At 41.5% G+C, this 141,370-nt stretch overlaps 8 protein-coding genes, 3 long non-coding RNA genes and 1 pseudogene across 18 annotated transcripts in view; 4 read left to right on the forward strand and 8 right to left on the reverse strand.

Annotated features, from left to right (window-relative positions):
* Positions 1-544: 544 nt before the first annotated feature.
* psip1b (PC4 and SFRS1 interacting protein 1b) lies at positions 545-12,772 on the reverse strand. 2 transcript variants are annotated; one of them, XM_084923102.1, is made up of 12 exons: positions 12,633-12,772; positions 10,118-10,242; positions 9,972-10,036; positions 9,756-9,891; positions 8,546-9,022; positions 5,530-5,721; positions 3,871-5,334; positions 3,689-3,795; positions 2,678-3,614; positions 2,338-2,439; positions 1,715-1,994; positions 545-1,227 (listed from the first exon to the last, which is right to left on the reverse strand). In XM_084923102.1, exons 2-12 carry the CDS (start codon positions 10,199-10,201, stop codon positions 1,208-1,210), a joined length of 3,864 nt encoding a protein of 1,287 aa, XP_084779228.1. In that variant the 5' UTR covers positions 10,202-10,242; positions 12,633-12,772; the 3' UTR covers positions 545-1,207. The 2 variants fall into 2 exon arrangements, with proteins under 2 accessions (XP_084779228.1, XP_084779229.1); XM_084923103.1 differs by having other exon boundaries at positions 3,871-5,295; positions 12,633-12,771.
* A 1,900-nt stretch (positions 12,773-14,672) lies between these two features.
* On the reverse strand, positions 14,673-21,795 carry LOC146390020 (Fc receptor-like protein 4). The gene is made up of 6 exons (XM_084923126.1): positions 21,748-21,795; positions 21,628-21,663; positions 16,954-17,217; positions 16,629-16,874; positions 14,911-16,543; positions 14,673-14,829 (listed from the first exon to the last, which is right to left on the reverse strand). Exons 3-5 carry the CDS (start codon positions 17,027-17,029, stop codon positions 16,305-16,307), a joined length of 561 nt encoding a protein of 186 aa, XP_084779252.1. The 5' UTR covers positions 17,030-17,217; positions 21,628-21,663; positions 21,748-21,795; the 3' UTR covers positions 14,673-14,829; positions 14,911-16,304.
* Positions 21,796-26,381: 4,586 nt separating this feature from the next.
* On the forward strand, positions 26,382-28,143 carry LOC146390021 (Fc receptor-like protein 5). The gene is made up of 5 exons (XM_084920268.1): positions 26,382-26,412; positions 26,663-26,695; positions 27,352-27,618; positions 27,698-27,943; positions 28,019-28,143. Exons 1-5 carry the CDS (start codon positions 26,382-26,384, stop codon positions 28,141-28,143), a joined length of 702 nt encoding a protein of 233 aa, XP_084776394.1.
* A 413-nt stretch (positions 28,144-28,556) lies between these two features.
* LOC146390022 (zinc finger protein basonuclin-2) lies at positions 28,557-37,440 on the reverse strand. 2 transcript variants are annotated; one of them, XM_084923108.1, is made up of 8 exons: positions 37,244-37,440; positions 36,497-36,532; positions 36,291-36,393; positions 35,403-35,572; positions 35,265-35,330; positions 34,061-34,453; positions 33,362-33,953; positions 28,557-29,538 (listed from the first exon to the last, which is right to left on the reverse strand). In XM_084923108.1, the coding sequence occupies exons 2-8, from the start codon at positions 36,515-36,517 to the stop codon at positions 28,742-28,744; spliced, it is 2,142 nt and encodes a 713-aa protein (XP_084779234.1). In that variant the 5' UTR covers positions 36,518-36,532; positions 37,244-37,440; the 3' UTR covers positions 28,557-28,741. The 2 variants fall into 2 exon arrangements, with proteins under 2 accessions (XP_084779234.1, XP_084779233.1); XM_084923107.1 differs by having other exon boundaries at positions 35,265-35,572.
* A 7,879-nt stretch (positions 37,441-45,319) lies between these two features.
* On the reverse strand, positions 45,320-61,127 carry ccdc171 (coiled-coil domain containing 171). Of its 3 annotated transcripts, XM_084923099.1 has the most exons (24): positions 60,844-61,114; positions 60,231-60,381; positions 58,829-59,105; positions 58,303-58,453; positions 57,774-57,943; positions 57,437-57,583; positions 57,260-57,352; positions 56,204-56,364; positions 55,932-56,070; positions 55,598-55,801; positions 55,430-55,519; positions 54,760-54,963; positions 54,324-54,491; positions 51,958-52,125; positions 50,166-50,670; positions 48,673-48,789; positions 48,409-48,584; positions 48,194-48,328; positions 47,942-48,121; positions 46,939-47,084; positions 46,807-46,861; positions 46,566-46,697; positions 46,270-46,422; positions 45,320-46,149 (listed from the first exon to the last, which is right to left on the reverse strand). In XM_084923099.1, exons 1-24 carry the CDS (start codon positions 60,884-60,886, stop codon positions 45,901-45,903), a joined length of 4,014 nt encoding a protein of 1,337 aa, XP_084779225.1. In that variant the 5' UTR covers positions 60,887-61,114; the 3' UTR covers positions 45,320-45,900. The 3 variants fall into 3 exon arrangements, with proteins under 3 accessions (XP_084779225.1, XP_084779224.1, XP_084779222.1); XM_084923098.1 differs by having other exon boundaries at positions 47,942-48,328; positions 61,078-61,127; XM_084923096.1 differs by having other exon boundaries at positions 47,942-48,328.
* A 392-nt stretch (positions 61,128-61,519) lies between these two features.
* Positions 61,520-68,577, forward strand: wdr55 (WD repeat domain 55). The gene is made up of 4 exons (XM_084923115.1): positions 61,520-62,107; positions 63,791-63,897; positions 65,665-65,934; positions 67,709-68,577. Exons 1-4 carry the CDS (start codon positions 61,556-61,558, stop codon positions 68,031-68,033), a joined length of 1,254 nt encoding a protein of 417 aa, XP_084779241.1. The 5' UTR covers positions 61,520-61,555; the 3' UTR covers positions 68,034-68,577.
* Positions 68,578-80,414: 11,837 nt separating this feature from the next.
* On the forward strand, positions 80,415-81,832 carry LOC146390025 (uncharacterized). The gene is made up of 3 exons (XR_014799782.1): positions 80,415-80,666; positions 81,322-81,397; positions 81,567-81,832. It is a non-coding gene; the product is annotated as an uncharacterized LOC146390025 (long non-coding RNA).
* A 43-nt stretch (positions 81,833-81,875) lies between these two features.
* On the reverse strand, positions 81,876-84,820 carry LOC146390026 (uncharacterized). Its single transcript, XR_014799784.1, has 2 exons — positions 84,229-84,820; positions 81,876-82,444 (listed from the first exon to the last, which is right to left on the reverse strand). It is a non-coding gene; the product is annotated as an uncharacterized LOC146390026 (long non-coding RNA).
* Positions 84,821-92,187: 7,367 nt separating this feature from the next.
* LOC146390027 (alpha-tectorin-like) lies at positions 92,188-107,443 on the reverse strand (annotated as a pseudogene). The gene is made up of 12 exons (XR_014799318.1): positions 107,210-107,443; positions 106,838-106,988; positions 106,693-106,720; positions 106,485-106,580; positions 101,347-101,546; positions 101,095-101,226; positions 100,814-101,001; positions 99,937-100,088; positions 99,606-99,851; positions 99,363-99,522; positions 99,077-99,163; positions 92,188-93,484 (listed from the first exon to the last, which is right to left on the reverse strand). The product of XR_014799318.1 is annotated as an alpha-tectorin-like (transcript).
* Positions 107,444-111,863: 4,420 nt separating this feature from the next.
* Positions 111,864-115,317, reverse strand: LOC146390028 (uncharacterized). Its single transcript, XR_014799783.1, has 2 exons — positions 115,230-115,317; positions 111,864-113,701 (listed from the first exon to the last, which is right to left on the reverse strand). It is a non-coding gene; the product is annotated as an uncharacterized LOC146390028 (long non-coding RNA).
* Positions 113,097-115,101, forward strand: LOC146390029 (Fc receptor-like protein 5). 2 transcript variants are annotated; one of them, XM_084923121.1, is made up of 5 exons: positions 113,097-113,180; positions 113,421-113,456; positions 113,607-113,867; positions 113,947-114,192; positions 114,268-115,101. In XM_084923121.1, the coding sequence occupies exons 1-5, from the start codon at positions 113,150-113,152 to the stop codon at positions 114,528-114,530; spliced, it is 837 nt and encodes a 278-aa protein (XP_084779247.1). In that variant the 5' UTR covers positions 113,097-113,149; the 3' UTR covers positions 114,531-115,101. The 2 variants fall into 2 exon arrangements, with proteins under 2 accessions (XP_084779247.1, XP_084779246.1); XM_084923120.1 differs by lacking the exon at positions 113,097-113,180 and having other exon boundaries at positions 113,369-113,456.
* A 16,592-nt stretch (positions 115,318-131,909) lies between the features above and the next one.
* Positions 131,910-141,370, reverse strand: part of LOC146390030 (uncharacterized) — a 10,606-nt gene continuing 1,145 nt past the window's right edge. The window contains exons 2-4 of one of the 2 annotated variants that reach the window (XM_084923119.1): positions 140,117-140,467; positions 135,838-136,118; positions 131,910-132,131 (exon numbers count right to left, since the gene is read on the reverse strand). In XM_084923119.1, coding sequence (XP_084779245.1) covers positions 132,024-132,131; positions 135,838-136,118; positions 140,117-140,467 — 740 coding nt within the window. In that variant the 3' untranslated portion in view covers positions 131,910-132,023. Of the gene's footprint in view, positions 132,132-135,767; positions 136,119-140,116; positions 140,468-141,370 lie in introns of both variants that reach the window. The other variant, XM_084923118.1, reaches the window with a different exon arrangement.

The raw sequence follows: 141,370 nt of genomic DNA on the forward strand, positions 1-141,370 counted from the left end.
ATTGAAATATATTTATTCCTCCAGATATAAGAATGAATCTTTTCTTATGGACTCAAACACGTTTTGCTGAAAAATTGAATATGGAACAAGCAAAGCTTAATACTAAACAATATATATATTAGCTGTATAATACCAGTAGGCCAGCTCTAATAGTAATTTGGTATGGCTTCGCGGGCCAAATGTAATTAGGCTGCAGGCCAAATTTGGCCCGCGGGCCAGAGTTTGACACCTATGCTCTACATGGTTAAGTTCAGACTGGGGTTCAAGCTGTTGCTGGTGTGAGAGTGCCAACTAAGCCTTGTTTAAAAAGCCTGCCCAATTATTGTCCAGGCCTTTATGATGGCAACATGACACACTGCCTACATGACGATGTCCTCAAATGGCCTCCACAATCACCAGATCTCACTGCAGCAGAGCACCTTAGGGATGTGGAGGAACAGGAGATTCACACCATGGATACGCAGCCTGTCACTACCAAGGTGTACCTAATAAAGTGGTCGTTGAGTGTATGTGGGTAAAATAATAATAATCAGACTTGAGACTCTTTGTTAAGTTTGTAAAATTCTTATTTGTGAAATAAAAAAATACATATTTACATGAAGACCAAGATAACAGGAATAAAACTGCTAAAAGGAATAAAAACACGTCATTGAATCACAAAAAAACAAAAAAATTAAAACGTCCAGAACGGTCTGTAGGCCTCGTGCCTCTCAAGGTTTAATGCTTCAGTTTAAAAAAAGAAAGAAAAAAAATCAGCCCCAGTGACGGCGATGACAAAAATTAAACTTCATAAGAGATGACAGAGTCAGAACTGTGTCAGGTGCAGGAAAATTTCGCCTCTAAATGTCACAGAAATAGGACGTCAGCTTAAACAGCAGGTACACATTAATGCTTAGGTGTGTAATGCTCTCGTCTTCAGTTTAACGCTCATTACATTAAAGTGGAAAAAAGATAAACATCCATTTAAAATAAAATCAGCTGCTCCAAAGCGCTTAATAACTTAATAAGGTGGCCTTAGCACAACAAGCTGTGGGGTAAGAACAGCACATCTGATAAGGTGTGACAGTCCACACTGCGAGAACTTAAACAGGTAAGCACGCTACTGTCCAATGAGGTAAGTGGTTTTGGAAAATCCTATTGTGTGTCTGTGTTGTTCCCCCCAGTAGCAGTTGGTCCGGTCCAGGCTGCTTCCAGTGATGATGAGCCGTCAGGAGGAGTCCACTGGAGCTTTTGGGGAGGGGGGCAAAATTATTACATAAATTTAAAAAAAAAACCAACCCACAAAATAATAATAATAATAATAATAATAATAATAATAATAATATATACAAAAATTATGAACTGAAAAAATTATGAACTGAAACCAAACAAACAGCAAAAAATCAAAATGTACAACAGCATTTTTACATTTAAATAAACGCCCCTCACAAAATGTCAGTATTAATGCTTTAATAAAAAAATAAATAAAACTTACAAAAATGAAAAGTAAGCAATTTTTTCTGTATATAATTTTAATTATTGAATGATACAACAACAAAAGATGCGGTGTAAATATTTCATAGTGTTATTTATGAAATTATGTTTTCTCAATTTTACTTCTAAAATATTTTCTAATATAAGCTATAAACTCTTTTGTCTTTAATATTTTTACTTCTTGTAAGTTTGTGTAATTTCTTGTCACAAATCAGTTTATTTAGTTTTTATTTATTTTTACCTTCAGCTTTCTCCTCTCCATCTTCTCCTCCGTTATTCCTCTTCTTGTTCACCTGCCCCATACTTCTCTTCGCCTCGTGCAGCAGCCCCTCCTTCCTCACCTTCTCCATACAGCGCTCCACCCTCTGCGCCTCCTCCTCCTCCTTCTCCTCCAGCAGCGAGCGCAGGAAGGCGGCGCTCACCACCTCCTCACCCTCCCCCACCAGGAAGGCGTTCTTGAAGCGGTTATAGAGCATCGACGCCTTGTCCATGATGTCCTGGTTTGCCCGGTAGTAACGCATCTGCTCACGAAGAAAACAAATACATAATAACAACTGACACGATTTGTATAGTTATTATTTGTTTATTCATTTGATTTATTTTGAATTCAGTCCAGGTTTAAGGTTGCAAGTGACCAATCACCTTGGAGTGATGTCATAGTTTTGCTACGTGGAAACACCATCACACCTAATCCTAAACGTAATCACAGTGACACCCTAACCCCCAACCCTTACCACCCCATTTTTGTGATTTCTTGTCCTGAGTGGACACAAAGCGATGACATCATAGTAGTGTGACAGGTCAGATGCATTGCTTATTCAAGAACCACCACGAGGATATCAGATACACCGTATGTGCATTTACCTTCCTGAGCGTGGCGACGAGCTCGCTGTGCCTCTGGACGTGTTGAGACGTCACATAAACCATACTGAGCTGATTCAGCGCCGCCAGACACTTGCTGATGTCCTGAGGATGAAGCACATTAGTCACGTCGTTCAGTTTCAGTAAACATGCAGCTTTTTTGAAATATTAAAGCTGCATTTAGATTTTCTGGCCACAAGGGGGCGATGTAGCTCCTGATAGCTAAAGCAGTGAGAATCATAAAAATGATCTAATGTCGGCTCACTTTTTATAAAATCACTGTGAACAGTTTTACATTTTGTGCCGTCGTTAATCTGCAGTCAGTTTAAGTTTCGGCTCTTACGGGATTGTCGTTCTTCAGAGAAATCCGGATGTCTCCGTGGATCCGGTGCAGCGTTGAGTCCGTCAGCGTCACCGTCGAGCGCTTCTTCTGCTGCTCCTTTACCGGGTTACCTTCTCCTCCAGCGCTCTTCTCCACTGCTGCTGACGTCTCGGGTCGGCTCGCTCCGTCACTTTTCTTCTCCTCGCCGGTCTTCCTCTGCCCGCCTGGCTCCGCGCCTTCACATTTCTTCTCGCCCGTTGTTTTTTGCGTTTCGCGTTTTCCTGTATTTTCCGCCTTTTTTGGTTTCTCCGCCTCGTCCTTCTTCTTTTCTTCACCCTCCTGTTCTTTTCTTCTTGGTGCTGCTTCCCCCTCCTCCTTGCGCTCCTCGTTTTTCTTCGCAGCCTCCGTCACGCTCTTGGCTTTTTTCTCCTCCGTTGCTGCTTGAGTTCTTTCAGATTTCATCTGGACCTCGATGCTTTTCTTCGAGCTCCCATCATCCGACTTCTCTTTTTCTTCAGCGTCCTTCTTCTTCTCTTTCTCCAAACTTCTTTTCTTTTCCACCTTCTCCTCTTTCTTCTTCTCCCCCTCCTTTGCAGATGTTCCTCCCACCTTCTCCTCTTCCCTCACGGTCATTCCTCCCATCATCGTCTTCACCTGGACCTTCGGACCCTGCCCGGCTGTTGCCTTGACGATCTTTCCAATTATTTTTCTCTCCTCCTTCTTTTCTTCATCAGTCTTCTTCTCCTCCTCCTTTTCCTTTGTCTTCAGCTCCACATCTCGACTTTTCTCCAACTTTTCTTCTAACTGCATCTTCTCCGATGTCCTCCTGTTCCCCTTCTTAGCTCCTTCCTTCTTCTTCTCTGATGTTTTCTTGGCTGTGGCTGACTCCTTCACACTCCTCCACTCTGACCTTGTCGGGCTTCCTGTCCTCCTCCTCTTCGCTCCGTCGCCGCCTCTCCTGATGAGAAAACAGACAGAGGTTTAAACTCCTGACTGATTTTACCGTATCACTTTTTTTTCCCTTCCTCTTACAGAGCGCTCCTCATTGCCTCCCTCCTCCTTCCTCCTCTCCCGGCCTTCAGCAGACCCCTCAGAGACTTTAACACGCTCTCCCTCTTGGCGGCCAGGTGGCGCTGTCGCTGCAGGAGAAATGTTGAGACGTTTTCATCCTTCTCTTCAATTTAAAACATTTCTTTAATGAAGACAGACTCTACCTCATCATCTGGAGCAGCACCTCCTCTTTTCTCCCTCTCAGTTTTCTCCTTCTGCTTCTCTCCCTCAGATCTCCTCTCCCTCTTCTCCTCTTCCACCTTTTTCTTCTGCTCCTCTTCTTCTCTTCTTAAATCTTTCTTTTCTTCTATAACATCCTTCCTCGCCTTCTGCTGCACCTTCTTCACCTCCTTCTCTCTTCTTGACTGTTTCCTTTCATCTGAATCATCCTTCCTCATCTTCTGAAGTGCCTCCTTTTCTCTCATCCTCCTCATTTCTTTGGGCTCCGGGCTGGTGTCTTTCCTTGTCGTCTCCTCTTCCACCTTCTGCTCCTCCTTCTCTCTTCCTAAATCTTTTTCTTCTGAATGATCGTTTCTTGTTTTCTGCTGCACCTCCTTTTCTCTTGTTTTTCTCGTTTCTCGGGCCTCTGTGCTCCTTTCTCTCCTTGTCTTCTCCTCTTCCAACTTCTTCGCCGCCTTTTCTCTTCCTAAATCTTTCCTTTTCTGTGAAACATCCGTCCTCATCTTCCGAAGCGCCTCCTTTTCTCTTGTCCTCCTCGTTTCTCGGGCCTCACTGGTGTCCCTACTTATTTTCTCCTTTTCAACCACCTTCTCCTCCTCCTCTGTTCTTAAATTTTTTTCTTCTGATGTGTCATTTCTCGTTTTCTGCTGCTCCTCCTTTTCTTTCGTCCTTCTCATTTCTCTGGCCTCCGGCCTCCTGTCTCTCCTCTTCTCCCCCTCTTCCTCCACCTCCTTACTTTTCACATCTTTCTTTTCCTCTGAAATATCCTTCCTCGCTTTCTTCTCCGCCTCTTTTTCTTTCATCCTCCTTGTTTCTTTGCCCTCTGTGCTCCTGTCACTCTTCTGCTTCTCCTCTTTCTTACTCTCCTCCTCCTCCTTCTCAGCTGGACTCGTCTTTACTCCTTCCTCCTCTGTTCCCTTTTCCTGTTCCTTGTGTCTTTTTGATGATCGTCTCTCCATTGTTGCCTTTTCCTCGCTGCATTCCTGACTTTTCTTCTGCACCTCCCCTTCGCTCCTCCTCTTGACTCCTCGGACCTCTTCTTTTTCTCCTTCCTCTTTCTCATTCGTTTTCCTCTGTACCACCTCCTCATCGTTTTTCTTCTCTCTTCTCTTCTTGACTCCTTTGTCATCTTCCTTCTCCTTCCCCTCATCCACCTTCTTCTGGTCCTCCTCCTGCTTCCTCCTCTTCACTCCTCGGCCCTCTTTCTTCTGCTCCTCCCTCTCATCTCTCCTTGTCCTTACTCTTCTGCCGTCTTCCTTTTCCTCCTCCTTCTTCTCCGCCTGCTCTTCATTTCGGCGCTTGAAGTCTCTGCTCTCTTTCTTTTCTTCCTTCTCCTTCTCCTCCTCCTCCTCCCTCCTTCCACCAGTCGTCATCAGGGCAGGTTCCATCTTCTGCAGCTTTACATTGATCTGACGGAGACGAGGAAAACATGAAACTTTATTCAAAAGCTGAAAAGACAAAATGAGAAAAAGAAGTTTAACATGTATTTCTGTTGCTTAGCAACGCATTAGATTAGCAGAGGGTCTGAATTGAGCTTTTAGATTAAATCTTACATTTTAATCAAAGAAAGAACTGAAGGCTTTTCTTTGAACAGTGTTGAACTGTTGAATAACACAAGTTATTAATGGCTCATTTAAACTTACAATGGGCAGCATCACTCGATGTGTGTTCAGCTTTGGCTCTTCTGCTCGGCTCCTGGTCGTCACTTCACTTGCAGCTTCTTTGGAGGCTTCAGCCTGTCTGGGTTCTGCTTCCTTTGCCGGTGCTTCAGTTGTGCTTTTAGCCTTTTCTTTACTCGCTGTGGTTTCACCCACTGAAGCTTTGACCGCTCCTGTCTGAGAAAAAGAAGAAGAAAAAGAAGAAACAAAAGTTTATTTGTAAGCATTTACGTGAGCCCGAGACCGTCGTCCACACAGATTTGTTGGTGCTTTGGAAGCTTCTGCACGGGAGCTTCAATCCCCAATTCAATCCTCCAATTTCGATCACACAGAGACAGATCTCCATCGCCCTGCTTTACCAATCTATATATCCAGAAAACAGGAAAATATCCACAGACGTGTGGCAGGTGCAAAGCCAAAAAAACAATATCAAGCAAAACCTTTATTCTTTCTCCACTGTAGGTCCACGTCATTATCTGTGATCTACAGATGCAGAAATGTGCTCAAATCTCCATGAAAATGTTTAATCTGTGACATCTAATTACTCCATAGCACCACCCGTTGAGACAGACACTGATGGACACATGGATGGGATAAACATTAAGAAGATGAAACTATTCTACTTGTGTTTATGTCTCAAGTTTTCATAAGGCTCCAAGTTTCCCACATCCCCCTCCTCTGCAGACAACTCCTCCATGCTTCTGAATTACCCCGAGTATCGTTGCCCCCCTAATATATATATTAGGGGTGCAACGATACTCGTATCGATATTGAACCGTTCGATACAGTGCTTTCGGTTCGGTACGCATATGTATCGAACCATACAAAATTTTTAATTTATTTTATCAACTTTCCTTCTGACGATGCTGTCTGTGTTGAGCGCTCAGTGGATCTGCGCTCGACAGTGCAGCCTAGGCGGAGTAGTCGAACGCAGATTCACTGAGTGCAGGGCAAGCTAGCGAGACAGAAGTTAAGCTCTCCTTGCAACATGGCAAATTGAACCTCCCCCACCCTCATTCAGATGTGGCGTTTGGAACTATTTTGGTTTTCATGTGAAGTATGACCCTGAAGGTAAGCGCGTCATGGACTAAAGTAAAACAGTATGTTGGATGTGCCACGCAATGCTCAATTACATTGGTGGGAGCTAGTGTGTTAGCGCAGTTAGCTCGTTAACGTGTTGGCCGTCCAGCCCCACGCACGGGGCGATCCGCGGCAGCTCGTTAACGGAGATTTGCCGTGTTGTGGCGTTAACGTCATTTCAACGAGATTTACGCTGACAGCACTAGTGGGAACACAACGAATATGACTGCACATTTACGCGGACATCATCCTAGTGCAAAGCCAAGTGGAAGCAGACAAAAACAACAAGCATGCATGCTACAAACTTTACCCGAGTCATTTAGACAGCCGTTAGCACATGATTCTCCTTATGGGGACCTGATATGTTTAATATGCTGCTGAGAATATAGCCCAGAAGAAGCTTATAGTATAGCTTTTATTTTGGAAAGAGCCATTTCTCTGTAATAAACTCTCTTTTCCAAAGATGAGTGATTCCTCAATCAGATACAGGGCTCGCAAAATCGCTAGCCCGACGTCCCGGGGCTAGCGATCTTTCCAGTCGGGCTACCAAAATCGATCTCTGCCCTGCCCGTCGGGCTATCGTAGGAAGGAAAAATATATGTCAATGCTTTTGCATTCTTTCGGAAATGTAGCTGGGTAATTATGTCATTGGCATCAGTGAGCCACTGTCAATATGTGACATATTGAAATCGCGTTTGAATTTGCGCTTGTTTTTTGCTTTCACTTTGCAATCGCGCGAACTGTGTATAGAGAGCGACAGCACTGATTGGTGAGTGATGATAATTTGCGCACCAATTCCTCTGACATCGTCTTATCAATCGTTAGCTTACTATGCAAACATGACAAGTGAAATCTCCCGCAGCAAGCTTAAACATGTGAGAGGTTGATCGCGCAGAGAATCGCTGAGCGTTATGTGAGTGCGTGTGTAAAAGCAGCAGGATATATATTTTAGTTCTGCTGAGCCAAATAAGACAGGTCAGGGTGAAGAAGTGACAGCCAAAGAAAAGCTTACCACCAAACGGAAAAGTTATGACAAATCAGACTATAAGGCAAAAAGAAAGTGCAGCTTTATGGTTTCATGGACAAAAGAATTTCTGTGGCTGCAATATGACGAGCTATATAACCAGGGCTGCACATAAGTGGTCCGCAGGTGCGCATTCGCTGTCAAAATAAAAAACATGCACAAGATAAGAAGTTGCAACGCGTGTTTGCGTACATAAGATTTTCAGGAGGAGGACAGACATTTGTTTAGAACTCTTAATAAAGATGTCGAAGAAGCTCCTTTAAGCAATTACTGTGATGTTCCTCCACCTCCAAAGAAATGTCAGGAGTCCGAACCACAAAAGAAGCGCGTATTCTTGGAAAAGTAGTTGCATGAGGTGAGCTGGCTTCAAACAAATGATGAACGCACAGAGATGTGGTGCAGAATGTGCTGTGAAAATGTAATAAATGACAAATTAAAAAGGCATGAACATTTTTTTTTTGTATCGAAAAAATATCGAACCGTGACACCAAAGTATCGAACCGAACCGAACCGTGAATTTTGTGTATCGTTGCACCCCTAATTTTATATATATATATTTATTTTATTTTTATTTTTTTTACTTTCAAGTTCAATCTCACAACAGACAGTGAAACACCAGCACACAACAAGGAGCTTAATCCTTCTAAATCACTCCCTGCAGCACACTCTGAGGATGTGATTTTTCCAAGTTCACAGAGCACATACAGAGTGGGTCCAGTGCTCCACAACCAGGATGGTAACCCTCACTGTCTGACTGACAGGCGCCATCTCCAGCCCCTGGTATAGTTGTTGCAGGGAGGCTGAGAGACCCCAGAACCACTGCTGAACCACTGCCAGTCCAGAGGCCCTGTCCCCAAATGGAACAGCCCCACAGCTTTAAAACATTTAACCTCTCACCTCTTTGTCTGTCTTGGCCAAGGCGGTGCGTTCACCTGCACTCCCTCCTGCAGACGGACCGCCGCTTGCCGACCTTCTGGTTCGAGCAGTCGCAACGGTCTCTGCAGTGTCTGTAGCAGGGGTGGAAGCCTGTTTGGACTCCTCACTTTGCTCTGCAGCCAATCTTGATGAAACTCGTGTGGGAGTTTTAACAGCAGCTTCCTTTTCGCCTCCTGTGCGCCGCCTGCCGGCGGTCGCTTTACTGGCCAACTCGGATCTGCTGGGGGGAGATTTAGTGACAGCGCTTGGAGTTGGACTTTTAGCAGCAGACGTCGGTTTAGAGGGTGTAGATTTGGTCGCTGGTGCGGACTTGACAGGTGTAGCCTTGGTTGATTTGGCAGGTGTAGTTTTAGGTGCTGGGGTTGGTTTAGCTGGAGTAGCTTTGGTTGCAGAAGCCAGTTTTGCTGGTGTACTTTCTGTGTTTGTCTTCCCCGGTACCTGAACAGAAGATAGAACGGAGAACCTTTATTAGAACCGAAACATGCCTCACTCATGGGCTATAAACATTTACGAAGCAGAGGTGCCAGCAGTGTGAGAAATATGTTGGAAATAGCCTTTACAGCCCCCTATCCATGCCTTTGACCCTAGTCTGTTCTGATTGGTCAGCTTCCAAAACAAATGAACACAAATGTAACTAGTTGAGATGATGCTGCACGTGAAACATTTACTCTTTCATGTCTGTCACATGAGGTCATCCTGAACCTGCTCACATCTGTGAAGAGAACCTGCCCTCACTGTTGGACCTGTCACTTCAGGTGATGATCTGACCCAACTGGACAGACTGATACTACTGAAGTAAAGCTGTGCCACATCAAATTACCCAATATAATTGTTTAGGTGATGTAAGAGTGTCTGATCAATCACAGCAGCTAACTGGAGAAGGTGGAAAATGCCCTGAATTCACTGACATTAATAAAAGCTGCAGGCTGAAAACTGAAAGCATCAATAAAAACACTGTTCAGTATTTTTATACACCAGATACATCATCACAAATATAATTTTAAAACTATATAAGCTTTTTTTAAGCAGTGCGTCAGAAATATTACAAACACATCATTAGAAAATGCTTTTAGCAGTTCATTCATAACCATTCAATTACAAAAAAAGGAACTGAAGCGATTACGTAGCATTTTCATTACAACTGATGAGTGATCGTTAAAGAGAGACTGACTTTGAGTTTACTCCCGACTCCAGGCGTGTTCTGGATCTCCCACATGCCCTCGGTGAAGCCTTTGATGCGAACGCCGCTGCCATACTTCATCTTGTTTCCCACATAAGGGACGATGTTCTCCGGCGGCAGGAAGCCTCTGGGGAGGGGAGATTAATCACAGTTCGATCAATGCTGCTCAGAAAATGATACGATCGATCTGCAGTTGCACGTACGTACATCTGATGGGTGCCAAAAAAGAAGACGGGGACTCGCTTCTTGTACCCCTCGTCCGACTTACAGATCTGTAAAACACAGAAAAAGAGTTAAAGCGCGTACACACAAACAGCTGCATGCAGGTATTTACAGCTGAGGTGTGAGCGCACCCTTGCCGGCCAGTGAGGGAAGCCCTTCATCTTGGCGAACACCAGGTCTCCGGGTTTGAACTGGTCGCCGTTTTTTCCCGGCATCCTGTTGCTTCAGAGCTCGGTCGCACAGCAGGAATCAAACACTGAAAGACAAGCAGACCATGTAGACCACAGCAGCTGTTTCACACACTTTACCGTGTTTCATTTAAGGAGGTAAATGTGGGTAAGAGTGAGAGTAAATGAACAGATGTTGATTCGAGCTGTTCTTCAGCCTGTAGTAACCCCACACAGCTGTGACATACGTTGTAGTCAGAGGATTACAAACACTCATTAGCATCAATGTGATGGTAGTTTGGGGTTTTTAATGACTTATTGAATCCACTATTTCTCCAGGGTGGATTGACCGTACATCAATCTTTAATAACTTAAATAAAACAAGAACTGGATGCACAAGTTTGAATTCATTTTGGACTTTCTCCACACAAGGTCAAACATACACACACACTCACTTAATCTTTTATTGATTGACTGATTGATAATACTTTATTCATCCTGAGGGAAAGGCTGGAAAGATCTCATTTCTAAACAAATGCAGATTCAAAGATCATCAGTTCAAACAACTGTATTCAAGTACAAGTTATTCAGATCTGTCACCACTTTTGGTCTAGAAGCCCCATGATGTGACCCTCAGATGATGTTCTCGGTTAGGATGTTTGGGAACCACCAAGAGCTGGAAACAGAACACCAGTGAAACCAGTTTTATATCACCATGGACTGAGAGGGTGAGAAAGAAGAAATAAGCCTCCAAATCAAACTCCTTCAAGCTGATCTGAAATCTACAGATGTCCACATGGACAAGCCAAATACCTTCTGGAGAATTTTATATTCAGATAACACAAAATGTTTTGGCCTCAATGAGAAGAGGGTTTTTTTTGATGAAGTTTATTTTTAACATTAATTGCAATGTATGCTCATAATAGAGTTGATACACTTCTCATTAAAAAGATACAAGCACTAACCCCACGTTGTGAAGGGTTAGATAGAGTTGGGTGTTGAAGGTAAACTGCTACAGAACACAGTTTCAGACGGGAAAGGCTGCTTGGCCTTGTGTGTCAAAAAGAAATAAAGACTTCATTGTGTCAGTTAAAGCTGACATCAGCATGAAAATAAAACATCTCTGGTAACATTTATAAGGTGGGGACGGGTTTTCTTATACAGGACAAGATCCCTGACTTGAGGTTAATTCCGCTGTGGCCAAGTGGATGGACGACGAGGAGAACAAATCAGCAAGTACTAAGTCTAAACCACACCATCTCCCGATCAATAACCAACCACAAATATGTTCTGTTTTCATGTGTCTAATAAATTCTTCTCTGTAAGCAGACTGAGAGGTCCACAGCTGTGCAACCCAAATCTTTAACTGCCTGATAATAAAATAGTGTGAACTCCTGAACTTCTCTCAGCAAAAAAGAAAACCACTCAAACCTAAGAACACAGAGCAACTGTACAGCACGGTGGTAGCATCACGCCCTGGGGCTGTTTAGCGGTGAGTGGTACTAGTAACATTACACATTGAGGAATAAAGAAGAAGAGAACTACCTCAAAAATCTTCACCTTAAATAAACATCTAGGTGGTTGAAACATAGACAGTCAGGTGCTCCAGCGGGACAAGAGCTGTTTTTTATGAGATAAAGCAGGTGAACACTGAGCTTCTGGTCTTCTTAAAGCCTTTCTCGAGTTTAAAGAAACGACCAATTCTGCTAAGAAGATATCCATCCTGAATTATGAGGAAGCTTGTTAATCCAAATTGTGCACCCAATTCTTGTTTTTTGAAGCCATTAAAGATGTAAGCTGTGCAAAGATTCCACAGTTCAAAGAAATCATCAAACGCCTAAAATTATCATGACATTCATGGGTGGGTGTGAACTTCTGACCACAGAATATATGGAGTGTAACATTTTTTTAAGTATTACTTTGCTCCGTGTATGTTCACTGTGCGTGTCCAGCCCTGATCTTACCAAGTGCATAAAATCGTCTGTAGGAAACAATTAAAGCGGAAATCCCAACTGTTTTCTTTCTCTTCTTTTTAAATATGAATTTCAGGCCTGAGTTAGAGGGCTTTTCCACTAGTTGGGGATTTGAATATTTCCTCAACTCAATTTCAAACTCAAACACACCACCACACAAAGAATTAATACATTTAACGTAAACTTGGAGATTAACGATAACGTGGCAGCAGTACTTCAATCAATACACCCAACATGTGCTAAACCTGAGAGGATGCATAAGCAGGGCCAAACTTGAAGTCTGTAAGTAAAACATTTCACTTCCTGGACCTGAATCGTCCCACCAGCTGACCTTTGCGTGTGCAAAGTATAATCTTTCACACTAGCTCATCAGTTTCGCTCTCGTCTGCGTGTTTACGCTTTGTTTACAAATACAGGCTAACCACTGACAGCTCGCGCTAACGTGCCGACTCGCGCACCCCTACTCCGTGTTTGTGGCATGCACCGTGGATGTGAGGTGGACTCACCTGCACACAGAACGACTGCCGTCTGGCACCGCGGACAAAAACACGAAACAACAAGGCTTCTTGTTACTAAGCTATCCTCTAATGCACGTCGCCATATTGACCTCTGTGTTCGTGTCACGTGATCCACAATGGTTTTTCCCGCCGCTAGAGGACCGTTCCAACCACACAGGAGCTTTTGGACCGTACCACCTTAGGGTACAAAGGTTTTTTTTTGTTTGTTTGTTTGTTTGTTTTTTAAATCTAATTTAGAATCCTTTCTTTATAATCACCATAATGATGTCATCAATGCACACCTTAAGAAATAAAGCACTACTTTGAACTAATAATTCTGTCGTCATTTCCGACTTTCGGCATTGAGCGTCTGCCCGTTGCTACGATACCTCAGAGCGTGGATTGGTCTGCCCTCAGTATAAAGTACTGAGCTTCATAATAAGTTCATAACTTCATTCACATATTCACGCGTGCACTAATGTGTTTTTGGGAAAAATAAATGTAACGAACGTAAAGTTCACTGATAATTATAAATGAGAACTACTCAGTGTATGTTTAGAGTGCAGACAGGTAGCACACCAAGGTGCATTTTTCTAATGATTTTTTATATGGTTACGTCTTGCATTGTTAGTAACATAGTAACATAGTTTGTATCTTTGTTGGGGTCTCTGTTAGTAACAGTAACTCCAACAACTTTTAAAAGTCAAAAGACAATAAGACACTGTAATTGGCAGTGATCTACTCCATCTTCTCATAGCAGTGACACTATATGAAAAAAAATGTAGATCCTCGTTTTTCTGTATAAATTAAAATTTCATGGTTAAAGTAATAATAAAAAAGAGAGCTAGTTTCAACAGTTGTTTTGCAAATGCAAAGTGTGCCAGAAATTAAATGCACTACTATATCGTTCTAAACCTTGTGGAAGGTTTAGAACGATATAGTATGACATGTTGCATTGTGTTTGCTGATATAAGGCTGCTGTTTCCGTGGAAATCCATTCCATGACACTCTCTAAGCACCGTTCTTGAGCTAATCTGAATGCCACATGAAGTTTGGAGGTCCGTAGTGACTTACTCTGCAGAAAGTTGCTGGCCTCTGCACACTATGTGCCTCAGCATCTGCCGACCCCGCTCTGTGATTTTACGTGGCCCACCACTTTATGGGTGAGCTGAAGTATATGTCAGTGGGACTCGAGTGAAGGTGATATGGGCAAGAATGTCCCTGGTCACAGTCAGCCGAGAGTTACCTCATTGGTATCACTGTGATTTAAAAGCTCTAAAAGAAAAAAAAAATCTTAATACCAGTTGCAAGTGAACAGCAGATTAAAAGCCCTGCTGCTGATCTTCAGTCACCTTAGCGTTGAGGATAACAGAAGACATCCAACCTGCAGGATCATCAGTCAGGTTCTGACCATCTCAAGTTCTGGCAAACGTTTTAATAATTTTCATTATACTGGAGAACGACTGTCAAATTACAGTGTTCACTCTAATATTAGGTTTTACCTAAAGTTTTACATCCATTCACAACTATGAACAATTAGGAATCACTAATTAATTTAACACACTAAGTGCATGTGTTTGGACTTTCGAAGTTGGAGCACACCACATCCACAGATGGTGGTGTCAAACCCAGGAGCTTCTTCTTGTGAGGCAACAGTGCTTAACTGTTTTTTTAAGTTATTTTTTATTTATTTTATATTTAAATTGTGTTAAATAATAATAACAATAATAATAATAAAAAAAAATTATAAATCACTAATTATAACAAATCTAATAAATACAATAAAATCCCTCTTTAATCAGCTTTTCATGTCCATGTTTTAGAATGGTTCATATATAACAGAAACCATCTAGAATTGTATTATTATTTTTTTAAATAAGAACCTCTTTACCATCAAACATTCTGTGAAACAAAAAGCATAAACAATTGTGTGTCTGAACTACCACTAACTGTTATAGAAATATGAAAAAAATTGAATCAGACAAGAACTGTCACGGTTTGCCATGGCAGACCGTGGGGGGTGTAGGGAAGGAGGACCCAGGCGCGGTGCTCTGTGTGCGAACAGTGCGTTTATTTACAGTGTGGTACAAAACAACAATAAATCCCCGTGTTCTCCCCAGACTCCCGTGTCGTGTCCTCCTGGTGCTCTCTGCTCTCGTGTCTGCACTCCCGGTGCTCGCTGCTCTTCAGGCCTTCCACGCTCCTCCTGCGGGAAACAATAGCGGCAGCTGTCAGGACACTAAACAATGGCAGGCATGCACTAACTCAGTTCAACTGGATGACTAACGTGGAGACTCATGCAATGATCCCGCGTCGGTGGGAGCTCCAAGACTCTCTTAAGTAGCTCCCCCGACGAGGCCTGATCAGCAGCAGGTGTGTGGCTCCGGGTGTGGCCAGTCCCCTAGCAGGGCCACACCCACCAGGCCTGACGGCGCCTATAAACGAGTGCTCAGACACACAGCCACACACACATATGTACAAGCATAGAGAAGAAGGGGAAGCAACACCAAAAATACATAATAATATAACAGGTCCATGACTGCCCAGGGGTCCTGGGTCGCCCAGTCCCAGGACCCTGACAAGAACAGGTCGTCTTTGTGAGGTTTAATCTGTTTTGCAAAGAGACAAACGACAGTACAGAGTACTGCAGTCTGCATCACATCTGACCAACAAGAACAACAAGCACCAAATCATTTATAGACACAAGTTATTTATCATGGTGAGAAAAGCAGAGCTGTACATGTGGGAATATTTAGTACTGAAAGATTATATGGAGGCAGAGCATGATACTGTGGAGCCTTTCATTCAGCCAGGTTAGCCTGACACAGAGAAGAGCAGAAACTTTCCATCACACAACTGGCTACAGAGCTTTGTACACAAATATAGTTATATTAAAAAAATAAATTAAATATAATTTAGAATTCAAACAGTTGTTGTTTTGAGCCACCAGATGTCAGTAAAGAGCTTCTATGTATCCTGCAGGTTCTTTCTATAAAGTGCAGGCAGGCAAACCTGCTGCTACTAACTGTTAGAAACATTTAACAACAGACAGAATTTAACAAAGATTTTTTGTTTGTATTCTTAAACAAAAGGCCTTTAATGTGAAAGGATTGAGAAAGTGTTGAGAGTGCAAACAACCAGAGAGTACTGTAATATTGTAGTAATTATTATTTTTTCATTTCTTTTTTTTTTAATGTATTTTCATCCATGATTTAATTTTTAATTAATATTGTTATTGATCTTTGATCATTGGATCTAAAGAAACTCTCTTCTCTTTGATGATGTAACGTGTAGTAACTCAGCCTGGGCTCTGTCTGAGTTTCTCCTGTGGATGTCAGATACTCCAGGATATTATGACACAGTGAGAGTGCATAGCTGGTCATGCACATCACATATGTTGCTGCTTTGTTTTAGGCATTATTACAAGGGTTAGTTTGTTTCCAGTGTGGAAATTTACAGGAACTGAAACAGGACCTGAATGCAATATGAGACTGCAGGTCTCTGCTTAATTTTAGGTCAGAAGTGATGCTCTGTAGTGACATCATCATAGTGGGCATCTAATCCCTGCTCAGCCTGACTGGGTTGCGTCTTTTCCACTGATGCATGAAGTTCATTTCCTGAAAGATAAGTTTTAAAATGTATCTGCTGTTAACTTATGAGGAGTTCAGACAGAGAGATGAGTTAATCATCACCATATTGATTGTTCAGTGAGTGATTCAGAGTGTTACCTTTGGCTCTGAATTGATATAAAGATATCATGAGAAGAGTGGACATGAAGTATGGAAAGAACACCACCAGGTGGAGGAGCACTCTGAACGCAAGCTGGAGGGAGCTGTAGTCAGGGAGTGGAGCTGTCAAAGGTGGCACAGCAGTGGTGGATCTCACTGTAGATGTGAGTGGAGGTCTGGTTGTAGGTTTACCTGCAGACAGAATTCCACCTGGTGAATATACCTCAGGTGAATATGTGGATGAAATAAGAGGTGAAATCAGAGTGAAGCTCCTCACCTGTGACAGTGATCCAGCTGGATGGAGACTCTCCATGACCGCTGATGTCACACTTGTAGAGGCCTTCATCAGACCTGGAAACATGCTGGATGGTCATGTGACCTGTAGGCTGCTTCCTGATGAGGGAGCCATCTTTATAGAAAGCAGCTGGGAGGTTGGAGGGAGTGGTCTTTGTTTTACAGAGCAGAGTGACGTCATCTCCCTCCATCACAGGGAGGACAGGACTCTGCAGGATCACTGATCCACCTCAACACAGAGACAAACTACAGCATTTCATCCATTTACACACAGCTTCATCAACACTAACTCCACACACTCAGCTTACCAGTGACTGTCAGGTTAACCATGTTACTGATGGGACCCTCTCTGGACTCACACCAGTAAACTCCACTGTCCCACATGAAGATATAGGTGATGTTACAGGATGAACCAGCTGCTTTTTCCCACCCATCTCTACACTGAGTCCTCTGTTCTGTGCTTGTGTTTCTCCTCAGAGACCATCCAGCAGAACTGTCGTCCTCCTCACAGCTCAGAGACACAAAGTCTCCTTTAAAGAATTACAAACTGCTGGGACTCACAGTCAGACGAGCTGTGATAGAGAGAGCAGGATATTTATTGTGTATGTTTTTTGATCATGAGACATATTTACAACCAGTGAACATCTCATGCCAGTTGTCTCCTCTGCTGTGACATATGGTCCTGAAAGTAATTGGTTGTCTGTATTCACAGCTTTAAGAATCTCCCCAAATGTTTCAAATTTTGTTTGCCCATTTTGAAACAGTGAAAGATGAAACTTCTTCTCTGTTCAGTTTAGAAAAGATAGTTGGGTTTTAAATGTTTCTACTTTTCAGAGCTTTGTTTTCTTTGATTCAAGGGTGGGGTATCTAAACAACATATGTGCTACACATGAAACATTCTTCCTAAAGAAAGAAAGAAAGAAAGAAAGAAAGAAAGAAAGAAAAACGGGCGTAGGTTTAGCTCAGTTGGATGAGCATGTAGTCATATATCGAATCGCTGAGAGCGGCCGGCCCATGTTCGAGTACGACCGTTCTTTAAAAAGAAAGAAAGAAAGAAAACTTGATGTTGCTGTCATTTAGGTTAGGTTTTTTAAAACATATAAATTCCCCGCTCGCCCCTGCGGGGGGTCTACCCTTCATGCTCGGATCCTCAACCAGAGGCCTGGGATCTTGAGGTTCCTGCGCAGTATCTTGGCTGTTCCCAGGACTGCGCTCTTCTGGACAGAGATCTTTGATTTTGTTCCTGGGATCTGCTGCAGCTTGGGAGTCACCGCACCTAGTGCTCCAATTACCACTGGGACCACTGTTATCTTCACCCATTACCAGAAGAATATCCTCTCTAGCTCTTCTCTGAGCCCTTGGTATTTCTCCAGCTTCTCGTGTTCCTTCTTCCTGATATTGCTGTCATTCAGAACCGCTACATCGATCACTACGGCCGTCTTCTTCTGTTTGTCTACGACCACTATGTCCGGTTGGTTAGCCACCACCATTTTCTTCGTCTGTATTTGGAAGTCCCACGGGATCTTAGCTCGGTCATTCTCCACCACCCTAGGGGGCGTCTCCAAATTTTGACCTCGGGGCTTCCAGGCCGTATTCGGCACAGATGTTTCTGCATACTGTGCCGGCCACTTGGTTATGGCGTTCATGTATGCCTTGCCTGCTAGCATCTTACACCCTGTTGTTATGTGCTGGATTATCTCAGGGGCATCTTTACACAACCTGCACCTGGGGTGTCTTGCGCTCAGAGCTTGTTCCTGTGCAGCCATGATTAGTGCCTCTGTGCTGTATTTCAGTCCAACGTTGTCCAGCCACTGGTAAGATTTCTGGATGTCAGCCACCTTCTCTATCTGCCAGCGGTACATACCGTGCAGGTGCCTGTCCTTCCATGATGGTTCCTCCCCTTCCTCTGTTTTTTTGGGTTTCTGCTGCCTGAGGTATTCACTGAGCACGCTGTCAGTTGGGGCCATCTTCCTGATTTAGTCGTGGATGTTCATTGCCTGGTTCCCATTGCCTGTGGGATCCTCACGTACTTGACTGTCCTCTATGTCTACAATGTTGCCTTCTGGTAGTTTGATCCCCTCAGTTCTGACTACCTTCCCTCTCTTTGTTACCATCCAACTACACGTCTTCACGACATTCAGATGTCATTGCTGTATATCCTGGTGGTGTGGATCAGTGAATCGATGTCTCGTTCACTCTTGGCATACAGCTTGATGCCATCCATGTACAGGAGGTGGCTGACAACTGTTCTATTCCGTAGCCAGTCTTGTCAATGATCTCACTGCCTATGCAGAACAGTGTGGACAGGGCATCTCCTTGGTAGACTTCATGGTGACTTGTGCTATGGGCTTGAAGTTGGCCTCTAGTGTTGTACGCCACATCGCCATTGAATTCCTGATGAAGGCTCTTAGGGTCCTGTTGATCTTTCATAGATCTAGGCATTCTAGGATCCAGGTGTGGGGTATTGAATCATAAGCCTTCTTGTAGTCAATCCAGGCAGTGTACAGGTTGGTCAGCCTAGTCTTGCAGTCTTGGGCGACTGCTCAGTCTACCAGTAGCTGGTGTTTTGCGCCTCTGGTATTCTTGCCCATCCCTTTCTGTGCCCCGCTCATGTATAGACCCATATGCCTGTTCATCTTAGCCGCTATGATGCCCGACAGCAGCCTCCAGGTGGTACTGAGGCAGGTTATATACATTTATACATATATATATATATATATATATATATATATATATATATATGTATGTAGATAGATAGATATCTGCTGACCCTCATGTTCCTGAATTACAGTGGGATGCAAAAGTTTGGGCAACCTTGTTAATAGTCATTATTTTCCTTTATAAAGCATTGGTTGTTACAATAAAAAATGCAAGAGCGTAGATTTGGCAAGGATGGAAGGGACATGTCCCCACCAATAACTTGATCTCTTTGAGTAAAGAAAAACAAAACTGATAGAAAGAAAAAAACGATCTGTCAACGCCTCATTTGCCCAGCGGTGCAGAAAGAGTTAAATTACGTTCTCTACTGGAGTCCTACGTTATGTGACAAATATGGCCAATGTGATTGGCTGTGCCTTTCAGGGAGCTCTGTTTAGTTTTAGCAGGAGGAGAGGAGGATGGCAGCAAAAAGGAAGACACCACATCAGTCTAAAATTGTATGCAACCATGAATAACGTGTTTTGGAAACTAACTGCACAACAGGCAGCACTATTAGTTATCTCAGTCTCAGAGCAGCATTTCTAATTTTGATTGAAACTGTCAGAGAAAACGGCACCCTCGAGCAAGCCAGGATATTAGTTTACAGAGGCTGTTAAAATGATATGTCTAACGTTAAAATGTTGGTGACACAATAATTTCATCGTAATGGTGCTGACATATTCATAGGGTTAATTTTTGAGACAAAATATCATGATTTAGCCATGATTTTGCAAATATTCCACCTTGTAGTGCAGTTTGCACAAATTGTTTTTAAAATGCGCTCACCCTACAAACATTACTGATGAGTCAAGATCTGCACAAACTGACGGAAACACTGAAGCAGCTACACATTTTATTCTTATTGTCATGTATGTCCTATTTGTCAGGTGACAGAAGAACCAACACAGAGCTCAGAGAGTAATGGCGATAAAAGATCACAGGTGAAATTGGATGATGACTTGTTGGTTTATTACTGTTGTGTGGGGCACCAGTAGTCCATGTCTGTTGCTGTAACAGTAGTTCATGTTTAGAATAAAAAATCCCAGCTCACTGAGTTGATCGGGGCAATAGTGTGGCTAAAATGTTGCATAATTTTGCTGAGAGATCTTTTACTTTGTGGTAATCTTAGATGAGTAGTTTTATGGACAAAACCCACCAGGTCATTCAGTGTTCCCTTAGTGCTAATGTATCAGAGATGTTGGTGTAGTATAACTGAAGTAATGTTGTTAAGTCTTTAAAGTCATATTTTTTTATTGTCATGACTGTATTTGAAGCTATTTTTATTTTTGTATGATACCTGATTTATATGGAATATAGCTGAAGTAAACTAAAGCCTGAAATACTTAGTCATTTGTTTCATAGTAATTTAACATTATACTAGAATTAACATATAAAACTATGAATTGTAATTTTAAATGGTTTAAAAGCATGTAGAATAGCATATGTAGGCAAGTATATTTCTCCTTTTTTAATCAAGAAGCAAAGACAAAAACAGGGCAGGGTTCGGTGGTTGAATCATCCGTCCCCACCAATGTCCAAACCAAATCTACGCCCTTTAAAAAAATGTCAGTTAAATATATCATATAGGAGACACACACAGTGATATTCTAGAGGTGAAATGAAGTTTATTGGATTTACAGAAAGTGTGCAATAATTGTTTAAACAAAATCAGGCAGGTGCATACATTTGGACACACAAAGACACTGTGTATGTCTCCTATATGATATATTTAACTGACATTTTTTATTGTAACAACCAACGATTTATACAGGAAAATAACGACTATTAACAAGGTTGCCCAAACTTTTGTATCCCACTGTAATTCAGGAACATGAGGGTCAGCAGATATATATCTATATACCTATAGATAGATAGATAGATAGACACATTCACACACTGGTGATGGCAAGCTACATTGTAGCCAATGGCTGCTGCCCTGGGGCGCACTGACAGAGGCGAGTCTCCTATATGATATATTTAACTGACATTTTTTATTGTAACAACCAACAATTTATACAGGAAAATAATGACTACTAGCAAGGTTGCCCAAACTTTTGCATCCCATTGTAATTGCCTGTGTATGGTGACAACTTTAATAATCTCTTCAAGTGAGTCAAAAAATACTTTCATCTTTAAACAGCCAAAATTTTTATGCAGACTTGCTAATGAAAAGAAAATGGAGAATTCATATCCATGAAAACAGACAAAAATATTACTTTTTTAAAACTATTTCACATTTTGCTAAGTCTGCCAGATTTACAGTGTGACAAAAGAAGGTTACTGACCTTGGTTTGTGGTGCAGCTCAGCAGTGAGATCAGAACTAAAGAGAAATTAAACTCAGGTTAGTTCAGAGTTTCACATTCAACAAGACAGCAGAGGCATGAAAAACACAGAGTGAACTTACAGAGCAGACACAGCAGAGACGTTTCCTCCATCCTGCTGCTCAATGACATCAGACCAACACTGACATCAGCTCACAGTCATATAAAGTAAAACCCGCCTCCCTCTCCTCCTCTTCCTCTTCCTCTTTGATAGGATGTCAGTATTGTGGTTTCCTTTGTAGTGATCATCATGAAAAGGTTTCTTTGTTTGTTTGTAGAAAAAGAGTTTTAAAGTAATAAAAAAAAGTTGTAGGTAGGTAAGAAAACTGAACCAGAAAATAAGGCACAATGGATAATAAATTACAGCTGACCCAGAAGGCAGCATCTGTAGCTGTGGGATGCTTTCACTGACAATCACTAAGGTAGTGGTTCTGAACGTGCTTTAGTTTCCTTAGACTCCTATATTAAAATCCTATTCCTAATCCTAAAATTTCCATCAAGACTAATAAACCTCACTGACAGACCCTTCTGTAAAGGATGTTAGCGGTAGCTTTTGTTCACCTGTACAGGTAAATATTCTCTAGTCACCAGGTTTCTGGGGTCGATGAGATTCACCTGTATATCTCATCTTTCGGGTTGGTCACTGGACTGGCACTTTTCTAACACTTTTCATGTCAAATTGCGCTCTCCAAACATTCACCAATCACACACACACACACACGTTCATACTGTACTTTATTCTCTACCTAAGCGCTTTGTCTAGCATTCACACACACTCACACTCAAGGTTCAGCCACCTTCCCCATGGATACTCCAACATGCAGACTCAAGTAATCGGGAATCAAACTACGGACATTCTGATTAGTATTCAATTGAATTGAATTCACTTTTATTTATACAGCGCCAAATCACAACGACAGTCGCCTTAAGGCGCTTTGTAAGGTAGATATGATCTCCTATGAACAAGCACTTTGGCAACAGTAGGAAGAAAAAACGCATTAGGAAGAAACCTCTGGCAGAACCAGGCTCAGGGAGGGGCGACCTCTGCTGTGACCGGTTGGGGTGAGAGAAGAGAGACATGATAAAGACATGCTGTGGAAGAGATTAATAACAAGTATCACTCAATGCAGAGAGGTCTATTACCACATAGTGAGTGAGAAAGGTGACTGGAAAGGAAAAACTCAATGCATCATGGGAATCCCCCGGCAGCCTACGTCTATTGCAGCATAACTAAGGGAGGATTCAGGGTCACCTGGTCCAGCCCTAACTATATGCTTTAGCAAAAAGGAAAGTTTTAAGCCTAATCTTAAAAGTAGAGATAGTGTCTGTCTCCTGAATCCAAACTGGAAGCTGGTTCCACAGAAGAGGGGCCTGAAAACTGAAGGCTCTGCCTCCCATTCTACTTTTAAATACTCTAGGAACAACAAGTAGGCCTGCAGTGTGAGAGCGAAGTGCTCTAATGGGGTGATATGGTACTACAAGGTCATTAAGATAAGATGGGGCCTGATTATTTAAGACCTTGTATGTGAGGAGCAGGATTTTGAATTCAATTCTGGATTTAACAGGAAGCCAATGAAGGGAAGCCAAAACAGGAGAAATATGCTCTCTCTTTCTAGTCCCTGTCAGGACTCTTGCTGCAGCATTTTGGATTAGCTGAAGGCTTTTCAGTGAGTTTTTAGGACATCCTGATAATACTGAATTACAGTAGTCCAGCCAAGAAGTAATAATGAGAATCAGAATACTTTATTGATCCCTAGGGGAAATTCTTTTTCGTTACAGTCCTCCATTATAAAAAAACATTAACAAAGACAGACAATACACTAACTAAGAATAGCACAATATATACAGGCATATATATACACATAAAGGTCACTTATTAATAAATAGCTGAAAAAGGAAGAACATGTGCAAAAAGAGTGTAGCTGTTGCAGTAAACAGTGTGTTAAGAGGATGAGTTGTAGAGGGAGATGGCCACAGGCAGGAATGATTTCCTGTATCGTTCAGTGGTGCTTTTCGGTAATCTCAGTCTCTCACTGAACGTGCTCCTGTGACTGACCAGCATGTCATGGAGTGGGTGGGAGGTGTTATCCAACATTGTCTTTATCTTGGACAACATAATAAATGCATGAACTAGTTTTTCAGCGTCACTCTGGGACAGGATATTTCTAATTTTAGAGATGTTGTGCAAATGGAAGAAAGAACTCCTACGTATTAGTTTAAAATGTGCATTGAAGGACATATCCTGGTCATATTTCTAAGATTTTCAGGGCTGAGTACAATAACCTCAGTTTTATCTGAATTAAGAAGCAGAAAGTTAGCGGCCATCCAGGTCTTTATGTCTTTAAGACATTCCTGCAGTTTAACTAATTGGTGTGTGATATCTGGCTTAATGGATAGATAAGAGCTGGGTGTCATCTGCATAGTAGTGAAAATGTATGCTATGTCTTGTGGTGATACTGCCACAGTAATACTATCACTGTGGTGATAAGGGAAGCATGTATAATGTAAACAGAATTGGTCCTAGCACTGAACCCTGTGGAACTATGAGTGGAACTAATTAACTTTAGTATGTGAAGAGGACTCTCCATTTACATGAACAAATCAGAGTCTGTTAAATCAGTGATCTAACAGACCTCAAACTGTGGTACACGTACCACTAGTGGTACTTGGGCTCTCTCTGGTGGTACGCAGTTAATCTCCTTAAGTTAATCTCCTTAATTTCTTAAAGATTAAACAATATACTATTGTGGAAGTATGCAAAGACGAGTTCCCGAGGCTCTTCTGGGAGCCAGAATCAACCAGAAAACATCTCCCCGAGCGTGAGTCCTCTATGAAGAGCAGCCTTTCCTAGTACAGAGCAGTACTATCACCCAGGTCTGAGAGAGAGAGGAGTTTCTCGGCCGCTCTGCGTCGGAGAGGGAGTAGCCCCACACCAGCAGCACCTTCAGAGCAGTATATTTCCCTTGGATGGGGGGATCCCGGCGGAGGGTCATCACACGGCGGGTGGACAGCGGATCTAGCGAGGCCATCACATGATGGTATTTTGTGTCATTGGCTGAAATGCAACGAAGACCAAATTGAGCTTCGACGTGCACGAACCACAAAGGAGGGCCGTGAAGCCAAAAATCTGGCAGCTTAACCGCCACAGTAAAAATTAAAACGTACAACTCTGCTATCACTTTCAACATAAATGAAGACAGTAAACTAAACAGAAGTGACCTTTGTAGGGCTACTGAAGTTGGGCTGGCTGGTATATTTAATGATGTGCTGCATGGTGGCTCGCTACACAGCTATGGTTAGCATAAACACAGTGAAGTTGGAGGATGGACGCTAACTTTTTTCCACTGATAAAAGTTAATGTGAGGGTTCCCGATGGTTAGAGAGAAATGTAATTGCATGGCAGGATGCTGTAAACGGACCAAACGTCAGTCAGTCTGCTCCACCACATCTTCTTGGTGCCCACCTTAATGATCTCATAAATATCACAGCACTGGGAGAGGTCTTTGCTCTGTCTGACTCTTCAAAAGCTGATATCCTTAAGTTAGTAAACAATCATGTCAGCTTGCTTTCAGGTGTGCCTACATGCACAGTTTTATTAGAGCATGACATCAGTCCAGATGATCATGTCCAAACAAGCAGCTTCTCTACAGACGTTAACCTTATCAGAAGTCCAGAAAGATAATGAGTGGTGGGTCAATTTATTTTATTTTATTTAATTAACAAACTTTTATTAACAAAAGCTGACTCAACACTTTGATTCAGCAAAGACAAAAGTCACTACGTCTGATTACCTTCCTCTTTCTTTTGTGAAGGATTTCACTGACAGGGTAGGTTCAGCTTGCCATGTGAAAGAGGTGGAGTTCCTTGAGGGTTACACAGGAAACCTCTGACATATGCCTTTTTTTTTGCTGAAGATAGCTCCCATCAACACTCTGTCATGGTTTTGGCATGGGTAACACCAAGATGAAGGTTGCTTCCAGTAGCGGCAGGTATCGACCACCCTGTTATTTCTCCAGAAAGTTCTCACAGACCCACAGAAAATACAGCACTATTGTTGTTGATGCTCTGTCTGACATTTATGAGTGCCATCACCTTCGTGACGATGAGTGTTACATCCTGTTTGATTTTAATATTTCCTGTTTCCCTCGCCTTCTTGATGAGATGATTGGCTACAGAACGTTCTGGCTCATGGGCTGTTCTGATATCAGTTTATCTTTTGTTTGCAGCTCTCCATCCTGCTGCAGCAGAGGGTTTGAAGTGCATTGCATATCATTTTCATTTATTGGCTCATTTATGGTAAAATTAATCTTGGTGCATTAAACTTTCAGTCTGGTGTTGTGTCCAGTTGTTTGCTGACCTGCAAAAAACTCAGAAAGAACCAAACTCACAGCTATGTTGTTAATGATTTAGGTACAGTGAAGCCATCACACCATCTCAGTGGGTGTAGTTTGATGTCATTTAGCCACAAAGTTTATTTCTAACAACATGTTAGAAATAAACTTTGTGGCTAAATGACATCATTTAGCCACATCATGTAACAGAAGCTGTCAGAGCCTCAGACACCCGAGCACCTCCATCACCTCCACCACCTCCAGCTCTCTTCCTCTCAGCTGACCTGCTGTCAGTAACAGTAACAGTCTTTATATTTAAGATCATCCTCTGACACCTTCAAAGAAACGCCTCCATCTTTCTGATGAAGCATCAACTTTACGTTCACATGGAGGAAACATCTCTGCTTTTGCTGCTCTGTAAGTTCAGCCTGTGTGAAGATTCAGCTGAGGAAATCTAACAAAAAAAAAACATCAAAAAAACAGTCTGTAGTTTGTTTTTAGTGATGTTTGTCTGTAAGATGAATCTTCTGTACATGTTTCAGTTGAACAATCTTCCTCCTTTCTGCTCCGATTCTTAGCAAACAGAGATGTTGCGTCTGCTCTGCTCTCTGATCACTTCATTAAACACCACAAACCCTAAACTAACCCGAGTCTTGTTTCTCTTTAATTCTGATCTCACTGCTGAGCTGCAACAAAAACTAAGGGCAGTAACCTCCTTTACTCAGTCTGAAACTCTCTGATAGTGTCTGCTAAACTCAGGCTACATCCACATGTATAGAGGTATTTTTGAAAAAAAAAAAATCCACATGTAAACGCTAAAAACCCAGTCAAATGCTGTCAAGAACATGCCAAATCCTAACCGTGTAGAAATGTTGGCCAATTAGAAGTCTAGAAGCATGGGAGGTAAAGAGTAAACAGGGTTCTATGCAAACCTTAAGTACTTCGGAAAAGTTTTTGTATTTTTCTGGAAAGGCAGCTAATTTTGTGTTACTTTTGAAGTGCCTTTGTAGAAATTCATCTCATGTAAACAATGACATGGCTTAGACTGGGATAGTAAAAAAGGCGCACACCTTTGATGTTGCATGACTAAATCCCCATTTTCCTTGTCCACACGTAAACGCAAAAACTGAGTTTTTGAAAATCTCTGCCCTGGCAGGAGTTTTTAAAAAGCAGTTTTTAGTGATCAAAAACGCTGTTTAAGTGTGGATGAAAGGTAGGAAAAACTGCGTTTTCAAAAATACCCATGTATGTTTGGACGTAGCCTCGGTGTTTGGAGGTCTCCTCCCTGTTATACTCTGGTGGCTTTTAATGTGTGCACAAATATAAAAGATCACCGTTGTATCATTTTAACCCTCACTGCTCGTCTGACTGTGAGTCCCAGCAGCTCTCAGTTCTTTAAAGGAGACTTTGTGTCTCTGAGCTGTGAGGAGGACGACAGCTCTGCTGGATGGACTCTGAGGAGAAATTACAGCAAACAACAGAGGACTCAGTGTGGAGATGGGTGGGGGAAACCAGCTGGTTCTTCCTGTAACATCAACTACATTGACACATTGGACAGTGGAGTTTACTGGTGTGAGTCCAGTGAGGGTCCCATCAGTAACATGGTTAACCTGACAGTCACTGGTAAGCTGAGTGTGTGGAGTTAGTGTTGATGAAGCTGTGTGTAAATGGATGAAATTCTGTAGTTTGTCTCTGTGTTGAGGTGGATCAGTGATCCTGCAGAGTCCTGTCCTCCCTGTGATGGAGGGAGATGACGTCACTCTGCTCTGTAAAACAAAGACCACTCCCTCCAACCTCCCAGCTGCTTTCTATAAAGATGGCTCCCTCATCAGGAAGCAGCCTACAGGTCACATGACCATCCAGCATGTTTCCAGGTCTGATGAAGGCCTCTACAAGTGTGACATCAGCAGTCATGGAGAGTCTCCATCCAGCTGGATCATTGTCACAGGTGAGGAGCTTCACTCTGATTTCACCTCTTATTTCATCCACATATTCACCTGAACAGGTGGGATTCTCTCTGCAGGTAAACCTACATCTACAGCTTCATCTTTCATTTCTTCTCCCTTCAGCCTTGTGTTCAGAGTGGTCTTCTACCTGGTGGTGCTCTGTCCATACTTAATCTTCGCTGTCTTCACAGTGTCTTTATAATGACACATACCCACAGGTAACCCACAGACACCACATGTTCATCAGGTTTCACTCACCACAGAGCATCACTTCTGAAGCAGACCTCATGTTCTGTCAAATTTCACATTTCTTATTAATGATTCTATTGTGTCTCTGTGGTTCTCACTTGCCTTCATCTGTCATCTTTATTCTGGAGATGATTAGGATAAATGGACTCTAAAGTACTCTAAATGTACTTATGTGGACAATTGAACTATATTGGTATTAACTCTGTACTACACTATACTGAAATCACATATTGGGTTAAATTGAGATATATACCATACAATTATAGTGAAACACGAGCATTCTGTTTTCAATATTTTTAATCATGTTATAAAATTATTAAAATCTTTATTCATATTACTGAGAAATGATTCTTTATTAACCTCTCTGATTCTTCTTCATATTTGTTCAAACTCTGCAGAAGAATCTATTCTGTAAGTCTCTCTGAGGCCTGTACAATAACTCAGAGATAAGAAATTCCATTGTTATCACGTTGCATTTGTTTTTTCTGTATTTGTTCTTTTACAAAAGTTTACTTCTGAATATAAACTTTGAACAGCAACTCTGTGGCTCTTCAGTACTCCTCTTCATTCTCGTTTCTCCTCCGCTCCACCATCTCTCTTTCTATTTTCACTGGCATGCTTGACTTCCTGGGCTTCTTCTTTGGCACGGGGCCAATTGACTCCGGCTGCCACCGATTTCCTTCGCAGTAATGGGATACTCTCTGAGTGTCACAACTTTCTTGGAAAATTGGGGTGGTGCTGGAAGAATGGTTAGTCAGAAGGGGGTGTTTGATTTTGTCTGTTGCAGAACTGACTACAGGGATAAGAGAGGGAGGGGAACCTAGAGAAGAAGCAGTATGAACTGAATGGAGGTGGGGTGGAAGCGGAGGCAAGACCTGGGGGTTATTTAGGGCAAAGGTGGGATTGGTGTGTTGGTTCTGGTGTTGAAGAGGGGAAGAAACAGGAGTTGAGTCAGAGTGATGTGGCATGCTCTGGAGAAAGCAATGTTGGAGGTTTTTGTGACCATTTAAGCCACTCCCCACAGTGTGCACATGTGCCTGTGAATCCTTAGTATGTTTCCAAAATGTGTTGGCATTTTCCTTTTTCCTATACACATACATGTGACTGTCTTGTGTGTTTTTGCGAGCCTGTTTAGAGCCATGTATCTGTGTATCAGTGTGAACACTTGTGTGGTCAGAGTGTAAGCTTCTGTAGGTGTCTCTGCTGCTGCTCGTGTGAAGTCTTGGGTTTGGGTTGGCGCTGTGTCGGTTTCGACTACGCAGCGAGCTGAAGACCATGGTGCAGCCTGCCACTGTACAGCGATGTTTGATCTTCAGATGGACAGCGTTGTAGTGGATCTTCAGTGTTCCTGCACAAATTAAAATGGGATTTTTATTAGGTTACTACCGAACTACAAATAAAAACTTTTCAGGGCTGAAAATTAAATGGTATTAAATTAAATTCAAAGTTTCTTTTCATTAATGCTGGTGTATGATTCAAAAATGAGATCATTAATAGACAAGAGTAGCAGACCTTGAATTAAATCTTGTGGATCTCCATCAGACAGACACAGGTCATTTTTATAGGCTGCTTTACTGGCAGAAAAAAAGACTCTCTAAGTATACCATGAAGTAAGGGATAGAGTCTAAAGATAGAGTAAGGAAATAGAGAATATTCAATTGGACTAAGGGGAACCCCAAGAAAACAAGATAAACTATATAGGACCCAAAACAGAACCCTGTGGTACTCCAAAAAATACTTTGTTATCCAAATTTATAACTAACTGCATGTCTGTAGCAGTACTTGTACATAACCCTCACAGACATGAGCAGAACATGAACTCGGCGTCTTTTAGGACGTGGTGGAGGACTTGCTGCTGTTTACCAGGACAGACTCATATGCAAACTGATGACCTCGGACTTCTTTTCTTCATTTGAGTCACAGATGATGAAGGTCGGTTCTCTGAAAACCTTTTACTGTATTTTAATCTATCGACCTCCTGGACCTGCTGGGGTCTTTCTAACTGAATTTAACAACCTTCTGACATCGATCATTAAACTGGAGAAGGTTGTAATATTGGGAGACTTAAACCTTCATATTGATGACGCTTCCTGTAACGCTGCTGCTGAGCTCATCACTATCTCTGGCCCCACACATACAAAGGGCCACACTCTTGATCTTGTTTTCTCCCTGGGTTTAAATATACATGATGTATGTGTGGAAGATGTCCATGTGAGTGACCATAGTTGTATATTCTTTAATTTGTCATTTTACGTGGATCTTTCACCTCCTAAATTGATGATCCAAAGGCGGATTATAAACCAGGATCCTGCTAGAAGGTTTTCTGCCATGTTTGTCCCTCGCATGGCTCAAAATGATATGGATTCACTTATTTTGTCTTTTAACAATCAATGTAAATCTATTTTAGATACGGTGGCACCTCTGAAACTAAATGTTGTCCATTCTTCAAACTTCTGTCTTTGGATAAATGAAAATATTCGAAATTTTAGGAGATATTGTCGCAAATTAGAACGTTTATGGAAGGCTTCCAAGCTTGAGGTCCATAGGGTACATCTCAAGGAATCAATTTTCTCACTTAACGACATGATAAAAAATGCCAGAACGGAATATTTTGCTAATCTAATAGCTTCAAAAAAGAAAAATCCCAGAGTATTGTTTGATACAATTAAAAACATTGTCTCTCCTGATATTCCTCATGTACCAGTCTATACTAAATCTGATTGTAATGACTTTTTAAACTATTTTGTTAATAAGACCTGCTGTCAGGTCTAATATTTCTCCATCATCCTCTCAGTATCACACTGACACGTTGCTTACCTCTGATACCTGGTCCTCTTTTACTCCTGTTACCTTATGTAACCTTGATGTACTTCCTCCATCATTTTTCATTAGTGTGTTTGACTCTATTGGCCCCTGTATTCTGGAAATAATTAATACTTCTCTTTATACTGGCTCAGTTCCCAGCTATTTTAAACAAGCTATTGTTGAACCAATATTAAAGAAACCAAATTTGGACCCATCTCTTCCAAGCAGTTACAGGCCAATATAAAAATTACCATTGGTGTCAAAGATCTTGGAAAAAACAGTTGCAGAACAACTTAACAACTTTTTGGAAAAGAACAATGTTCTGGACATTTTCCAGTCTGGTTTCCGCAAATTGCACTCCACTGAAACCGCTTTGCTTAAAGTGTCTAGTGACATTCTGATGGCAGCAGACTCTGGAGAGTACACCGTTCTGGTTATGTTGGATCTCAGCTCTGCTTTTGATACTGTTGATCACAGCATCATGATAAATAGGCTGAAGGACTTGTTTGGGATTACTGGTGTTGTTTTAAAATGGTTTATGTCGTATCTATCTGAGAGATCCTTTACTGTCTGTATAAATCATGTGTTGTCGGAAACATCAGTTCTGCCTTCTGGGGTACCTCAAGGATCTGTTTTAGGTCCTATTCTCTTTTTGCTGTATATACTCCCTCTAGGCCACATTATCAGACGTTACAATAATATTTCTTATCATCTATATGCTGATGACATTCAGTTGTACTGTTCTTTCAAAGCTTCTGAGTTTTATAAATTGTCTTGTTTAAATAATTGTCTGTCAGAAATCAAACAATGGTTAAATGACAATTTCCTTCAGTTAAATGCAGATAAAACAGAAACTTTGATTATTGCACCTGATCACATGCTCTCAGAAATTAAGCAGCATATCAGTTTTTTAGACCCTTCATTTCAGTCGAGTCTCAGAAACTTAGGTGTTATATTTGACAGTTTAATGTCTCTTGAGAAACACTCTAAACAACTTGTCCGGAACTGTTTTTATCATCTAAGAAACATTTGTAAACTCAGACTACTGGTGTCAAAGGCAGAACTTGAGATGATTATTCATGCTTTTATCTCTTCTCGTTTGGATTATTGTAACAGTCTTTTTACGTGTCTCAACAAATCAGCTCTGGATCGCCTTCAGTCTGTACAGAATGCAGCGGCAAGACTTTTAACTGGTACAAACAAGAGGTCACACATTACTCCAGTTTTGGCTTCTCTTCATTGGTTGCCAGTAAATTTTAGGGTTCATTTTAAAATTTTAGTTGTAACTTTTAGAGCTCTGCACGGTGAAGCTCCCCAGTATATCTCTGACCTGTTGAAACCTCATGCTTCATCCCGAGCACTTAGGTCTTCAGGTCAGAGGCTACTGGTGGTCCCACGTACTAAGTTTAAAACACGTGGGGATCGGGCTTTTCAGGCACTGGCACTTAGGCTGTGGAACTCTCTGCCGTTGTCTTTACACTGTCTAGACTCTACTGACTCCTTTAAAAAGCAGCTGAAGACATTTTTATACAAACGGGCTTTTAATTAATTTTAACTTGTATGTCTGATCTTATTGTAAAGCACTTTGTGATTTTTATCTGTGAAATGTGCTATATAAATAAATTTTACTTACAAACTTTACAAAATGAGGCCCCAGCCAGATGGTGGATTCAAACCAAGGACCTTCTTGCTTGGAGATAACAGTGCCAACCACCACACCACCATGCTGCAGTTAGCGGGGTTAGGTTAATTAGTGATTCTGAATTGTCTAAAGAGGGTTAGAGTTAGGGGAATGGTTGCCTGTCTCTCTGGGTTTGTCCTGTGACAGACTGGTGACCTGCCAAGGGTGTACCCTGCCTCTTGCCCTAAGAGAGCTGGGATAGGCTCCAGCCCAACCCGCGACTCTGAATTGGATAAGCGGAAGAAAATGGCGGGATGGATGTTATACATAATACTATCATGTTTAATGTTAGTCTTGTTTAAGCTGTCAGTAAACCATTTAAGGATGCGTAACTAACATTTACTTTCTATAGTAACAGCATAGATTACGCGGTTAGCCAGCTAGCTGTAACTTAGTTACACAATATCCATCTGATGTTTTTAACTTTATCATGTCCAAGTAAATTTTGCTATCAGTATAGTGATACTGAGGTATACATTACACATTCTGGTCTCTCATTTTTGCACAAGACACTTGATATACAGCACATATAAAAGTGCAACACAAAAATTAAGTCCTATATTTATACTATAGGATAATTTATAGTATATATATACATATATATATATATATATATATATTTTTTTTTTTTCTTTCAGACTCTATTATTGCACACACACACTCACAAAGGCCTGAGGATCCATACCTTTGTCATAGAAGCTTTTCCCGCAAACGCCACAGCAGACCCTCCCTTTCCGACCTCCTGCAGCAGATGAAGGGACAGAGCAGAGGGTGGAGGGGAGTGGATGGAGGGTGGTAGATGAGGAGGGGGGAGGATGCAGGGAGGAAGAAAGTGAGGCAGTGGGAAGAGGACAAAGGAAAGATGAGGAGAAGGAAGGGAGAGGATGTAGAGAAGAAGAATGGGATCCTGGCACTTTTTGGGAAATCTTCAAAGGTGAGGATGGAGAGGGGGAGATGGGTGAAAAGATTGAAGAGGAAGAAATGATTGTCGATGAGCTTAAGGTAGGAGAAAGGGAAAAGTCACTCTCGTGTTTGGCTGTTCCCCTCTGAAGGTCATAGTCCTGCTCATTGTGGAAGGAGGGATACCACAGCGAGCGAGGCGGGCTTGGCTTATCGGGGTCTGCTTTGACTTTTACGGCCAGTTCTCCTATACACTGACGTAAGATTGGATCAGTCTCTTGGTCTGTTCTTCCTCCTTCTGGCTTGTGCTTCTCAACCAATTTGCTGCAATGGGACTTTCGTAGAAACTGTGTCAGCTTACTGGGAGGAATAAGCTCCTGATAGAAAAAAAAGATGGTAATTGTAAATGTAAGAAGCTTAAATCTGGAGGAACTTTAATGTAAGAGGTTTCGAGTATTTAAAAAACTTAATATCATTTGATTACCTTAGTGGGAGAAACCAAACAGTGGAAGGCCGAGCTTGGAAAATGGAATGGCAGCAGAAAAGAAAGTCCACCAGCAAACTTTTCAAAATGGCGGACATTATTGTTGTGGTCAGCGGGACTGCTTTTTTCTAAATGACAGACACTGGTCACCAGTCGTGAATCTCCTCTTGAACTCCTTAACATCATCATCGTTCCTTCTTTCGTGCTTGACTGGCAGCTGCTGTATGTGGGTTTCAGCTCAGGATCAGAGAGGATTTCAGCACCGTCTGCAGTCTGAAGCATCAACTCGACTATGGGTCGCGTCTCTCCAAAGCGAAGGAACTGTTTGAAGATGAGCACTTCTTCTTCTGGAGTCACCATAAACCACCGGTCCAAAACTTTTCCACTGGGAAACTGCAGAGAACGAAAGCTCTTTTAAGTTTGGTTGTTGGAAAACGTCCATCATGCACTGCCTTTAATCAGTTAATTACTGTAAATCTAAAGTGATGCTTTGAGAGCACGTGAGGAGAGGTTCCTACTGGCACGAAAAGTCAAAAAGCTTGCTTAGCTGGATGGACTTATTTTTAAACAGTGGTTTTCTAGTCTTACTAACTACTCAAAGTATTTTAGGCTCAAGTCATATTTACATTAACATTCATACTTTACTTTACTCTTTACACTTTTCAGCACTTCTTCATCTGAGGACAATTTAAAATCAACATGCAACAGTTGTTTTATAACTTCAGCAGAATGAGTATACATTATGTGTGAATAGTGAAGAACTAGTCCAAATCTGCTAAAACAGAAGCAGGAGCAGTTTTAAAAACAGAAATTCAAGTTTTAGTTTTCCCATTAGTTTCTAAATATCATCCACCTTTTAATCTGAGCCACAGTTATAAAAGCAATTCTTGTTTGATTTTTCCTCTGGGATCTGGTGAAAGGTGTGTACTTCTTCTTACCTGGATTTAGTAAACGCTTACATCTAATTGGTGCCTTTTGAATGCCCCCAAACTACAAACTCAATTTTGAGAATCCTTAACTTAAAAACCAAAAGGTAAAGAATATACTCATGCTTGCTGGTTTACAATTAATTTGTAATTATTTAATGTTAATCATATATTTGTTTTAGCTGTTACTTCTTCATATGGTATCACAAAGTACAGGTTATTTTAATGTCAGACATTAGATGTTCATATTCACTCAGTCACTACTGTGAGTAGTTTACCTGCAGCATGTAGCCTCTAACATAATCCCCCAAATTCCAGCCCAAAGTGTGAAGTATGTGTCCAACCTGGAAAAGAGAAAAAGCTAATTCAAATGGCTTCTCTGCATTACGACCAATCACACAGGTGCACTTGCTTACCTGCTCTGGGGTCAGGATGCTGTAGAGGCGGTCCAGCAATATCTTGAGACGAACAGGAATGGCCTGAGCTCCGTACAAGACCAGGGAGCTCAGGTCGAACACCACCCCAGGAAGAGCCACCTCCACTGGACCACAGCTGGAGGGAGGCTGGGCCTGGAGCTTCTCCAGTGCTGAAGGGGCAAATACAGTTTCCAAGTTTTGTATTTATAAAAATGAAAAATGAGTTACATCAGTGATAATCTGGTGATTAAAAAATATACAAAAAGGTCAAAAGTGATAAGATGCCTCTGAAGGCCAGCCACAGGTACGACTCACCTGTTTGTCAAAGCAACAGATGTGTGTTTACCATCTACACTGCAACATTTGTGTGTGCGAGTGTACAGATGCTTACTCCAGATGCTCACACTGATGTGATGACAGCGACACCTGACTCCATGTCACCATAGTGACAGCACACATCTGCACTCTGAGGGCTAACATGACTACTGACATTTTGTCAAGAAGTTTGTTTTCCACGACTTCACATTACAAAAAGAAGCCGACTCTGACTCAATACTTAGCTTCGTCAGACACATGACCTCTGTTTTACATATCAAAAAGCACAGTTTTATTTATTGAAATTTATTTAACACAGTTTAATTAAATATTACCATTTGGGGACTCAAATTTTATTAAACCTATATAAACATTTTTTTTTTCAGTCTCCAGGACTTTGCAATACACACATCTGTTCGAATACCTGCATCACGGGGACATTAACCTGTCACCTATATTATGGAGACACAGTTTTTTTTATTATCAATAATCATTAAGGCTAATGTTACTGTCCTCTCAAATACAAACAGTGTATGTAACAGTGTAATATAAAATGTGTATCCATGGTATTACCATGTGCCACCCAGCCGTGTCCACAGCAATCACATGACCTGAGCTGTACACTTCCTGGTCTGAAACACACGCAGCTGCAGCAGGATAAAGTGCACCTGATGGACTGCCGAAGCACGACACATTTGAAATTTAAACATTTGCATTTTCCACTTTGACATATTTGTAATAAAACACAAATGTGTATGCCTCATTAACAGAGTCGGTACCTCCTCTGGGTCTGGAGTCATCCTCACGTCTCGGTCCTGCAGTCAGAACAGAAACATCAGCTCAGGCCTCTGATTGGTCAAATACAATGTAACCTCTATCTGACTGGTCACTGTGATTATTTAAAACTTTTATGAATATTTATCATAAATGTGCTGATGACTTCTTTTTTGCAGACATGATTTACCACTGTTTTAAGTACCAATGCAATTGGGTGTAATTGTGAGTGTGATTAATGATAATCAGTTAGTGAAATTCCTTTTTGATAACTGGGTTTTGATCACAACTTATTAAGATTCATATGAAGTACTTTTTTAACATAATATATAATATTATATAGCATTATATATTAATATCTTTATTATTATTATATTCTTATTAATCATTAATGTACAATTTCTTTTCCTTCTTTCTCAGAAATGGTCAGACTTATTATGTATTTTATTTTGTTATATACTTAATATAATTTAAAATGATGTTAAACAATCTGTTTTAAAAAATATTTCTATTTTATGCTCATTTAAATTCATTTAACTTAGTGTGTTTCCAACTTTATTGTTTAACAAATCAGATTTTTTTATTATTGTTGAGTGAAATTGTTTTTATATATTTGAGATATAATCTTTCCCCCTGATATAGACACTGTATATTTTGTTGAAAATGTAGTGAAATTAATATTTAGATGTTCTTTCTTCATGGTTTAAAGTTATTAGAATGTTTATATTATATAAAAAAAAAGACACACTGACCTTTTTTGCCGATGTTAAATTCTCCACTGATGAACAAAAAAAGCTCTTCTTTCTATTTTGAACCTTTTCCTTTTTTATTAGGATTCTTGGTTTTTATTTTCCTTTCCTTGTGGTTCTTCTTGTTTTTTTATTTCTTCATTTCTTTTTTCCGTCTTTCCCTCCTCCTCCTACTCACTCTGTCTTCTCATTTCTTTCTATCTCTCCAGTACAAAACTCCACTTTTCTCTCTCCCTCATGTATTTATTTTCCTTTTTAGGGCGCTCCATCCTTTGACTCCACCCTCTAGCTACACTCACTGGATGTGATTGGGCCCTTTTGTTCTTTTGTCTCCCATCCTGACAGAATATGATGATTATGATAATGGCAATGATGCTGATGGTAGTTTCATGTTTCTGATGCTTTTCAAAACAGAAGTTGGAAAACTATCTGAAATAAGCAAATAATAATAACAATCATGTGTTGTTGTTTTTTTGTTGAAAACCTGTAAGCCACACACCCAGCATCACCACCACAAAAACGGAGGTCAGAAGTTTCAAATATAAAAATTAAACAAATTTGGTATGGATAATCAGAATCATAATAATTAATTAATCCAAGGAGAAATTGTATTATTACAGACACTCAGCCCTTTAAAGCCCAAATCATGATATAGTTGCCAAATTTATTGAAATTATTGTGTTTATTGAATCATCTGACATTTTTGTAAAATAATGTAAGTCATATATAAAAAAAATAGGGCCAAATGGAAATGAAATATTTCAAAGTTAAAAACCCCCAACAGTATATACAAAATGTTACAAGTAAAAACAATCCAGATACTCACAGGTGGGAATAATTTCCTGTGATATTTTGTGATGCATCAAATGATGTTGATTGAGTCTTTTACTGAATGCGCTTCTGTGGCTGTCCAGCATGATTTTAAGAGAATATGAAACAGTATCTACTGACTGTCGCTTGGACAGCTTCCTCCTTTCTGAAACCTGGTGCATTACTGGCGTTGGGGATCAGTTTAATTAGTCTGTTGTTATCTGCTGCACCACCACACCACAGCCTCATCAAACATCCTGAGCATCATCTAGCACATGTTAAAATACCTCGGTCACATCAGAAAATAATTTTTGCAGGTGTTTTCTTTTTGCTGCATTTTTCTTTTTGCAAGTGTTTTCTGAAGTTGCAGTCCGTTTGGCCTCTCAGGGCCACCGTAGAAGAGGGCCATGTGACACATCAAACTTATTGGTAATGTCACAAGAAAAACAATGGTGTGCTTGGTTTCAATGTAACTTTATTCTTTCATGAGTTATTTACAAGTTTCTGACCACTTATAAAATGTGTTCAATGTGCTGCCCATTGTGTTGGATTGTCAATGCAACCCTCTTCTCCCACTCTTCACACACTGATAGCAACACCGCAGGAGAAATGCCAGCACAGGCATCCAGTATCCGTAGTTTCAGGTGCTGCACATCTCGTATCTTCACACCATAGACAATTGCCTTGAGATGACCCCAAAGATAAAAGTCTAAGGGGGTCAGATCAGGAGACCTTGGGGGCCATTCAACTGGCCCATGACGACCAATCCACTTTCCAGGAAACTGTTCATCTAGGAATGCTCGGACCTGGCACCCATAATGTGGTGGTGCACCATCTTGCTGGAAAAACTCAGGGAACGTGCCAGCTTCAGTGCATAAAGAGGGAAACACATCATCATGTAGCAATTTCAAATATCCAGTGGCCTTAAGGTTTCCATTGATGAAGAATGGACCCACTATCATTGTACCCCATATACCACACCAAACCATAACTTTTGTTGTTCCAACAGTCTTGGAGGGATCCATCCATGTGGGTTAGTGTCAGACCAATAGCGGTGGTTTTGTTTGTTAACTTCACCATTCACATAAAAGTTTGCCTCATCACTGAACAAAATCTTCTGTGTGAACTGAGGGTCCCGTTCCAATTTTTGTTTTGCCCATTCTGCAGATTCTGTGCGCCGATCTGGGTCATCCTCGTTGAGATGCTGCAGTAGCTGGAGTTTGTAAGGGTGCCATTTGTGAGTAGCTAATATGTTCGACTAATGCCACTCTCTAGTGACATGCGGCGAGTGCTACGCTGTGGGCTCTTGCTGAACGAAGCTAGGACAGCCACTGATGTTTCTTCATTAGTGACAGTTTTCTTGCGTCCACATTTTGGCAAATCCAACACTGAACCAGTTTCACGAAACTGGCAAGCAAGCAGCTTGCTAACTGTAGCATGGGAGATGGGTGGTCTCGTAGGGTGTCTTGCATTGAAATCTGCTGCAATGACCCGGTTACTGCGTTCACCAGATATCAACACAATTTCGATCTGCTCCTCACGTGTTAACCTCTTCGACATGTCAATGGCTGTGAACAAAGAGAAACTTGTAAATAACTCATGAAAGAATAAAGTTACGTTGAAACCAAGCACACCGTTGTTTTTCTTGTAACATTACCAATAAGTTTGATGTGTCACATGGCCCTCTTCCTATTGAAAAAACAAAAGTTGTATCCAAGATGGCCGACTTCTAAATGGCCACCATGGTCACCACCCATCTTGAGGAGTTTGTCCCCTCACATATATTAATGTGCCACAAACAGGACTTTAATATCACCAACCATTCCCATTTTATTACGGTGTATCCATATAAATGGCCCACCCTGTATATTTCTGCATGTGCAAAACAAACAAAAATAAATAAATTGCAAAGAAACTCAGAAGCTAGTCAAAAAGAGAATAAAGTACACAACAGTATGTGCATTTAGAAAGGATAAGCAAGCCATGCAGTGCTTGCCCAGAAATCTAAAAATCAATTAAAATGTTTTATCTGTTAAAACGAAAATTGTTTCCACCTTCTTTTAGCCATAGTCCTGGCTGCAGATTTAAAAACTGACATCATATTACTTTGTTTCTTTCACAGGTCATCTAATGTGAGAGACACCGCTCTAAGACTACTAAATAAATAAGGCTGCCCTTGGTGTGTCCATCAGCATCTGTGTCCCCTGAGAAACAGCTTCCCCCAGGGAGGAAGGTTCCCCACCCGAGGGTCAGATTGAATCAGGGTGACAGTGGGACTTCTGCCCTGCAGTTAGAAACAGCAACAAGGTTAAATTGATTATATCGTCCTGAGAGTTTTGTTCTCTCAGAGCTTTAATGAAGCAGTCAAGTTCTCTTGTGAATAAAAAGAAAGAAATGTCACACTGTTCCAACTAAAGGAAGTTAAAGTGTTTTTCTTTTTAAAGAATCTGATCTGATAAATCTGAGGCATTGGGAGATAATAATAAATGTTTCTGCTGCACAAATATGTAATTTCCTCTTGTTAAGGACTAAGTTTAGTTATTACCTTTCTCTGTGCGTTTCTCAATAATCTTATCTCTGTATAGATCTTTAAAATAACTAAAATTTTAAAATAATTTCCTCCGTTGAGCGCTGTAACTTTCCATATCTAAATACTTTGGGTCACATCCAGAAGTTGAATAATCCGAGACTTGTTTTGGATAGTTACTGCTCAAGATTTTTTTTTTTTTTTTTTAAAGTGATCTGCATATATTTTTTTTCACTACACATTTAATTCTTTCTTGGAGCCTTTTTTAAATTAACCACCCAAATCCTAAACAAAGTACTTTTAATGTTTTTAAAAACCTTTAATTAGAACATTTATTTAGGCTTGATTAAGAACCCATTATGCAGATTTAGGACAAAAAGAAAATTTTAAATTAAGCTGTGAATTAAAATAATCCAGTAGACCAGAGTTCAGTTCAGTCCTTCACACCGAGATCAGCAGAAGAAAAAAACAGTCATACCAGAAGCAGAGAGACTTCACAGTTGTTCCTCATGGGAACTGAAACGACCTGAAAAGTTTCTTGTATTGTTGCTGTGAGGTGGAGGCACTCGCATACAGTGAAGGTAGGGCTGTTGGACAGGCTGTCTGTCTGCTGGGATCCAATGGACCTCTTTCCCGTTTTGATGTCGTACTAATTAAAATATCAGACGATAACACCCCGTTAGCGCGTGATCATCGCCGCTCCCTGACATACTTCCTGAGCAGAACCTCTCTGAGGGGTGGTGTTTGAAACACAGCAGCGGACCACCCCCTCTTTCTCCTCGTCCTGATGTGTATTTGTAAGTCCTGGTCCTGTACTCTTGGCTCAGTCTACAGGAAACTCAGTGAACCAGGTTACAGTGGCTCTCCGACACTTTAACATTAAAGTATGTTTGAAACAACACTTTAACTCAAGGTGTTTAAAAGTACTTTAGGTGCTTTTGTGAATGAACTTTTTGTTATTGCATCAAGACAGTAGTTGCAAATGTTCCCCCAACGGTTTTTCACAGCAGTTGCTTTTACAGCTTTTTGTTGCCATGTCCTAACTTGTTTGAGATGTGTTGCTGCCATCAAAGTCAAAATGAACTAATATTTTTCTTTAAAAGGCTCATTTTGTTAGTTTAAACATTTAAAATGTTTCATGGATTCTATTGTGAATAAAATGTGGGTTTATGAGATTAGTGGAAATTGGTTTTGGTTTTTTTAATTCACATTTTACACAGTGTCCCAACTTTATTGATTACTTTAGATCAATTCATCTCTAAACACGTGATTCTGAGACTTTTGCAAATGCACGACGAAGTTGACATTCTGCTTCAAACTCAATTCAAATGATCTAAACAGGAATGAAGAATGTGTGGCCCCTTTGTGTGATCCAACCTGACTTTCAGTTGTTCTAAAGAGTTTATTCAAACTAGCTCTTTCCTCAGGCCCCCTGCACATGTTTGGGTTTAGTATTCCTGATCTCCATTTAAACAGCTAATACATTAAAAATTTGCTCTGCTTCCAGCATGGCTTTTCCCCATCTGTCACTTTTCTGCCATTTGTCACCTCAAACGTTGAGTTCAGCGGGCTCCAGAGGTGAATTTTACATGACACTAAAGACTCTGTGTGTGTTTTGTGGTAAACATATATTTAACAGGACATGTTGAGTGCCTGAGTGTGTCCTCTCTTTCCATCTTCGTTCCTCCCCCACTCTTTGCAGTCCCTTATCCCACCCCCTTTGTATCTGTGTCATTGCTCTGGAGAGTGAGAGGGTTTCTCTTTGTAGTGAGTCCAACTTGGCAGCAATGCAGTCACTGCTGGGAAAGTGTGTGTTTAAGTGTGCGCTTAAATGAAATGTGTGCGCTGTCACAGGTGGAACTAGGACAGCATGCTGGGAGGACTCGGAGATGGAGAAGAAAAGTTTGTGGAGTATTCATATGGGAGATCGAGAACAGAAACAGGACGCTGACACCTTTTAATTCATTCTTTTTGTACTGATGTTTTGTTTTCTTTCGGTGTTCCAGCCTTTAGTCGTATTATTATTTAATGAACAGGAGGCTCGAACTTGGAAGAAAGTTCCTATGATGTTGATAGAAAAACAAACCCATGAAAAGGCGGCCCTTTCAGGTCTTTAATCCTGTTACAGTTTGAGGATCGTGCTGCGGATTAACGTCTGTCATGTGTGTGAAAGGATAACATGGGATTAAGTTGCTGTTTGACATTTCGCGGTGTCACATCAGACATCAGACTTCAGAGCAGAGGCCGATTCATCACATGAAACAAGTCAGGGCTTATTATTAATACTTTAATGTGGCTGCCAATGGGTAACGATACTCCACCCATCTGCAAACGGCAGGTTTGCAATCCTAAAGTCATCCTGCAAATGAAGTAGCTGTATTTACTGATCTTTAACAAGTTTCAGAGGAACGACTATGGTTAAGAAGAAAAACTGGACAATTTTACAGATGATTTAAACCATTTGAGAAGGTAATTACCACACAGTTCTAGTGTTCTCTTGAATATTAAGGGCTTCGATTTTGGCACTCTCTAAAGAGAGAAATGGTATAACCTTCCATAATCAAATTTCCACGACCAAAGAACAAACAGAATCAGAACGAACTTGTAATATTTGAACCTCAAAACTGAAAACCAATTACTTACTCAACAAATATCCAGATCACCATGAACAATATACCCAAGCACTTGGACTCATAGTCCATCAAACACCATTGAAACACTACTAACCATTATAGGCCTAGGGTTCTCAGATAATTCTTTAATATACCATCAAGGTGCACCTTTTGATTTGCCTTTGACTCTCTGGACTACCATTGAGCCAAAACAATTTTCCCCTTTCAGATCTTCACACCTGCAAACGTCTCAAACTGACTGTAAAGATAAAGTTTGTCAATTTGTTTCGTTTTTGAAGTCCCTGATCTCATACACAGTATATTCTGCTATATTTCATGCATTTAAACATGAAAGTAGTCCTTAACAAATTTGCCTGAACTCTGTAGAGGTTTAAGAATTACAAATAAAAAGCGCAGAAACAGTTTGCTTCATTGGAAACCTCCTGGATATTATTCCATGGAGGTTAGCGTTCTGTTATTGACATATGGCCACTCCGTCACATCCTTCCTTTGTAGACTGTGACATTTTAAAGCAAAGGCTTTAACTACGAGAAGAGCCAATATTGTGGATAGATACTATCAGGTTTTCGTCCCCAGTGGAAATATTTTTACTTCACAGATTCTAACAGTCACAGGAGACATTGTGTTTGTATGTAATTTTCTGGGAAACGCTGAGATAAGTAGCCTCAAGTGCAGCTGCTGGTCACTGTGGCACGAGTCGAAGCGGTTAAAGCTGGCGATCCTGTTGTGTCGCTGCATGCCGGAGCTTATCTTTGTTTCTGGATTACATTTTTTATCCTGTGAGGGAATTCACAGCTCCTCAGCTGGCCTCAGATTTGTCATTTGAATCTGGTTTTCTATGAGAGAAGCTGCTGCTTCATCAGGAATTAAACTTAATCTGTCGTTTGAGAGCGGGACAAACTCTGACCGCTGCCTCCTGTTCAATGAACCTGTCACTTTTCTTTTGGTGGAAAACACTAACCCAGCTGTCCTCTCTGTGATGCTAAGCTAAGCTACCCACTCCTTTCAAAGCAAATGACAGAGGAGTCAACAGCTGAAGGAGGGAGACAGCTTTTACCCGATTCCAGTGACTGTCAAGGAAAAAGCTTTCTGTGCACACCAGCAGTTTCTTTGATAGACTTTAAAGCTTGCATGCTAAATAAAACTAAAACTGTGTAATCTGTGACAAATAAATACTCTAAAAAAAGTAAGCTGGGAAGGACTGGCCACCAGGACTCATAACTGAAAAGGTGAGAGCAGGTCAGCAGGTCATGTTACGCCCAATGAAAACGGTCTTTGTATCGATAAGAGCTGAAGTTTAATTAAGACTGAGTGGCACTTATGTGTATTTTTTCTTTTCTCTTTGAGTTCATTTTGTTTCTCTTTGAGTGCAAAGAAGAACTCAAGACAACAGTAAAAAGCAGAGAATATAAGTTGGATATAAGTATGAAAGGAAGAGTGTAAGACAGGAGGGGGAGCTCAAAGGGACTCCTCAGAGACAGAGAAAAAAAAACGACGAACCCCTCCAGAGGAAAGAGGAGAGTCGCGTTCAGCTGAATCAGCGCAGCTCTCTGTGTGTCAGCAGCTTAAGTCACTTTGTAAAGACGTCACACACTCAGAGCCCGAGGACATTTCTTTGGCCCTCTCATGGTAATGCCAAATAAAAAAAAGAAGCACACACAGCCTGAGGCTTCACACACACACAGAGTTATTGTGCTGATGCAGTAGTTATGAAATGTTTGTCTTGATTGCTTTTCCTGCTGGAAAACTTTTGTTTTCACAACTTCAGTTTTTATCTTTAATGTTTTTTATTTTTGCAATATTTTGTTTGGAGGAATTTGTTTCGCTCTGAGGTCATGGATGTTTAAACTTAGTGGTCATTCAGTGTTCCTGAGATTTTTTTTTTTTGCTTAGTTTATTTATTTAATTGGATAATTTTAATTTTCCTTTAAGTCATTTGTTTTCTACTTTTTCCTCTTAAGGACTCATTTTGTGTCTGTGATGATGTCCTGTGTCCTTAGAGATTATTTGGGGTTATTTTTTTGTTTGTGATCATTTTACTCTTTTAAAAATTATTTGTTGTGTTCAGTTACTTACAGATTAGTAAAATGAAAATGCTGCCGTCACTCCTTAGTGTTTTTTTTAATTTTTAATTCCTAACAGTGAAAATCTGACAATAAATAAGTAAAAACAAATACAATGAACAAAAAAACATACATTTATATTTCTTTAGCTTTTCTGGTTTAGCTGGACATGTATCTGCTCGTGAGTTCTGTGTGCAAACAAACAAAATTTCAGCTCACACGAGAGCGAAAAAGTAACACGAACAGAAAATCTGCAGTGAGGTAACTGAGTAAAACCGACTGAACACACTAAAGAAGAATTTTCACTCTTTCTCTGTGATGTTTTCTTTCACATGAATCGTTTGAGAACGCACTCGGCCACAGCACACGAGCAGTAGCGTCTGAGTGACAGCAGCTCTGGTGGCAGCGGCAGCTGCTGATCCGTCACCGAGTCGCCGTCGTAACGCTCGACCATCTGGCCTTCAGGCGTCTGTCACCAGACAGCTGTGGAGAGAGCATGTTTGCCCGCTACTGCAGATGAATAAAGTTTTGGTTATTTGAAGGAGAAGTTTCTAAAATCAGAATGCCTCCACAACTTCAAAAAAGTGTTTCTTCTTCTGTGGTTTGTATCATTATAGAAATATGTGATCATTTCCGCCCTCCGCTCTTCACGTGACCTCTGGTTTTTTTTGTGGCTTTCTTCAACTTCGTTTGACCCACGGTGACTTTGCAAGAAGCCGATGTAGGGGAGGAACTTGCTTTTGATGGAGGGGTGGGGTTTACCTTAGAGGGGGAGTGGTTTACAGTGATCATCGGGTTCTTTGACAAATCACAGAAGGGAACAGCTTGAGGTATTTCCACGTCAGTGACAGGAAAGGTTTCTGTGAAATCAGACACCTGAAGAGAAACAAAGGTAATATTTATTGTAAACAGGAATTGTTGCATGTATAAAAATAATTCATTACACTAAAGATAGAGGCTTATAGAGACCAGTATTTAAAGGAGAGGGAGTCTTACAGGAACAAAGGCCAAGTTGTCACGGAGACAGGCATCCTGCAGCTCGCTACACAGTGCTGTCACATGACTGCGGTGGGCAGAGACTTCCTGCTCAAGCCAATCGATCCTGGAGCTGCAGGTGTGGCAGAGCTGAGAGATGGCGGAGAGAAAACTCTACACAGGAAGAGAAACATGAAGGGATGAACTGAGAGCGGCGAAGGGTGGAGGCTAAAGAGGAGAGAAAGGTGTAGAAGGAAGGAAGAAGAAAGGAGGGAAAAAATAAGCAAAGAAAGACACTTCCTTCCTTGCTCTGCTACCTGGCACGCTGTCGCCTCAGGAGCTCCCATGATGCTCTCTGCTCCACTCAACTCTAGGTTCTCGTGAGGTAACAGCAAGGGGCGGGGCTTGGCCTTCAGAGAGTGTTGCGATTGGACGAGACTGTCCCTGAACTGAAGAGCACACTGCATTGTTTCAACAACTGTGAGGCCCAGAGTGAGTTTTCAGCAGTCAAAGTGAGGTCACCTCACTGTGTGTGTGTGTTTGTGCGCATGTGTTCACCTGCTTGCAACTCGCCTCTGCAGCCTTCATGCAGCTGACCACACGGTCCCGACGTCTGAGAAACAACAACGTCAACAACCAACAATCTCACAGTAAACAAACTTCTGGGCGGAGCGAAAGAAGGCCCGCTACCTGCTGGCATCTCTCAGCTCTTCCTCAGCTCGCTGCAGCCTCTCCTCCACCTGCTTCTTCCCCTTCTGAATCCCTGATAGGTGCTTACCCAGAATCCTCAGTGAGCGCTCTTTCCGATTCACCTCCTGCCGAGCCTCTGACAGCACCTGGTGAGAGAGAGAGAGAGAGAGAGAGAGAGAGAGAGAGAGAGAGAGACCTAGAGTTACCTGAAAGTAACCAATACTGCACCTGGGCTAAGGTGTCCACTGTGCAGGCTTGCAGGCATCTTTTCCACATTAACTGTGAAGGTAAATTATTGACAACATCACCATTAAACAGCTCACAGTAAACAACTCTAGGTTCTCGTAAGGTAACAGCAAGCAGCGGGGCTTGCTCCTCCTGTTGGATATTAATATAGAAAATTAATGCTAGATCTTTGATTTGTACCTTTATGGATATTTAAAATCCGTGCAGTTTGACATTAAACATGATAGCATCAGAGAGAGCGTCTCATTTTCTAAGTTCCAGTTTACTCAGTTATTACATTGGTTTTGAAATGTGTTTAAAGCTTTATCTACCCACCTTTTTTGTGGAAACAGATGATAAATTGTTTTCCACCAAACTCCACTAACTAAACTTTAACTTTTCTCTGACAGGATGACGGGGCTGCGGTCAGACTTTTCTAGTTTGTGTCTGAACCAAAGGATCAAAACACCAAAGTCATGTAACAGGGCAAACTTGCCTGATCAATCGAGGCAGCAGGAGACAGTTCTGTGTTCTGTGAGGTAAAATTACTGTTTTTATGAATGGAGTCTGGTGGACAGCAATTTGGGTGACTTCCTGCTTACTGTAGAAAGGGCTGTTTGACAGAAGGCAAAGTGGTGAACATGTTCTCAATAGAGCGTCCATCAAACCCAGATCGAGTCAGATTCTGTGTGGGCGTGGCCTAATCCCACCTGCTGCAGGTAACACACTTGTTGTTGATGTTCAAAAAGAGCAGAGTGAATATTTGTGTGTGGCGTACCTGTGTGGTCTGTCTCAGTGTGCGCTGTGTTTCAGCTTGCTCGGCAGCATTTTCGTCGACTTGCCGCTGCAGCGTGTGCAGCTGGTTGGACTGTTCCTGGATCAGCATCTGAGCCTCCTGCTCTCTGCTCAGAGCCTGACGGAGCTCCACACACACACTCTGGAAACGCTCGTCTGGCACCTGAACACACACACACACGTACGTCATGAAGGTGTTTAGCATGCAGGTGTGTGTGTGCGTGTTTTGCCTCACCATTCTGCTCGTCTCCTTCCGGAGTCCTTTCCTCAGATTGGCCACCTCCAGCCGCAGGCTCCGCCTCTCCACCTCTGCCGAATGCAGCCGCTGGCTGAAGACCAGGAAATGCTGCTGGAGGACCGACACCAAACTCTGCTGGCGCACAGAGGTCAAAGGTCAGCAGAGGGAGACAGTTTCTCAGATAAAATTGAGTTTCTTTTGTGTTTAGCGACCTTTGTGTCAGACTGCAAAGACGTCAGGCTACTCAGACCGAGCCTCATTTGGCTGCTCAGTGTCTCCTCCTTCACGCCACAGGATGATAGGCTGGACTCTGATTGGTCGAGGAGGAGATCAAGGAGGCGAGACAAGCCTGCGCAAGCCACTGAGAGCAAGAGTGGAGGGGACGAATCTCGAGAAACAAAAGAAAAAAGATGTTTTTGAGGAGGTCTGTGTGTGTGTGTGTGTGTGTGTTTGTGTGTGTGTGTGTTTGTGGTTACCAGAGTCTCCCAGAGCCCCCTGCAGGTCAGACATGGAGGTCAGGATGGTGGATAAGAGACGTTTAGATCCAAACAAACGAGCACAAAGACCTTCACGACCGTCAGTCAGCTTTTTGTCTAAATAAAAAAAAAAAGAAAAGTTTCTCAGTTTCCTTTTGTTTTTTTAAACACACTCCATCAAACATTTATCATGAATGAAACACTTATTAATGTCTGCCAATGAACTAACTGTGCCAAAAGTCTAAGGTTTTATAAATCAGGACATGAAAATCCTTCAATCTTAAAATTTGGGAAATCTCAAACCAACTACAAAACACAACATATCACACTGTGTCATTATTTACTTTTTAAAAATGGCGTCTAAATCCAGGAGTGACGTGTGAAAAACTAAGTCCACCCTTACTGCTCCCACAGGAATTCAGAGGCTAAGCAGCAGCCACGTGCTGATAATCAAAAGCACTCAATTAAACTCATGATCATGTGTGAGCACCTCTATGATAGCAGGAGAAAGCCATTGTTAAACAATCTGAACTCTATCTCTACAGTCAGAACAGATTAATCCCACATGGAAAACATTGGAGGCTGCTGCCAAACTTCCTGCTGCTGCTGCAGTGGACCTCCCTGCAAATTCACTTGAAGGTCGGAGTGTAATTTGAGGCTCTATGGTCCTCAGTTAGCACGCTAAATGCTTGAGTTCTTGACGGTGCAATTAGAAAACAACAGAACAAGTGTGGCTTGTTGGGTATTTCAAGACCCTGCCTCTTCTCTCTTAAAAAAAGGTAGCATGGTTTAATTGCATCTGAAGAAACCGTAAGACTTCTGGAACGATGTGACCGATGGGCACATGAGAGCAAAGTAGAGATGTTTGTCCATAATGCACAACACCATGTTTGGAGAAAACTAAACACCTCATACCAACTGTCTGTTTGTTATTTAAGATTCAAATGTGAGGAGATGCATCCGACAGCTAAAGCTTGGCTGAAACCAGGTCATACGACAGGACAACGATCCCACCGAATTAACCAAGTCCAGACTTCAACTTGATTGAAATGCTGTGGAAGGACTTTAAGAGATCTGTGCACAAACCTCAATCATCTGAAGCAATGCTGTGAAGCAGAGTGGGACAAATTTCCTCCACAGAGATGTGAGAGATCAATAGTCATACAGGAAGTGATGACTTCAACTTCTTGCTGCTAAAGATCGTTCCACAAGCGACTGAATCATGGGCTGAACTGTTTTTCACAGGACCGCAGCACCACAGCATGTATGTGAGTCTGGTAGCTTGTCATTACACTGACACTCAGATACACAGTATTTACGCTGCTCTCTCAGCTGCTGTACAACATCAGTGACACACAGCAGTGCAGCACAGTCTGTGTGTGCCTCAGCACCATCTCTAACATCAGTGTGTTACTTTCTGAAGACGGTGTTTCCTTGAGCTGCTACAAACACACTGAAAGTGTTTCCTTTCTTGTTTGTGGAGGTGTGTGTACCTGGTGTGTCTCGAGCCTTCTGTGTCGCCGTATCCGCCCCTCCACAGACGCAGACAGCTGGAGCTCCGCCTCCTCTCTCCAGACGAAGCAACACTGTCGTGTTCCTGGCCAGCGAACACCACCTCCTCACTGCCAGCACAGCACACACAGTCCTCCTCCACCTCTTCGTTGCCCTCGTCCTCTCTCTCTTCTTCTCTTCCTCCTTCTCTTGGTCTTTCTCTCCTTCCAGAGCATCAACCAGCCTCCTCACCTCCTCCTCCAGCTGCTCCCGCTCTGCTAGCTGCCGGCACAGGAATTTCTTCTGCTCAGAAAGTCCACACAGACGGTGGTAAGCGTGCCTCAGCGCTCCACCCAGCAGGGCGCAGGCTAAGAAGAAGGACGAGGACTCCTTGCGGCTTCGAGAGAGGAGGCCTCTGAGCTGGGAGAGGTCAGAGGTCAGCGAGGAACAGCGTTGCTCCAGAGAGGAGGTGCGATCACGGAGAGAGTCGCACTGAGAGCGGCAGAGCTGGAACAAAACGTGGAGGGGTTAGCATCCAAAATCAGAAACACGCTGATTCAACAAAGAGATAGAAGTGGGCGGAGCTGATGTGTATGCCGCCTCCAACGTAAAAACACACAAACAAAAAAAATCTGCCATTTTCAGATCTTAGGTAACTGTGCACGTCTGGTATTAACACAGAGTGTGAGTATTTATTACACGGCGTGCTGCGGGGAAAAGCCTGTTCTAACGTTTGAGTCTAAGGTTTATTTTTTAGCACCTGGCGGCTCTTTTTTGGTTGTCATCCGTAAACTCTCTGCATTCTCTTTTATGTGATTCGGTTTATTTTGAAGCAGACGACGGAGCCACGCAATGGTTTTACCGTCGTTGTTGCTAACGACAACGCATAAAAACAGGCGCTTGTCCGTCCGTAGTGTGGTTATATTAAATATAAGAGAAAGAGAGAACTTTAAGAAATGAATATAGCCACTACAGTGACCATCAAAACGGTGAAAAAATATTGCCGTAAACAGTTTATTTTGCGACACCGCGAAATAAACGATAGCGTAAAATGAAACGATAGACGTTTTTATATCGTCATCCGATATATATCATTATATCGAACAGCCCTAATGCTGGGTGTCACGGATAGATAAGTAGAAACTCTATTCAGAGCGTGGACTGCAGTGATCATTTTGACAGAAAATTCTGAGTTAGTTTTAGTCATAATTTAGGCCTCTAAAATAGTTTTGTCGCCATAATATTACAAGATCATAGTAGAATATATCTGAAATGGATTCAGTGACTGAAATAAAAGCTTGTTGTATTTTTAATGGTGACAGTTGTTTACACGGTTAAACAAAGCTACTTATTTTCCTTTACATTAAATATGAAATGTGTCAACATGTCTTTTCTTCTCTGCTTTCGCATTTATTGCGTTTTCATGAGAAAAAACGTGTAAAGTGTGACGCTGCTCAGTGACACAAAGGTTGTAATAACTTTGTAACAAATCCCTATTAAGCTTTGCCTTTTTCTGCTCTTCACTCTTTGGTGAACTTTTTCTGTTGTTGTAAATGTTGCTGCAGAGAATTTTATGCTTTCGGAGACAACAAAGTTGGAAGTGAAGAGATGATTTTTGTATCTGTCGTCTCGTCTCTTCGGAGAATCTGACCAAAGGGACTGATAACTGAAATCTTTCTGCTTCCAGCCTGCTGATTCAGCTCACAGTGCCTCTGTCGCTGCAGGGCGACATGACTGACGTACACGAGGCGCTGAAACACCCCAGGGATGAGTGTGTGTGTATGTGAGTGTTACCTGCAGCTCGCTCTGCAGCCCCCTCACAGTGTGTGTGTGCTGTCTGCTCCACTCCTCCTCCCTCCTCCTCACGCTCTCCTCCAGACGGGACAACACACACTCCTGATTCCGCTGCAGCTCGCGCACACACACACTCTTCTTGTCGCACACGCTCTGCAGGTGGGCGATCTGCAGCGAGAGAGGAAAGAAAAACAGGGTGGGGGAGGGGCAGAAGAGCACTTCAACATTTTAGCCACATGGGAAATATAATGTTCACAGTCTGTCAGCAAACTGTTGCAGATGTGTCACAGCTGGCAAGTACAGGAAGTGAAACCTTGTAGCTCAGTGTCACCTCGCCGGTTTGTGAAAATACTCTGAGGGTCTCAGGCCTCTGAATGACGCCACAGTCCTGGACAAGACCCCAATTTATTCATATAGTCAGGAAGCTAATGTTAGCCGGCTCGCTCCTATATTGCTTATCAACATGTTTGCTAGCATTAAACAAGATAAAGCCACTTTTATCAGATGAAGCCCATTTAAACAAACAGAAATTTAACTGGCATTCAAGTAAAGTTCTTTCACCATCAAAATATCAATTGATTCAAATTCAACACTCAGACTGTCTATATTTTGACTAACATATGTTATCAAGTAGGCAAACACATCTAAATGCAAGTTATCTAAAGCTGTGACCACACAGGAACTGATTCCCTCTGACATGATAGCCAGAAACCATACACACTACGTCACTACTAGGCAGACCCTGGTCTATTACTAGATTTTAGATTTATTAACCTGGCGCAACTTTTCTTGTATTTACAGCACAGTAATTTTAATCTGTAAATCTGTAAAATGTAAATAAGGACAAAGAAAAAGGACGAACCTTAAACTACATCTTTTTCAAAAGTTCTATTTTAGTTTTTATATGAATTCACTCTTTACTTTTGTTTAAAAGAACGTTTTACTATCAGAATGCCATTCAGCTTATTGTGAAAAATAATTAAAACGTAATAATAAATAATTAAACATCGTTGAAATGTTGTAGAATTGTACTTTATTTGTTTGTTTCATTTGACAGCCAGTTGCTGATTGTATACAGTCACTGATGCAACTGTTAGGCTACTTCAAATGATAACTTGTCATCCTGCCATAGAAGGACAATGACATTCAGCATCTACAAGTGACTCTTGGTGACACAAAGTGGCCCTGAGATGTATTTTCTCAACATCAAGGCAAACCAGTGAAGCAATGAGATTGACAGATACTGGTGATTAACTCATGAAAGCAGAGTGAACACGTTTAAGGGCAACTAATAATAATAATGGATTGCATTTATATAGCGCTTTTCGGGACCCCTCAAAGCACTTTACAATTCCACTATTCATTCACTCTTCCATTCATACACTGGTGAAGGCAAGCTACAGTTGTAGCCACAGCTGCCCTGGGGCAGACTGACAGAGGCGAGGCTGCCATATTGCACCATCAGCCCCTCTGGCCAACGCCAGTAGGCGGTAGGTGAAGTGTCTTGCCCAAGGACACAACGACGAGACTGTCCGAGCCAGGGCTCGAACCGGCAACCTTCCGATTACAAGACGAACTCCCAACTCTTGAGCCACGATCACACTAGAGCATAGGTGTCAAACTCTGGCCCGCGGGCCAAATTTGGCCCGCAGCCTACTTACTTTTGGCCCGCGAAGCCATACCAAATTACTATTAGAGCTGGCCTACTGGTATTATACAGCTAATATATATATTGTTTAGTATTAAGCTTTTCTTGTTCCATACTCAGTTTTTCAGCAAAACTTGTTTGAGTCCATAAGAAGAGATTCATTCTTAAATCTGGAGGAAGATTTTTTTTCAATAAATATTAATGTTAGCCCGCGACTTTGATCCAGTTTTGAATTTTGGCCCACTGTGTATTTGAGTTTGACACCCCCGCACTAGAGTTTAAATAACCCTGTGGTGACCAGGTTTGGCACTTGCACCTAAAAAATTAGCATTTTCTTTAAGATCTGGGTGTGAAAGAAGTTAGTCAAGGCAAACAAAGATCTCACTAACAACAAATTTTATTGGCTCTGTACCAAAGGAACAATCATCAGAGCTGCAATGATTAATCAATCATACTTTTATTCTTGGGGTCTGAAGAGTAGAGCTGAACAGAAAACAACTGAAACGAAACCTGGATTGTTTCTAATGACAAGCAGGGGGAGACTCATCTGGACTTCACTTAATCCTGGTTTCAGATTCTAGTTTCAAGTGTTATTAAATAAAACACATTTATTTTATAAATTGTGTTCATATGAAAGTAAAAAAGGACAATAAAGCAGGGGAATGTTTTTGAGGTGAAGACAGGATGGGTATCAGTGGGTGAATTCAGCTTGGTTTACCTTGTTGTTGGCTTTCTTGAGGTCAGAGGTCAGCTGGTCCACCTGCTCGCTGATGACATCACACAGCTCCTTCCAGGTGAAGTTACCCAGAATGCTCTGGGATTGATCGAGGAGGACGCAGCCAGCCAGCAGGCGCTGGTAGAGGCAGTAGAGGAAGGACAGATGGGCCTGAAACACAGACAGAGGCTCAGTATGAGGAGGCTGTAATGCATTTAATCCTCAGCTGTAATGATATAATGACATCATGCTGCTGAGAGAGCGGGCTCAAACTGTGACTCTGCTGCCACACAACACACACAACACAAGTGTTTAACTGACAACTTTTCACTTTTTTCATTTAAATTGAGTCAACAGAAGATAAAAATAGTTTGAAAGTAACGGACAGATTAGTGCAGCACCAGAATCATAACAAATGTTAAAAATCTCGATTCAGCACCGTCGACTCTTTCTTGTAGTGTTCAGTTATCTCCTGGACTTCTGCTGTCCTCTCCTCCCTCTCCTTCTCTAGTTCTCTCTTCCTCTCCTCCCTCTCTCTCTGCAGCTCGGCCTCCTGGCTTTGACTCCGTGTCGACCAATCAGAGCTCTCCTGGCGTAAGCGAGACACCTCCTCCTTCAGTTTCAGCGTCTCCTGCTGAGACTCCTGGAGAAGAAAAAAGAGAGAAAAACAGGTTGAGACATAAAAATATACCTTCCAACAAACCAGAAAATGTCTTTACAGATTACACAGAGACCCTGACCTTCCACCAACGTACTGAAGATCTTTAAAAAAATGTCCTTTGAAAGTAACAGTCCCTGCTTCACAGAGACACACTTGTTAGTCCCATCTATCCAAAAAAGGAAACTTGGTGTTTCCACTCTTAAGTCTGCTTATATCACGTCATGTGATTTATATACATGCTGGATTCTGTCTATCAAGGAGCACTGAGATTCATTACCAACTTTAATGAGAAGCCTTTAATCTGGGATTTTATTTATTTTTATTTTTACCATTATTTATTATGTAAAAAAGAAAACTCATCCAGTACTCCCGACTTTTCCAGCACTGGCAGTCCACATTAGTCCTATCATTGTCTGGGATTCCATTTAGGATAAAGACCTGTACTTACATCAATCTGACTCCTCTGATCTGAGGTCAGCTGCTGAAGAGTCTGGTTCTCCTCCTGCAGCTTCTCCGACACCAGCAGCAGCTCCTGGAGCTGCCACAGAAGAAGAGCAGAGGAATAAAATCACAATTCACCAGAAGAAACGCAGAAATAAACGAGAGGAATCTGTACCTGTCTGTCAGCGTCTAACAGCCTCTGCTGGTATGAGCTGAGCGTGATCCTCAGCAGCTGCAGGACTTCAGCAGGAAGACTCTGTTTCCCATCATCCTCTGCAGGTTGCGCTGATGGTTCGCTGGTGTGCTGTTGCAGAGCGTCTCTGATCTGTTTCACACAGGTCACAAACGCCTCCTCTGTGTTGCACTGCCTCTGAACGGCCTAAACACAGTTCACAGAAATGACCAAGAAGAATTCAGATATTCCCTTTGATCGTAGCGCGACATGCACATGCCACACAAACATGAACACACCAAGTTAAAGCGTGTGTGTGTGTGTGTGTATGTTTTACCTGCTCCAGCAGTGAGTGTGTGTTTGCATGCTGTCGTTCCTCCCCCTCAAGTTTTTCTGAGAGGTCGGAGGTCGTCTTCCTCTCCGTTTCCAAAGCAGTGCTCATGACAGACTTGCACTGCTCGTACTCTAACTGCAACCTGTGCACATGTTAGAAATCCCAATTACAGACAACTAAAGAAAATATATCCAGCCTTTAGTGATGTGACTGGTTGATTAGATCAGATGACAGTTTATATATTTTTTTAGCCGCATTTTCTGCAGTGACCTCACCGCTCCAGAACGCGCTCAGTGCTGCTGCTCCTCTCTCTCTCCTGGCTGTAAGCGTTCTCCACCTCTCTGAACTGAGCTCTCAGCAGCTCCAGGCTGCTCTGTGCCTCCTGCTGGCTGGACCGCTCCACCGCCACCGCCGCCTCCAGGTCCCGCACCCGCAGCTGGTGGTTACATGAAAAGGTAGATATATTGATAAGACTTTAATGATACTTCAGTGATTCTTTATGAGTTCCTTTAGTGAATCGTTTTTATTTTAACCTCCTAGGACCTGGCGTCCACATATGTGGACATCACATTTTGGGTTATTTAGACCAAAATACTCAATTTTGCTCTACAAGGCCTGATATCCACTTACGAGGACATTATGCTGCTACTGTTCTATCAAAATGTTAAACGAATATCCTCATATGTGGCTCTCATTTTTCTTCGAAACAAAAATCAGGTAAAAAACAAATCTGGTAATTCTTTGTTTTTACATTCATCAGGTCCCAATCAGCCCAAATATCAAAGAAAAATTAAAAATGCATGCAGTGGAAGAGTTCGGGTCTTAGGAGGTTAAGAAGTTTGGCTAGCACAGATAGATCAGATATTGGTCTATAATTAGTTACAACTGCTGGGTCACCTCCTTTGTTGTGGGAGGCTCTGCCACAAAATGCGCTGCCAGCGTCAAAAAGTAAGGATCTATTAAATCAGTCCTGAAGATTTTCTATGATCTAACACTTTAAGAGCATTATGGACCTCCTGCACAGAAAAAGGAACAAAGTTAAATGGCTGACTGATGTACACCATATTGCACTACAAAGGGCCTAACTTTGACTCAAAGTGCTTGCTTTGAAGCCGGGATGTTGTTTTAAACCAAAGCGTTCACCTTGTTTGCATTTATAACAGTTTCACAGGTTCTGAACTAGAACTGGTCCTCGATTCGAGTTGTGGATCACACAGAGATTTTATCTGATCCAAGGCGTTTAAAAACTATTGATGTGTTTTCTCTGTTAGTGAAAACCTCTCTGCACTTTAATTGAATATGTTAAAGCTCCGACTCTGCGCGTTTGTTACCTGGACGATCTCAGAGTTGAACTTTGTCTCCAGGTGAGCACCTCGCTCTGCCTCGATGTTCGACTGAAGAGACTTCACCCTCTGCTCCAGCAGCTGGAGAGAGAAGACACACATCTGTTCTTTCTCCCGTTTCCCACCCAATGTTAAAAACAGGAACAGGGTCTGGCCTCCCCTCACCTCCTTCTCCCTGCGGCTCCTCTCCTCTTTCTCCATCAGCTGCTTTAGCTCGTCGGCACGTCGTCTTTTCACCTCGGCCTCCTTCTCTCGCTCCGTCTGCACCTTGGCCAGCCTCGTCTCTGACTCCTCCAGAGCAACCTCCTGATCCTTGCAGACCAGAAGACACAAACCAAACCCCAAGAAACTTGTTTGAGGGTGAAGAAATACTGGATTCAATCTGTTTTTCAGCCCATTATTAGGCTGGTAAATGAAATAATGTTTTAATCATCTTTAAGTTGAATTTCTGAGTTTTTCTTTGTCACACGAAGACAGAGCTCTTTTCTGTTGTGACTCTAACCTTCAGCAGTTGGTGCAGTCTCTGGTTTTCAGAACTGAAACTCTGAATCAGTCGATCTCGCTCCTCCACCTCACGCTGCAAAGCGTGCCGGTCTCCCTCGCCGGCCTGCCGCGTGATGTCCAGAGCTTTCTGCAGCTCCTCGACCGCCTGCTGGAGCTGCGCCGCTCGCTCTACCACACAAACACAAACATTGTCAGAGCTGTTGGTGCTCTAAGCCACGACATTTATAGATCAAGAGATTGATGCGGTCCTGCTGAGGATTTCTTGAGTACAGATGAAGAGTTCTTATATTTCTTTGACTTGTCGACATAAAAAACTCTACAAGGACAGAACTTTGTAGCACTTCATTTCACAGATCACTCTACAATCAAAAAGGAAGGACTATTAAAAGTCTGCTCTGTTAAAGTGACATCATGTGTTGCACTAAACTACACTGCCAGCTTTTTTCTAATTGGCCGATTTCGGGAAGCCTGCTCCTGCGGGGGATCGCACGCAGCATGAAGCAGAAAGGTGTGTTGGATTCGTGTACCTGTGAGCGCCTGTTTGTCTCTGCTCAGCTCGGTGATTCGCTCGGCATCTCTGCGGCTCAGAGTCAGTTGGTACTGAAGCTCCACCCTCTGAGCCTCGCCGCGCTCCACCGAACACCGGAGCCGGGTCAGCTCTGCCTGCAGCCGACACACCTTAAACACCACAGTAACCACACACACACTTACATTATTATTTTTTATTTGTAGCTGATTATTTATCATTTGCTAATTTTTAATTTCTGTCCAAAGTTTTATCTTTTTATCTTGAACATTTTGGATTTTCGATGCATTATTTGCACTTTTTTTCCAAAACTCTGAACCTACTTTCTCACTCCTTCATATCTTTTAATCATAATTATGATTTTCATCTTTGGTCACAATTTCAGGTGACTGTTTAGATGACATGAAGGGGGAAATTAGCTCTTGAGAGCCAAACCGTTTTTGTAGCAGGCTGTAAACATGTTTAAAGTTGGACATTTTGTTGCTGGACATTAGAGGAACTGCAGGTTATGATTGGCTGTAGCTCACCTCCTGGTTGTGGCTCGCCTTCAGCTGCAGTTTCTCTTTCTCCAAATCGTTGACTCTCCACCTGAGCCTCCTCCAGTCCTCGCCCCCATCGTGCCCTTCTGACGCCACCCTCCTCCCTCCCCCACCCCTCCCCCCATTTCCTCCGCTTCTGTCTTTCCCTCTTCCTCTCTCTTCCCACTCCTCTTCCTCCTCTCCTTTCCTCTCAGCCCTCCTTCTTCGCCGGTCTCCTGCTGCCTGCTTCTGTTTCTGCTGCGGAGCGTCAAAGCTCAAATTTGACCTGAAGAAAGCAAGAAACTATTTTTTAATTTTTTTTATTAAATACCCACATAACAGCTTAACTTAATCTCAGAAATGTGATTTTTTTTTTATATAATAATTTTTAAATTAGCTGATGCTGTGAACACCTTCAAAGAGCAGATTGTTTTTAATCAGCCTTCTGTCCATATTCTTCAGATTCTTCAAAAAAAAAAAATCTACATTTTTGTTTAATTTTCACCTTATCTTCTGACTTTTTATCTCAAAATTCACAGAATCTAAAGCTCATTTCCCCACATTTTTATGACTCATTTATACCATTCATAATAGACTAATTTCAACATTTATAATTGTCGTGTTGTGTTGTACGTGGGACAGTTTTCCAATGTACTATTGTACTATGTATGACTGTGCAATGACAATAAAGAGTTATCGTAAGTAAAAATTATAACTTCTTATATAGTCGCCTTTTTTAAGATCTTTTTAAAAAATATGTCGAAGTATGCTTTTAATCCCCCCCCCCTTCAGAATCAGAATCAGAATACTTTATTAATCCCTGGGGGAAATTATTTTTTGTTACAGTGCTCCATTATAAACCAACATTAAGACAAGACAGACAATATGCTAACTAAGAATAGTACAATATATACATATATATATATACATACATAAGTCACTCATAAATAAATAGCTGGAAAAGAAACGTGTAGTTGTAGCAGTAACCAGTGTGTTAAGTGGATGCGTTGTACAGGGAGATGGCCACAGGCAGGAAAGATTTCCTGTGTCGTTCAGTGGTGCTTTTCGGTACTCTCAGTCTCTCACTGAACGTGCTCCTGTGACTGACCAGCATGTCATGGAGTGGGTGGGAGGTGTTATCCAACATTGTCTTTATCTTGGACAGCATCCGCCTCTCCGACACCACCTTGAGGGAGTCCAGCTCCATCCCCACAACATTACTGGCCTTACGGATTAGTTTATTAAGTCTGTTGGCATCTGCGACCCTCTTTGTTTGGGAAACTGTTCCCTTTTTGGCTCTTATTTTAGTTTAAATCTTAAAACTAAAGAAAAAAACAGTAATTTAATTCTTCAATCATCCAAAGTTTACATTTTTAAGGCCAACTAGGTCTTAAAATTTGCCTGCACCCACCTTGCCTTGTCCTCCCCGGAGCTCCGGGCTCTGCTGCCCGCCGGTCTCTCTTCGATATCCCGCGGCTCTGCTCTCCTCTCCCCGCTCTCGCTTCGGTCAGGTTGTCTCCTCCTCTTTGCTGTTTCCGTCTGCATATCTGAGTTCAGTGAACCTGGAATTGCATTTAAATGTCTGTTACTGTCACGCCTGAAGCTGTCCGATTTCCTCTTTGTGACCCCGGAGACTCTTTTGGTTGCTCAGACGCTGCTGTTGCCCTGCCAGCAGACGCACACGAAATTACAGCGAGCTCTGTTTACAAATCGTCTAAGTTAATTATTGCCTACATATAATAATGCTTATACAAGTTCTACAAAAACAGTTACGACTAGTGATGAATAAACGGACCAGGTGATCAATTCGGCATCAGTAACAGAGCCCCCCCAAAAACGTATTTCCGCAAGATTTCTACTTTATAACTTAAATCTCTACGTATATCCTCAAGCGCTATAAATACTTGTCAGGTGTTTCCTGTTGGGATTTTTGTCATTTTACATAAGTCTTGTTGGCTTAAATGTGTACCGAATTATTTAAAACACTGTCTTCATCCTAACCAAATTGTTGAGTTTTCACTTACCTCTCTGAAACTTGCTATCTATCGAGTCAGCGACGAACTCCATTATTTTGTGAATGAAGCTTTGTTCTCGTACGATAAACAGTCCCGAAAAATACTCTTATTTAATAAATAACCAACATTAGAGGGTTTTTTTAGCTTCAAACCCGTGTTTAATCATTATGTGACGCTCAGTGTCATCTTATCTAAGCACACATTTAGAAAGAAAACGTTTAAAACACTGTTATTAACACTTACTGTCGCACTAAAACCGAAGCCGTTTGAATCTGACGCCATCTTTAGCGTCAGTACGTCGCTTCCGGATCAGCGCTGGATTGGCTGGTTAAAGTTTTTTATTAACGTATTTATTTTTATTTGTTTTGAATGCATTTTATTTATCTTATACTCAATTTTAGAGCAGTTTATCAGATTAAATTATATTTGATTAAATGTAGTATTTTTGGTATAATTTAGTTATTTTTAGATGAACATCAAAGTGTACTCACAGGATTATATATATTAAAGAGTTACAAATTTCCCCTCAGAACACACAATATAAGAGAGTAAGCTTTAGCATGTTTATTTTTACCTCTTGACCTTTAAATATATTAATTTGCTGAGTGTTCTTCTGCGTATGTGTGGTTTATTTAACTACAGCTTGGGGGCGGTATGAGGCTGGTTTTCACCTGCATCGCTTCTTTAATTCAACATAAAAGAAGAAGAAAGGCAAAACAACATGGCAGCTACCACGGAACACGTTGAAGTAGCTTCAGAAAGTTCGGAAACTGAGCAAAAAGAAGCTCCGGAAACCACCCAAGACCCCGAAACGTCTGATTCTGAGCCGGCCGGCTCCGAGCCAGATCCGGACCCTGATGAGGACGAAGACGAGGATGCGGGCGAGCCGCAAGGACCGAGAATCCGAGATACCCCCATGGACCTCCAGCTGGAAGCGATTGCCAACACGGTTGCTCTGCACCCGACCAGGGACGTTTTGGCCTGCGGGGACGTGGACGGGGACGTGTACGCTTTCTCGTACTCGTGCACGGAGGGCGAGAACCGGGAGCTGTGGTCCTCGGGGCACCACCTGAAGTCCTGCCGCCAGCTTCGCTTCACGGCGGACGGAGAGAAGCTGTACAGCGTGTCCCGAGACAAGGCCGTGCACCAACTGGACGTGGAGCGGGGGCAGCTGGTCACACGGATCCGAGGGGCCCACGGGGCGCCAATCAACAGTTTGCTCCTTGTAGACGAGAACATCGTGGCGACCGGAGACGATGGAGGCACCTTAAAGGTCTGAACAGGGTCTCGCTCCGTCTTTACCCCGAATTTGAATCTGTGTTTTTAGAACACACCCAGTTACCAGAAAGAGATTTAAGAGATATTTTTGTGCCAGATTCAGTCAATAATACACAACAATTCAAAATTTAAACACTGAGGACTAAAGATGTTGAGTGTTGGAGGGGTCATAATTTGAAGAGGTGCACTTGTTCTGATGTTTAGAAGCAACTAAAGCAAAGCCTCTGTCTCCTCTGTTCTTGAGTCTGCTTCGTGGAACAACCAGAAGCATCAGGTCAGCTGCCCTTAAAGATCTGTTTGCAGCGTGCTTAGTTAAAAGTTGACAAAGTTAAGAGGGTGAGACTGCAATTGGTGACTTAAAACAGACATTTTCAAATTAAATCTAAAATGTACTGGAAGCCAAAACAGGTCAAATATGGTCTCGTTTACCTGTGCCTGTCAGGAGTCAAGTTGCTGCATCCTGAGCGAGGTTTAGATGAGAAAGCAGAGCCTGGAAGGTTCCCTGAACCGGACCTCTTGAAGTAGAGCACATTGCACCTCTGCGCTCCCGTCAGACTTCACCATTCTCCACTCCTTCAGTTTGCGGCCGCAGTCATCGCTCTGCTCGCCGTAACATGCCGTGAACCTGTTCTTCACCTTCTGTCCGTTCTGTTTGTAGTGACCCATGAGCTCACAGAGGACCTCTGGAGTAGAAAAGAACGACTACAATTGTAAGCTGCAGTCCAACCATGCTGGACGATTGGGCTCCGTGATCCTTTGACATAGACATGCAGTCTATGGAGCAAGTTGTGTAAAGCACGTTCAGAGTTCAGAGTGAAAAACCATGCATAACAACTAGTCCATTCATTATTTACATCCTGTAAGCAAGTGGCAGCCGTTGTTGCCATTTATGCTTATACTGGTGCATCATGTGCTAATTACCATGTAGTGATGTCCGGATGTTTCATATGCAGTGCCAGCCATGATGGAAACAAAGTGTTGTAATGTTTTTTCCCTCCAGGGTTCTCACTCTTTGTTGTAAAAAGTATTCATTCACTCATCCAAAACATTAAACTCAGGTGTTTGATTCACTTCCACTGCCACACTGAGGCATGCAGACTGCTTCCACAAACATTTGTGAAAGAATGGGTCGCTCTCAGGAGCTCAGTGAATTCCAGCGTGGTACCGTCATAAGATGCTACTTGTTCAATAGGTCCGGTCATAAAATTTCCTCAACACGAAATATTCCACAGTCAGCTGTTCGTGGTATTATAACAAACTGGAAGTGATTGGGAATGACAGCAACTCAGCCATGAAGTGGTAAAATGACAGAGTGGGGTCAGCGGATGTTGAGGCACATAGTGTGCAGAGGTCGCTGACTTTGTGCAGAGTCAGTTACTGCAGACCTCCAAGCCTCATGTGACCTTCATATCAGCTCAACAACAGTGCGTAGAGAGCTCCATGGAATGGGTTCAAATCAGCTGCGTCTAAGCCTTACATTAACAAGCTCAATACAAAGCATTGCAGTGATGTTAAGCACACCGCCACTGGACTCTAGAGCACTGGAGATGTGTTCTGCTGTATTGATTGATGCTGTCGCCCTGTTTCTTCTGGTCTTTGGTGGCCACAATGTCCCCTTTCAGTGAGTTCAGTTTTTTAATTCAGGCTTACCTCCCTGTCGTTTGTTTCCTCTCCGAAGGTGTGGGATATGAGGAAGGGGACTGCCATCATGGACCTGAAACACCACGAGGATTACATCAGTGACATCACTGTGGACCAAGCCAAGAGGATCCTGCTCACAGCCAGGTAACAACAACTACTGATCAACTATAGACAAAATCTACTGAACAATTCAAAAATCTCTCTGGATCACTTGGATCTTTTCACATCCAACAACCATGGAAACTTTATATTCACTTAATACTTTATTTTCTGAGAGTCTCTTTTCTGAAGAGCATAAGCTCTGAAAACTTGATAAATACTGGAAATATTTCCAAACAAATCACTTTTACACAGCCTCCAAGTGTCACAATGGTGTAGATGTAGCTCCGGAGGTAGAAGGTTGGTGGTTCGATTCCTTGATGCTCCAGTCTGCATGCAAAATTAACCTTGGGAAATATACTAAACCCCAAGTTGCTTTGCTAACTTTTTGTCTCTATCCAGCTTTGACAATAAGGTAAGTTTAACAACGTGCATAACTGAATGTAGAAAATAAGAAAACTCCTCCATAGTTTGCTGCTCTAGAAGTTATACCACCATGGCAGGTCTCGTCTTTACCTCTCAGCTGTGATAGGCCGACGGCGTGAACACCAAAATATGTGAATATGACAACATGGTATCAAAAGGTCACGGTCAGAGGTCAAGTTTTTCTAAACATCACCTGTCAAATTTAATAACACAGGTGTGCCTGCTACGAGGCTGAGGAGTAGCACTGGTGGCTGTCAGCACTTTGTTTTGAACGTACATTTGACTGAAGGCTCAAGTCTAACTTGGATCTTTTTCTGATGTTTTGATAATCACAGTGTCATTGATGTCGAGTTTTCCCAACTTGGCATCAAGCGCATGTGCTGCTCAGCTGCTACTATAAAGTGAATCAAGATACAGTTCTGTGCAAAGTGCTGAGCCAGCCCTCATTTCTTTATATTTGCCAGAAAAATGGCAAATGTGCAGGCATTTATGAAAATATAGTATAGAAGAGCAAAAGAGTTTGTATGATTCTAACAAGCTTGCAAGTCAATAGTTGCTATGACCACCTTCTAGATATGTTTTTGCTGCATTGGCAGTGTGCTTAAGATCATTATAATGCTGTAAAATAAAGCTCTTTCCCAAATGTGAAGCATCTGATTGCTCAAAACTGCTTTCAAAATGACAAGAAAGCCTGACTCATTGGAAGGAAAATATGAAGAAGTGACGGGTGACTCAAGACTTCTGTACAGTGCTATAGCAATAAAATCAAGAGTTGACATCCAACTGAAAACAACATTAATTTAGATCCTGGTACAGTTTTCACGAGAAATACGTTCCACAAGAGAACTTACTGCAGAAGTCAGTCATGACAGCAGCTCACCTGATGGAATTGGACGACTCATTTAAAATTCAAAAGGCTTGAAGCCTGAGCCAGTTTGCAACCCACCATCAGCAATCAAACCCTGACCCAGCAGCAACTCTTTGACTCATCTTAACTTAAGCTTTTTTTTTTTTTTTTTTTTTTTTACATCAGTAAGACACTCAAGATACTCCAAGGAAACCCAAAACCATTACAGACTGTGACGCTTGGGGTGGACGTTTGGTTGCAGTTTTTTGCAGAGCTTCGATATGTTTTTAGCCTTGGAGTTTTCACCTGGACGTCACGTGCAGCTATAAGGCCTCAAAAATACTGGGAAAAAAAATCACATGAATTTTAAAGTTTCCCAAATTTCAACCCAACTTTATGCACTTAGGTGTTCTTAGTGAAAACATAAAGTTTCAGGGTTTTATTAGATATGATGAAGTTAAGGTACAGAAAAAAGCCAGAAATGGTGATCCTGAGCTCACCATCTGAGCTCCAATCTGATTTGCTGTGATTTGTCACAGTGGCGATGGCACCATGGGCGTCTTCAACATCAAAAGGCGTCGGTTTGAGCTGCTGTCAGAGTACCAGAGTGGTGATCTGACCTCAGTGGCGCTGATGAAACGGGGCAAGAAGGTGGTTTGCGGCTCCAGCGAGGGGACCATCTACATCTTCAACTGGAACGGCTTTGGAGCCACCAGTGACCGCTTCGCTCTCAAGGCTGAGTCCATAGACCAAATCCTCCCAATCACTGACAGCATCATGTGCACCGCCTCCACAGACGGGTACATCAGGTGAGTTGTGTTAACATTGAAGGTTTAATACAAAATACAGTGTGATATACAGCTGGAAATATCTGCCAGTTTGAGCAGATTATTAAAGTTCTTCTTGCTTTTGACATTACTATCGATTAAAAGCCCTGTTAGCCGTCTGTTAGCCTTTACTGCAGAATCACTAAAATACAGAGCGTTACTCAGGTAATTTAGCATCTGTGCAACATGTTGGTGACAAGAAAAAATCATCTACCAGCAGGGCTCTAGACTAACTTTTTGCCACGGTTGCACTGGGTGCGCCTAGCACAAAAGTTAGGCGCACCCAGATTTTTCAACCACGTTGCTTAACACCGCAGTTTTACATGTGCACTTTTTTGGGGGGGAAATTGATATCCATACAGACAATATTGATTTGTAAATGATTAACTAACAATCTTGTGCTTGTGCTTAAAGTGCTTTGGTACTCTTTGGCAATATTGTAGACAATCTTAAATTTAATCATCACATCGGCCTCCTCTGTTTGCTGCTGCCTGTCGCTGAAAGGCAGTGGTGAGAGGGGACACTTGGGCAGTGCATTTACCACAACATATAGTGTTTTCTGGATACACTGTTGATGGCTCTGTGTCAGAGCACTGGCTGTGAATTTCAGACAGATCAGGCCTTAAACTTAACAAAAAAGTTATGAATAGTTCTTTTCATCTTTTCTTATTACCCACAGCTACATCCACTTCTGTCGGGCCTAGGCTGCTCACTAGGGCTGGGTATCATCACTGATTTATATAATCCATTTGATTCCGATTCACAAGGTCCCGATTCGATTCAATTTTGCCTCAGACAGTCAGGAATATTATAATTCTGATCCTTTATCAGTACTGATACATGTGAGACTTCATCAGAATTGTGAACATCACAGCAGATGCCTTTGTGTGAAAGTAACTGAGAATAAAACACAGAAAAACATGAAGGAGATTTTTCTGGTCTGGCTTTTTATAGCAGATAACCTTAAAAATATTCTGCAATTTTGCATAATTTTAAAAAGTTTAAATGTCTTCAGTATTGAACTGCAGAAATTAGGCTTTCTTGTCCGAGGTCATTTAAGTTAAAAAAAACAAAACAAAAACACAGTGGCTGACAGCGCTGTAAACAACGGTAGACTGGTGGGTTAGGGTTACTCACCTCTCTCTCTCCGCCCACCCTGCACTTTCAAACGTACACAGGGACTACATGAATATCTGGACCACGACCAATCAGAGAGGTCCCTCCCCTTACTATCTCTGATTGGTTTAGACCACGATAGGGGCACAATGTGTGTCTGCTGTTGACCACACGAAGACTTTCAGAGTTGCAAAGACTTTTTTTTTTGTTTTGTTACTCGAACAGTTGGGCGCACCGGTGCGACCTAAAATAATTTTTAGTCGCGCCATTGAAAAAATTGGTCGCATTTGTGACCAAATTGGTCGCACTCTAGAGCCCTGACCAATGATTCCTCTGATCTTGGTTTTGGACTTCAGGCCATTTTCAAAAATTATCGTCATCCCAAGTGAAATATTAGCATTTTAAACCAGCTTACTTTCAGTAATCTCAAAGACCTTAACCATTAGTTCCTGGGCTGCTGTGATTGGTCAGCACACCATCTGTAAAGTTGTCAGTACACGTTTGTCTGATCATCTGTAAAACTGCATTGAGTCAGAGTTGTTTTATGTTGAAGCTGATAAACAAATGGTACTCGTTAAGACTCATCAGACATCAGATTGTCAATATAACTTACTAACACACTCTGTCTCTCCACCATCAGAGCCGTCAACCTTCTTCCCAACCGAGTCATCGGCTGCATCGGGCAGCATGTTGGTGAACCCATTGAAGAGCTCGCTAAGTCTTGGGACTCACGTTTCCTGGTCAGCTGCGCCCAAGACCAGCTCATAAAGTTCTGGGATATTTCCAGTTTACCCAACACGACTGTCGATGAGTACCGCAAGAGAAAGAAGAAAAACGGTCGGATGAAGTCTCTCACCAAGAAGGCCCATGGTGACAATGACTTCTTCTCAGGACTTGTAGAGGAAACTGAGAAGAAGGAGGAAGAGGAACAGGAGGAAGAGGAGGATGACAGTGACAGCGATTGAAAATGGTAGTCATTAAGCCTTCAGACAGATTAGTCCTAGAGAATGGGTGTGTCTGCTGTTTGAGTCGGGCCTTTGCCTTTGGTGGATTCCAGTATTGTTAGAAACAAACAACCACTGAGGACTAAACAGGGGTTTGTTTTCTCTTGAAATATGCCGGGATTAAATGTGAACGTCTCAGAGGAGAAAATGCTCTTCAATATTAATACTGTACATCAGTACTGGCTCTTTAGTGGTTGGTTGTGCATGTTGAAACTCAGTGCTTCCATGAAACAGTCTGTTAAATGTTTATATATTTTGTGTGAAAATTTGAGGATGTCTGTTGTCAATCATATTAAAATAATTTATAAGAACTTTAATATTAGATGTTGTGGTATCTGTACCAGAAGTCGGGTGATGGGGCGATGAACCTGAACCAGAGTAACGCTAAGATCCAAAAACAGACTTTGCTGTTACATTTATACGCCTGCAGGATATCCTGTAAATCTGCTGAAAGTTGTGTTGTATCAAACTCATTTCTCTCAATAAAAGTGTTGTTTATATTTAACGAATTACTCATTTGAACTCTTAAAATTTAAAAAGGAAGTATTAATTTTGCATTGACGGATCTCAGCCATCCGACTGATGGTAGTCTAAGGAGCTTGGAAAGAAAAGTTACTGGACTTGTTTAAGCTACTTGAAGATGTTTCATGTCTCATCCAAGAAGCTTCTTCAGTTCCGAAACAAAATGGTGGAGAGTCCCAGGAATTTAAAGGCCAGTGGGGGTCGTGCCTTAAGAGGGTCATTGACTTATGATCAATAACAACCCGTTTCTTTGTAACATTGCTGTGACAGGGTTTGTGTTTGTGTATAATTTGACAAAGGAGCTTGCAAAGAAAAGCGTCTGGACTTCTTTAAGTTACTTGAAGACGTTTCACCTCTCATCCGAGAAGCTTCTTCAGTTCTAAGGTCAAATGGTGGAGAGTCCCAGATATAAACCTAGTGGGAGTATCCCCCCACAGAGGGACAAAAGGACCCCCTGATGATCCTCTAATCGCCTGAGCCAAGGTGTGAAACTGGGTGTGGGTCCCAATCAGCCAGAGTTTCGGGTGTGTTCATTGTGAAACCTGGCCCCACCTTATCATGCGAATTCCTGAGGTCAGATGGCCCAGGATGTGAGTGGGCGTTAAGGCGTCTGGGAAGGGATCTCAAAACTGGCAAATTATAGATGGCAGAGAGTTGGTGTCGTAAACCCCCGCCTCTGTTCAAAGATGGTCGCTCACAGTGGACATAGATGGCTTCTTTCACTCCTCTTTCAAACCATCTGTCCTCTCTGTCCAAAATGTGAACATTGGCATCCTCGAAAGAGTGTCCTTTATCCTTAAGATGCAGATGGACTGCTGAGTCTTGTCCTGTGGAGGTGGCTCTTCTGTGTTGTGCCATGCGCTTGTGAAGTGGCTGTTTGGTCTCTCCAATGTAGAGGTCTGGGCATTCCTCGCTGCACTGTACAGCATACACCACATTGTTAAGTCTGTGTTTTGGCGTTTTGTCTTTCGGGTGAACCAGTTTTTGTCTGAGCGTGTTGCTGGGTCTGAAATGCACCGGGATGTCATGCTTGGAGAAAACTCTCCTAAGTTTTTCTGATACACCGGCTACATAGGGGATGACAATGTTGTTGCGTCTGTCCTTCTTATCCTCCCTCGTTGGTGTCTGGTCTTCTTTTCTGTGCCTCTTTGCTGACTTTAAGAACGCCCATTTAGGATAGCCGCACGTTTTGGGTGCTTCCTTTACATGTGTGTGTTCCTTCTTTTTTCCTTCAGGCTTAGAGGGAACATGTTCTGCCCGGTGGTGTAGGGTCCTAATTACTCCAAGTTTGTGTTCCAAAGGGTGATGGGAGTCAAAGAGGAGGTACTGGTCCGTGTGTGTGGGCTTCCGGTAAACTTCGATGTTGAGTTTGCCGTTCTCTTCAATGTGCACAGCGCAGTCCAGGAAAGGCAAACAGTTGTCCTTTGTGTCTTCCCTGGTGAACTTGATGTTTTTATCCACAGCGTTAATGTGCGCAGTGAAGGATTCCACTTCTTGTGTCTTGATTTTGACCCAGGCGTCGTCCACATATCTGTACCAGTGGCTGGGTACTCTTCCTTTGAAAGAGCCAAGAGCCTTCCTTTCCACTTCCTCCATGTAAAGGTTGGCTACAATAGGTGACACGGGGGAGCCCATGGCACAGCCATGTTTTTGTCTGTAAAAGCCTTCGTTGTATTTGAAATATGTAGTGGTGAGGCAGAGGTCTAACAGTGTGCAAATCTGATCGGGTGTGAAGTTGGTCCTGTCCTCCAAGGAGCTGTCTTCTTGTAGTCGTTTTCTGACAGTCTCCACGGCCTCCGTGGTGGGTATGCAAGTGAAGAGAGAGACTACATATAATTTGTATAATTATAATTGTATAATATAATTTGACACATTAAACACTTAAAACTACAATAACTGATTGTTGTGTTCTTGTTTTCAGCAGAATCACAAACAGCACAGGTTGGTTTTCCACAGAAACACAGCTCATGTTCATGTTTATGCTCGAGGCAAACACTGAACTGTATATGTCAAAAGGAAATAATGTTTGGTATTTATGCCTCCATACACTATGAATGAAGTGAACTTATGACAAACGGGTTTACAACACATGAGCATGTTTTATTCTCTGGATGGTGAAGGCTTCAAACTTTACATTTGTGAGGTTGAACTTTTATAAAATTGTGTTTTGTTGCTGTTTAGAGAGCAAATCTGTCAAATGTCAGTGTGATGACTCCAATTTCACAGATGGATGAGGAAGCATGAAGACATTTGTTTTCTCTTTGTTTGTTTGACAATGTACAAATTTCACATATCACACAGTTTTTTGTCCAATCAGAGGTGTTGAAATGTCAGCTGACTGACCCTCTCCAACATGCTCCGCCCTCTGCTCTGCCTGTCTGTAAAACAATGATTTGCACATATCTCATCAGTCTTGCACAAAATAAAAAAATCTATTCATTTGAGTAGAGCATTGATCCATGTTTGTGCAGTGTTTTGTTTTTGCAATAACCCCAAATATTTCCCTACAAAATAAGTGACAAAGTGAAACATCACATCAACCATTATGGAGTCGCCCCTGATATAAAACCATGATGTGATCCAAACTGAGGATTATGCTTATTATGAAGGAGAAAACCACAGAGAGATGCTCAAACTGTTTTTATGTCAGGCTGTAAAACATGTTAACTTCTGCTATGAGTTTAATATTGAACATTAAATGCTGGGACACTTTTACCTGAATAACCAGTGACTTCTGAGTGAGATCAGAACACAGCCTCATAAAGGGGAGCTGTACAAGTTCTTGATGGACCACATGTAGCAGACCTAGTTCCAGGAACCAACGCTGCATCATGTGACTTCCTCTTCAGCACTAAAGAATGCTGCTGCTCAGGTCCTGATGAAGACAAATGAATAAACAAATCAATGCTGTCAAAGTTTCAGAACAAAATTTTAAAAATGGGTACGTTTTTGCATTAAATGCATCACTGGGTGAGGCCAAATATCTTTTTACATTACACCACAGTCATGAAGAGTGTGAGACAAAATGTAGATGCAGTTGTATCACAGCTGTTAGCAGGACAAAGAGCTTTAAGAAGACACGAAGAGCATTATTGTTGAATGTCTTTAATCCTGCAGTGACAAACTTATTTCAGTGTTTCCTGTTGCTGTTGTCCTGTTTGTGTAAGAAGAGGCTGAATAAGCATCCATCAGTGGGAGGTTCCCATCAGGTGTCTCCACCGTGGACTCCACTTCCATCCCCACTCTCCAGGATCCACATAAAGAGAGACGGACGGAGAGAGCAGCGTCTTCTTCACAGAGACACCACCTGCAGAATCACCAGAGAGCCTCCTGAGCAGCAGCCTTCATCCTCCTCATCCTCCATCAGAGCCGCATGCATACATATATATATATACATATATATATATGTATGTATGTATGCGTGTGTGTGTGTGTGTGTGTGTGCGTGTGTGCGTGTATACAGAGAGGGAGAGAGATTTATACTGACAGAAACTTTGATCTGGGATCATACTGGATAGTCTCAACAACAAAAGGCAGGATACCAGAAGCATAGGTTGTTATCAGGCCAAGCCCCACTGCACTAAAGGAAGATAGAATTTTGTCATAATTTGCCTAGAAACTATGAATTAGGTAATGAAATAACCTGTGCTTTGTACAAAGAACAGTCGCACATTGTATAATTTTGTTTTGTTATTCCTCTTAATGTTTGTTTAAAACATGTTTAATGGTATGTTTGCTTTTGATAGTAGAGAAAGCTGAACCAAACATCTACTCTTGGATCAATTATAGTATCATAAGGTGATCATAGATCATGTAATGTTTAATGGTGTTTGTGTTTGCTACATACTTACAGATTGCAAAAGGGAGAACTTATTGAATACATTAACAAAACAGTGGATTATACTCCAATTGTTAGTGTTAATATTATATCTTTTGGTTATCCTTTGTTGCTTTGTGTTTCTAGATTTTCCATATCCTCCTGCTTTCTCTGTTTTGCCTGCGTTTCTCATGTTTCTGTATTAGTCGTCTTTTGGTTACTTCCTCTTTTACTTTGACAGGTATATGTCTGATATGTTTTGTTATGACTCCTTTCTGACCATATAGTCTTCCCTAAAAAGCATTAAAAAATGCAGAGAGGTGTATAAACACATAGAGAGTGAAAAAGATGATTAAAGAAGAAACAGTGCATTCTCCGGCAGCCTTGGGCTATTGCAGCATAACTAAGGGAGGGCTGCTAACTAAGTATTTTGTGATCTGAATTCATACTGAATTAACAGCTTTCAGCTAACATCTGGTTTGAATAATGCTGGAGAGGGCAATGAGAATTCATATTTTGTAGGAATCAATCACACGGTTAACAATTTTAGTTACAACAATGTAGAGTAAAGCAAAAACAAAGACACAAAAAAGTCTGTAAAAGTATATTTCTGTACATTAATGTAATTTAACCATAATAATTATTTATTTTGTAAGCACTTAAAAAATCCACCCTCCAAAGTAGTTCACAAAAGCAGCAAAGTCAAACTACTCTGTCTGCCACTTTGGAAATCACACTGAGAAATAGAAGGGTTGGGGGTTAGGGTTAACATTTAATCTATTGTAAAGCATTGATGTCCATTATGTAGTCATACATTGTAGTTAACATTACAGTTACAACTACACAGACAGACCTTTAAGAAAGAACTGTTTAATTGTGTCTTGTAATGTTTAAAGAAGACACTGTAACACGTTTCTTGTTTAGAGAGAATTATAGATATGAGTCAGACCCTACTCACCACCTGCGTCACCCTCGGATACATGCTGTGATAAAGCTTCAGTGAAAACAATTCTTCAACTATATACAAACCCAAGATATCAAATATCTGCAGATGAATGTTCACTATTTCAATACAACAACCATTTGCGCACTTTTTTTTAGCCACCAGGGGCCAAATGTAAAAACGATTTAAGGTCCTTTTTTAAATCTTTATCTATGTTCTGGCTGAGTGTGGTCTGCAAATAAAGACAGCACAAATTAGAAAACAGAAAAGTACTACACAACATTAATATGCCCCTTGACTTTGGTACTTTGTATGTATCACTAGAGGGCATCAAAGCACCTTAGAAAGTGAATCTTCAGCCCTCTTCAACTTCAACCCTTAATCCAAAGACATTCTAAACTTTATCTACTATGGCATTTTCCTGAACACTAACACATACGTAGTATTTATATACTATGAACATACAACATGCATTTTTTTTTAACATGTACACACTGATCGCACTGACGGTGGTTACCATGATAAACTAACCAGTCTTGACATTAATAATTTAAGAGACAATATATACAACAAACACAACTCCTGATATCTATAACTATTCACTCATGTCTATTATATAATAACAAATGAACAAACTTACATGAGTGCATTAATGCAAGCCCTGTACAGATTAGAGCAACTACACTGCACATTAGAGACTTAATCATCCTGCAGAAGAACAGCTACTGGTCAGTAAAACCAAGAAGGGTCAGTCACAGAGCCCAGCACTAGATCAATAAACTTATGGAAGGCATTTTCAAAGGTAAAAATACTTTTCGATTTGAGTTTTAAACTAATTCACATCTGATCTGTAACTATTTTGACCTACTTGCATACAGGATAAAACTGTCAGGAGAAAATGATGATATGGTTAGGAGTCATATTTAAAACACACAAATGCATCCTGGTGATTTTCCTCCACAAAAAGCGAGTACATCATTCAAAGTCATTAAAAAACCACAGAAATAACAAGAAAGGTTGGTTAAAAGAGATGTGCTAGCTTTATTTAATACACTAAAGAAAAGATAGATTTTATCATTATCTATGCTAAAATCACTGAGGAAGCAGCTTCCTCCGGCTGCTCCTCCGACAGAACATCTGCTAACCTTACATAGTGACAGGCTGTCAAGTTGTGTAAATCTCGTTATTCATTCTCATTATACTAATTTCTTGTGTGATAGTACCTCTCGAAACATTCACTCACTTTGTGCAGTTTCTCGCCTCCCTTTTCACTGTTGGTCACTCCGCCACTCAGATTACTTGCTCCGGCTGCCTGCCCTCCTGCTTCCTCCAACCTGCTCTCAAAGTTTCTGACCCTAGCATCTTATATCTTCACCCCTTTCCTGCGTTGTGCTATAGTTGCCACCACTTGTGTCACGTGTGGCTACATCTCATAGTACTGTACTGGCTACACAGTATTCTTTACACTTATCAGAAAAGAAGTTAGTTTTTAAAAAAACGTTTTCTGTGTGTGTAAATTACGCTGCAATCGTGTCGATTAAAGCACATTTGGAAGCACTCAAATTAAATGGTATGCATTTGTAAATCTTACTTTATGCTTAACTGCTTTATGCAAAAGATTCAAACTCCAGGCAGAGATTACAGGTATTATTAAAACATGTTATTAACTTTATCTGTTAAATCGGGCTGTCTGCTTGTGCCTGCTCACATAAAAAGAGGTGTCTGAAACAATGCTTTTCCACACACCATTTGACCCACATGAGAGCTGTGAATTATCAGAGGATAGAAAAAATGCAATCGTAAACTGCAACACTGTCGCTGCAAATAAGAGAAACACTGGCGAAAAAAAAGCAGAGCCTGTTTGATTTATCCTACTGTTGTTCTTGGTTGTGTTGTGGCTGGTTTTAAGCTCTGCAGAAAACATAAAGGACTACAGAGTCAGACCTATAAACCCCTGATGACACCAGCATATTTCAAGCCTCTCTCAAACCTGTCAAATAAACTGTGACTCTTGTGTCTCTTGCTGATCAGAGGAGAGACACTACATACAGCTGGAGACATCTAATCACATCCCAGACCTGATGTTCAGCTTTAATCACACTGTGTCCCCATTGACTTGAGCTCACACTGCAGTGATAGTCTGCATTGTCGGCATGTCTCAATCATTCTTAGAGATGAAAAGTTAAATGCTGAAATGGGACAAAATGTATGTTTTTCCATTCATGGAGGCCAGCAGTGTCTCCAAAGATAAACTCAAGGTTTTTAGCCTAATATAATACATTTTAAGCTGTTTCTGAATTGAAGTTCAAAACTCCACATTAGCCGTTACTGTCATTCAGAGTTTAGTGGAATAAGCCTCCTCTTGCTAATCAGTACAGAACAGGTAATCAGTAGTTGTACATCAGTTAGCATGTAATTAGCCTAGCTCGACACAACTCATTGTTAACTGGCGACATCTACAGCATCATTTTCCCGTTCCTGTCTCTGTGGGCAATTTTTATTAAAAAAAAACAACAAAAAAACACACACACAGTAAGTGTTTATATACTCCATGTTCATTATGATCACCACTAAAAAACAGCTTGGAAAATAGGGAGGAAAAGATGTTATAACTGCTAATGCAATCAGCCATGCCCACTTACATTAATAGAGAGCTGATCCAGATCACAGTCTGTCTGTGGTCGGTGGAGTTGTACTTTGAACACAGACTGAAATTAGATTGACTGCCTGAGCACTAAGGCATAACAGAGAATATATTTCATGTGATAATGTGAACTCCAAAGTGCTCCACATGTTCCAGTGGGATTTTATTAAAAATGTGCTGACTTTTTCTTGTTATTTGTTGGTTTGGAAATGCCTCTGTGGCACAGAAAAAATCCATTAGAAATAACCAGGAAATTGTCGGGAACTTCCTTACCAAGCCTAGAAAGTATTTAAGGGACTGTTTTATTTTTGCTTCAACCCAATTTCCTCATGGAGACAAACACATGTTTCTATTAAGGTTTCTTTTAGCGTCAGATTCATTTGGTTAGGGCCATGAATGGAGTGACTTTTTCTCAACTTCTGTTTGTTTTTTTCTTTTTTGCTGTGGTTCCTCTGGTTCTGTTTACGTTTTCATCCATCCATTGTTTTCCATTTACACAGTTCAGGGTTGTTTATATTCCTGTTTCAATTTTATTACGCAAGCTTCTGTTTGCTATGCACTTCAGGATGAGTAGTCTGTGTTAGGAGCACAGGGGCCTATTTGGGAGGCTAGTGGAAAAGGTCAAACTTTTAAGGAAACCAGCTGCACGGGCAACATCTCTAAGGTGGCTGTGCTGACAGGTTGCCCTCAGACTGAACAGGGTTTGGCAGCATAAATATATAACAGGTGTACCAACCTTGGGTTACTCTGAAGCACCATGGCTAGCCGTGAGAAGTAATGATTCTGAACTTTGAGCTTTCACATCCACAAGTAATTTGAGCACTAGAATATCTTTGAAGCTTAAGATAAATAGAGAAAAACTGTGATGTGATGCAAAGTATTCTTTAGATGTAGGCATAAACGAGTTAGCTGGATAAAGTAAAGTAGATCTGAACTCATTATATTTCAGTCTGTTATAGGTTATATCTGTTATTAAGTTTCTACTACAATGACAAAAAACTGAAAGAAATGACTGCAGCGAGCTTGAAATTAGTTCTCTTTTTGAAAGTATCTCCTTCAAGAATTTGAGCCATGAACGGATGACATCGTTGACACGAGCATCAGAAGATGGAAATGGGGTTCTCATCAAAGCTCCAGGTCTAAAAACTCAACCCAGCACTTTGAGTTTGTTGTTATATTTGTGATTCCTTATGAAAGGATGTTCCAGTATTATTTTCAGGTTGCCTTGAGTTTTAAGAGTAGTTTAGGTTATTCTATGTCTTTTTAGTAATGTCCTCATAGTCCATTCATAGTTCTCTCAGTTTAGCCATAGTTATCTCAGTTAGTTTTCCTGTTTAGGCTTCAGTTTACTTTCCGCCATTTTATTTTTGTATTCAAAAATACCGTCTCTCCTTCAGTGGCTGCATTTGGGTCCTCCTCTCACACGCCATACGGTCTGCTGCAGACCGTGACAACCCTGGTTAGAAACTAGGACAGTATGTGCATTCTGAACATCTAGCAGCTAAAAACACCCCAAACATTATATTGTTAAAAAAAAAACTGTAATGTAACAAACCAGAGATGGGCAGTAACGCGTTACTGTAATCTGATTACTTTTTTAAGTAACGAGTAAAGTAAGGGATTACTATTGCAAAAACGGTAATTAGATTACCGTTACTTTCCTGTAGGAACGCTGCGTTACTGCGTTACTAAAACCGTGATTTTTTTTGCGAGAATGTCTCATGACAGTGACGTAAGCGAGTGCGACATTCGTGACAACAGCTGTGTGCAGATCAACAATGGATAATATATGGAGTACGGGAGAGAGTATGAGCGTGCAGCGTTTAAAGCGTGGAAGTACTGACCTTACTTTAAGTTTGATTCCATAAAAAGTGACAAAAACATTAGTGTACGTTAATGGTAAATGGCCTGCATTTGTATAGCGCTTTTCTAGTCATTAAGGACCCCAAAGCACTTTACACTACATTCAGTCATTCACCCATTCACACACTGGCGATAGCAAGCTACATTGTAGCCACAGCTGCCCTGGGGCGCACTGACAGAGGCGAGGCTGCCGGACACAGGCGCCACCGGGCCCTCTGACCACCACCAGTAGGCAAACATGGGATCTTGCCCAAGGATATTTGGCATGCAGCCAGGAGGCAGCCTGGGATCGAACCACCGACCTTCTGATTAGTGGCTGACCTGCTCTGCCACCTGAGCTACAGCCACCGTAGCTTCCCACGTAGCGTTGTGCGTGGGAAGAAAACTTTTTTTTTACAGCGAAAAAAAAAACCCCTAAACAAGCACTGAGTGCGCTAAGACGTAATGGGAAATTCACAGAGAAACTCGTGGATTCTTCAACTGACCGCTGCGGCACACCTGCACCAGGGTAAACCTCCGCCTACCCCACTCCTGCTTTACAGGTGAAAATAGGGCAACAGGACCGCTAGTCTTTGATTTTATTTATTTTCTGCTGTGTTTTACTTGCATCTATTTGAAAGAGTGAGTGTAAACACAAAAAATATTTTATTTTATGTGCTGGAATGTGCAGAAAATAGGTTTAAATGTTAAACTAATTTCTTCAAGTCAGAGAATGGTGCATGTAATTAAATATTTACTTGATGCAGTTAAAAGATTAAAACTGATAAAAACAAGTTTTAAAAAGAGACTTTTCCATTTGATTACATTTTGTATGATGGATTATGCAGAAAAAGTATAATTCGGCTGAAAGATCTATCGCTTTATCACCTATTCAGGTTGTAAATCGTTTTTTTTTAAAGTAACTAAGTAACTAAGTAATTAATTACTTTTGAAAATAAGTAATCAGTAAAGTAACGGGATTACTTTTTTGGGGAAGTAATCAGTAATTAGTTACTGATTACTTTTTTCAAGTAACTTGACCAACACTGTTTATAAGCATTCAATTTTAGGGAGAACAACACTTTCGGGTCCTCCATCACTTGCCAATCACAGGCTTTGTTACAATTGTGCACAAATCTGCCCAGGTGTTCCTACCTGCAATCAGTAGACCTAGTAAGGGAACTGTGTGGGGTGGATGCATCCATTATAAACAACTTTTTGTTCTTCAGTGGGTGAAATCACAAGTGCAACAAATGTAAAAAAAAAAAATAATTTTTAACCTCCTCATATCTCGCATCGGGACCCTGTGAATACTAAGATGTACGGTGCAGGCATCTGGAGGCATGCAGTCACATGCACAAAGCTTTCAGCGAACGGTCCTACTCTCAGCCATTCATACACAAAGGCAGGGGTCACATGGCTGTATTTCACAATTGCATTGTCACATTCTGACTGTGTGATTGTGATCCCATCATGACAGGAGATAAAATTTATGTTTGGTTAGCACATAAAGTCTGTTCCCATTAAATTTAATGGACATAAGTATGACCATAGAAAGCAATGTTTAAACTTTTGGCCCTGCCTGTCAATACAGGACAGGGGAGTGGTGAAATTCTCCCTTTGAACATGTCCAGTTGCAGAGACAGGGTGGGTGTGTCTTCCCCCGAGCCCATGCTGGAATTTCAGGGAGTCAGAGCATAACACAGAGTGAGTTGCTCCGGAGTCTACAAGAAAATCAACCTTTTCACCGCACACAGAAGTTATATACATACAGGCAGAGAGTTATAGGTTTTGTTTGTTAAATGTACATATGTGCCCTGTTCCCTCTGAATGGGGGGAGGGGGCTAGGAATCCAGGTCAACCTCGGCTTCTAGGGCCCGCAGAGCAGCCTGCAATGGGGAATAAGTAGAAGAACAAATGGGGATGGGGGACAGGAAAATGATGCTCGCTGTTTTGCTGGACACCACCACCTACCGCATGTCAAGTGCTTAGGTGTTACTTCTGGAGACTGTAGATGCTCAGTCGACCTCGCGTGAGCCTCTGTCTATTAGACCCTTTTTCTAGTTAAGAAATCAGGAAGTTGCTTCGTACTTAAGCCCAAAAATGATGATGATGATGATGAAGAAAGATTTAAGTACAGATAATATGACATCGTCAACAAGCTGTAATGTTTTTTTCCAAGACTGTAAAATTATTTTTAACAAAAAGGTAAAAGAAAGAGTCAAATAAGGAAAACAATCTGCTACTCCAGAAGCATCTTCGACCCTCGCCATCCTGCAAACAGAGGCCTACTCCAGAGAAAACAGCCATACAGCTTACATCCTTACGGTGTGTTCACACCGAACGCGATAGAGGCGGCCAGAGTGTCAGGTTTACATGTAAAGTCAATGGAAAGGCGCGATGACCCGCGATTGCGGCTCCCGCGAAAATTCGGAAGCAGATTTGCGTCGCGAAAACGCCAAAACGCCTGAAACTCGCGTCAGTCTAGCGCGTTTGGAGCGTTTGACTCGCGAAAAAAAACACGCGCGTGAGTTTTTGTGTTGCATTTTGTGCATACGCGCATTTCGCGTCTACCGCTCGAGTTGCAAAAATCTGAACTCCAGCGTCAAATCGCGCCGCGACAACCAATCAGGAGCCTGGTGACGTGGCTGTGACCTAGGTCAAAGGGGCAGATCCAGCCAAAGCCCTTCATACTTCAATGGGGGGAAGGCTAATCAGCGCTGTAGCAAACAACACGGAGCTGTACGACACCAGCTGCTTTCTGTACAGACAGGAATATAAAGGACCGAGCTTGGAGGAAGATATGTGAAGAGATCGGGCAACCTGGTAAGTTCATTCATTTCTCTTTTGAAAGTTTTCGCTGACCCGGGGAAGCCGCACAAAAGCTAGCAAGCCACCGCTATTTTCCCACTGACGTACAAATACCGTTCTGCTTTTATGCATGTTGTCATATAGGAATATATTTTGTTTATTAATAAACAGCACACAGTGGTCCCGCTCATCCGCCACTGCTTCGCTTTTTCGCTGATTTTCTTTTTTTTGCACCGTACAGCATTGCATTCTGCAGCCTGATTGACAAATCTCCTCCGTGTCGTGTCTCCTGCGCTTGCCAAATTTATCATGTTTGGTTTTGATAACCATCACGTCCAATAGAAAAAACAGCACAAAAACACCCATAACTATGACCCTCATTCGGAAATGCACACCTGCACCGCGAGGGAAAAAGGCGCACGAAAGTGGCAGGCAGATGAAGACAAACCGCGGCATAATAATACTTTTTTGCAATCTACAAAGGTTTGCACTTTGAGAATCAATTGTGAGAACTGTGACCAATGTTCATGTGTGTGGGGGAAAAAAGTGTATAAAGTGCGTGACCAGGGGCTAGTTATTCTGAGAACCCCTGCTGCAATAAATGAGGGACCACTGTATATACTTTCTCTGATTATATTCAACATGTTAACATTTAATACTGTATTGATAGAGCCAACTGATTCTGCAGCAGAGCAGTTGCTTCTCCTGGCTCCCCAGTCCCTGAGCTCCTGCTGCTGCACCCACAGGTATGTACAGCAAGCACTGATACCTTTTTAGTCGGTGGGATTGCCTTGTGATCACCTTTACTAAATATCTACAACCAATCTGATTATATCCTGTTTTTGTTTTTTCAATGTTGAAATTAAAATCTAGTAGCAGTCTTCTCATTTCTTTGTGTTTTGTGCCGTTTTACAGGCCCACAGGGGAGGACGGCTCCGAGGCAGATGAGGGACGGGTCCCAGGACGGTCCATCGGTGCTGGAGCTGGCCATCCTGGTGTCCCTGAAGAGGCCACACCAGTCTCCAATGGAGCATTTCCTCCTCAGCCTTGTTCCTGCTCTGGAGAGCAGCTGGGTCCTTTTTATTCCTGTCTCTCTGTAAATACTTATATTTTATATATTTATGTTTAATGTTTTTCTGTTTGAGAATGTTTATATTATTTCAAATAAATTTTTATAATGACTAATGTCTCAGTTCTACTACACAGGAAATGTTAGCACACGACTTGACACATGTAGAATTTATTTCATATTATACTAATGACAAAATATACTAATACAGTGGGATGCAAAAGTTTGGGCAACCTTGTTAATAGACATTATTTTCCTGTATAAATCGTTGGTTGTTACAATAAAAAATGTCAGTTAAATATATCATACAGGAGACACACACAGTGATATTTGAGAAGTGAAAAGAAGTTCACTGGATTTACAAAAAGTGTGCAATAATTGTTTAAACAAAATCAAGCAGGTGCATAAATTTGGGCACCACAAAAAAAGAAATTGAATAAATATTTAGTGTATATCAATGTGTGTGTCTCCTATATGATATATGGGGTGCCTTTGTCTGGACGTGCTTCCCATCCAGAGCTCCACAGCAGAGAGGAAAGTTCCAGCGCTCCTGGAATCCCTCTGTGATGGACCGCCAGTCTCCAGGTGAAGGCACAGCCATGAAGTCGTCCACTAGACAGTCCCAGATGGCCGTCGCTACCTGGGGGGTGATCTGGCTCACCGTGGACACGCCGACTCTGTAACTGAACGCTTGGTCCTGAAGGATTCCCCGGTGACAAGGAACCTGGACAAAATTGTTCAAAATTAGTATTATGTGTACTGCAGTTACAAAATACATTATTCAAATTCCAAAATACTTTTGTGATGTCAGATTTAAATCACAAAACTTAAATCTTACATAAAACATTTTGTAATTATAAGGATAATTACAAAATGTATATTAGATAATATCTAAAACAGTTGTGTTTAGGGATGGGTATCGTTTGGGTTTTATCCGATACCGGTGCCAAACCGGTACTTTTGAAACGGTGCCGGTGCTTAAAGAATGGAGAACACCAACTTTGTCCAAAAACCTCTCATGTTCAGCTGTTTTTTTGTAAAAAGATAACAATGTTAGCCTTTTCTGCAGCTATGGGGCATATATGGTATCACTCTTGGCTGGAAGCAGTGCTTAAACAATGGAAAAAACACAAACGTTATCCAAAAACCTCTCATGTTTAACTGTTTTCCACTTTTTCTTTGGTCATTTTAGCCTTTTTGGCCAGGGTGAAGGGAGTATCTGCCATCAAACAAGAAAACAGCCGCATGTAGCTATGATGATGTTTGTTAGTTCACCTTACATGCATTAATGTAATAACGTGGTTAGCCTACTCAACGTAAATTACACACAAACAACATTAAGCTACTCACGCAGAGAAGAACGGCTGCTGCTGCCATCATCATCCGTCATCATTTCTGCTACACTGGCAGGGCTAGGGGCCAGGACTCTATTCTTTGGGTTTTTGGGGGATGTTGCTCCAGGTCCGACAACTGGCAACCCACCCGCAGTAGATGTGCACGGAGTGAGGTCTCGCAGCAAGCTATCAAATACGGCGCATTTCTCGGCTTTTAAAAAAAAACGCTATGCGTCGCCAGGTGTTTCATCGGATTTGAGGTGTTACCTCCTTTGACAGTATCAGCTTAAAGCACTTGTTGCAGGCTGCTGAGTTTGCATATTTTGCTGTGAAGTACAGCCATACATTTGACCGGTCCTCCTTGGGCATTTTTAATCTGTAGCTCTGCTCTAAAAGAACGTACGTACCTAGACCCGCCTACTATCCTCGGAAACGTAAAATGATTGGCTAGAATCTAAAGTGTATCACAGCTCAGGAAAAAAAAGCACCGAAATAAAGCACCGAAATGTGCGCTGCTTTTCGGTCTGGTTACTACCGTTTATGTCAGAACCGGTGCCATGATGGCACCGGATACCGGTACCCATCCCTAGTTGTGTTTTGTTTTAACTTTAACATATCATAATTTGATTGGTAGCAACTTTTACAACTACAGTGAGTCAATCACTCATAATTCCTAAACATGTCAATCAGGTAGGAATGAAGTAAGACATTAATAGAAATAAAGAGTTGTATGTTGACATGTAGCCCTTTCCTTCCTTAAATCATTCATATTTTTGAAAAATTAATCTGTGATAAGACATAGCTTATCAAGATAGAACCATGTAACTAAAGATGAACCAAACTGTTCACAGTTTTATCTAACTCTGTTTTAATAAAGGCTGGTGACCCCTGTTCTAGAGTCTGACAGCTGCAGGGATTATATACAAATATTCAACTATCCCAGAATTAAACCAGGTCTAAATAAAAAGGAGTGAGTATCACTACAAAGGTTAACTCAGTGGTCCTAATGCTACAGTTCACTAGAAATATCTCCGTACCACAGTTTGCTATCAGTAAACACCGACAGCATTCACTGTTAGCATAGCACATCCATGTTAGCAGTGTATAAATGGATGGTTTAGCATATTAGCACAGGTATCAATAAAGGACTACCGTATTAAATACTTTTACTAACCTCAGGCAGATGGACAGGCGCTCTGCAGGTGGGATTGAGCGCCTGTAATTGGTGTCTAGGCGGGCGATTCTGGGACCGACGCGGGAAAGCAGGTCCTCAAACTGGCCGGTGATATCGCTGGAATCGGCCGTCATCCAGGCGCAGCTCCTGGAGCAAATGGTAAAACTCACCAAACTGCTCACGCCTCTGGAGGACCTGATGGACCCAGGTACGGCGAGGACGTCTTTTACACCGCTGCTCTGCTCTCCACAGTACATAGAGAAGGGAGACTCTCTCTTCAAGCGCTAGCTCGACAGCTGCCATCTTGCAAAGATACCAGTCTGGCACAACTTCCTCCCCCATTCCTCCCACATTTCCGGTTCACGGCTATGGATTTTTCTTGGACACGCGTTGAGGTGCGAATGTGCACGCGTCAAATTAGGGGCGTTTGGGGCGTTTTGTTCGCCTCCATCGCGTTCGGTGTGAACACACCGTTAGAGAGAAATAATTTGAAATATTAAGATTTCTTGTTCAATACTAGGCAGCGGCTCAAACACTGCTGATAATAGCGCCGTATGTTGGTGACTATGATGCAGCAGCAGACTGAAATGTCCATCTTCTCATCTAAAGAGAAGAACTTTAAATCCTGATGTGAATGAGGACAGAGAACAAACAGCTATATTTCAGATTTGAGGGATAAACTTTGTATTTCAGTTTGTGATGATTCTGTTCTCTTTGTGATTACAGGAGCTGCCGGTATGAGGTTGCTGAATATTTTGTGCTAACCTGTTGATGAGATCAAGCAAATATAAACTGGAGGCTAGCTTGCTATGACGAATAGGCTAATGTTAGCATTTTACCACAACTTCACCAGATGTAGCTAAAATAAAAACTAAACTTATGTTCAGTCCAGTGGAATAGCAAAGAAAGATGACGAAAAATGATTACTTACCTGTGGTTTAGAGGGTCCACCTGAACTTGAAACAGCCAATGAAAGAGGGGAAGAGAGAATGATGGTCAGCACTAGTAGCCTAGCCTACCGGCTAGTGTTTTCGGTTCGGGAGCTGGAAGGCCGGGATCGATTCCCCAGCGTGGCACCACGTAAATTTGCCGGGGTGGCTGTAGCTCATGTGGTAGAGCAGGTCATCCACTGATCAGAAGGTTGGTGGTTTGATTCCTGGCTTCCCCTAGTCTACATGCCAAATATCCTTGGGCAAGATACTAACCCCAAATTGACCCTGTGCACGAGAAAATGCTAACTTCCTGGTTTGAGACCGGATGTGGGGTTGTACATTTCCGGTAGCTTTACTTTGCAGTCAATCGCTACTGCGACGATATACTCCAAAATCATGTCCAAAACTCGAAAACGGAAAGATCGCGTTAAGTTACAAAAAGCAGAAGGTGGGAACACTCACCACTGTTGTGTCATAAAAAATCTAATGATCAATTTTGACGTTTAAAGAGTTTAGATTGATCAGTTGTTTACATCACTCAACACAAGCAGAACTGCATCACTGCAGCAGAAGACACATCGTCCACATTCAGAAGTATCTCTGTATAGTGACTGGTCTTATGATTTAAACAGGCAAATGTTCAGCATTCAAACTACAGGTGAAGAATAGTCAAACCAGATGTTTCCCCCATTATGTCAAGATCAGCTAGTCAAGTACACACCTACACAGCATGTTAACAAACCGTGAAAAAAGCCACACAAAAAATGAATGATTGCTGGTAAGGGTTTCTATACATTAGTATTTACGAAGAGTATGTTGTGACTTACCTTAAAAATTACAGTGGTCCCTCGCTAATAACGCGGTTAACCTTTCACCTCGCTGTTTCGCAGATTTTTTAGTGCAAGTTTGCATGCTTATTTTTTACATCACATTGTGTCCTGCATCCTGATCGCTGCAGACGATCTCCTCCGTGACGTCTCTCCTGTACAGTACAGAATCGCTGCATCGATCACTAGCAGTGTGACTCTGAAGTGCAGTACTGTATGTCCACGAAACGTTTTGCACCGTCAAAAAATAAAATTGGCTACTTGATTTCACCTATCGCTGGTTATTTTTAGAACATAACACCTGCGATAAACGAGGGACAGCTGAGAAATATAACATTTGAATCCCTTTTCTCTTTTGCCCTGAGGTGCAGGGAAAAAATATCAACAAGTCGATGAACATCATTTACAGATATATTGGGTAAATGCCCAAGACATCTATAGAAATGTAAATCGCCGCTTGATTCATTCATTTGCTTAACTTGTTTTGGACCATAAACCAGGCGCGAATAGGACACCGGAAACAAAGCTCCCCACAGGAGTTTCCGCACCGGAAGTAGCATATGCTAACGTGCACACAGTCAATTGCTCTCCGATCCATCCGTCGGAGTATGAATGTGTGTGAATGTTAGCTATGAAGCACTTAGAAAGATGTGCTTGTGCAAATGGGTGTGAATGGGTGAATGCACAAGTTGTGTAAAGCGCTTTGAGTGCTCAGATGAGTAGAAAAGCGCTATATAAGAACCAGTCCATTTACCATTTAGTGTAGGTCTCTATAATGTATGCAAATGCATGTGGGTCAGAACCTCCGCCCCTCAAGTGTGCCCCCGGATGCCAGTGTACAGCAATTTGAAACTGAAAAAACAAAACAAATTGAAACCGAAGAAAAGAATTTCAGCAAAAAAAACCCAAACCCCCGAACAAACAAAAACAAAATGTTCAGTTTCAATTAATCTTCTTTCACAATCAATTTTTCACTCTGTTGAATAGACCAGTCCTCATCTCTTCTTCACTTTGTTTTACCGAACGTTGTGCACCTTTTAAACAAAACCAAGACACAAAGAAAAACACAAAGAACAATGACAAGCAAAGACAGATTCATACGTTTTTGTTCAATTTTCAAACACCTTACTGAAAATACTTTAATAAAATCACTTCCTTAGCTGGTCTTTTATACCAATACGGAGGCAAAACAAACAAACAAAGAAAAAAAAACCCTTTAATGTTAAATAAATTGGACTTTCATACTAATTCTGAGATGAGAAAAAAAACAAGCTTTATTCTTTTCTCTTTTTTAACTAGAAACTTCAACGTTTACAGTCAAAAGATTTAGAATTCATAAACGCATCAACTTATAAAAGTTTTCTGATATCCACCAATCGATTGCTCATGAGACAATCTCAATTTTAAACATACTGAGGAATTATGTTTTAATGACGTCAAATCATTCTTAACTTTTAATCTCAGCCCATTTCCTCTCACGAGCGATTAAATTTTCGCTGTACAGGCTGCAATTTTGTCAGGTTCTTTTTTTTATGAGTATAGACACAATGAGAACTCAAAGTACATTTTCTGAAATTTATTAAGCAGTTAAAGGTTTGAGTAAAAACAGCACTGTGTCTACTCCTTCACTCAGGAGACCCAAAATGAAAAAAGAGCAGCACACCACGGCAGTATACCCTTGTATTGTGTGTCATAAAAACAGAATGTTAAAATCATTGGTTAAAAAGTTGGGGAAGGCGCAAACTTCTAACTGTAATATGAAGACAACTCTTCCCATTTCACCATGGCAACGTGCTCTCGTTTGGTGTTATCTGTGGTGAAAGAGAGAGATTGGGGACAGACAGACCTCCTAAACACCATGATTTTTTAGAGTTGTTTTCTTGTGGTGTTGGTGCCATCTCCAATGGAGGGGGCCCATCCCCTAAGCAGCCTAAAAGAGGGTCTTCTCTCTTGTCTTCTAGTGCAGCGGTCCCCAACCTTTTTTGCGCCACGGACCGGTTTATGCCCGACAATATTTTCATGTACCGGCCTTTAAGGTGTCACGGATAAATACAACAAAATAAAACTAGTACCGGTACCGAAAAAAAGAAAATTTATTCATAACACACGTGAAAAGACCAAAGAAAACCGAGTAAACAATAAAAACGATAACAAAATAACGCTGAAAACCGATAAAAACCCTGAAAACTATACATTTCACACCTGAGCCTCAACTCTCGTGGCCCGGTACCAAACGACTCACGGACCGGTACCGGTCCGAGGCCCGGGGGTTGGGGACCGCTGTTCTAGTGTCAGTGTGTATCAGGCTACTTACTCCAAGTGGTTGTGTGGTCCTTTCCAATGGTGGTGTGATGTAGATGTGTCAATTTCAATACTGTATTCTAATGTGTAATTTAAAATATGAGGTAATTGTGAAATTTAAAAAAAAGGGTTATATAAGCATTAAAGATTAAAAAAAAAAATTCTAACGAGGCCTGGTCCTTTGAAGACTAAGAGGGCGAGGCTATTAAATAGAACAGTCTAGCCTATGATGCACTACCCAGTTAGCCTAGCAACCATAACACAAGCCACTAGCAATGTTGTAAACTGCATTGTTTGACAGAAATGAAGGCAAACATTCTCATGTGTGTGTGTGTTTGTTTTTTGGTAATATAATATAAATATAATATGTCCAACATTAAATTTATTGTATTAATAAAAGATATAAATTATGTATTTAACCCATTATATCCCACTTTGAGGCAGCTGTCACATTTAAACACTGAAGAAAGTTCCTGTTAAAGTTTCAACATTGACTTTCAACCCATGAAGTTCCCAAGTGCCATCTACTGAACAGCCTGATGCAGTCATGTGACAAGTGAATGGCTCTAGGTACCTGTGATATAATTTCCAAAATGGCAGCGACTAAACTAATTTTAGATTTTTCTTACTAAAGGTAATTATCAACCCATTCAATAACTCTAATCCTTAAATAATATATCTTATCCGCTATATAATCTAGTCTGGCAACATTTCAAACAAAATGTGATGTAGAACAAATGTTGCTGTGAAATGCATTTCTTAACAAAAAATGCTGTATGACATTTTTGTCACAGTGAGACCAATACTAATACTTTGTTGGTCTTAGTCTTGTTTAGTTAATTTAACTTATTCAATGATTTTAAAACAATAAATTTTCTGTTGTTTCACTAGCGGGGACCACATCCTCTGAACGATGAGCGGAGAGAGATGAGGGAGCCTCTGCGTGAGGGAGTATGAACTGGTGCTGCGGTTTGGGGAAGGCCTCTAAGGGGACTGGCGATGGCTCCCGGCTGGGTAGAACCCCCAAAGAAGGCATCCCCTACTGGAGTGAAGACTGGGCGTTTTTGGAGGTCTTTAGAGATTGTTACAAATGTATAACGGTAGGCTTGTGATGACCAACGGCTGAGGAGCTGGTTATGTGGTCGGGGATTCCTAGCGAAAGGCAGGAGTTGCGGCGCCGATACGGAGTGAATGGCTAGAGAAGAGATTGGGAGGGATCCCGGATGATGAGAGCACTTGATGAATGCGTGAAAGAAACCATGGTCTAGTTACAGGGTGGCCGAATTTGGAGAGCAGTTTGGCGGAGAAGTTGATGCTGCTGAGATATGTCTTCATCGTGGGAATTTTGATTCACAGAATCCGGAAGGCGTAGATATTAAGCTGGAATGGTTATGGTGTCGAATAATGGGAAGGAAAGATTGAAGTTACTATGGAACAAACGGGCGCATTACGAGCAGTCCCGTAGGTGGACGATGCACTGGCAGCGAGACTATTTAATATTGCTACTCGGAGACGCTGCTGGGTTCCATGATGCTAGGGTTTAGATTTCGAATGGCTGAAAAAGGAGGAACTGGAGTAGAAGCAGCCTCTGCGTGGGGCCGAGAATTTGGATGTGTGGGCAGCCGCATGGAGGCATGATGGAAGAAGAGTTGCTATGGTCTTGTTGGTTGTGTTGCTGCTGGGAGATTGTCGGAGTGATACAGAACAGATCTTCTTGACCATTTGAGCCCCCACGGAAGGCCACGATAATGGCCGGATGGTTTTGGAAACAGCTGAAGAAGGCCGGAACCGCTCGTGGATGTAATGGCGGAACTCAGGAGGCCAAGCTGAGGAGAACCGCCTTCTGTCATAATAACCCCCAAAGCCGGCAGAAGGGGCAGCGCTTGTGTAGGGCTGAATGTCATTGGGCTGTGACAGCTGATTGTTGTAGGGGAAGAGATGCTGTTCTAGTTAGCGAGCAGGGGACACGGATTGGCTCTGGAGCGTTATCAAGCGTGAAAGGGTCGAGGAGTGACGGTGGAGATGCTGCGAGCGAAGTGGGTGGGAGATATGCGCGGCCTTGCAGGATTATGTGAAGTGCACGGTACGAACGACCCAAAGGGGAGAGCAGCTGACGTTTGGAGCACGTGGGGAGAGAAGTTCGGGGGAGGAGAGTGATGCGATAGAGCTATTCGATAGGCAGGGAGGCCTGGAAACAATCGGTGCCGAGGGTTGTCCCGAGGACTTTTTTAAAAAAATTTTTATTATGGTTCGGTGGGCTTGTGGGGGCATATGGGTTGGGAATGGCTGCCGCCGCAAAAGGAGCAAGAGTGGAGATAGCGGCATTGAGACATGGAACAGCTGAAGTTGTTAAAGTTATTGCGGATGGAGGCCAGCGAAAAACCGGGCGGTGTTAGGAGTGACTGAAAACCTGTCAACCCAGTGCCGAGGTTAGCTGCGGAGTTTAGCTGAGGGTTTGCTGAGGCGAGTTGCGAAGGAGGGAATGGAGAGCGCAGAACTGGAAACCCTCGTCGAGTGGCGCGCCTAGTGGGAGGAGCCGCTGAGTAAGGAGCATGCGGAGCGATGTGGAGGTGTGGTTGACGCTGACTGGGTGAGGCTGTGAGGAGCGAGGAGGCAGCGTTAATGGAGGCGTTGGCTTCGTTTATTCCCGGAGGAGAATTAACGCTGTTCAGCGAATGAGGGTGGTGGCTCTGGAACGTTAAGAAGTATTGGAATAATGTAGCCTTATTGTCGGACCGGCGAAAGCGAATGCCTCTCTCTTTCAAAACTCGTTGAAGACAGGCAACGGTCCAGTCCGAGACCTTCGACGGTAAAGAATCTTCGGGAGACCTCACCCGGGCGTGGGAACAGCGGCGTTTCCTCGGAGTTGGACGCTGAGATGGTTTTGATTTCCGGGGTGCTCTGCAGAGCTGGAGACGTGTCTCAGAGTGATCCGGCGTGGAGCTCCGCCTTGAACTTTTGCTGGAGGTGGGTCGACCTCTAATAGCGGTTCGGAGGTCGTAGTTTCGCTGGGATGAAGAGCGACCAGAGCCGTTATATTGCTGAAGCGAGCGGAGAGAGGAGTTCGGAGGAATGGATACAGCCGAGCGGCGAGAACGGCCGGTGGAGCGCTCCCCGGACAGGCCGGTGGTAATCGGGCTTTCCACGGCTGCCCCGCTCGGAAATACAGGCTGCGGATCCAGGACTGCCAGGGGAAATTCAGGCGGAGAAAGAATGAGGTCTTCGTTCAATGGGCTGAGCGACAGGGAATCCATGGTAATGAGCCGAAAGGGTGAGTAGGATTTTAAGCTCTTAGAAAGTTCGCCAGAGAACAGCGGATATTGGAGAAGGGGGCATTCATAGTCTGAGGTCCGAAGGGGCGTGAAGGAGGAGTGTTCCCGCTCCTGAATTTCAGATGATATCTCCACTTAATTCAAGGCATAATTAAAGAAACATAGGCATGAAAAGCTTATGAAACTATTAAAAGGTGTGACACATGTGGCTGTTTCATGAGTTTAGCCTAAGACAAATGGTGACATTGAAAGACATCCCTTTCCTGTGTGAAGCGCATCACATTTCTCACAGTTGCTGGTGTTTGGATTGACTTTGCAATATTTGCAATGACCCTTTTGTCACACTTCCTGATCTCATCCTCCTGAGCAGCTGAACCTCAAGACAAAGTTTGATGATGGAGCAAATCAGACAACATATTTGTGGAGGTCCATAGGCCACACATTGTGAAACAGTACGACACATATATGCATCAAGGACGGACTGACATGAAAGAAATGTGCTTTTGATCTTATAATCTTAGAACTGAAAGAGAAATGGACCTGGAAACAGCTGATGGCAACAAACAGTTTCTGAGTGGAAGTGACAAAGAAGAGAAAACCCAAACTCTGGTTATTTTATTACCCATGTCCTTTATTTATTTTTTTGGTCTTTTGGAACAAACAGTAAAGCGTGAAGGCGACAAAGCAGTGCATCAAGTCTCAGTTTCATGTGCTGTTATCAACACCGCTGCCTCCAAAAACAATACAGAAAGGAAAAAGTCCCTCACTTTGTACTGTGTGTTTTCTAAAAGGAAAGATGTAACTTCCATATGTTCTTGAGCTTATCAGAGCACTAAAGATCACAGTAAAGGTGATGCTGTCCTGCAACTTTAAGTGCCAATCAGCAGCTCAAATGGGAAACACATAAACCAGCTGTTTTGTTTTACTGTGACACAGTTGTTTAAAGATACGACCACAGATCAGCTGACTGCAGCTTTGGTTACAGCTGGTCAGTTTTCTGTCACATGGACTCCAGCACTGGTTTGTTTCACCTGCCTTAAAGAGACCAAATTACAACTTTGATAACTCAGCTGTGGTCCTCTCTTGGTTCTTTCGCTAATAACAGTTCAGCAGCTGTGTCCACTTTGAGCTGCATCCGGCTTGTTTTATAAGACAATCGGAGTTAAAGAGACTCTGCTTGCATACTTCACATGATTGTAATGGTCTGATAACAGGTGAAAAAGAAATCCACACACCTTCACCTTTACAACATTCAGCTACAAAAAAAGAGTAAGAAACCAGATGATCCCCTTTAAATATTTTACCCTGATTACCACCTTCTTAAAGAGATGATTTTCATATTTACTTTTAAATCACTTCATGTTCACAGAATAAACCATTTTTTACTTGATTCACTGGAAATTTTCATCACTTTGTACCTAAATCATTTTAAATTACAACAACCTGAGAAAGAAAAATACCGCTTTGGTTAAGGCCTCACTGTTCATGGATGCGTTGGACCTGTGTTCATATATTTCTTTCTATGAATATAGCCAAGAAATAAATATGTCCGGTATCCTCAACTCAAGTAAAATATCTGACAGTGTTAGTGAGATCTGATTCTGTTAAGTTTCAGGAGTGTAGATTTACCCCAGATGTATTTATATGGTTAGGCTGGAAATCACATGCAGCTCACACTCTTCCCTTTCACCAAGTTACTAATGAAACTGAAAAAAAAAACATCATCTGAACTTTATCATGTGTCAAAGACGACAGTTTGGTCCTGCTCTAAAAAAACATCTGCTTATTCCAGCTGTGGGAGTTTGCCGCAGAACTGAGCTCAGTCCTCCCAACATCCAAAATCTGGCTTAGGACCAATCAGAAGTCAAGGATCATCGTGGAGGTCAGTAACTTGTAAGTCAGTCTGAGTCACCATGGAAACCACCTGAGAAGATAAACCAGACCCCACTGTGACTGCTGAACAACCCTCAGTCCTCTCTGTCATGTCACTTCTTCCTCTCATCTGCTCATCATCAGAGCTGAGATGGGCCTTGTATTGTCCTAAAGCATTTTTCTGAATAAATAAGTTCATATGTTTAAAATAAATAATTCTAAAAATGTTTGTCATAAAAAAAAAAATACATGTTGTTAAAATGTGTAATCACTTGATGAAAGGAAGGCCTTCCTTAAAGAGAAAAGAAATATGCTTCAGATGCTGTTCTTCAGACACTCATATTGCGAAGGAATGCAAATCTTCAGCAAAGTGTTCTGAATGTGAAAGCACAGGTCACGACACAGTCCTCCACCACAGACCAACAAGGCTCCACTTCCAGCACAAGATAATGGCGGGGAGAGAGCAAGCAGTCATGACCAATGTTCCCTCTAAGCTGCGTGTGTTTGCAATTGCGCACTGCTGGCACGGTCTCTGCGCACAAAAAATCTGTATTGCGCACAAAAAAAAAATCTAACCTGAATTGAAATTAAAGTAAATACGTTAACAATTCTGTTTTGCAGTGTTAGTCAGCAAGTGACTGGCTGCTCCAGTATGTGATAAGAACGATGACACCTTATCCCATAGTCCAGCCAATGATGCTATTCACATTTGTATACACGCAGCTAATCAACGTCGTTGACAGGCTGTCCTTATGTGCCGACACTGGTGTTTTAGCTAGCAAAGCGGCGTGGCTGATGTGGTGTGAAGCCACGTTAATGACAACGTGTTATGATAAAAATATATGTAATGCTTGGTTTTCTTCCTGAATACTATTGTTGTTTATATTTACTGCGGGAAGAAACGGTAAAAACAGCATTTTAAAAGGAAAACGTTCGAAAGCACTCTCCGCCTGTGAGCAAAAACAAAATAAAAAAAAACCCCACCCTTTCCTATTGGTCGAAAAATGTACCATGTCGACCAATCAAAAAATGATATGGCAACATGGCTTTTAGTTGTTTAGGAAAGGGGGGGAAGTTTTAAGAGTGACTACGGTGTTTTGATTTGCTATGTTTAGCGCAAATCTTGTATGGTTAGTGTGTAGTGTAGTCAATAGTTTTGTTGTGTGTGAGAACAATGAGGTGAGTGTTACGGGTGTTACAGAAGTGATACATCTCCTGTTGTCAGGCCTGCAGGTATCCTTTATCTCATAGTGGACACAAATTATTTTTTGGAGTGGCACAAATAATTTGTGTGGCATCAGATTTGATGCAGAACACGTGATTGTTCTGTAAATAAATACATATTTTGAAATGTTTGTTTAAAAACACGACTTGGCAGCATTTTAAGTAAACAGCTGCAAAAAACTTTGTTGTTTTCAAAACTCAGTAAGTTTTTTTGAAGAAGTAACTATATAATTAATTGCCCAACATTGGTCATTATATTCTGTATTTTGCAGACAGAGAGTTACAGGACTCTCTCCCAGACCACAGACTCCTACTCATAATACAAGTCAGAGCTCTATTAAAAAAATAATAACTGTGTTTTCAAAATTAGAGTTGAAGTTATTTTTTACTTCCAATGGTGTTAACATACTACACAGGTCATGAACAAGATGTATTTTAATTTTCTTTTTCTTTTTTTTTTTTTTTAAATTTAAATTTTCATTGTAAATGGGCTAAAGCAGTTAATTAAAAGTAGTCTAACATAAATGTAAATGCTGTAATTTGATTATTTTAATAAACCATGTAACTTGGATGGATTTGATGCTGCCGTGACCACAGTGCACACATCTGCTTTTGCTCACAGTGGTCCAAGGGATCACGCAGGGAGTTTGTGTGTTCGCTCAGACACATGAAAAATTAGAGGGAACATTGGTCACGACACAGTTGATGTCACAACAAGCTGCACAGACGTGTGCGGTCCAGGTCAGTGGGGACGTTCATGTTCCATGTCTTGTATTGGTGTACCCTAAAGGTTACAAAGACAGAGCTGTTAAGGCATATGTAATACTAGACGATCAGAGCAATTGTTCTTTAGCCAAGCCTGAGTTCTTCGAACTTTTTGACATTAAAAGTGAACCTTTCTCCTGCAATCTTAGAACATGCTCTGGTGTTGTAGAAACATGGGGTAAAACAGCTGAAGGCTTCCATATCGAGTCACTGGATAGGTCAGTAGTTATCCCTCTACCATTGCTCATAGAGTGTCAGGACATTCCTAACAATAGGAGTGAAATCCCACCTCCCAGCGCAGTGCTACACCAGCCGCACCTCCAAACCATAGCAAAGTACATCCCAGAACTAGACCCTAAAGCCGAAATACTCCGTCTACTAGGGATGTGTTTTACATGGCAGATGTTTTACAGGCACAGAAGGTCAGGCAGAGAATTAATGGCCCCCATAATGCCCCCTTCGCCCAGCGCCTAGACCTAGGGTGGGTTGTAGTTGTCTGGGTCTGTCTGGGTAATGTTCATAGGCCTACAGTCAGCACCCTGAAGACAGTTGTTCTAGAAAATGGCCGCCCTTCAGTTTTTGAACCATGCAGCAGCCTTCTGCAACTCAAAGAAGTGCCACACACAACTAGGCCAGGTAAAGCGCCCAAACAAACTCTGGGTCAAACATTTTTTAACCAGACAGATAACGACAATAAACCAGCTCACTTAATACAGGACACTTTCTAAAAATAATGGACCAAGCTATGTACAGAGATGTGGAAAACAGTTGGGTTTCCCCACTTCCGTTTAAGGAACCCCACCAGCAATTACCAAAAAACAGAAAACAGGTAGCCACAAGGTTCTCATCCTCAAAACGGACGCTAAATAGGAAACCTGAAACGCAGCAGCATTATGTGGCCTTTATAGAAAAGATCCTCTCCAATGGTCATGCTGAGGTCCCCCCCCCCCCACACACACACACACTGAAAAGAGGAGAAGAGTGCTGGTATCTTCCAACATTTGGAGTCTACCACCCACAAAAACCTTTACTTAACAATGTCCTCCTTACTGGCCCTGATTTAAGTAACACACTCGTCGGAGTTCTTCTCAGCTTCCGGACAGATATACAGCAAATGTTTCACTGTTTAATGGTGCGTGATGACCATAGCAACTTCCTCCGTTTTCTGTGGCACAGGGACAACGATCTAAACAAAGAAGTTATCGAGTGAATGAAAGTCCACGTGTTTGGCAACTCAACATATCCTGCTGTTGCCATTTATGGACTACGCAAGGCCATCAGAGCAGGTTCAAAGGACTATGGTGCAGATACAGTAAAGTTCGTGTAGAGGCACTTTTATGTAGATGATGGCTTGATTTCTGTTTCCTCTCCTGCTGAGGCTATAGATTTGCTTCAAAGAGCACAAGCCCCACTCGCTGGACCCAACCTGCACCTGCATAAGTTCGTTTCTAACTCTCAGGCTGTTTTGCAGGCCTTCTGCCCAAAAGACTGTGCTCCTGTCATTAAAAATTTAGATTTAAGTGGTGAAGAGACACAATCCCAGTGAAGCCTTGGACTAATTTTAATTTGGGAAATAACAAGAGACATTCACTTACTCAGTCGCCAACTCAAACAAGCCAATTACTCGCCATGGTGTATTGTCCTCTGTCAATAGCGTCTTCGATCCTGTGGGCCTATTGGCACCTGTTACAATCCAAGGAAGGGCTCTACTCAGAGAGCTTACTTCAGAATGTTCAGATTGGGACGTACCCCTTCCAGAGGATAAACAAAGCAGATGGGAAATGTGGAGAAATTCCCTTCAGAACCTAAAAGAACTACATGTTCCCAGAACCTACACATCCACCTCATTAAGTTGAGCAAAGCGCAAGGAACTGTGTTTTTTCTCAGATGCCTCTACTAAGGCCATAGGAGCCATAGCCTTCTTAAAGGCAAATCAAACAGATGGGAACGTCGAGGTAGGCTTCGTAATGGGCAAAGCAAAACTAGCCCCCCTGTCAGAACCTACAATACCAAGGCTTGAACTATGTGCAGCCGTCTTGTCAGCAGAAATGGCCGACCTCATTCAAAATGAGTTGGACTTAAACTTTGATGCAGTGCACTTCTATACAGACAGTAAGGTAGTGCTTGGCTACATCTGTAGTCAAAAAGGTTTTAAGCATATGTTCACAACAGAGTACAGCGCATTCGCCAGTCATCAAGCCAGAATAGTGGCATTATGTGCACACAGAGGAAAATCCACCAGACCATGCATCTAGGTCATTGTCAGCATTCCAACTAAAAAAGTCCACCTGGTTCACCGGACCACCCTTCATCCACCATCCTGCCGCAGATACAACAAAAGCGAGTGGAATGTTTGACCTGATTGAACCAGATAAGGACTCAGAAATTAGACCACAAGTAAAAATACTCACCTCCAAGTACTCATCTGGACACTCATGGCTGAAGTTACAGCCATAATAAATGCAAGTTCGCTCGTCCCAGTGTCCACTGATACAGAGAAACCTTTCGTCCTATCCACTATCCACGGTGGAGGTGAGAGTATCTACCCACATTGCAGCTAAGGCAGAAATGGACTGGGTCACGCAGAAACCTCCAAGTTGGTGACCTGTTTCTGCTCAAGGACAAGCAGGTTGCATGAAACAGCTGGCCCATGGCCAGGATCACTGCCAAATTCCCAAGCAATGACAATCGAGTAAGGAAGATTGAGGTAAAGACATGCGATCAAGGGTGTGTAAAGACATTTATGAGACCGGTTACAGAATTTATCCTCCTCCTGCCAAAGGACTGATTGCATAATGTTTGTTTAACATAGTGGCCTCCTGAGGCCAGGCATGGAGCATGTTGCCCTAAGGCATTTTTCTGAATAAATAAGTTAATACGTTTAAAATAAATAATTCTAAACATATTTGTCATTAAAAAAATTAATACATGTTAAAATGTATAATTCATGCTTTAGATACGTTTTTGTTAAAAGGAAAAGATAGCTAAAACGTATTTCCGGTTCTGGTGGCGCACTTCCGGTTCTGGCCAGGCACTTCCGGTTCAGGACAAGTACTTCCGGCAGCTCGGTTTTTGCTGGGTAACTAGCTCCACATGCTAAAGGCAGTATAGAAATGTAATCAGATGCCATCTACTCTGAATTATTCAGGCTGGAAGTTTCTTTATACGATAGTTTACACAGATAGGTTTGGATATTGATGTATAGTTTGCTGAAATGAATGTTTTAGTGAGCGTTATGCACTTTATTGATGTAAACATGCTTCTACCTGTTGAGATGGAGTTTATTATGTGTCATTTCAGTTTTCCCCACATGTTTATGGAGACAATTAAACAAGCTGCAACTAATCTCCAGGGTCTTGATTTGTGGTTTAACTCAGTGTCACCAACATCCTTGTTGAAAACACTACAGGCCTTCACCCTGATCCTGGACTGTCAGGCTACAGATGACACACCAAGAGTTTTCACTCACTCAGCAGTTCATTTAGTTTATCACATGAGGACAGTTCAAAACACAAACTCATTGGTGAGGAACTTAGTAAATATCTTTCTGTTGAATTAAATAAAACATTTTTCTATGGGAAACATATTTGTTACAGCACTAACAATCAGCACTTTGTCTACAAACACTTCTCAGCACTAGCAGACTGTTTCTTACCTAATGAGTCCAGGCCATGCTGATGAAGGCTTCACCTTCATATTTGGACCTGGCAGATCTGCGTCTGCGAGCACCTGCAGGACAAGTCTAAAGACAAAGAGAGACAAAGTCCAGACTTTAGAAGATCAACACTGATCCTTTCATTCAGGACTGAATCTGCTGAGAACATTTGAGCTTTTGTGTCAGAATAGAAACAAGAATAAGTGAAAATAACCTGTTTAATGATCGTAACAGAAGAGAGATACATTTGATTGTGTGTGTGATGTGTTTGGTAACAAAGCTGTACCGGGACACAGTTGTTCTGTTTGGGACACACGTGGAGTTTGCAGTGCAGGAAGACGTCACCAGAGCCCCCGGTGAACTCGAACATGTTGAAGGAGAAGTAGTTGGAGGTTCCCAGTCCGTTTCCCTCCACCTGCACAGTCTGGTCAGCAGGGTTGGCACAGCTGCTCACAGACAGGAAAACACACTTTTTTTCAGGAGTCCATGAGAGAGATCAAAACCACATGACTCTCTGAGTCTGTCTCACCCATTTATGATCAGGTCGTATCTCGGAGTGCTGTCGGGTGATGGCTGGCCAGTGGCCCAGCAGGAGTCGGTTACCATGACGACCATGTCTCCATCCAGCCCGTCAGTCTTCAGCTCCACCCAGATCTTCTGGTTCAGCTGCACTTCAGTGCTGGACTCCACAGCTTGTGTGCGGCTGACGTCGGTGAAAGCCTTCATGGTGAGAGTGTAATCCCAAACTCCAGATGTGATGTGCTGGATCACAGAGCTGCAGAACACAAACACACTTCAGCTTTCTCTGACTCACAAACCTCATGAGAAGCTTCACATCTTAAAGTAATTCAACCACACACCTGTCTCTGATCCTGAAGGTGGCAGTCTTGATGTCTGGCTGAGTTTGGACGCAGGAGAAGTCGATGTAGACTTGGTCGTGACGAGTGATGATGTCAGAGGAGCTGTTCTGGGTCATGATGGTGTTTTTGTAGATCACTTGGCTGTTGTTGGTCTGCAGAGTCACACAATCAGATGTCGTTACTGACTTTTAACATCTGACAATTCACTTTATTAATCCCAAAGTGCACTGAATCAGTTTTATTCAATTAGAAAAAGTGAATGTAAATCATGCTCTGTTTGCTTTATTTGCACAGACACATGAAGCCACGTTAACTTTATTTTCAGTCTCTTTACAATGATTTTAATCTGAGAACATCAACACTTTGAAGATGATGGACCTCTAACTCAGACGTATGAAGTTAAGTAAGTTAAGTTAAGAAAGTGTCCTTGTTTTTTCAGTCCAATGTTTATGACATCTTGTCATTGATTATAATCACAGATTTCATCAGAAACAATCTGCTGAATAAACACGTCAAAAACATCAAACTCATTCACTTTGTTCTTAAAAGCAACAACAACAGCAGCTTTAGTCTCCTTTCTGTCTCTGCCTTTGACCGCTCGTGTCACGCAGATGAGTTGAGCACATCAAATGAAGTCACATTATTTTAACACAGCATAAACATTAGAGAGTTTCTTCCTGTACTGAATCAAACTCCTACTCTGATGTTTCTGTGTATGAACTTCACAGATCATCAACATGATGAGAAGCCACAGAGGTCAGACGTGAAGCTGATCTCACAGAAAGATCCCAAACTGGAGCAGAGCAGCAGAAGCTCAGCAGATGCTGGAAGATGTTTGGCTGCTTGTAGAAGGTAAAGAGGAGGAGATGAAACCCACCGTGACCACCGTCCCACAGCTGTTGCTGCTGTTGAAGCTGAAGGTCACCATGTGGGTGAGCTCGTCCACCTGACCCCTGCAGGTCGGGTCGTTGAGGTGTAAGGCAGAGTAGTCGAGGCCTTTGTTCTCCAGGAGACAACCGACCAGAGTGACTGAAGCAGAGTCCTGCATGCAGACCGTTGGATCACCTGAACGTCACAATATCAGTCAGAAAAATCACAATTAGAAGTTTTCCTCCATTATTCAGCCCTGTTGTCATGGTGATGTCACAGCTGTCGTACCCAAAGAGTTGTTTGCTTGGTACTTGGAGGCAAAAATGACCCGACAGAAGCAGCGAGTGTCACCACCGACCGTCTTCTCACCACAGAACTCGTGATCGCTGCAGGTCCTGTCCTGACAGAAGGCCTCAGAGGCTACAGAGGAACACACTGATGTATTATCCTGAAAACATGGGAGCTCAAAAAATTCACAGTTCAGGTCTTTAATAAAGGAGAGCTTATTAATGTCTTATTAAGGTCTTATTAAGGTCTTACAGCAGCCGGTCTTTGATGTCCAGCCATCCAGAGTGTGGTTGTGTAGACTGCAGGCTCTGGCCTAGGCCTTCAGGAACTGACAGTTGAGTCCATCCACTGCAGGATATTTACACAAAGTGTCGGTGCAGGCGGTTATGTAGGGCTCTGGGTCAATGTCAGTGTTACAGGAGGAGAAGGGCGCCTCCTTCAGGAGATTACAGCTGCTCCACAGATAAAAAAACAAACAAAACATTAATGAGAATAAAATAATCATCTGTGATCAGGTGTTTTTATCTTCCATCTGTGCTGAAGTCACATTGTTAGGTTAATTTTGATAATAGTTGTCATTGTTGTACTTAAATTTGTAAGCCTTGGTTCAAACTGTATGATCAACAACATTCTTCTGTTTCCATCCTCCTCCCGGCCTACATCTAGGTGGGGGAGGTAATTGGTTATATTGTTTAACTGCAGAAACCCTATGTGAAGGTTCTCTGTCCTTATTTAGGGAGGATGTTTACTTCTTGCCATTTATGACCTCACCTGTGCTTGTGTACCATTAGAGGGGTTAAGCCATACACAGGGTGAGGGGAGATGATCCTTTGTGATCAGGAAGTCACATACACATGCTCAGTGCCTTAGTTTAATGACATTTTATGGCGCACCACAGGGAGGTTTAACAGTGGCTGTTTGGGAAACTGTGTGTGAGAGAATAAAAGGTTGCAGGGGAGGCTGGTTCTTTTGGAGTCGTCTGAGGTCGAGGGCAAAAGTGCTGCTCTGAGGATCCGACCAGACTCCCCTTACTAGCAAGTAAAAACCGGTTAAGCTGTTTGTCTTGCTTTGTTAACGGGTGATAAGTCTTTGAACCAGCGAGGCCTGCGAGGTGCAGACACAACACACATAATTTAGGTATAATACAGAAAGATGGTGGATGGCACTCAACCTTCTTAATTTTAATGAAAAAAGAAGAAAGACAGAGGTCACGATTTTAGATCTTTCCTCTTTGGTCCTGCATAAAAAGTCCAGCATCACCAATTTAGTTGTGAAAATAGACCCCAGCCTTAAACATGACTCATATGTCAACCCTGTGGTTAAGTCCCCCTCCTAGAAACCACCTAGACACTTTGATCCATGTGTTCGTGACCTGTCGTCTGGATTATTGTAATTCTCTTTTGACTGGAATTAGCCAGGCCCCCCTCTCATTCTACAATTGTTACAAAATAGCGCTGCATGATTTTTAACTGGTACAAGTAAACAAGGGCACAGAAAGAAAAAGAGTCTGGACTTTTTTAAGTTGCTTGAGGACGTTTGACCTCACATTCAAGAAGGTTCTTCAGTTCTAGGGTCAAGCGGTGGAGAGTCCCAGATTTAAGACCTGTGGGAGTATCCCCCAAGAGGGACAATCGACCCCCTAATGATCCTCTACCTAATCACATGAGCCAAGGTGTGAAAACGGGTGTGGGTCACAATCAGCCAGGGTTTTGGGTGAGCTCATTGTGAAACCTGGCCCCACACCAAGGTGTGAAGACCAGTGTTGGGCAAGTTACTTTGAAAAAGTAATTAATTATAGTCAGTGTTGGTCAAGTTACTTGAAAAAATTAATCAGTTACTAATTATTGATTACTTCCCCCCAAAAAGTAATCCCGTTACTTTACTGATTACTTATTTTCAAAAGTAATTAATTACTTAGTTACTTGGTTATTTTTTTAAAAACACAGTTTACAACCTGAATAGGTAATAAAACAATAGATCTTTCAGCCCAATTCTACTTTTTCTGCATAATCCATCATACAAAATGTAATCAAATCGAAACATCTCTTTTTAAAACTTGTTTTATTAGTTTTAATCTTTGAATTTTATGTATTAAGCAAAAAATTAATTATATGCAAGATTCTCTGACTGGAAGAAATTTGTTTAACATTGAAACCTATTTTCTGCACATTCCAGCACATAAAATGAAATATTTTTTGTGTGTTTACACTCAGTCTTTCAAATAGATGCAAGTAAAACACAGCAGAAAATAAATAAAATCAACGACTCAGCGGTCCTGTTGCTCTATTTTCACCTGTATAGCAGGAGTGGGGTAGGCGGAGGTTTGCCCTGGTGCAGGTGTGCCGCAGCAGTCAGTGGAAGAATCCGCGAGTTTGAATCCGTGAATTTCCCATTACGTGGTAGCGCACTCTGTGCTTGCTTGGAAGTTCAGGGATTTTGTTTTCACTGTTTTTGTCACTTTTTATGGAATCAAACTCAAAATAAGGTCAGTACTTCCACGCTTTAAACACTGCGCGCTCATACTCTCTCCTGCACTCGATATATGATCCATTGTTGAGCTGCACACAGCTGTTGTCGCACTCGCTTACATCACTGTCATGAGACATTCTCGCAAAAAAATCACGGTTTTAGTAACGCAGCAACGCAGCGTTCTTACGGGAAAGTAACAGTAATCAAATTACCGTTTTTGCATTACCGTTACAAGTAACGCGGTACTGCCCATCTCTGATTATAGTTACTAGTTACATCTTCAAAAAAGTAACAGAGTTAGTAACTGAGTTACAAGATTCTAAAAGTAATTAATTACTTGAAAAGCAACTATTGCGTTACTTTAAAAGGTTATAACTGGACATTTTAACTACTTTTGATTTTACCTTTACATTTCACCTTTAAAAACTATTTGCTTTGTCTTGTTTAGTATCATTCTTTTCAGCACAACCTCAAGTGTCTGAATTTACAGTTGTTTTCATTTTGACATACTTTATTAACACAATTGATCTAAAATCATACAAAAATCATAAAACCTGAGTAGAAAAATCTATATTATTTACTGTAACAACCGCAAATAATTCTGTTGAATCATATTTCATAACTTTAAATGCAAATATAAATTGGCAATTTTAAAATCATATGCACAGTTACTTGCAGCCATTTACCCAGATTAATTATGTAGACCGCTACTTCCGTGCAGCTGATATAAGGTGTGGTAAACTGAACACAGCTTCAACCGATGTTTGTTGAAAAATAGTAACATGACCGCACTGCATTTTCTTGTTAGTAACAGTAACGGCGTTGTAACAATAGAAATAGTAATTAGTTAGATTACTCGTTACTGAAAAAAGTAACGCCGTTAGTAATGCCGTCATTTCCATCACTGGTGAAGACGAGTGTAGGAAAAAAAAAAAGCCAAGGTTTCGGGTGAGTTCGCTGTGAAACCTGGCCCCACCCTATCATGTAATTTCTTAGGGTCAAAAGGCCCAGGATGTGAGTGGGCGTTAAGGCGTCTGGGAAGGGATGTCAGAACTGGATTATAGATGGCAGACAGTTGGTATCGTAAACCACCTCTTTTGTTCAAAGATGGTCGCTCACAGTGGACATAAATGGTTTCTTTCAGTCCTCTTTCAAACCATTTGTCCTCTCTGTCCAAAATGTTAACATGTACAGATCTGAGCATTCCTCATTGCACTGTACAGCATGCACTACATTATTAAGTTTGTGTTTAGGAGTTCTTGCATTTGGGAAGAACCAGTTTTTGTCTGAGTGTGTTGCTGGGCCTGAAGTACATTGAAGTACATCTCTCTCCTTTCACTCTCTACACGCTGCCTGGGCGCAGCTCATTGTGGGCTCCCGTCCCTGGCCTTCACCACCTGCAAGCAATCACCTGTGGCTCCTCACCTCGTTTGCTCTCACTACTTAAGGCAGTGATTGAGAGCACCTCGTCTGGACTATTGAGTAACGCTCGTCAGTGCTACTTTAGCCTAAGCCAATTTTGAGTACTCTTCTCATTGTTAATTCCTCATCTCTGTGTACAGATCCTTCGTGCTCTGTTTGGAAGTTTGGACATCGAAGCCTATTTGTGAGTGTGGCAGTGAGAGTGGCGTGTGTGAGAAAAGGACCATTCCAAGAGAATTGTGCTGTTCGTGTGGAGCTGTGCGAGAGAGGACGTTTCCTGATTCTTCCCTGTGCCCCTGGGAACCTTGGACCCTTTCCCCTCACCTGTATATAGTGCACCGGGAGTGTGTAAATAAAATTTAAGTTTTCTGTAATTTTTCAGTCTGCGCCTGAGTCCTCCCTGTTCCATCGTGACAAAGTTCAAGTAAGGTATTCTTATTTCTTAATTTAAAATAACGCAAAATCAGACTTTAGTTTGCAGTACCGTATTTTTCGGACCACAAGGCACACCAGATTGCAAGGCGCATTAAGCGAAACAAAGCAGTCAGATAAGTCAAACTTTACTCAACTCATTCTTCTTGCTTCCTCCACTTCCGTACCATTCATTCATTAATATTGAAGTCTCTCGCAGCTGCTCTATTCCCATGTTGTTGAAGTATATTATTTTCACAGCACGTAGATTGTCTCTGGACATTTTCTCTCGTCTTGCAAGAGTTTACTGCAGCGTGGGTTGTGTTGGTTTAGAAGCGTGGGTAAACTCCTTGTACTCATTGTCATGTTGGGATTTTAGGTGCTTGATTAAATTGCTTGTGTTAAATGCGCTACCTTTTGAGCCTCCTCTGGACAATTTCGCTGAGCACAATTTGCAGTCCGCCTTTATTTTGTCGTCTTCATTCACTTTGAAATAGTTCCACACGGCTGACATGTCTCGCCTCCCCTTCTCCCCCACTCTGAGCTGCAGCTGGGGCCTGGGGGCGGGCACTCGGCGCCTGTAATTAAACCCTCATTTCCTCTTTAGGTCAGTTACGATTGTTTGGGCAGTTGTTTGGTTTGTTAAGATTGCAGTTCTCTGCCCGAGTTCAGTTTTGTTTCTTTGACCTCTTTTATGAGTTCAACATTTATTACTTTTGTAAATAAAATTGTGGGGGGTTAAATAAATGAAAACCCTACCTTTCTAATAAACCTTTGACTCCTGCTTTTTTAACTCGGTCCATCACAATGTTTTATTTTTTTATAGTATGTAATTATGTTTCATCTTATCCTATTGTGTTTTTCTTAATTTTTACTGCTCTTAACTTGTGCTCTCTGCCGTGACCAAAAATATTTCCACGTGTGGGACTAATAAACGTTTATTTTATCTTAACTTACAGCTGATTTGATGTTTTGTTCTGGTTCTCTTATGTTTTTGTACATGACTTTGTTCAGCTGTTATGATGTTTTAAAGTGAATTAGAAATAAAGTGGTAAGATGTTTCCTGCTGTGTGGATCAGTCTGCTCACCGTTCAGTCACACTGGTGCAATCGATCGTGCTGTCAGCAGTCTCACTGTACTGCATCTCACAGCTAGGGGGGCGACAAACAACAAAGTTCAGGCTCCTTTATACAAACAGAATATCTGCAACATCAGCAGCAGTCAGAGGGACTCTGAGCTTGTGATGAGGTCTTACCTGGTGGAGCTGTACTCAGAGAGCTGCTGGAGTTTCCACACAGACCCTCCACAGATGAACCAGCAGGTCCTGCACAGGATCAGGACAGAATGAGTCAGATCAGCATCAATATTCAAAATGGATGAACACAGAAGAATGAATAACAGCACAGTTTATGTTACAAGAATTAAACTTTATCTTCTGTACCTTCTAAGAGGATCTGTGCGGTGTCACCATCAAAGAAGACAGAGATGTTGAGGTTGGAGAGTTCGGCAGTGACTCCAGTTTGGTCCTTAGAGAGCTGCACACCATGAACCAGCTGAGATGAGCTGTCGAGGGTCAGTGTGGAGTCGTCCAGCTGCATCACAGCAGAGACAAAGTGGAGGAAACACTGAGTGAAACATGTCAAACACACAAACAGGCTGATTTCACAGCAACAACCACTGAGTTCAGCAGCTCTGAAAGAACTGCTTCTAACAGCCCTGAGAAGAAAGATGAGAGGAGACACAGCAGAGGATGAGGGAGGACTTTGGATCAGACTCCACTCTGACACATGAACTGTGGCTGTAGGTCGCTTACCTGAACTCTCCCTCCTTGTTCCAGGTGAATGTCATGCCCGTCCACACGCAGCGTCACACTGTCCAAAAAGCTCACATCTTTACGACGTCTGTCCCTGAAGTTCCCCAGAACATGGAAGTCTGGGAGTGACGGAGTCGAGAACAGAGAGTACGCACACCGATCCTGGATGGAGTTAATCTGGCCGTGGACATCAATGATAGTGGGGCCGGTAAAAGTGCAGGTGGAGGCCAACATGGTGTCCAACACGCAGCTGATAAAGGCAGAAAATTCAACATTATTCAGTTTTGTTTTGTTTTTATAGCCTTAAATCACAACAACAGTCACTTAGACATGAAGATCCTATGACCTTAGAATGAAAACTATCATGTCACGTCCTTTTTGCAACAACTTTGTCCACAGTTTGAAGGATATATGCTATCTTAACAGCAGGAAACCTGTTAGTCAATCAAGCAGGGCTCTAAAGTGCGACCAAGTTGGTCACATGAATGACAGCTTTATTTGTCGCAAGCAGGTTGCCCTGCAGCGAGATGGTAACCCCCCCCCGACCTTACACACATAACACAGACATCACATGGGATTACAAGTCGGAGATCGGTAGCGTTACAAGAAAAACACTGAAATGTACACAACAACGGGAAGCTACAAGAGGAAAAAAAGAGACCTCCACTCATGCTGTGCTTCCATGGTAGGACAGCACGAGAACAGGAAACAAAAAAACTCCTTTGCACAAAAAAGCACGTAAATGTCCACAGCACAACATTATGGAAGACATGACAAGCCACAGGGATGGGTAGGGGATGAGGAGTAACCCCAGGCAACACAGCAGCCATCCTGCGACGGCACCGTCATCTCTTCGACAGCACGGGCCCGGACCCGCCTCGTGTTCCCAGGGGGCAACAAGCGTCGAAGGCGTAGGAAAGGGAGGGGGGATGAGTGAGTGCTTATCAGTGTAAGTGTATGTGTGTGCGTGTCCATAGTTCAGCTGAGACAGTGTCCTTCGGCCTATCAGGCTAAGTAAACAGTCCTCCAGCCAATCCAGGTGACCTTGCATGGGACGGGAAGAATAGCCGTAACACAGTCGTTATCAGGGAGTGATTGTTCGGCTCCAGCCTTGGGCCTGCAGCTGGCGCCGTGATGGGGGTCCGCAATGTTGATGTTGATTTTGTAAATTTCCATGCGAGCAGCCCAGGAGAATTTTCAGGCTGCCCTAACACTCATTCAGAGACCAGTTGATCAGATCACATATGCGCATATGTGGAGGTCTCGGTGCGACCAGCCATTCAGTCCAAAAAAAAAAGTCTCCGCAACTCTGAAAGTCTCCGTGTGGTCAACAACAGATACACATTATGTCCATATCGTGGTCTAAACCAATCACAGATAGTCAGGGGCGGGACCTCTTTGATTGGCCGTGTTCCAGATATTTCTGTCTCCCTACATGTGTGTACGTTTGAAAGTGCAGGCAGATAGACAGAGGCGAGTAGTAGTGCTGGGTTTCAATAACTTTCTAATTAAAATGGATTTTAGCTTGAATAAGGTGATATTTATTCATTAAATCCTGAATCAATTTTTAAATATCAATTATTTTGCCAGAGACTCACAAAACTATTTCAACAACCACCAAACAGGTAAAACAGCAAATGAGAGCAGGTAAACAGATTCTACACAACGACATAAACAAAGAGAGCGGACCCGACGGATCAGAATCTGTGAGTTGTTGGCTTTCTCTCCCGACCGCATGAACATGGAGACTAATGATGGGTCGGTCGCGAACGAAATGGCTCTTAGAGCCGGCTCTTTGACGTGAACGACGCGAGCCGGCTCCTTATCGCAAGCCGTGTTTTTTTCTTCTTTCTCTCACCCTCTCTCTCGTACTTTTTTCCGCTTCACTCTGCACGCGAGCCTTGTGCTTTACGCTGGGAAGAGGGGGGAGGGGCGTTAGTTACACTCAGTAGCACACGAACAGAGCCAGAGGGAGAGAGAGAGAAAGAGAGCCAGGGACAACAATGTCACATTAGAAAGGTATAGTAATCATCCACAACTATTTTTAGTTGTAGATGATAAAGGATTCAAAAAGTTTATTCATGCAGGCCCATATGACAGAGAATATGCATGTTCTTTTTGTTTTCATATTATAATTTATATTTAATTGTGTTGTGGTTTGCAGTGTTTTGTGTAGTTTCACTTTAAATTTGTAAAAGGAAAAAGCTGAAAATTTAAATAGTTAAAAGTTGAACTGTGAATAGTTGATTTTTGTATTATATGATTTATTTATTACATTTTATGTGGAGTGAATAAATAAAAGTATATTTACGGTGGCCCCTACAGACAAAACATGTACAAACTCCAAAACACGTAAAAACTCAGAAGCACATAAAAAATCAAAACACGTACAAAAGACAACAGAAGTGCTCCAGGATGCTAGGGGCAGTGTTGAGCTTTTGTTACCTAGTGGCTACACAAGCCAGGAAGTACTAATGACCGGATTTGGTGTGTGAAATGAATTTTTTTTTAAATTATTTGACTATATATGAATGCTTGTGTATAAATACACAAACAATACACACATGCTTTCATGCTTTCAATTGTGTAATTTACGTGATCTAGGTAGCTCTGTTTTGGAAGTTCAGTTCATGCTAGAAATGTGTTTTGGAGTTTGTACGTGTTTTGTCTCTAGGGGCCACCGCATATATTTATATATAAACATATATAAATAAAACCACTTTTTTTTTTACATTAGTAATTCCTTTTGTGCATAATTTTATATTATTGTTAATAATAAATTAATTAAAGCAACAAAACAACCTGAAGAGCCGGTTGGGAGCCGAAAGAGCCGGCTCTTTTTAGTGAGCCGAACCGAAAGAGCCAGTTCTCTAAAAAGAGACGGAAATCCCATCACTAATGGAGATGCTGTCGGGGCTGAAAAAGCTCACAGATTCTGAGCTGCAGGTTTTTTTTAACTCTCCAACCAAAATTCACTGAGCCAGCAGCAAAAGAAGATCCAAACTGCTGTTCCCGTTTGATAACATCCTCATTAATTAACTCTTACCTTTGCTGTTTTGCTTCCACCAAGATAAAATCACACTTCCAGCACAGCTCTCTCTCTCTCTCTCTCTCCCATTCATTTGCTTATTTCACACTATTGTGTACAAGCGCTGACAGCAGCTGTTTTTTTTCAAAAATGACAAGAAAGCCTTATTTCTGCTGTTTAATACTGAAGAAAGTTTTAAAATGATGCCACATTGCAAAATGCTTAGCAGTGTTTTTAATAAAACCTCTGTAACATTCACTTCAGCAGTATCAGGTAATTTTATATGTTGAGTCATGTTTTTCTTCAGTTTTCAATCTATTGCAGAATATTTTTAAGGTTATCTGCTATAAAAATCCAGGCCAGGAAAATCTCCTTCATGTTTTTCTGTGTTTCATCCTCAGTTACTTTGACACAAAGGCATCTGCTGTGATGTTCACACCTCTGATGAAGCCTCACACGTGTCAGCACTGATAAATGATCAGAATTATATTATTTCTGATTGTCTGAGGCAAAATTTAATTGAATCAAATAGGGAATTGAAGCAAATCTGAACATTGTGAATTGGAATCAGATCGATTATTGAAACCAGTGACGTCTCATTCTCAAACATGTAGAGAATGAGAAGTGTTGTTTTTGTGGTTTATATTTAGCCCGAGTGAGTAGCTTAGGCCTGACAGAAGTGGATGCAGCTGTGGGCATTAAGAAAGATGAAAAGGACGATTAATAACTTTTTTGTTGAGTTAAGGCCTTATCCATCTGAAATGTATAACCAGTGCTCTGACTCGCAGCCATCAACCTCTCAGGTTATGTCCAGACCACATTCACTCAGCCGCTCCATGCTGGACTGTGCCTTTTGGGTTTTGGAGTCAGTGCTGAGTTCAGTAAAATCAAACACACATAGTTCTTGAGTATCAGTGTACTTTTGTTATGATCTAAAGCAGTTTCTACATCTTCATTTTAATTTTTTATTTCATACATGGTACAGCATTAATTCATTTCCTACACTAAAAACCTTGCATTCAGTTAATGTGACACTACATCCATGCATGAAAAGGAGCAGGGAGAGAAGCTCATGAATTCATTGTAGGAATGCAAACACAAATACAAACTGTAGCTGGGTCGCTCTTTAGCTGTGACTCTGCAACATTTCTAATGCCATGTTCCCACATTTTTAGTACCTAAAATATTTAAAGGCAGGAGATCAGAACCAGTGAGTGATGCATATTTTAAAGGAAAAAGATAATTACACTGTAAGTAATTTTTTTAAGTACTGGGTACCCTGAGGGTAGGATAAACATGTTGTCTAGTATGTTAGGATAATCTGCGATGAAGCCCACACTTCTAATACATCTGTGCAACTTAATAACTGTCTTTGCAACATTGTCTCAACCTCTAAATACCACAAAGTTACTTATTACTTTAAAATAAATCTTGAATTATATAATATTTGCTACCCAGTTCTAAGTATTTTTAGGTACTGAAACTTGTGTTCTGAAGATTACCTGATATGTGTTGGTAAATTACTCCATAAATCAAAGGCTGTATTATAAAGAGATATGGAAAACTACATGTGTGAAAATCAACAAAAAACATAAAAAGTAGAACAAAATATTTGATATGACAGAGAAAGGAGAAAAGTGCTTTAATAATAGTGCAGTAATGTTAAAGTGATAAAACTGGTACTTTACAATTGACAAATCTTGTATATACTGTACTCTTCATGTTCAACACATATTACACAGTTAGATAGTTTGATAAGTGATACTATTATATACTTGTGGCTACTGTTGCATTGGGTTTTCATGTGATTAGTCGGTTTAATGAGTAGAGGACAAATTGTTTTGTGATTGTCTCGGTAATTTGTTAAGAAACCTCAACATTTCATAAGTTTCTTCTCTTTAATATATGATGATAAACTGATGTTTTTGAACTGCTGACATTATTCAATTACTATTTTCTCTAATAGTTAAATAAGTTTGTTTTTGATTCTTGTCATTTGATAGTATTACATGCTACTCGTTGATGATTGATCTCACATATACACTGATGTATAATGTAATAGCATTTTCTTTATATTGTAGAAGAATATGTAGAGAGAAGTTAATTTAAAGTGGGTTTGGGAAGCTTAGAATCACCACACTCCAATAATCTAAAGTTCAGTTTCAGTTCATCTGCTTGATGTTTATGAAAGTTTAATGTCCTTTAACATTTTTGATCAGTTTGTGTTCAGTCTGTTCACTCGCCTGCTGGAAATGTCTGCTAAACTACAATTAAACAAAAACAAACAAACCATGTGATTCTCTGGTTGCACTCTCTGTCACAAATTACTCTAACGTTCATTAAAGCAGTATGAAACCAGCTGAACAGATTAAATGCTGTGCATGGAGACAGATTCACTTTACTATTAGCCTTACAGATTGTAATCAACAAAGCCGCGGAGCCTCAAAGGAGATACAAAACCTGTTAGCGTAGTTTGCTGTTTCCTCTGTCCATCTGCAGATGGACGTTTTGTTGGCTTCCTTTTTTGCTATTCCGAGATGGATGTTGTGCAAGCTGCTGGGTGAGTATGAAGGAATTCACCCTACATCTTATAAGGGGGAAGTTTGGTTTCAACACTTCATGTTAGCATAATTTCCCCTCTGCTGTGGTTTTTAAGACCTTTAATGAGATCATAGTTTTCACTTCCTCCATCTGTGTTAGTTTGTGTGAAAACCTCATTTCAAGCTCATTTCGCTCCTTGAGATTATAATAGTGTTTGTTGCTGTTCGCTCCCATACTGTTGCCAGAACCTTTGAATCCATCCTGATATTTCTGTAGATGATAATCCCACTCGCTGCTCATTGGTGGAGAGACACCAGATCATTACAGTGGAAAGGGAAGGAGGAGGGTTAAACCTGACGCCAAACAGCAGAATGAAGCAAACTTGTCTGCAGCAGCTTTTCTGTAAGTAAAATTTGTAAATTATCAACTTGATCAGTTAGTGCTTTTTCTTTGCTTTTAAGCAGGTGTAAACCACCTTGTACCCAGCAGAGGTGTTTATAGACAATTTTGGTTACATAAACACACTCAATTCTGTTTCTAGTTTTCTCATTTAAAATCTAAAAAGATTCTCATGTTTGAATTATGTGTGAATGTTTTCTCTGGTTGTGAAAGACCAAAGTTTTTTTTTTAATTTCCCCTCAGGGCTGACCTCAGTACTGTGCTGCAGACTGACTCATGGTGCGTACATCTCGTAAGCCAAATGTGTCTTAGTTTCAATAATCAACTTACCAAAAAATACGCTGCTTCAATTTATTTGGAGTGAACAACCTAAAGCATGACAGCGTTTATTCTACACTAAACTGCAGCATCATGAATATTTCCTTCCAGCTCGTCTGACTGTGAGTCCCAGCAGCTCTCAGTTCTTTGAAGGAGACTTTGTCTCTCTGAGATGTGAGGAGGACGACAGCTCTGCTGGATGGACTCTGAGGAGAAACACAAACAGAGAAACCAGGACTGAGTGTAATGAATGGGGAAGATGGTCTGGTTCATCCTGTAGCTTCAGCTACATCTTAACACAGGACAGTGGAGTTTACTGGTGTGAGTCCAGAGAGGGTCCCATCAGTAACATGGTTAACCTGACAGTCACTGGTAAGCTGAGTGTGTGGAGTTAGTGTTGATGAAGCTGTGTGTAAATGGATGAAATGCTGTAGTTTGTCTCTGTGTTGAGGTGGATCAGTGATCCTGCAGAGTCCTGTCCTCCCTGTGATGGAGGGAGATGACGTCACTCTGCTCTGTAAAACAAAGACCACTCCCTCCAACCTCCCAGCTGCTTTCTATAAAGATGGCTCCCTCATCAGGAAGCAGCCTACAGGTCACATGACCATCCAGCATGTTTCCAGGTCTGATGAAGGCCTCTACAAGTGTGACATCAGCGGTCATGGAGAGTCTCCATCCAGCTGGATCACTGTCACAGGTGAGCAGCTTCACTCTGATTTCACCTCTTATTTCATCCACATATTCACCTGAACAGGTGCGATTCTCTCTGCAGGAAAACATACCACACCTCCACCCACCATGTCTACAACCTGGCTCCCTGCCTTAACTCCCACCCCTGCTGCTTCACACCCTTCTTTTGCTGCATCGCCTGACTCCTCTACCCTGCAACTAGTGATCAGACTGGCCCTCCATCTGCTGGTGTTCTTTCCATATTTCATCTCCACCCTCCTCCTGGTGTCTTTATATCGATGCAGAGCCACAGGTAACAGTCTTGACTCAGCCCAACCTGCTGAGCAGGGACTGGATGATAAGTAAGATGACATTATGGTTACTGAATAAACTAGTGACTCGTTCATCCTTGTGTTTTAACCTATTTACTGTTCTACAGTCTGTCTGTATTCACCTAGTTTCATTTGAACATCCACTCTCAACAAATTAACAATAAAACAATAATCAGAGTACAGCATCAAATCAGTTAAACTTAAACTGGGATATGGTTCTGATATGTTAAGCAGCAGAGAAGGTTCTTAATCCTTTTTGGCAACACCAAATGGTTTTTAGCTTTCAGTGGAGGCTACTGATACTTTTGGTTTGACTGTTGGTTTCTTTCACTAGTTTTGCATTTGATTAGGCTCATTGTCACTACTGGCGATATGAGTTGATAGTTGGACCCTGCAGAGGTTGCACAGGTAGTCCTACTCCTCCAGGATGCCACATTGATGTGTGCCATTGAAGATTTATTTTCTAGCATAGTCTCAAGGGCTAATTCTTATAGCTCTTTTTTGTAACTTGAAAATAGGAAGAGTATTTGTTTTATGTGCATTACCTCATATCTCTAGACAATAAGTCATGGAAGCAACAGAGCATAATAAAGGGTGTATAATGATTTCTTGTTCAGGACATGCTTTGTTTTGTAGAGAATAGCAATGTTTTTTGACATTTTTGTTTTCACATGGTTTATATGAGACTTCCAGCTCAGCTTATCATCAATTATCACTTATTTTAAGGATTTACTGAATCATCTGAAAGTCCTCTTCTTGTTGTTGAGGAGGGCTTTGATGTCCTTAGTCACCCACGGCTTGTTATTTGGGTAACAATGAACAGTCTGAGCTGGAACAATGGAGTCGGTGCAGAAAGTTATGTAGTCTGTGATACACTCAGTAAGCCCATTGATGTCCTCGGCGTGAGGCTCACAGAGTGTTTCCCAGTTGGTCACCTCGAAACAGCCCTGTAGTTCCGCTATTGCCTCCTCTGACCACCTCCTAACAGTCCTGGTGGTCACAGGTTCCCTCCTCACAATTGGCACATAGCGGGGGGTGAGGTGAATCAGGTTATGATCTGACCTACCAAGTGGGGGGAGGGAGGAGGAGCTGTATGCATCCTTGACGTTAGCATACAGTAAGTCTAAAATTTTCTCTCCCCTGGTGGGACAGTCCACATACTGTCTGAATGTTGTTAGTGTATTGTCCAGTGATACATGGTTGAAGTCACCCGAGATCACAATAAAGGCATTCGGGTGCTGAGTCTGTAACCGGGCTATGGCAGAGTGGATAGTGTCACATGCAGCTGTGGGGTTAGCAGAGGGAGGAACATAAACAGCCACCAAGATGACGTGAGAGAATTCCCTGGGTAAATAATACGGCCTGAGTCCAACAGCACACAGTTCAATGTCCGGGCAACAAATCTTTTCTTTGATTGTTATGTTGGCAGGGTTACACCACCGGTTGTTAACTAAAACAGCAAGCCCACCTCCTTTCCGCTTGCCGCTAGCGATGCTGTCCCTGTCCGCCCGAACAGTGTGGAAGCCTTCCACGGAAGCATTCTCATCGGGAATGTCCTGGTGCATCCATGATTCAGTGAAACACATCAGGCTACACTCTCGGTATTCCCTCTGACTCCGTCGATTTTATTTGCCAACGATCGCACATTTCCCATCACGATAGACGGCAGACACGGTTTATACCTCCTCCTCGCTTCGAGCCTCCGCTGTCTCATCGTCTCCTTCTTTCTTCTCTTCTGTCCTTGACCTCTGCATCCCCGATGTGTTTTCCTCCAAATTTCAGCTGGTACTTCTGCGGGCCTGGCCAGCGAGCCGGCCGGCATCAGGGCGATCAGCTGATCTCTGGAGTAAACAGTCCGTGAGTGTAGGAGATGTGCCGCGGTCCCGTTCCTTGATAAAAGTAACAGTTCCACGGCCACCAGAAGAACAAAAACTCTCTCAATCCACATGATTGAGTAAAAGATAATAAACGGATGAAAATACAAGTCAGAAAAAAAAGAATACGTAAGAAAAAAGAGCTAAACTAAGAGAAAAAGCAGGAGCGACTGTAACAGGCTGCACGCTGGTTGGCGCATGCGCACTACTTATGTTTAGCAACGCAGTCGTGCGTGAACAGGGAATATAGGAGGGGGCTAAGCACAGATGCCTGTGGTGTTCCTGTGTTTAGGATGAGTGATGAGGAGGTGTGCTTACCAACTCTCACAACCCGAGGCCTGTTTGTGAGGAAGTTCAGAATCCATCTGCAGATTGGTGTTCCCAACCCAAGGTCGACAAACTTCGGGGCAAGTTTTGAGGGGATGATTGTGTTAAATGCCAAGCTGTAGATCACACTGCACTGTAAGATTTTAATCTCACTTTACGCTAACTCATAGTTAGTTGGTAGTTCTGATAGCTGCACTTTTATGACACAGACCCACGTTTTGCTTAATTAACATGTTTCACAAGTAAGAAAACTGTAGATTGTGCGAAATATACAGTCATTGTTAAATGTCAATGCTTTGAAAAAAATGTATCATTTACTTTTTAAAACCAAATAAAACAATAGCAGAGATGCAGACAGCTGGTTTAACACAGTTGTAGCAGTTTTGTATCCACAGCCTGGAAGAGATTAGCTTTCACAGAGTTAGAGCTGTTACACAGTATAAGCATATCTACCATTATATTGACTGACTTTCATTTCATATCAAAGACTAAACCATATAGAAATAAGGAGCATGATACTGTGCATGTAACAAGTAGCATTATAAGGAGCACGAAAAAGTAGCGGACCTTGCAATTGTATACATCCGATCATTCACAAATGTCACTCTTATTTAAAACAGTTGTCATTTGAACCACTAGATGTCAGTAAAGAGCTTCTCCATGGCCTGCAAGCGCTTTCTATCATTTATCCAAGTTTTTTTTTTCCCAATCTAACATTTTAAGCTGATTTTACTTCACTTTCATTATGTCCAGGGACCCTGCTCTTATGATGTTTCTTGATCTTCTCAAGCTGAAAGATTAGAAATAAGGACAATGAATCATGAATTAAGCCCAATTAACCACATTTGTTGGAAAGCTGATTTCATTTTCACTACTCTCAGGCATGATTACATCCAGACCTGTTGAACAGATCAGGAATTAAAACAATTAAACTTGGGAGCACTGTGAAATAAGACAGGGCCAAATGACTAAACAATATAAAACTAAAACTTAACACATAGGAAATCCAGAAATAAAAACAAACACAAAACACTGGATCAAGGACACAAGACCATGACATCCAGGAGCGGCGGGCCTACCAAAGCTATTCAAAGAGTGCAAGAGAAGAGTCATCCAGGAGGTCACAAAACAAAACAACTTCTAAAGAACTGCAGGCCTCAAGTACGACTTGCCGTAGCTTTTGGATCCATGAATTCTGCTCTGTACCAATAAAATCCTGGTGGAGAATGTTCATCTATCAGTTCATGCCCGAAACTCATAAAACACAAAGCAAATCTACTTCTGAAAGGCTAAAAGAAAAATAAATAAAGACTAGTTTTTGCAAAGGCTAGTTTCAGTAATTGATTAATGTCTTCTGGTTTATTGATAGATATAGCCATATAATATGGCTATATCATAATAATACAGCAAAAGGGAACTGATATCATTTACATACATGTAAATGATATCGGTCCAAAGTTTCTTATTTGTCCATCCATACATCCTCTTCTCCTTATCAGAGTAGGAGGGGGAGCTGGAGCCTATTTCAGCTACCATAGTGCAAGAGGCCGGGTACACTCAGGAGCCACCAGTCTGTCACAGGGGTAACAAAAAGAGACACAACACCATTCACTCTCAAATTCACACCTGTGGGCAATTTAGAATCACTACTACTAGAATCACTTAGTGCTAATCACTGCACTGCCAGCACGGGGACACGGTCGTTAGGACTTTCTTACTTGCTTGGTGTTTCCTGTACTTAATGCTCATGTCCCAGTGTTCCATATGCAGCATCAGCTATGATACATTTTCTCACTTTCTTACTCATATTTTTGGCAATCTCCATCCAGGAATTTGCTGGCGTATGTGAACACTTATGCTGAAGCTACATTATTCTGTCAAAAAAAGAAGGGAGAAATGCATAGAAGGTACTGACACTACTTAACAGGCCTATTAAGAGAGATATATGCTACACGTCAACAAAACGTAGCTACATTACCAGAATGGTACATATCAGGTCATGGTGTAAGTTGGTGCAGGGGCTATAGGTATGACATATCTACATTGTAGTTTTCACACAGAGCTATAAATCCCGTTTGAGACTTTTTGTTGGCTTCTTTTTATTTTCTTAATTTTCATTCAACACTTTCCAAACAGACTGACTACACCAACAGTTTCATTTTATTAATTTTTACATTCTGGTATTTCGTCTTAATTCTATCCCTAGAGGTTAAAAACACATTTTCAGTGACTTGTCTGGGTAAATAAATGTTTCACTGAGTCATCTGGTGGTCCAAAGGGGTATTACACATAGATGCAGCCCAGTACCTGTTCAGCCTCTGACTTATAGTCACCATCATATCATTTATATTTTAGATCTGATTGCTGGCTATATCCTTTCAGACTAATGCTATTCAAAATAGGAGTAACTGTCAAAACACCCAATTAGTAAATTAAATAGAAACTTCACAACATACAGGCTTTAAAAGATTCAAACACTAATGGTGTCTGTTTGCTCTAAAATTAGATTAGCTACTTCTCCTTTGATTGGAGTAGATGATGGACATTGATTAAACTTCTGTCTCAACTTGTGAACACTATTTTCAGTTGTCTTTGTGTAGCCAGATGGGCTACTCGCCTTTTTTCTCTCTCTCTCTCTCTCTCTCTCTCTCCTGCGCTCGTTCCCTTCGCTGCACAACTAGGTTAATTGGGAAGCCACCTGCATATTGATTGCAGGATGGCGTTAGCCCTTATAAAGCTAAGCCGGTGTTTTTGTTGGATCATTCCTCCCGTGCATTCAGCGCAAAGCAGCAGTAAATGCTGGCACACTGCGACGGACTGATCAGCAAGAGCAGATCATATGACAGCTACAGGTATGCTCTCGCTTAACCTTAGATTCCTTCCGAGTACTGGAATTTGTGTTAATATAGTTTTTGCGGCCTGTTGAAGCGCGGCAGTTTGTTTTATTCCGACGTTGCGGAGAGAGGTGCTCGTGTTATCCCCACCGGCTGAGAGTATAGCGCCTCTGGTCCTGGGGTAAGCCATTAAAACTACCTTTATTAGCATTCATAGCTATAAGAGTCTAAGGTTACATTTATCTGTTTTAGGGTTTGACTGCTGTATTCACCTCTCCGTGGCAAATCGCCCAACCCAAATTGGAAGAGTGAAACGCCTTCCCAGCCGCTGTTGTGAGGACTCCTCCTCGGTGGAGCCTGCTGTCTTGTCTTATCTTGTTTTTATTAAGTAGGCTTACCTTTTTCTGGTTCGCCTGGTTTTATTTTATTTTATTCTGGACTGTTGCTCGTACCCACGCTTCTGTGATCGGGCTGAAGCGACCCTCTGCCCGAGTGTCGTGCTGGGACTTTAAATCGCCTTGGTTGCCGGTCTCAGCCGGTGGGGAGCCAGACCGGCTTGCGATTGAGAATAATTACTCCCAGCACGAGTGGTAGTTTGACCCGTGGGGTATAAGCCTTCGTGTGTGTGTGTGTGAGAGAGGGAGTGTGTGAGAGATTTCTTTTATTAAAGTGTGTTTTAGTTTTTTATGATTTGTAGCGAGCCTGACGCTCAGTGTCCTTTTATTCTTTTAACATATTTTCTTGTGTTTTATTTCAGTGAACGGAGGACGTGCCAGTGGCCCTGGGACCTCAGGTGGTGGGTCGTTTTCACACTTTCTTTTGTACAGCACCGGGTGGGCTGCAGTGATTCTTTTTGTGTGATTTTCTTTTGGTTCCACGGCTGCTGGTAAGTCCAAGTTCCATGGTTGTTTTATTTTCACTTTAGGACACTGTCAACAATGACGCTACATCTTGGTTTTTAATATTTTATTTATTTTTACTATAAATAAAACTGTTTTAATATTGGAGCCAACCTGCCTCAGTGTGCATCCTTGAATCTGTGCGGCCTCCTTTTATTCCTTTTATCCATTTTTCTTAAATATATTTCCTGGGGGTGAAATTCCCCTAGGTGGCGTTGTCATTTTATTATTTCCTTTTATCTAACCCGCCGACCACTTGGTCACATTTGCAATGCATGATGATGCAGAAATAACATAGAATGAAACGGAATTAGAGGCCTGGATGTTTTTAGTAGCACATATCATCAGCATCAGTTTGTCAGGTCCCAGGGTCAATGCTTGTAAGTGCCCTGTGTCGTAAAGCAAGTTGGGCTGGTGGTGACTAAATAAATAAACAGTTTTTCAAAATTGGAGACATGCTTTGTTTAAAAGAAAAATGAGAAAGTCAAGAAGGCGAGAAAAGGAGAGATAAGAAGGGATAAGGAGGAGTTGTGTCCTGTTGCTGCTGCAGAAGAGACTGGACATGAGACACAACTTTAAATCAAACTCATTGTTTAGATGACGCTGTTCAGAGAGTGCAGGATAATTGATCCTGATGCTCAGGTATACTCGGGGCTAAAGTACGGTGTTTTCTTTTTCTTTTCTGCTCTCAAAGCTTACTCAGACCCTTGTACTGGAGTGAGTAACCATGGTTACAGAAAGCCTCTCTGTGTCTGTCTCTCTGAAACACTCATGATTCATAATAAACAACCTCAGGTCATTATGTCCATGGAAAATGAAGAATGTAACATTACTGCCATTTTTATTTATAACATTAATTACACCATTAAACAGAAAAAAAATATGCACTCTACATCATTAATCTGTTTTAGAAGGTAATAGTGAAGCCTTCACTTGAGTGGCCTACAGCTAGCAAGATAGTGTTGGCATCCATTTCGATCGGAATCTGAATCAGAATATTGTATTAATCCCTAAGGAAATTGATGACTATTGAGCTCAAAGTGCTCATGAGCTACTTCATTAATATTGAATTCTGCAATCTATTCTAAATTCAAAATTTTCATATTTTTAATGTGTTCAAATATGTAATTAGTTGAGTAGATGTATAAAATAAGTTGGTAAATGTGTTAAATCATCACATCAGAAATTACAGATTTGGACAGAGTTTGATGCATGCTGAGAGAGGGCAAAAGGAGAGAGCATAGGAGATTAAGAGTGCAGGAGATTGATGAGGAGAGGTGAGCATCTAAATGGCCAGACAGAGATGACAGTTTAAAAAGGACCATGACACAATAAGGACATAGGCTCTGCAAGCAGCTTAAACTTTAAAATTGGATTAAATACTGACAAATACAAATAAATAAATTCTAGCAAAGTTGAAAAACTCAAATTGTTCTGTTTGTTCATTTCAGCATCATTCAGTAGAATTGAGGGAGTAACCATGGTTACAGAAAGGCTCTCTGTTTCTGTGTCTCTGAAACGCTCACAATTCATCAGAAACAACCACAGGTCATTGTGTCCATGGAGAATGAAGAGTGTGCTGGGGACCAGCACCCATGCAGAAGAGGCCAGCCGCCCAGCCCGGGCAGAGCAACTGCCTCTGCAAGCACCCTGGGCAATAGAGGGATATTTAGCATAAATATTTTAAAAGCAAATGCCTGTAAATGGTAGTAAAAAAAGATTTTTCCATTTTACTATTGATGGCAGTGTCTGTTAATGTTAAAGAAAATGTACATAACTTTGTTTTTTAGAGTTAAACAAAATGTAAATGGTACAATGGATCTACTGTAAATCTATTGAAGTTTTGGTTTCACCGTTTATGGAAAAGTCTGTGAACTTCCTTAAACGTGGATAATGTACAGGCTTAAGACACTTTACCATGGGGTTTGTCGATAACTTATGGACAGTCTGCAGGGTATGCGTTGTTGTACACAATGGGTAATTTCATGCCAGTGGTTTTTAGTCATTTAAAATCAAACTCTGGTTTGTTCGCTGTTTGCCTTGGTGTGGTTCGTTTCTGCAGGTGTGAACAAAGTAATGACTTGGGTGCAAAAACCAAAACACAACCATCAAGAAGCCTTACATGCTATTGGTTCTGAATGTCTGTACAGGTTTGCAAATAGCTGTGGAATGAATGCAAATTGTCCTCATTATCAAGTAGTCCAGAACACAGCAGCTTCTTCCTGTATTTACTTTTGTTGCTTCCACCTCTGACACATCTGGCAAATAAGGGGACTGAACATTCTCACGTGGTTTGCGGTAACACATTTTAGGTCATTTGGATTCTTCTTAGTGTGAAACAAATCAAAACACTTCGAAAAGCTGCAAGTTTACCAATTCAACAACTGAGTAAATGAACTAGGTGTAAAAATGCCTGCCTGCGTCTGCTATCTGCTTTTAATGAAACAGTTACTGGCAAACAGCTGCTGCAGCCTCTGGAAGACATGTCAGTCCTCATCGAGGTTTGAGTTGCAGAAAAGAATTTGGTGTCACACACAAACAGGTACACTGGTAGTAAACGTTTTAATACATAACTACAATCACATGTTACCCAACAGTAAGTTAAACACGTTGACAAGGTCAATAACAATTTACAGTCACAACAAAACATTTGCAGCATGAAACTAACATCTGAGCCAGGACTTCTGCATAATTTTAACTCTATAATGAGTTTTTAACTCTATAATCTATAACGGCTTTCTTACCAGGAGAGCTGGTGAGAAAGCCGAGAAAGACAAAGCTGATTCTAAGTGAGAGGTAAGTGACGGAAGTGACGGACAAGGTAAGCGACTCGTGTTGTAACTGACGTCAGACGCCGGAGATTTTGGCGGAAAATTAAAGCGAATGGTAGTTTAGAATTGAACAAATTCCTTTAAGCTTCAGTATTACCAAATACACTTATCAATTGTCTTATAACTAACAACATTTGTCTAAATCATCTCCAACACCCTGGAGAACAACGGGGAGAGTTTAGAGGCTCTCCAAGATTACATCGATCAGTGCTTCCAGGATCTTGTAATGAAGAAGGCCCAGTGTGCTTCCCCAGCCAAATCTGAGACGCCGTCGTCGAAAAGACTTCGCCCGGCAGATTCCCTCGGCACAACATCGCCAGCCGGCAAAGATATTGCCGACATACTGGAGTCAATCGACAAACGATTGTCCAGTTTCGATGCAAGGCTGTCCTTGGTGGAGATTCTTCACCGAGAATTTAAATCCTTGCGAGAACCCCTTGAGTTCAGCCAGCAGCAGGTGGAAACGCTCGCTGCTGAAAATGCCACGCTAAGGGAGTCGGTGAAATGTCTCACAGAAAATGTTACCCAGCTAAATGGAGAAAATAAAAAAATAAAAGAGACAGTTATTGATCTACAAGCTCGTGGCATATGTGATAATCTTGTATTTTCTGGTACTTCAGAAGCTGCTGGAGAGGACGCCGAGACTACAGTAAAAAGCTTCATCAAAACCCACCTGAAGCTGCCGGAGGACACGGTGAAGAACATCGCCTTTGATAGAGTGCATCGCATCGGCCCCATGCGGGCTGCGACCGGGAGACCACGTCCTATTTTGGCCAAATTCGGCCACTTCAAACAAAAGGAACAGGTGAAAAGTCGTAGCAGGGAATTAAAAGGAACGGACTTCAGCGTAAACGACCAGTTCCCCAAAGAGATCCTGGAACGATCCTTGGTCCTCTTCCCAATCCGATGCGGCTTCATCCAGAAGGGCTCCCGCGCTGTCATCGCTGTGGACCGGCTCTACGTGGATGGACAGCTTTACCACGACCCCAGCATCTCTCCGTGGCTGTATTAACTTCAGACCAGAGGCGGAGCCAGACATTTGAAACACCCGGGGCTTAGCCCTAAAGGGTAGTATGCATGTGGGATTTTTTTTTTTTTTTTGGGGGGGGGGGGGTAGAAATGACTGAAAGATTAATAGGCTCTGTTTTCAGTTTTGTTCAAAAAAGAATGACTTCCTATAGGAAAAAAATATATCACATATGCAGGACACCTTAAACTAGGTTTTTAATTAAGCAGCAAGGCAGAACAAAGTCAGGGCTGCATCAAGACACGAGGACTAAACCCCAATTCAACCAGACCCAGAACTGATCCGGAATTAAAACAGGACTACAACAGTTCAAAATCAGGACTACTGAGGACTTAACCAAGACAGAACCAGAATCAGAACTAGATGATAGTAGCACTAAAAATCATCATAGACCAGCACTGCACTTATTTTTTTAATTCTACCAAAGTCCACTATTTAGATTGAGAAAAGTTTATATAATTATTTAGCCTTGTTGTGCAAACAAGCCTGCATAACTTAGTAAATATGAATTTGAAAAATAACAAACCTAAAAAGAAACACTAGGTACGAGATACATGAGTACCTATGATACGGTGATACTTTTGGTAAACAACCATTTGACTAACATGTGTGTCTCACCTGCTCTTGTTCCCTCTCTGTTCCTCTCTCTCCCTCTTTGTGCTGACAATCATCAAATATACAGTTGAAACCAGATATTTACAAACTCTTCAGATCAAAACACAAACACTTTTTTAATTGTAACATCAAATCAGACTAAATGTTTATTTTTTTAGATTGCTAAATATAAAAAACATGTTTGTTAACTTTAAGAGTAAAGAGAGAAACTATCTGTATTTCTTAATTGCAAATGGCACCAAATTGTATTTAAAACTGAGCCACACTTATGGAGCTCCACAACTCTTTTCCTGGTGTTTTGGTTGATATCTCTTGATTTTCCCATTTCAAAGAAACAGGCTCTGTGTTTTGTCTTATATGCATCCACAGGTGTGCCACCAATTTACTCACATGGACTCTACTAACCTATCAGAAGCTTCTTCAGCTCAGAAGGGAATCCTCTGGAGTTTTCTTATTAATTAACAATAAACTTAGTGTATATGTACTCCTAAATTTGATGAAAGTGATAAAAAATAGACAGCTGTGTCTCTCTTTATTCTGACATTTAACTAATTCAAAAGATATTTCAATATTTATTTAACCAAAACAAAACAAGTTTACTCTAAATTGATGTTGTACAGTAAAAAAATGTTCTTGTGTTTTCCATAAAGTGTATGTAAATATCTGGTTTCAACTGTGAATATACTGCTGTGTATTGAAATTCCTCTTGTTTTGCATAGAAATATACTGAACAACATACAAAGCATAATATATAAAATACTACCAGAGTTTTTTCTTTGAAAGAAGCTCCTTATGTCCATTCTTGTATATCAGTGCATTACTGAAACCGATTTATTTAGCCATGGAGGGTAACAACTGAAAATATGAAATAAACACATGTGTAAGCTAAGACTCTCTAAAGAAACAGCATTGTTGTTGTTCGGCTTTTCATTTCGACATTTGTTGATTCACTTGAAGAGCAAGTAACGTAATATTGGTCAAGTGATCAGTTTGATATCAATCTTTCGTGATTCACCGTCATATTTACATTATTTGTACAGTATGAATGATTTGCTTTGGTACCTGGTCGAACTTCAGTTCTCCTCTGTCTGCCTGGCTCCGTTTCTCCAACAGCGCACTCGCAGGCAGCAGCTGCCCCGCCCCCTCGCTCAGTCGCTTAGTGTCTGAGCTCGGATCATACCAATATTAAGGGGGATTTACGCACAGTCGTAAATTCCTACAGTGTGCACTATGTGCTTAGAATATTGTGTGTACTTTTTGTTTTATACAGTTGTCAGCCAGGCATCTAACTATGAAAAAATTACACTCCAAAAGACCCCGGGCTTCTGAAAAAACAACCCGGGCTTAAGTCAAAGGAGCTTGCAAAGAAAAGCGTCTGGACTTCTTTAAGTTACTTGAAGACGTTTCACCTCTCATCCGAGAAGCTTCTTCAGTTCTAAGGTCAAATGGTGGAGAGTCCCAGATATAAACCTAGTGGGAGTATCCCCCCACAGAGGGACAAAAGGACCCCCTGATGATCCTCTAATCGCCTGAGCCAAGGTGTGAAACTGGGTGTGGGTCCCAATCAGCCAGAGTTTCGGGTGTGTTCATTGTGAAACCTGGCCCCACCTTATCATGCGAATTCCTGAGGTCAGATGGCCCAGGATGTGAGTGGGCGTTAAGGCGTCTGGGAAGGGATCTCAAAACTGGATTATAGATGGCGACACCAACTCTCTGCCATCTATAATCCAGTTTTGAGATCCCTTCCCAGACGCCTTAACGCCCACTCACATCCTGGGCCATCTGACCTCAGGAATTCGCATGATAAGGTGGGGCCAGGTTTCACAATGAACACACCCGAAACTCTGGCTGATTGGGACCCACACCCAGTTTCACACCTTGGCTCAGGCGATTAGAGGATCATCAGGGGGTCCTTTTGTCCCTCTGTGGGGGGATACTCCCACTAGGTTTATATCTGGGACTCTCCACCATTTGACCTTAGAACTGAAGAAGCTTCTCGGATGAGAGGTGAAACGTCTTCAAGTAACTTAAAGAAGTCCAGACGCTTTTCTTTGCAAGCTCCTTTGACTACGATGACCTGGATGACTGAGAACCTTCACAGACAAACCCGGGCTTAAGCCCAGTAAGCCACCCCCCCCCACTCTGCCACTGCTTCAGACCAGATAAGAATCCGCTACACCCTTTCCCTATCCACTCACACTAACTTGAATTAACATCTGTTTAACTTACCGGTATCAAATCGCATCTTAAGTGTGATTTCATAGTAGAATTAACACCGTCACTCTCCGTCAGTGATTTAATTGGAATGTTTCCGGGGGGTTTTTTTCTTCTTTTTTCTTCATGCAAACGTACACCTATCTGGAACAACCCTGACATATTACAAAACAATAATATGATAAACTTTTCAGATTGGAGTGGTAAAGGAATCAAATATTTAGAACATATACTAGAAGGAACAGAATTTATTCCATTTGACAGACTAGTTACACAATATGGGATCAACAAGAAAAGATTTTTAGAATATCAACAAATTAAATCCATAGTAAAAAAGAAATTTAAACCGGGTCAAGTTGAACTACAAACACCACCAAGTGTAGTTCAATTTCTTACTCTTAAAACCCCAAAATTACTTTCCAAAATATACAGAATGCTTTCTAAAACAGATGAATCAATATCACTTCCTATTGCAAAATGGGAAGCGGATTTATCAGTTAACTTAGACCAAAACTTCTGGACTCAGATTTGCTTAAAAACCTTTCATCTCATTAGAAATCCCAGTCTTCAATTAATTCAATACAAAATACTACATAGAGTGCACTATACAGGTCATCGGATGTTCAAGATGGGCTTTACGTCTACCAACAACTGCTCACACTGTCAAACCAATTCACCGGACAATTATATCCACGCTCTTTGGTTCTGTCCACCAGTTCAGATGTTTTGGCACGAGATATGTGAAGACTTATCGAAGTGTCTAAAATGTAACATTCCAACTTCCCCCTTAGTGTGTTTGTTGGGCAGCTTAGATAATGTCACTTCAGATAAGAATATAGCCCATATGGTTTTCACTGCCCTATGCATAGCCAAGAAAACAGTCCTCATGAACTGGAAAAATAAAAATAATCTTAATTTTAACCAATATAGAAATTATCTATTAGATTACATTAGTCTTGATACAGCCTCTGCCACCACATCAGATCAATTGCTCTGGGCTTCTTTGATCAGCTCCATCACCTAGTGGGGGTGGGGGGTCATAGTTTGGTCCCACCTTCACTGTTGTGATTGGTGTGGGGGTAGGGACGGGCTTGGGGCGTCGGGGGATTCCCCAGGAGCATCTTCCACTACATATGAGCGGGCGGAGGGAGGTTTGGAGTCTTCACACACCCCCGTTCTCTGCGGCCTGCTGGAGTGGGGGGCTAGGAGGAGGAGCTGGCCGTCCGACTGGGGTCTGGAATGTGGGGCCTCCCTGCTGCTGCCGTCGGGGCAGTCTGCTTCTCTCCACCCCAGGAAAAAGGGTAACACTACCTGGGTCTGGGTGCAGTTTCCCCCTCCAGGGGCAAGGGTACCTAGACCTGGGGTATAGAGTATGCTTGGGGAGTGTGATTGTGTGTACAGTGTCTCTTTATGTCTGTCTCCACGTTGGTTGAGTGTTGAGTAATTGCATATGAGAGCATGAGGGTGGGAATGGATGTTTGTATCTGTGTGTGCCTGTATGTCTGTGTCTATATGTCAGGTTGGGTATCAGACGCCACCTCTCTAGGGACATCTCAGGTCCTCCAAGGTATGGAGGCCTATCTCCCCCCACCACTTCCCCTGCCAGTGGCAGACGCCCTCAGACATCGGTGCGTTGGTGGTTCTTTGTGTCCGGGGGTGGGCGTCCAGGTACACACCGGCTCACTCCTTGGTGGCTGCTTGTCGGGGCCTGGAGCCTGGGGCTCGCTCGGGCCACTTCGGGGGTGGGGTGCCCTCAGCCTCTCGGCCTGGGGCTCGGTCACTCCGGCACAGCTGGCTGTCGGCAGAGCTCACGGGCACGTCACTGCAACCCCCCTGGCTTATGCTCCGCGGCTGCTGAGTGACCCCTCATCTGGGGCTCTCCTCAGCTCTTTCTAGGATAGTGGCGCGGCTGCCCCTCTGTTGGTCTTCCTTGGTCTCTTGTGCTCTGAGGGCCTCTGGATGTCTGGAGTTTTGATCTCCTCCATGCCTGCTTCATGCCCTGTGGCTCCCCACACCCTCTAGCAGATCATTACATGAAGGAACCTTTTAATACAAGCGCGCTCATGCTCACAGGTGTACACACGGGTGCTCACACACACAAACTACACCCTTTTTGGCTCCTACCTCAAAGCACACTGTGCGCTGTCGATATTACGTGCTGCACAATAATGTTTAATATTTAGTATTTACTGTTATATTCCCATAGATCATTGTGATGTTGTTTATTATATTACTGTTGTTTCCTTCTGCTTGTTTTCTTTTGTCATTCTCAACAGGTGAAAATAAAAAAGAAGAAAAAAAAACATGTAATATTTAGTATCTTCTGTTATCTACTGTTAGCTAGTTTATTGTGATGGTGTTGTTTTTATTATGTTGCTCTTTGGTGATCGTGGTGATCCAGGTGTTTTGTATGTTTTTCTTTTTTTTTTCTTTTTTTTCCTTCCCCTTGCTCTCTCTCTCTCTCTCTCCCAAGAGAGAGTTTTGAAATGTGAGAGATTTGTGACATTTAGCGTGTTTAGAGTTAATGTGTTGTCTTGTGTAGTTAGTGCGTAGTGTTGTGGATAGTTTTGTGTTGTGTGTCAGAACAATGAGGTGACTGCTGTCTCCAAGTATAAAACAGGAGTGATACACCTGCTGCTGTCAGACCTGCAGGTATCAGGCTGTGATGTTCCCCTTTATAGTGGACAGAAATTATTCTTTTGGAGTGGCACAAATAATTTGTGTGGCAGCTTATTGAATGCAGAACAGCCGATTGTTCTGTAAATAGTTTGAAATGGTTATTTAAAAAATCAAGGTAAAAGTTAAATGGATGCAAATAACTTTGTTGTTTGCAAAACTTGTGCATAGGATTTTAAAATTGACAATTTATATTTGCATTTAAAGTTATGAAATATGATTCAATAAACATGTTTGTGGTTGTTACAGTGATAAATATAACTTTTTCTACTCTGATTTTATGTTTTTTGTTTGATTTTAGATCAATTGTGTTAATACAGTATGTCAAAATGAAAACATAACTGTAAATTCAGACATGTGAGGTTGTGCTGAAAAGGATGATACCAAACAAGGCAAAGTAAATAGTTTTTAAAGGTGAAATGTGGAGGGAAAATCAAAAGTAGTTAAAAATGGCCTATTATACCCTGGACCCCAGAGGGTTAAACGTTTTTTTTTTTTTTTTAAAGTAACGCAATAGTTACTTTTCAAGTAATTAATTACTTTTAGAATATTGTAACTCAGTTACTAACTGAAGAAGTAACTAGTAACTATAATTAATTACTTTTTCAAAGTAACTTGCCCAACACTGTACAGTGACTATGTCAATAATATTGAACTTTAAGGGCACTTTCTGTAGACAAGAGGGTTTAACCAGAAATAAAATGGATTTTTAAAACATTGTTTTATACTATAATTATTTTGAACAAAGTAATGTGTATTAATAAATTACCTTTTTTAAATTGTGAGTTTTGTATGTGTGCAAATGATGATTTAAGATTTAAAACCTGCTGTTACTGCTAAACTTTCTAAAACATAAAATTCATGAAAGAATCAGTGTAAATATGATGATGTTAGAAAAAAATGTAACAGTTTTCAGTTCTAGGAAAGATGATTAAGGCTGATTCACTCAAAGCTGAGTGCTTCGACGGATAGTCATAAATAGGTTCACCATGGCAACAGGTAAATACTCTACTTGAGTGCAGTGGGCTGAGGACTGTGCTTCATTGTAGACCATTATTTATATTTATCTTTCATAAAAAAGGGAAAAAAATATTTTTTCCTGTTCAGGGTTGTTTACTCCTCATTTTACCCAACTTCATTTTTACTTCATGCTGACAAACCTAGACTCCGGCCAAATGATGCATTTAATTTTTACATCTAATTAATCAAATAAAGATACAAATATCAATCAAACAGAAAAGACATATTATATATCCAGTGAAACCAGTTTTTGTGATTTTCAACACTTATACATACATTTAAACATTTAATTGTACATTTAAACATTTAATGACTACATTTGAACATTTACACATATTTCAATATGAAAAACAGTAAGAGTGCACTTGGATTGTCTGCAGCCTGGATTTAAAAACTACTCTAAGCTACATTTATTTTTAGTTTTTTTTGGATGTTGGAGAACCAGAAAATTCATCCACCATTGCTACGATTGCTGTCTGCATTAGTCACACTGCTATCATGTGTAGTATTAAAACCACATAAAGTTTTCCTTTTTTTAAAAGCAACATGTTTTTTTTCTCAGAAAGCTCAGAAGCTGCACATGAAACAATAAAACTAATGCTAACGTAGACAGGAAACACTACATGTGGCAAGGCAAATTTACTTTGGGATCATCTACCTGCTTCTCATCCTACCCCTTGCATCCTCCTCATTACACTAGCACTCTTGCTATCCTTCTTCACTCAATCCACAAATCTTCTTTGTGGTCTCCCTCCATCTTCAAAAGCATTTGTCCAGTATATACACTGTATCTCCACTGTTTCCACTTTGCACTCTGAACTGCTCAGCGTTGCCTGTTCCTCTGATGTACTAATTTCTATTTTTTTTTTCCATTCTGGTCTCTCATAGTCAAAATCTTAACATCTCCTGTCTCCTCTGACCTTCAGCTCAGCCTGCTGTCTTTCTTTCCCACCATCCTAAATCCTACATCACAGCCAACCCTCAATGTTTGACCAAAAAAAACCTCACAAAACATATAACATACCACCTGGGCTCTTTACAGTTAATTTTAACAAACTCTTAAACAATATTACATGAACAGAAATACATTAATAACTAAACCTAACACTGAAGAAGTTCAAAAAGTTTAAAGAAAAAAATTATTCTTTAATAAGCAGTTTGGCTATGCATGGAGCTACCTTATGCCAGCCAACACAATATTTCAAAATACCTATGATGACAACAGTAGCTCCCACAGCAAAAACAAGTGGCTGAAAAAATGTAGCTGGATCACACGCTTCCAATCTCTGGTCAATCTCAAACCCTTCTGGTACTGGTACTGTTGGTGAGAATTAGAAGAGAGGTGTCAGACATGATCCACAGGGTGGGCCGTTTATATGGATACACCGTAATAACATGGGAATGGTTGGTGATATTAAAGTCCTGTTTGTGGCACATCAGTATATGTGAGGGGGCAAACTCCTCACACCACACCATTGTTTTTCTTGTGACATTACCAATAAGTTTGATGTGTCACATGGCCCTCTTCCTATTGAAAAAACAAAAGTTGTATCCAAGATGGCCGACTTCTAAATGGCCACCATGGTCACCACCCATCTTGAGGAGTTTGCCCCCTCACATATACTAATGTGCCACAAACAGGACTTTAATATCACCAACCATTCCCATGTTATTACGGTGTATCCATATAAATGGCCCACCCTGTACTATTATTGCTTTATGCAGTCTCATCAACAACATGTTTACAGAAAAATACATAAAATTAAATTAAAAGATAAATAAATGCATGTTCCTTTCTCACAACAACAATCTGACACTTGTACTACAAAGCAAGCTTTGAATCTCAAAGAGTCAGCTCTGGGTTTTCAGTGTTGAGCTACATTCACAGTGGATTCTGGCTCAATGAAAAGTTAATGGCATTGGATGACTTCAGATGAGTATAGGCAAAGTAACCTTCAACACAGGTGAGTGTGAGCGGTGAGTGCTTGAAGCTACTACCAATGAGAATGCAGTATGAAGCGCCTTGAGGCGACTTTTGTTGTGATTTGGCGCTATATAAATAAAATTGAATTGAATTGAATTGAATTGAAGTATGCAGTGTACCACTGAGTGACGTTTGACCTGGAAGTAAATACATTTGAGGTTACCTAGGCAATGGAATTATGGGATGTGTGCATGTGACCGGTCGTCTTCAAAGCAATGTGCAATGACTTAATCAATTCCAGTTTGGATGCAGCTTTAGGAAAGCGGTTCACTTCTTATTGGGCTACAACACCACGTGAAACTCAATTGCAGACCTAAGGCTGATCAGTCAGTTATCTGGAAAACAGCATCAGTAAGAAATTCACATTCACTTTATTACTGACTTCATTAGGTACAGGATGTTCAGCTGCTCATCAGTTCAGACATCTAGTCACCCATTTTCATAGTTTTAACTGAATGAAACTAGGCACGGGGGAGAAAGGTGATATGAGTGACTGTTAATGTAGCACCAACAGCAATTGGGTTATTTCAGTTTTTCAGAAACTGCTGATCTGCTGGAATATTTCAACACAACCATATCTAAGATTTACTGAGGATATCCACCCTCAAGTGACACCTAGAGGAACAGCAGTTTTTGCCATTTACATGTTGGCTTCTTTTGAGCACCGGTACACTTTGGACAGGTAGGCAGCCTATCACAGGCCGGCACACAGAACCACAAAAAACATTCATTCTCACATTCACACCTACAGCCAATTTAGAATCAATAGTCAACAAAGCAAGCAAGTCTTTAGACTCAGGACAGAAGCCAACAATTGGGGGTGGGTTTAAAAATCAATTTCCAGATTCAAATCATTTTTAGTTTGAATAATGCGATATTGATTCATTTTTGATTGATTGATTTTTGTTCCACACAAAGTTGTAAACACAAAGATGTAAACACTTTATGTTTACATCTTTGTGTTTACATCTTTACTTCCTGCACAGTGCTCTCTCTCAGTGTACTCAGAGACCAGTTTACCATCAGAAATCTCTGTTTATTACACGATTCGCTTACGACTCTGCTGTTCAGTGCTGTCCACCACTATTTTTTTGTTTGTTTCTTCTTTTAATGACAAAAAAAAGCCTAATACAGTGGAACCCCAACTTACGAAATTAAATTTTTCCCGAGGGTCTTTCGTAAGTCGAAACTTTTCGTAAGTCGAAGCACCCAGTGAGTGAGGTGATGCTGAATGATAGGCTATAGGCTAATTGCTAACAACAATAGGTCGTTCAAGGGGTTGTCACATGATCCGGTAGGCATTGTAGGCTCAGCCAATCAGAGCCAGTGGATTTCATTACACGGGCATTTTGCCGTAACACGGGCAGAAATATTGCCGTTCAGTGCCTTCGTAACTTGAATTTTTCGTTAAATGGGGTATTCGTAAGTTGGGGTTCGACTGTATCTTTTACAAATTATGCCCTCTGCTTCACTTCAGCAGCATCATTTAATGTTCATATGTTGATTCTGGGTTTTCTTCCGTTTTTGTTCTACTGCAGAATATTTTTAAGGAGGTAATTTGCTATTCTGTGTTTTATCCTCAGTAACATTGATACAAAGGTATGCTGCTGTGATGGTTACACCTCTGATGAAGTCTCACAAGTGTCAGCTTTGTTTTTCTACACAGATATAAAAATATGGGTATGCACTGAGAAATGACCAGAAGCATAATAGTTCTGACAGAGTCTAAATTGAATTGAGTCGAATCAAATCAATTCAGGACTTTTGAATCAGAATTTAATCAGTTAATACAATCAGTGACGATACCCAGCCCTTTTAACAGCTAATGTTACAGTTTTCACTGTGTTTGTAAGTCACTCTGCTGACAGTGGACAGAAGCTGAATTTCTGATTGTTTAACCCTTTAAGACCTACCATAGAACCAAGTCCGCCAGAGCTTATATTATATTTTTACATGGTGTGGTGCCATTTTTGGGAGCATTTCAAGTTGCTATACATCAATACAACAATTATAGCCCAGATTTTAATAATATGTATTCATTAAGTGCATAGTAATTACATAAATTGCAAAAAAGTGCAATAAACTACAAAAAAATTGAAAATCGTTTTTGCTTTTTTAACATATATTTCTAGTTAGAGAAATTTAAGAGGCTTATCCCTCAAAACTGTAAATACAAAAAAGTTGCACAAAATAGTTTCCTACCACAGGAAATTTATTTTGAGTGTCTTCATAGTTTTATTTTTGAAATACACCAATTTTTATATACTGCAGGAAAAACAAAAATAAATATTATAATGCAAATTTGCAAAAAAGCAGCATATGCACCAAAATAAACTATTTCCAGCAGTGCAATATGAGTCCTAAGCATCCCAGAAAAGACACAGAAAGTCATAAAGTCAAACATAACTTTTAAAAACACCAGTATAGGCCCTGAGGCCCTGATGGTAAAAAAAACTACATTTCCGCGAAAATGACGTCACTTCCGGTTTCGGGCAGGTAATGGCGGACATGCAAAAGTTCGCGCTGACGTCTATTCCAACGTAGGAAGTGTTATGAACAGCTGATCGGATCGGCAAAGCGTGTTTCTGGAATATTATGTTTTTGTTGCTGCAAGTGCTTTTTATGCAGTTTTTGCAAAGCTATATGTGGAAGGAAACTGTGACCTAGGACAAGCTGATGGCATAAGATGTAAGTACAACTCCTCCGGTTTCATATGCAAAAAAAATTATTGCGCTAGCTTATGTTGTTGCAGTGCTACCGGGATTTAAAAATAGTTACGCAAAACAGAGCGTGCCCACTCCCACCGGCTTTAAAGGGTTAAAGCAGCTAGATTAATAAACCCAGTGTTGACTTACTGATCTAATAAACACCTTCATGTGAAACCAAATGAAGAAAAGATAATCTGGATATGTTGAACTTGTTTTGTAGTACAGGCTCCAGGAAGAAGATTAATTTCTTCTACAAACTCACCCACTGTCAGCTTGATGATTTTGATGGGTGTAGTCTTTAAAATGGCCGCCTTAGAGTTGTTTGTTCCTACCTGGGTGACATGACACTCGTACGTTCCATCATCATCAAATGTCGTGCCATACAGAAACAATGTCAATTTCCCTTTTTGCATGTCTGTATACATGAGACGTACACGGTTCGCATAACGTGGCGGCTGAGTGCTTGGATCAGATGCATTGCTCTGGTAAAAAAGTTCTTTTTCTAGATTCAAGACAGATCTGGTCCACATCACAGCTCCAATGGATTCCTTATTTGGAACCTCGCATGGCAGAATGGCAATTTCTCCAGGTGCAACGAAGACTTTCATTGGTTCTGAAACAGAGAGGAAACAACACAAAACAGTTTAGAGCTAATATGATACCAAACAAACCAGAATACACTGCATATTAAATATTTAAAAATTACTGAGAATCACATGAGGAGAATAATTTAGATTCCCCACAACACAAATAGAAATCAACTATAAATTTAAACCTGTCACAGTCTAAGGATCGTCTATTAGATCAAGTAACACTGGAAAAAATGTCGCTCTCCCTCAAACAGAAACTTACATTACAGAATTACACTAACATGCTCCAGAGTGGTCAAATGTCACTCAGGTTCCTATTTTTTGGATTATGGTTCATTGTTGCTTAACATTTCTCTTTTGTTATATTAATTTCTACATTCATCATGTCCTTTTATCTTAAAAATGACTAAAAGAGTAGTTGTAAAATAACAAACTGATCATCTGAAGAGATTTCAGAGCTCACAGTACAGAAACAGCTTTAGTGAAGGTTTAAAAAGGTTTAAGGTTCTTATGGCCTCTGACAGTGGATTCATCTCTGTGCTTGACGTACTGGAACTAAATGCAGTGTTCAGTAGGGATGGGTACCGGTATCCGGTGCCATTATGGCACCGGTTCTGACATAAACAGTAGTAACCAGACCAAAAAGCAGCGCACATTTTGGTGCTTCATTTCGGTGCTTTCTTTTTTTACTGAGCTGTCATACACTTTAGATTCTAGCCAATCATTTTACATTTGCAAGCGTAGTAGGCGGGCCCAGGTACGTACGTTCTTTTAGAGCAGAGCTACAGATTAAAAATGCCCAAGGCGAAGCGGTCAAAAGTCTGTCTGTACTTCACAGCAAAAGATGCAAACTCAGCAGCCTGCAACAAGTTCTTTAAGGTGATACTGTGCAAAGGAGGTAACACCTCGAATCTGATGAAACACCTGGCGACGCATAGCATTATTTTAAAACCCGAGAAATGCACCGTATTTGATAGCTTGCTGCGAGACCTCACACCGAGCACATCTACTGTGTGGTGCCTGTTATCGACCCAGAGTTAGCAACATAAACCCGAAGAAGAGAGTCCTGGCCCCTAGCCCTGCCAGTGTAGCAGAAATGATGACGGATGATGATGGCAGCAGCAGCCGTTCTTCTCTGGGTCAGTAGCTTAATGTTGTTCGTATGTAATTTACGTTGAGTAAGCTAACCACGTTATTACATTGATGCATGTAAGGTGAACTAGCAAACACTGTCGTAGTTACATGCGGCTGTCTTCTTGTTCGATGGCAGATACTCCCTTCACCCTGGCCAAAAAGGCTAAAATGACCAAAGAAAAAGAGGAAAACAGCTAAACATGAGAGGTTTTTGGACAAAGTTGGTGTTTTTTTTCCATTGTTTAAGCACTGCTTCCAACCAAGAGTGATACCATAAATCCCCTATAGCTGCAGAAAAGGCTAACATTGTTATCTTTTTACAAAAAACAGCTAAACATAAGAGGTTTTTGGACAAAGTTTGTGTTCTTGATTCTTTAAGCACCGGTTCGAGCACCGGTTCGAGCACTGTTTAAGCACTGGCACCGTTTCCAAAGTACCGGTTTGGTACTGGTATCGGATAAAACCTAAACAATACCCACCAGTGTTCAGTACTGTTGACTGTAATATTTTATTAGGGTGATTAGAGGATAATGTAGGTATTGCAGGTAGTGCGCTCCAGTGGTTTTCACAAAGGACTACATAAAGTGCAATACAGTGCTCCCTCGCTATAACCTGGTTCACCTTTCGCGGCCTCGCTGTTTCGCAGATTTTTTTGGGGTGTCATTTTGCATGCTTTTTTTTTTTTTTAACAGTGCAATGTGTTCTGTGTCCTGATTGGCTGTAGACCATTGTCAATCAATCTCCTCCATGCCGTGTCTCCAGTACAGTACAGAATGCGTTCAGCTTGTCAATAATCTGGCAGTGTCGCCCTCAAGTGCTGTAGAGTATGTTTGTAAGTTTTCTCCCCAACAAACACAACAATGTAGACGAAACGTTTTGCACCGTCAAAGGCACCTGCGCTAGCACCCAAAAGGCAGAGGAAGATGCTAACCATCGCACAAAAAGTTGGACTTCTGGACATGCTAAAGGAAGGTAGAAGTTACCGTATTTTCCGTATTGTGAGGCGCATTATGCAAAACAAAACAGTCAGATAAGTCAAACTTTACTCAACTCATTCTTCTTGCTTCCTCTACTTCCATACCATTGATTCATTAATGTTGAATTCTCTAGCAGCTGCTCTATTCTCATGTTCTGGACCTGAAAACAGAGTTTGATCTTTGGTTTCATTCTATAATAGTGGACTTATTTTTCTACCAAGGTTTGAACTTTGAGAGTGTTTAAACAAGACAGAAAAGTGTGAAAATGTTCAAGGTTGTCTGAGAAAAGTGTATAAAGTGTGTAGTGAGGGGTTTTACAGCCTTAAAACATCTATAAAATTGTTAAAAAAAAAAATAAAGCTGACTATGCAGATTTCACCTATCGCGGGTTATTTTTAGAACGTAACTCCTTTGATGAACGAGCGACTACTGTATGCAAAAATTGCAAAAAAACAAAACAAAGACAGCGCAACAGGTACAACAGACTGATACAGTCACAAGACAGTGCAGACACTGCAACAATGACAGTGGGTTGTGCAAAAGACTGAGCACTGTGTGTGTATGAGACTGGGCAGATAAGTGCTTGAAGTAGTGACCTGTATGAACATGTGTGTGTTTGTGTGTGTGTGTCAGTCCACTCACTGAGTGTTCAGGAGTCTGACATGGGGAAGAAACTGTTTTGCAGTCTGGCAATGAGGGCCCGGTACCTCTGGTACCTCTTGCCAGAAGGCAGCAGGGTAAAGAGTGTGTAGGAGGGGTGTGTAGGGTCTTCCACAACTGTGGTTGCTTTGCAGATGCAGCAGGTGTGATCAATGTCTGTGATGGAGGGAAGTGAGGCTCTGTGGTAAAGGCTGTGTAAATTCCAATAAAACTGAGGTTAATTCACTCGGCCCTAAAGATGTTAGAAATATGATATCTAACCAGAGTCTTACTCTGGATGGCATTACCTTGGCCTCCAGTAACGCTGTGAGGAACCTTGGAGTCATTTTTGACCAAGACATGTCCTTCAGTGCACATAATAAACAAATATGTAAGACTGCTTTCTTCCATTTGCGCAACATCTCTAAAATTAGAAATATCCTGTCTCAGAGTGACGCTGAAAAACTAGTTCATGCATTTATTACTTCCAGGCTGGACTACTGTAATTCATTATTATCAGGATGTCCTAAAAAGTACACCCTGAGTACTGCTGCTCACCTACAAGGTCGTAAATAATCAGGCCCCATCTTATCTTAATGACCTTATAGTACCATATCACCCTATTAGAGCACTTTGCTCTCGCACTGCAGGCTTACTTGTTGTTCCTAGAGTATTTAAAAGTAGAATGGGAGCCAGCCTTTATGCCCCTCTTCTGTGGAATCAGCTCCCAGTTTGGATCAGGTAACCCTGAATCCTCTCTTATTTATGCTGGATGTTTTTAAACACCTTTCTCCATTTAATTATTAGTTATTATTAATCTCTGGCTCTCTTTCGCAGCATCTTACCCCCCTCACCCAGAACTGGTCATGGCATGTGGCCGCCCCTCCCTGAGTTTGTTTCTGCTGGAGGTTTCTTCCTGTTAATATTTTTTTCTTCCCACTGTCACCGAAGTGCTCGCTCATAGGGGGTCATATATCATATTTTCTCTCTTGTCTTTGTATTATTGTAGGGTCTTTACCTTGCAGTATAAAGTGCCTCAATGCAACTGTTGTTGTGACTATATAAATAAAGTTGATTTGAATTGAATTACTGGTGACATCAATTTGGTCATGTCAATATTTCTGATTGTTTAAAGCAGCTAGTTTAATAAATACACTGTAGACTTACTGATTTAATAACCACCTTCATGTGAAGCCAAATAAAGGAAAAGATCATCTGGATATGTTGAACTTGTTTTCCAGGAAGAAGATTAATTTCTTCTACAAACTCACCCATTGTCAGATTGAGAGTGTTGATTGGCTTGGTCTTCAAAATGGCCGCCTTAGAGTTGTTTGTTCCTGTCTGGGCGACATGACACTCATACGTTCCAATCTCAGCAAATGTCGCCTCCACTATATACAAAGACAATTGACCATTCCACATGTCTGTATGCAGCAGATATATGCGACTCAGAGAAGGTGACTTCTGAGTGTCTGGATCAGACGCATTGCTTTGGTAAAAAAATACATATTTTGAATCCAAGTAAGACCTGGTCCACATCACAGCCCCAATTGATATATCATTTGGAACGTGACATGGCAGAATGACATTATCTCCAGGAAAAATCTTGAGGGTTGTGGAGTCTGAAAGAGAGAAAAAAATACAACACAGACTAGTAAGCTGGAGTTACAGCTGATACCAAACAAACCAGAATACACTGCATGCTGAATATTAATACAATTACTGAGAATCACATGAGGAGAAACATTTAGAGAGAATCGGTTGCCCACGACACAGATAGAAATCAAATATAAATTTAAACCTTTTACATGTAAGAATCCATTAGATCAAGTAACAATGGAAAATATGTCTCCCTCCCTCAAACAGAAACTTCCTGCTCAGTTGTTTTTGTACACATGTTACATTGCAGCAAAAAAAACCCCTGAAATGTCTGGTTCCAGCAGCCTCCTGTCAAAAGCTTTTAGACCCAACATGATGCGTCTCAGATAGGATGAGTCACCCACTTCACCCCAAAGCTACAGGTACCATTAGAGTTACCTGTACCTGAGCTGGACTGCAGTAAACATAGTTTAAATGAAAATCACATGTGAGCTTTAGACACAATCAGGTAAAGACTAGTAGTTGAAAGTATGGAGATAATTCAAAGACAAAGGCATCAATTTAATTAAAAAAAGAAAAAGCCTCTCCTCTCCCATCATCAATTTGCCTGAAAAAAAAATTACACAGAAAAAAACACTCTTACAACACTAATAGAAAGTGTATAAATAAATGCCAAAATGTCAAAAATCAATTTTCAGACAATAAGAGACTACACTATATTATATTAACAGAAACTAGAATGATTTCAGTTTCTGTGAACACCTGGGGAATATCACACTGAAGCTGGACCTTTGTACTTTTAAGCTTTAATATCTGTAAAACCATTAACAACGATTTGCACAGTTTAACTAGAAGTTTATGCCTTAAATATGGAAATTTGTGCATAAAATATCAATCCCCTACCCGCTACACTGTGATTTCAATTG

Source organism: Perissodus microlepis, chromosome 3, assembly GCF_051167445.1.
Source record: "Perissodus microlepis isolate ML-2025 ecotype Zambia chromosome 3, ASM5116744v1, whole genome shotgun sequence".
In the NCBI taxonomy this organism is placed as follows: domain Eukaryota; kingdom Metazoa; phylum Chordata; class Actinopteri; order Cichliformes; family Cichlidae; genus Perissodus; species Perissodus microlepis.

Bases quoted from the DNA above. Each gene is read 5' to 3' on its own strand.
- psip1b (XM_084923102.1), bottom strand. From the start codon at position 10,201: ATGCCGGGAAAAAACGGCGACCAGTTCAAACCCGGAGACCTGGTGTTC. The intron at 9,892-9,971 runs GTACGTACGTGC...TCCCCTCCCCAG, and splicing joins TTTTTTGGCACCCATCAGAT to AGGCTTCCTGCCGCCGGAGA. The intron at 3,615-3,688 runs GTAAGAGGAAGG...TTTTCTCATCAG, and splicing joins GAGGCAATGAGGAGCGCTCT to GAGAGGCGGCGACGGAGCGA.
- LOC146390020 (XM_084923126.1), bottom strand. From the start codon at position 17,029: ATGTGGGACAGTGGAGTTTACTGGTGTGAGTCCAGAGAGGGTCCCATC. The intron at 16,875-16,953 runs GTAAGCTGAGTG...CTCTGTGTTGAG, and splicing joins GGTTAACCTGACAGTCACTG to GTGGATCAGTGATCCTGCAG. The intron at 16,544-16,628 runs GTGAGGAGCTTC...TTCTGTCTGCAG, and splicing joins CAGCTGGATCACTGTCACAG to GTAAACCTACAACCAGACCT.
- LOC146390021 (XM_084920268.1), top strand. From the start codon at position 26,382: ATGGAGGAAACATCTCTGCTTTTGCTGCTCT. The intron at 26,413-26,662 runs GTAAGTTCAGCC...GTTTCTCTTTAA, and splicing joins ATCTCTGCTTTTGCTGCTCT to TTCTGATCTCACTGCTGAGC. The intron at 27,944-28,018 runs GTGAGGAGCTTC...TTCTCTCTGCAG, and splicing joins CAGCTGGATCATTGTCACAG to GTAAACCTACATCTACAGCT.
- LOC146390022 (XM_084923107.1), bottom strand. From the start codon at position 36,517: ATGACTCCAGACCCAGAGGAG. The intron at 36,394-36,496 runs GTACCGACTCTG...GTGCTTCGGCAG, and splicing joins TGACTCCAGACCCAGAGGAG to TCCATCAGGTGCACTTTATC. The intron at 34,454-35,264 runs GTAAACTACTCA...CGTTCTCTGCAG, and splicing joins TTAGAGGCTACATGCTGCAG to TTTCCCAGTGGAAAAGTTTT.
- ccdc171 (XM_084923096.1), bottom strand. From the start codon at position 60,886: ATGGAGTTCGTCGCTGACTCGATAGATAGCAAGTTTCAGAGAG. The intron at 55,520-55,597 runs GTACAGATTCCT...CTTCTGTGGCAG, and splicing joins TGTTAGACGCTGACAGACAG to CTCCAGGAGCTGCTGCTGGT. The intron at 50,671-51,957 runs GTAACACTCACA...GTTTTGTTCCAG, and splicing joins GGCTGCAGAGCGAGCTGCAG to CTCTGCCGCTCTCAGTGCGA.
- wdr55 (XM_084923115.1), top strand. From the start codon at position 61,556: ATGGCAGCTACCACGGAACACGTTGAAGTAGCTTCAGAAAGTTCGGAA. The intron at 62,108-63,790 runs GTCTGAACAGGG...TCCTCTCCGAAG, and splicing joins ACGATGGAGGCACCTTAAAG to GTGTGGGATATGAGGAAGGG. The intron at 65,935-67,708 runs GTGAGTTGTGTT...CTCCACCATCAG, and splicing joins TCCACAGACGGGTACATCAG to AGCCGTCAACCTTCTTCCCA.
- LOC146390029 (XM_084923120.1), top strand. From the start codon at position 113,369: ATGTTTTCTCTGGTTGTGAAAGACCAAAGTTTTTTTTTTAATTTCCCC. The intron at 113,457-113,606 runs GTGCGTACATCT...ATTTCCTTCCAG, and splicing joins GTGCTGCAGACTGACTCATG to CTCGTCTGACTGTGAGTCCC. The intron at 114,193-114,267 runs GTGAGCAGCTTC...TTCTCTCTGCAG, and splicing joins CAGCTGGATCACTGTCACAG to GAAAACATACCACACCTCCA.